Genomic DNA, 132804 nt, shown 5'->3' on the forward strand with positions numbered 1-132804 from the left:
TTTTCCCAAAGTCACCCAATCAAAATTTTGAGATAGCCGTTTTGTTCAACATGGTCGAAAATATGATAAAAATGTCTTTTAGAATGACTTGATCCCCCAAAGTCCCCAGGGGGAGGGCTGAAAGTTATGAACTTTACTGAATGTTAACATATAGTATTGGTTATTGGGAAGTATACAGACTTTTTCAGAGGCGATTTTTTCGGGTAGGTGGGGGACGGAGAGGGTCGGGCGCGATATGGAAGGATCTTTCCATGAAGGAAGTTTTCATGGGGGAAGGGACATTGCTATGAAGGGGGCGCCGGATTTCCCAGCATTATTAAAGAAAAAGATCAGGAATTAAATAAAAAAAAACAAGTTTTTCAACTGATCAACTGATTGTGATTAAGAGGTCATTTTTAAAGAACTGGAAAAAAATTCGAACTATAGTTTAAAGAGCAGGGTATTGACTAGGGGGGTATACGTGTTAAAAATTTATGAATATAGAAGTTCGTTACGTAAGTTAATTCTAAGTTACGTATATTTATTACTAATAATAACGTTCGTAAATAAAATTAAACAAGTTTCGAGAAAGCCATTCAACCAAATATAATATGCAAATTTTGTTTTAATTATTCATGTACGGTGAGCCAAAATCAAAACCTGCATTAATTCAAAAACGTTCAAAAATTAAATAAAAAAAACAAGTTTTTTTAACTGAAAGTAAGGAACGACGTTAAAACTTAAAACGAACAGAAATTATTCCGTATATGAAGGGGGCTGTCCCCTCCTCAACGCCTCGCTCCTTACGCTAAAGTTTGACTTTCTCACAACTCTATTTTTTTAAACAATAAAAAAACTTTAGCGTAAAGAGCGAGGCGTTGAGGAGGGGACAGCCCCCTTCATATACGGAATAATTTCTGGAGGAACTGTTGGAGGCAGGGGGGGGGGGAGTGAATCTCAAATTTTTACTTGAAAAGAAGGAAACGAAGATAAATTAAAGAACACTACGTGTATCCAGGCTATCAAACAGGTATATCTGTAATATCTCAAAAACGTCTTAGGAGATGGAGCTGAACTTTCAGGTATTGTGGTGAGTGGATAGGGAGGGGGGTTCAAATTTTGCGCTGGGAGGGGGATTAGAAACGCTGTGCTTTCGATCCATATAAACGTTATTGCACTATCGGCTTAGAATATATTCACGGTTAATTAGCAAGGTAAGTCATAAAACATAATATGTACCCAAATTCCAAAAATATCGTACCTGCAATATCACAGGATCATTTTGGGGCTCAAGTTGGATCTTTCTCGAAGAGTACGGAGGGCCTAGAAAACCTCAAATACCGACGGACAATAAGGGGAGGGGATAAAAACTCTTTTGTCTCCGATCAACCTAACGTTTTTCCACCGTAATCTCCTATGAGACCTTGAACCTATTCACGGGCAAGTTGCAAGATAAATAAAAAACTCTGTGCTGCCAGGTTTTCAAAATAGCGAATATAGAAATATCGGTACTGTTCTACTAGCTGCAAAACACGTGAGAAATGAAGTTTGGTTAATGATGATGAAATAAAACAAAATAGGAGAAAAAATAATAGTTTAGAAACAAATTTCGGCTATATATTTGCGCATTAGGGGGGTGCGGGTAAAGCATAGCATATATTAAATACGTAACCTAACCTAGCCTAGGTACCTCCCCCCCCTAAACTCCAAAAAACTAAAGTTTAAATCTAGTTCCCGGTATGAGAAACCCCTTGTTTATACAGCGTCAGATAGGAATACTTGTTTATACAGCATCAGAAAGCGTCAGATCTTTGCTTTTCTAGATTGGATGTCTCGCATGTTTTACAGCTAATAGAACAGTACCGAAATGTCTCACATGCAATACCCCAGGAACAACTTGAGGGATTAAGATAAAACTTTTAAGGAGTTTTAGGGATGCCAAGTGAACCTTGAATTTTGATTTGGGGGAGGTAATATTTTTTTCATTCAATCCGTTCAAAAGTCTTGGCACTATATACCCCTCTGAGACTAGAATCTATTTAAAATAAAGTAGCGATATAAATCGAAGTTAAACAGGGTTATGTCCTATCCCCATTTATATTGAATATTTCAATGAACTCTTTTCCAAGCAACACGACAAAAGCTATGTGTGAGTATGGAATCCAATGGGAAGTTCAAACTCTCCTAAACTTAGACTATGCAGATGATTTGAGTGTCCTTCATAAAACTTTTAGTATAATGAATTAATATTTTGAGGTTTTTAAAGTTAAGTGTGCAAGAATATCTTTGAAAATTCATGTTTTGAAGACTAAGTCGCTTAGACTAGGTTTAAATGAAGATGAAGAGGTGACGTTGGGTAAAAAGAAGGTTGATCAAGTGGATAGCTTCACTTACCCGGGTAACATTATTCGTAAAGAAGGTGGTTCCATTGAAGGTGTAAAAAGTAGAGTAACTAAGACCAATGGTGTTTTATTCATGGTCCAAGAAAGCGTTGGTACGGTCGTTTGCTTCGCCTACCCCCTGAAACACCTGTCCCACGTAAATTCGAAGTAGATCCAACTAAAAACGGCTGGAAACGCCCCAGAGGTAGACCACGTTATGAGAAGGGCGGATATCATCCGCGATCGACTTACAGCATGGGGCATTGACCCCAGCAAAGCTCCTACCCTAGCCAAAAACAGGTCACACTAGAGACGACTAACGGCACTGACCTCTGGTTCCCTCTACGCTGGTGACGCTGCCAAGCAAGAACTTTAAGTCAAGTCAAAGCAGTTTCAGCATTAACTTCAATATTAGTTACTTTTATCACAGTGAGTTTGATTTATCCAATTTATTTCTGTACTTAGTTTTAATGTAAACCATAGCTGAAAATCCGGTCTCAAATAGATATGAATTAGTAAAGAAGAGGAGTTTCGAAACCTTATAAAACAGGCTGTTGGGTAAATTATCAGCAACTAAGAGCCAGAATTTTAATAGCTGTTTACGATTAAAACGGTTTTTAGTCACGTATTTTCTGTTACATCAATGGGTTCTTCACTTGCTTTTGTTCACATACTAGTTGATAAGTCGTCTTGATATAGGTCACAAATTCAACTCACGATTCAATTTTTCATCTCTTCCACAAGATAGTCGTCAAAATTACTTTTTAACAGTGATAAATGACTGGAGATTTCAAACAGTACGTTCATCATAGGCTTCACTTGGTTTTCAATAGTAAAATTTTCAAGTGTTTCAAAACAATCATACTTGCCATTATCAATGCAACTTTTCCACAACATAAGCTTTTTCATAAACGCTCGAATTTTATTGTGAACTGCAAAATAAGGTAAGGGTTTTATTTTAGTATAATTTACAATTTTCACTGATGCATCTAGTACAGTCTTGAAATCATCGGGCAATGCTTTGGAGACCAGACTTTCTCTATGAGAAGGCTACAGTATGTCCACAGAGCACACGAACTTTGTACACGAACTCTCGTAACCACACTGCTATTTTTCCTACGCATAGCCCGCGCACTGTCAGTGCATACACCGACACAGTTCTCCCACTGTAAGGCTTTTGCTTTTATATGTGAATCAATTGTATTGAAAATTATCTCAGCAGTTCCACGACTTATTGGCTTGCAGAACAAGATATCTTCACGCACGTCGTTCTGCCATATATAACGCACAAAAATAAGCAGCTTAGATAGGGCTTGCACGTCAGTAGACTCATCTAGTTGTAGAGTATAATATTTACTACCAACTACTCTCCCGATGAATTCATCTTCCGCCCATTCAGCCATTCCGTCAATTCTTCGTGCATGAGTACAATTGGATAGTGGTATGCACTCGATTTCCTCAATTTCTTTTTCTACAAATATTGCTGCGACAGCATCTTTAATCGATGGTGATACTAAATCTTCACCAATTTTATGAGGCTTTCTTGATCCGGCGATCCTTCAGCTAAACAAATACGAGGCATATACAGCTTTGCCATTAATATTAACAAAACGGGAAATAATATTTTGTGGTTATGTCATATTCAACAATTTACGTTGAAAAAAGTCTACTGGCTTGTTATTACAGTAAGGGATGTTTTGTTTCTATATAACGCGTTTTTGCTAACCGCGGTGACGGTGTTTTTGCTAACCGTTTCAATGTGTTAATAATTATTTTTGTATATATTACAATAACGTATGCGGTCCAAGTCCAACACAACCCAATACAAACTGAACTTCGCAAAAAAAAGAGATCCGACTCGCTCGGGGCATTTTGGGCTTACTACATGTGTTTCGTTCGCCGTTCCACCTGCAAATGATATTATTAAGTTTTGTGTTAATTTTTCTTCGTTTTATTATTATATTATTTTATAACAATATTTTCCGCAGCTTAAGTATATTTAAATATTAAGGAACTATAAATAACTAAATGAAAAATCAAATTACTTCCTAGTTTTTCATTCATGTCTTATACAGGGGTGAATCGCGCCCGCGCCCACTCAATAATGGCTCGCGACCCACTGGTGGTACGCAAAATATGGTTCTATCTTATTTTCTATGGATATAATGAAATAAACGTTGAGACTAGGACACGTTTTACGGATTATAAGGATGGAAGATTAACAAATATTATTCTATTTGGCCATCCATCGGATCCCCCTAAAAAGGAAGCTGTACCCAACTGGGACGGGATGAGGTCGCAACGAAGGATTTAAAGGATGGTAAAGAGTGAAGCTTTGAATTGATAGGGGTGGAAAAGGACCTTGTGCAGCGTGTTGGCCTCAGATGGCTTGGTTCTGCAGTGAGGTTCTATTAGCAGGAGTAGCAGTATCAGTAACACATTAGGAACGGCCTGGGAGATTGAGTTGAAACTTTGGGGGTTTTGGGGGGCCAAGCAGAATTCCAATTTTGACTTAGATGGAAGGAGCAAAGCTAAATTGGAAGACAGAATATGTACCAAGGTTGCCAAAATATCATAGTTGCAAAGCCCCAGAAGGGTTTGGAGGGACCAAGATAAAACTTTCGGAATATAGGAGGGATGGGGGAGATGAGGCTTCAAACTTTGTGTTTATGGGGATAGAATAAGAGGGGTGGCAAACAATTTGTTTTCAATACACCAAAATATGTCTGCACTATCAGCCCCAGCAGAACATGGAATCTATTCAAAGTGAAGTAGGGTGGTAAATTGATAGAGAGTACATGAGCCCAGATTATCAGAATAGTAATTTTTAATTGGACTTCCAAAAAATTACAATTTTTCTGAAGAGCTTGAAAGTTATCATTGGCAGTCATTTGATCAAGTGGGCCGCTGTGAGTTGTAAAAAAAAAATCGACCGAAAACAGGCCATTTTTTTTTCTTTTGCGGTCGACCACGACTCAAATTATTTCAGGCCATCCTAGACCAAAAGACACGACGGTTACAAACAGAGCCATCAATTCCGCGTCTCCAAACGGCTTGAAAATTACTTTCTTAAATTTTTGGACCAGGTGGACCCCTATAGAGAAAAAAAAATGAAAGTTGTATGTGGTTGTATCGATTTGAGATTCCAGAAAATGAGACCTAAATTTCGTTTCATCTCTTAGAGTCTTGAAACTACCAGGCATGTGAAAAAGGCCAAGAAAACCTCAATGGAGACAAAACTTTTTAAAAGTTTGGATGCGTCGTCATGTAACAGCTTAAACTGGGCCAAAAAATTTTCAATTAGCTTAAATTGCAATTGAGTTGATCAAGGATGTCCGTTTACTTAAGTGAATGAAGACAAAAAGGTTTTAAAAATTGGTGCATCGATTCCTCAAGCATAAATATCCAACAAAAAATGTTTTTTCTCGGATTGGTTTGAACTTAAAGGGGTATAGAGATGTCAAGAGAACCTCAATGAAGAAAAAAAATATTGAGTGAAGATAGCTGTATCGATTCATAACGTCCAAAATAAGCCCAAATTTGTTTTGTCTGCAATCAGCTTGTAACTTACTAGGCATTTATACTGGGCCAAACCTAAGGGTAGATAACCTAAGAGGAGAAAATATTTTGAAAAAAATCTTGTTGTATCGATTCGTAACATCATAAATTGGGCCAGACACTGTTTTTCACCGGTTGGCTTGAAAATATAGGGCAAGTAGACTGAATCATTGGATCTCAATGAGAACAACCATTTTGAGAAGAAAATCGATTATTAGGAAATAGATTCGACTTATTTTTCGCTAATCCTGTTGAAAATTACGAAGCAGGTACGACGATTACGACTAAACAGGAAAAATGACGACAAAAACTGGAAATCTCAATCGAAAACAACAAATTTAGTAAACCAATATGTTTGTGTTGATTCGGGAAAGTAAAAAATTTATTTACAGTCAACGACAACAGAATCGAAATGTTTTTGCATAAATTACCTTGATCTGCATTTATTTTAATAAAATAACTATTACAACAAACAGAACATTAATATATTCTGTTAATAAAGTAGTGGATTAATATACGGGTTTATTTCGAAGTCAAGATGGGGGTCAAGATGGCTTCAGATGCATAGAAGATCAAGAAATATGCAGATTATCACTCCGTATGGTAGATAAAACGCTCTTTATCTACCTCGGATTTTACAGTTAAAATATTAGAAAAAAACAATAGTACAAAAATACAACTGATCGAACATTCGGCTGAACATTCGGCTTTTGCCTAAAATTTAAATTTCAATCCAACATCATAGTTCTTAAGCAGAAAAACTGAATTTCACAAAACACTTTACTGAAAAACTATTTACTGCACTTTATTGAAAAAAATTAACTATTTCAGTTTTTTGTCATTACAAAAAATTTATTTACAGTCTACGACAACAGAATCGATATGTTTTTGCATAAATTACCTTGATCTGCATTTATTTTAATAAAATAACTATTACAACAAACAGAACATTAATATATTCTGTTAATAAAATAGTGGATTAATATACGGGTTTATTTGAAGTCAAGATGGGGGTCAAGATAGCTTCAGATGCATAGAAGATCAAGAAATATGCAGATTATCACTCCGTATGGTAGATAAAACGCTCTTTATCTACCTCGGATTTTACAGTTAAAATATTAAAAAAATAATAGTACAAAAATACAACTGATCGAACATTTGGCTGAATGTTCGGATTTTGCCTAAAATTTAAATTCCAATCCAACATCATAGTTCTTAAGCAGAAAAACTGAATTTCACAAAGCACTTTACTGAAAAACTATTTACTGCACTTTATTGAAAAAAATTAACCATTTCAGTTTTTTGTCATTACAACACTGAAAATTAAAAGATTGCTGAGACCTTCAGGAATTATTATCATTATGGCATAAATTTTCTGGTTTCATTAACATGAATTGCAGTGAATTTGTATCCACTTACATCTAGTTTTGCACATTCCTTTCAAATATGTAAGAAATCAATTGGTAAATCATTTATTGATCCGTCAATTTAAATTATTGCTTCAATAAACTAAAACAAATTGCTTGAAAAATTACCAATGTACGTTTTAAATTTTTATTCAGGCACCAATTTTCTATACAACGAAATATAAACAAAGGGAAGGTTTTGACAAAAAGCGTTCTTTTAGAATATTTTGAGATGAACTTAAAAAGTAAAAAAATATAATTATTCTAACATTTTTTCTTTCCTATATGTTGATTAGCTTCTTTTTTATTGTTGGCGTGTTACCAAATCAAACTATATTCTTCTAAATACATATCGTTTTCAGTAAAGGGCAAAAGACACTCAATCCATTTAGAGAGTTTGGGAAAGAGGATATTCCCAATCTTATCTACGGTGGGTTTTACTTGCAACCTTTTGAAATAAAAACACACTAATTGAAAAACTATTCGCTTTTGGTAAAGCACAAATTATGCTCATGTCTTTAGATGATTTCCACTCTTATTTGTGTTAATTTCTGTTTGTTTCAAGTTTGGTGTGATTATCAATTTTAATTTCTGCTCGTTTTGGGCTTAATCTATTCATCCATAGTATTTAGTCTTTTTTTAGATTGATTTGATTATTTATTTAAATTTTAGTTGTTTTTAGATCTTATTTATTGATTCATAATAATTTATGATTTTTTTTAAAGTTTGGCTTATTATAACTTTATTTCTGCTTGAATTTAGGCTTTAATATAGCTACTCACTTTTCTTTGATAAACTTTTGCTTAAGAAAATGTATTTTGAATAAATACTAATAAAAACCAAGGTGTTTATAGAGAAAGATTTTTGTTCTCTATTTAACAAAATGAAAATTTGGCATGTTCTTAGAGAAGGATAGCTATAAAAGCGTATTCGTAAAACGAATGTTTGGAAATACAATTACTTTAGTGAATGATGGCTTATGTATAGGTCCATAACGACAACTAGAAGAGAAATACATGATTTTTAGGATTGTACGGGATCTTAAAAAGGATAAGTATAGGCCCAAACCTTCAAATTTTATCTCTGGTGGGGGGAGTCTTTTAGACTAATTTCAGAGAGAAGGATTACACCCCTCCCTCTTCATAACACAAGATCATTATGATTCCATTGCAGTAGCACAAAACATTAAATAGACTAATTCATCAGAAAATATAGAACAAGGACATTATTTTTACTAATTCGTTTTTATTTGTATTTTTAGTAAGTATTTCTTTTGTTAGATATAAACAGACATGACAAAATTGAAATGATCACATTTGGAAAGAGAATCAATTAGCAAATGTTCTAACATTTCATGGATTATTTCTTTATAAATAACGACAGTAGTTTCAACTTGAGATCCTTTAAAATCACACCTAGCTTTCGAATGTTCAAGTAAATAAGTTCTTAGTAAAACAAACAAATATGGATCACTATATTGTATGTATATTCTTGGTTTGCTATACAGATATCATGGCACAACTTTTAAAAAGAGTGAACACTATTGGAAACTAGAAACTATATTGCTATTTTGCAAATATCAATTTTATCTTCAAAGCAAGGAAAGCGACTACCTGGAAAAATATATAAAACCCCACCAAGACAGTAACATCAATCCAAAATGCCCCCTCTTTAACTCCCAGCTGATCAAGAACTTTTACTGGCATTCTATGATGACAGTAAACTTCCTCACACTTCAACATCGGCCTATCATTGTCGTAAATAGCTATCAAACAGCCCTCAAAACCATAACGCACATAGGTCACATACGATAGCCATCTTAGATAATACGGCATATCTTCTAAAGTTATAAAAAAGCCAGAAAATAGCAGTAAGGGCAAAGTTGCGACGGGACCTAGAAATATAGCTGCCTCAACTTTAAGACCAGCGCCGATAGCGAATCCACAACTTTGAGATACTAATGTCATTAATAAACAAATACATGAAAACATAAAGAAACGTTTTGGCTCCAATGGCTGATCAGTAAGAAAGTAGACAATGACAATGTAGCACAATGGGAAAATAACCTGGAAAGGCAAATCTGCAAATGTCTTTGCGAGGTAGTAGGATTTCAGTGAATACCAGTAGTTCAAATACTCCCTCTTGAAGACACTTAACTCCATTGGAACTGAAAGAGCAACATATAAGACAACGATAGTCTAATTAAATTCAAACCGTCTATAAGCTAAGTGTTAAATAACAATTTAAAAAGCTCTTTTTTTAAAAAGTCTCAAAAGAACACACTTAAAATTATTTACAGATAGTAGGCTACTAGTATATGTCTTCTATTGAGAATTATAACAACTAAAAACTGAAAATTTGACTCAAAAGTCTCCCCTTTTTTCTTTGTGTGTTTTTTTTTAATTAGTATTATCAAAGTTGTATTTGGGTATCTCAATGAAAAAAGAGAGTAATTTAATAATTTAATATTAATAGCACTGAATAATATGACAAGCATTGGTTCTGCTAGAAAGAGGAACATATCCACTATAAAAATACTGTTTTTACCTATTAAAATAAAGCACATGCAGTAAGCAGCCTTCAATACCCAAATCTTCACGATAATCGTAGGAATGATGCTCAACAAATATATTTTCCTATAAACTAAATTAAAATCGGAAATATAAAAAATGGCGGAGGATTTTCTTGCGTCTTACAAAACAGGTCTTGGCTTAGTCAACCTCGTAGTGTTCAAATTATGATTTTTATTTCCAACTTTTGTTCTCCACCAAATATTGGTGCATAAGAGAATAAATAAAATGAGCTGTGCGTAATCCTTTCCTACATCGGGTAGTGGAACTGGCAAAGCTGCAAGGCTTAAGTGAATATGTTAATACCTGTATGAATTATACATGTTTATTTAATGAAATTGTTTTATGATTTTAAATGTCTTAAACAGTGTTTCCGCTTTTCTTTCCAAAATAAAATATGTAAAACTTCGGCAGGTTTCGGTGTCTTCTTCTTTGTTTTTGTCAGGAGATGGATTGAGCATTCGGCAGATCTGCCGAAAAATCGGCAGAAGTGAAAATAATGACCTTACATTAACTTTTCAGTTTGATTGTTTCCTTCTTTTATTTCCAAGTATCAAAATGAGCTAGTGTATGAAATAAAACGAACAAAAAAGGTTGAAAGAGCTTCCTTTTACAAGTCTTAATACCTAATTAAATAAAAATTTTTTTTAACTGAAAGTAAGGAGCAACACTAAACTTTAAAACGAAAAAAATTGTTACGTATATGAGGGGGGTCGCCCCCTCGTCAATACTTCACTCTTTTCACTAAAGTTTGAATTTTTACCTAATTCTTTAAGAATGACTCCTGAATCACAGAAGCCCCTTAATTAGAACAAATGGCTCTTTTAAAAGTGCTAAAAAAAAAACTTTGGCGTAAAGAGCGAGGTATTGATGAGGGGGTGCCACCCTCTCAAATACGTAACAATTTCTGTTCTTTTTAAGTTTTATTGTTGCTCCGTTTTTTCAGTTAAAAAAAACTGCTCCTAAATTTCAGTTGAAAATTCCCTTCCTCCATAAGAAATTCCTTCATGGAAAGATCCTCCCATGTACCCCCCACCCTCACCCCCCTTTAACAGAAAAATCCCACTGAAAACGTCTGTATACTTCCCAATAACCAGCACTTCCCAATAACCAATACTATATGTAAGCAATGGGCAAAGTTCATAGCTTGAAGCCCTTCTACCGGGGCCTTTGGGGGGTTAAGTCATCCTCAAAGACATAGTTATTAGATTTGTCGACTATCTGCAACAAAATGGCTATCTCAAAACTAAGATCGGAAAACTTTGGGGAAAAAATGAGTGTGGGAGGGGGGCTATATGCCATCCAATATTTTTGGTCAATTACAAAGGGCACTAGACCTTTTGATTTCCCATTAAATGAGCCCTCTTCCGATCTTCTACGATCGCTGGTTCGATATGATCACCTCTGGAAAAAAAAAAAATAAACAAACACACATTTGTGATCTTTCTTCTGGTGAAAAATGCAAAATTCCACACTTTTGTACATAGGAGCTTGAAACCTCTACAGTAGGGTTCTCTGGTATGCTGAATGCGATGGAGTGATTTTAATTAAGATCAAATTGATTTTTCGGGGTGTTTCCCCCTTTTTCAAAAATTGGGCAAATTTTCTTAGGCTTGTAACTTTGGATGGGTGCCATTAAATGTGATGAATTTTACAGATTTTGAATAAGTATCAAAATCTGATTGTTTGGATACTTCCATTACACTAATGCGGGAATAAAGTATTTAAGTGTGAAAAAAAAGAGTAGAATTAAAGTAGAACACAATCCGGAAGTAAGTATGTTATTGTGCTTACTATTTGAACAGGAACGTTAACAAAATTGATTCTTACGATAAATTACAAATGTTTCTACTTAAATTTTTTCAATCCCTTAAAAGCTGGTGGAAAATCCCTAAAAATCCCAATTTTCAATACAAAAAACCCTCAGAGTTTCCCCATTTTCTGACTTCTTCCCAAGTTACAAGTAAAGACCAATTAGGCTGACTTTTATTAACGTTTGTTCAAGACGACTTATTTTGCAACTCAAGACCTTTTACGTGTACCAAAATATCTTCTTTGACGTTTAATACAATGCTTTGTATTTATCGACTAGTTAAGTTCGGTTTTGATTTATAGATTCCGGGTCCAGATCTCAGATTCTGGACCATATGAATATATTTTATTTATATTTTTTTTTGCCATTTATTTTTCCTTCTCTATTACTACTTTTGCAAAACCCCGTTTTTATTTGAATTGGTACGAAGGATTAGCATAATGGTAGCCAACGGGTTACTTTTTAACAAATTATTTTTATTTTGACTTTTTTTTTATATTGAGTTGTTAATTTTAAGCAGAGTATATAAGCAAAAATGAATCACATAAAGCTTGATTTAAGGACAGCGCCTGCATTTTGATCTTTTGAGTTATTCGGTTTTAACTAGTGTAGACTGCTACACTGCTACCTGCCTCCCAGTTTTCCAGAAAATTCCGAATGTAGACGCACTTTATTTAATTAGAATTACCAAATAATAAGATTTAAGAGAATACGCCAAATACTAAGATTAATATCCCAATTCATCGTTGTCGTCGCCATCCCCATCGTCTTTCCCAATGCCTCAAAAAGTGACGCATTCGGACGCAGTCGCATCGGGTTTCACAGACTTCATTTTTTCTTTAAACTCTCGGTCAACGTAGGGGGGCCTTTACGATTCGTCCCATACTTGGCAGAAATCGTCGCAGCCAAAGTTACGTTTTTGAGCCCATTTCTCTTTTCATTTTGTACTGTTTTCAGAATGCTGAAAAGGCTTTCCACGACGACTTTTGAATAAGTAAGTTCAAAAATAAAACGAACGGAGTGAAGAAGGCTACTGAATTTTATCACTCAATTTAGCGTCCTGATGGATGCCATCGAATTACAAAAATCAAACTTCCAGTCCTTCCCCGTTAGCTATTTGCTTAAAATTTCGTGAATATTTCCGAGAGTTCAAAAGAAGCTAGAACGTTTGTCAGTCGCTTTTGCCAAAATCCCGCCGTTGCACCCAAAATTCCTATTTCCGTAACAAAAATCCATAGGCTCGGCAAGAAAAAAAGTGGTAAATCCAAATTTAAAGTAGAAACAAAGTATTAAAGTGGGTCTAAAAATTTTAGAGGAGAAACATTCAAAATAAAGTATTTTACTCTAAAATATAGTAGAAATGGAAGCACTGGGTCGAGGTTCTTACAATAATGTAGAAACCTAGATGGCAACAAAGATGACTCGAAACAGAATTATGCTGTATAGCCATTCTGAAATTAGGAAGAAATACAAAGAACACACTCAAGAAAACAAGAAATAAAAGAGAGGGCAAATAAAGGCTATAAGCTAGACAGGAACTGAATTATGAGGGAAATCCCCATTACTTTTTTTTATATTTTTCAACTCTTAACAAAAAAAACCTAAAATGTTTAAATACTTTTTGGGAACCCAAAGTGGACAGCTTTGAAGAAGACATCATGGAAGAGGAGCGTCTGAAAGTGTTTTAATACAAGATATTTTTTATTTGGAAGATAAATTTCACAAGCACTAAATGCCTTATCCTGATACCACTGCGCTGCAAGAAGTCCACTTGAGGTTGCGAGAAGTTTGGTTGTAGGATAAATTACCATGCACCTTTAAATTACAAAAGGTTTAAATTAGTAGGTTTAAATTAGAAAATGCTTACATGTCAACAAAGTCGGCATTAATGCATTGTACATCACGAAAATCTGAGAGAAGAATAGAAGTCCAATATTGGACATTACTTTTGAACCTTCGTTGCCAACTCGATAGTACAGCATTGAAATTAACATTCCAACGAAGATGTAGGATGATAGCCTAAGATGACACAAAATCTGAAAGAAATAGGAGAAATCCATGACATGATCTTTCAATATGACATTTTTTTCCGAATCTGAGATTGGTGCTTGATCCTCCTAGGCTTGAATGTATTATGTCTCCTTTTCTTAATTAAAGTTGAAAAAACGAGATAGATTTTTTTTTAAGAATCCTATCATAAGCTTGCTTTAACTTATTGTTCATTTCTTAAAACAGTATGGATTCCGTAACAAACAAGATTTCCAAAAATATTAACTTAACCGTGAAATAGCGCATCAAAAATGAGGCTTCCAAAAGCGTTTACGATTTAACTCTTCTGAAATTGAAAGAGTGTAAAAAAAAAATAAATAAATAATAATAATAAAGAGAAATCACAACAGAAAACACTTTGACTAAAGAAACAGCCTTTTAATAGTAAATATTACAGTAGGCCTAATTACCTTGTAAAGTTTGTAAGATCAGAACGCCATTTTTGTTACCTTGCTTCATCATCATCGCTTGATACTGCTGAAACGTTATTTCAGAAGCTTTCTCGCATTCAACAGCTAGAAGTTTTAGGATTCAGCCCTCCTGACAGTCTATATCATTTGTTGTACCCTGTTCAAATTAATTTAAATGATAATAAATTATTTTTAAAGCAAGAAGCAAAATTCAAGCCACCAACACCCAAAAGTAAGGAAATTACAAATACAAATAATCTTTCACGAGAGTTTTGTGTGCTTATAACATAATTTTTTTTTAATAAGTAATGTTTTCAAGAGGGCGAACAGGACACTAGAATTAAACTAATTATTTATTCAGTTATTGAGTCATTAGCAACTGACGTGGAGACAGGGTCTAGACAGAAAACTTTTATTATAGATAACAATATCTAATATTTTGCGCGATAATAGCTATTAACTATAGTTAAATACCAAATATTATTTTGAACCGACAGAGGTTCAATATTCTGTTCTTCGTAATATGAGAAAAATCAGGAACAATTTAGCACCTATAATCCCATTAAAACAGACTTTACTTTTAATTCATCAATATAGAGAGCTTGTTAACAACCATTATGATATCCTCAACCTCTTGCCGGCACGGTTGCAGGTAAAGTAATATACTGGATTTCATTGTTTCATCCACTTGCTTTCGAAGTTGATATGTTGAAAAAAAAAGTTTAAGATAGAAAAGAAACAAAATTGAAATATATTTACTCTTTATAGAGATTTTCCTGGGCCAACTGATCGTTAAGGTTACATCTATTAAAACAGAAAGGAAAAGAGATAAGCTCAAAAATTATTTAGGTATTTTACATCATGATCTACAGTTATCCAAATTATTATTAACAATGACTTTTTTTTCAAATAAAACATGCGTCAAAAGTTGGTTGCTTCTAACCAGCAAAACAACAGGTGAAATTCTCTATTGGGGAGGGGGGATTGCGGACTATTGCTCTTTGTTTAAAAGATTAAATCTATAAAATAAGCAAAGGAAGAAAACAATTTCAAGGATTAAAGTCAATTAACCACCTATAGGAAATGATGAACAGATTATTAAGAAAAAACGATGCGTCCCCATTGAGATGACTAGAGGCACTAAGTTTCAAATTCATGTTTTCGGAAATCCACCAACACAAAGGAGCTGAAAACCAATTATTCGTTAATTATAAAAAAAAAAATTCAAACCTGTAGCATTTATAATGGATCATTTTGATGGACATTGTTTTAAGGAGTACAGGAAAGGCAATGGGAGACCACGGAATCAAATGGAGAGGAAAAACTCTCCTGGACTTAGATTACGCTGATGACTTAAGCATCCTAGATGAAAGTGTAAGCAAAATGAATGAACTTTTAGAGATTTTGCGAGTTCAGGGTGCTAGAATAGGTTTGAAAATTAATGTTAAGAAGACTAAGTCACTAAGGCTAGGAATAATTGAAAATGAAAAGGTGACGTTGGGTAACGTAAAGATTGATCAGGTGGGCAGCTTCACTTACCTTGGCAGCATTATTAGTAAAGACGGTGGGAGCAGTGAAGATGTTAGAAGTAGAATAGCCAAGGCCCAAGGTTTTTTTTCACAGTTGAAAAAAGTTTAGAAGAATAGGAAGATAAGTCTGCAAACCAAGATTAGAATATTGGAAGCTACAGTGATGACAGTGGTCAAATATGGTTCTGAAGCATGGGCGCTCCGAAAAATGGATGAAGATTTGCTAGAGTTTGATAAGAATAGGAAGATAAGTCTGCAAACCAAGATTAGAACATTAGAAGCTACAGTGATGACAGTGGTCAAATATGGCTCTGAAGCATGGGCACTCCAAAAAGTGGATAAAGATTTGCTATATGTTTTCCAGAGACATTGCCTACGGATTGTTCTGGGTATCCGGCTGACTGACCGTATTTCAAATAGTTGGCTGTAAAAAAAGTGTGGTTTAATCCAGCCTTTCTGCGGCCATAATGAAAGAAAGGTTGAGGTGGCTTGAGCATGTTTTGCGGATGAAGGATGACAAATTGCCGAAGATTGTACTTTTCAGTCAATCGTCTAGGGCTAAGCGGAAAGCAGGTCGTCCTCGTCTGGGGTGGGAGGATGCCATAAAGAAAGATTTAAAGGAAATGGGAACTTCCTGGGAGGGTGTAAAAAACGAGGCTTTGAATAGATTGGGATGGAGGAGGAGCTTGCGCAGCTGTGATGGCCTCAGGCGGCTTGGTGCTGCAGTGAGTTGTTAGTAGTAGTATTAGTAGTAGTAGTAGTATTCCATTCCAGCTACTCTTTCATTTATATTAAGAGAAGAACACAATTCGAAAGTTTATTGAAAATCTTTATAAAATGTTCAAAGGAACTGTTTTGATACCAAAATTTATCACTAAAAACGAATATAAAAAAAAACTACGAACGATAATCACATAGTAGAATTGAATATGAAAAGATGTTAAAACAAACCGTAACATTCACACTTCAGATCCAATCGTAGTTAGAACTTAGGTAAAGTTCTACATTTAGTTACACCATTTTAGATATTAATAGTCACATTTTGATAGTTTATCCTTTTGAAAAGAAAAGCTTTACCGCTGAGCTTTCAACTTCCATTTAAGGGCAACAAAAGCTATTAGTTGAAATAAGAGAAAGAATCCAAGAAGGGCAATTATATCAACCGACCAAATTCCATGTTTGACACCTAGTTGATCAAGTATTTTTACCGGTGCTCTATAATGGCAATAAGATTCATTACAATTCAACATGGGTCTATCGTTTCCGTATATTGCTAATAGTGAACCTTCAAAACCGTATCTAACATATGTTATGTAAGAAACCCATTGCAAATAATACGGTATATCTTCTAGTGTTACAAAAAAGCCAGAAAATAATAACAGTGGGATAGTGGTTATTGGTCCAAGAAATATGGCTGCTTCTAATTTCACTGCTGCTCCAATTGCAAATCCACTACTCTGTGCAACTAAAGACAACATAACACATATACCAAGGAACATGAGAAATCTTGATGTGTCTTGCGGCTGATCAGATAAAAAGTAGACAATTATTATGTAGAACATAGGAAAGATAATCTGGAATGGCAATTCTGCAAGTGTCTTTGCGAGGTAGTAAGACTTCAAAGAATACCAGTAGTTCATATGCTCTCGTTTCAGAACGCTTAGCTCCATCGGAACTGAAAAAAAAAGAAATAACAATAACATAGCTTTGGTGTATGGTTATCACAAAACCAAAAGGCTTGGTTTTAGGCCTTTTATGCTTTTCAGGGAGATAGTTTTTCTTTCTCTATTTTTTAAGGAAATTTCAGCAAGAAAAAATCCGTGATAATGCAGGAAACTCCGAGGCCCTTCAAGACTTTTCCAAGTACAAAATCTTTTTTGTCGAATCATTATTAGTCTCGCATAAATTTTACAAAAAAAGCCAACATTGTCTGCACATACGTTCACATACGTTCAGTGGTTAAAAATTTAATAGAAACTCTTCAGAGTAGCTATTGTAGATAATTTCAGAAAATGCCAGATATGCCTTTTGGTTCTGAATACAATGACTTACGGAAAAGAACTAATAGTAAAAGTGGGGTCCTACACATAGGTATATAGAAATCTACCGCCTAAAGGGGCGGGCGTCGAATCAGAAGATCTTTCTTTAGAGTGGAAGGCAAAAAACCAAAAAGTCCACATTTCTATTTGAGGGTTGAGGTTTATAAACAATCGTAAGAAAGAATTCCCCATGTCACCCGCACATTTAATGACATGGTAATGGTTGTCAAAAAACCCTTCTGGATTACCCATTTAATTCCGGAGACGATGAAAAACCCGGAAGAACCATAATCCCAATACCGTAGACACAACAGGAATGTGACAGATTCGGACCAAAAAAAGGACTTTCTTAGGGTTGAGATGACTTTTCCTTGGAAACTTCTTCTAACTTCCTCTCCGCCAGAAAAAAGTTAGGCCAGTGTGCAGGTGCTGTACCCGACTTCTTCATTGAAAAGAAGGTATAGATGGGGCAGCAATATTACAGGTTTAGAGTAGATCCATACAAAAAGGTTGGAATTTTAAAATTATCACAAGAAATAATATCAATAAAAATTAAATTTGGGACAGTTTATAAGCTAAAATCTGCATCTCGCCTCTTTCCGATTCCTTTCCGCTTTTAGTAAAGGTCAAATAATATCCTGGTATGCTTAGTAAAAGGGCTGAAGGAGCAGGGGAGTCAATTCACGGAAATGTAGCTTGAGGTAAGATGTAGTTTCAAGATCTAGGGCACGTGATTTCTTTGTTTTTTCTTAGGAAATACCAAAAATAAGTTCTGTCTTTGTATTATTTTTATTCCCACACTACTATTTCACCTGGTAAACGATTAGCGTTCAAAAAAGCTCTAAACAAAATGACTTCCCAGGTTGAACAGCCGTTCGATGTTTGATGCTTTTGTTTAGTTACCCTTTCGCCAATGCTTAGAAAGGGCCAATTTTAATTTAGTGTTTTGTTCTTTTAGATTTGTTTTGTTTTTATTTATCCTTGGAACTTTTGTCTGTGTAATTTTTATTATTTCACTTTTGTGCACTAAGGCGGTTGAGGCAGGATCTCGACCGAAATATTTGTATATTTCTCCTTCCTTTTTATCACTGGCTTAAAATATCCTCGTTTTCTCTTCTTCACAATTTGCTTCATTTTGTCATGCATAGCCAGTGTGGTCTTAGAAATTATTTAATATATAAAGCACTTGATTTTATTTAGTCAGAAGGTCATTCTCATAAATGTGTGATTTGTTCTGACTCTGCATCAGCTTTAAGTACCATAATCCTGGTTTTGACCACTGTATAAAGATAATTAACAGTAAGTTCACCGCAGACGATTTCTGGCTCTGCATTCTCGGTGCGCACAAACAGCTCCTCCCACACACTCTTTCATTAACGGGTTACTAATGTTAGTATTTGTCAGCGGTCCAATTACCCTGGAACTCGTGTTTTGACAGAAACTTTATCAAAATGCCTTTGAAACCAACTCGAGACTTCGAAACCTACTTGTAATTCCTAAAAATATCAAATAATAACATTGCACTACTAATTACCGATTTTCATAGATGTATTGAAATATATTAATTTAAAATTAGATTCTTTAAAATTTAGTGTTACAGCGTTGAAGCCAAGTTTCGCGTTCAAGAGAAATCTGACTTGTCTACCCGTGAAAAGATCTAATGTCGCTTATGTTTTTACGTTCTCCGGAGCACTCACACCTCGGTCCGGGCTTTTATAATGGGTGAGATAGGGAACGATCATAGTGTCCATTATTTATATACTGTAGTTTTGAGATAGTATATAGTCTTTCTGAAGTTATTAGGTTATTGAAATTTCCAGGCAATGATACATATTTGGTTAGGGCAGCAGCACTTGTTGGCGTTGCTGAGAATGAATTGCCTGATAGTATATCCTAGTGGGATATTTCGAATAGCCAGATTTTAATTTAAAAACTACACAAAGTGAACACTCGATGTGTAATTAAAATATATTGTGCGATAGGGGTGCTAATGACTTTACTAGAAATTGTGTAAGCACAGTCTCAAAAGTGATTATATGTATTTATGATTATATGATTGTATAATCATATATGTATGATTATAAAGTACCACCTGATGAACTAAATATCAGTCGCTTTAACTATACAGATTGAAAACAGGTTATGCTAAAATCCTAAGAGGAGGAAGGTTGTCTCCCCTTACTGTGACATCTGGAATGATTATGATGATGTAGGATATATTCTCATGAAGTGTAGAAGCTATTATACATAAAGAAAAGCATTTAGAAACATACTGATTAAGCATTTTGATGTCTATACAATGATATCAATTTTAAAACACAAAAAGTCCCCTAGGTGGGCCAGAAAAAAAAGGCTGTGAATTTATTGACTAATTATGTGAAAGTTCGTTTTATCTGGTTTAAATTTTGTATCTTTTTTTAACTATCTCATATTCAGGAATAAAGAAATATAAAGAAAATTTCATATTAAGAAAATAACCTTTTGATTAAAAGGAATATTTAACCTAATTTGATGATACGGATATGTTGGGGGGTGTATTTGCGATGCGACTTGGCACTCAAACGCATTGCTGGCTGAGTAGATTTACGAATAGTTTCCGACAACCTGTTCCATACGGTGAACTCGTAGGGGAAAAAAGAGAAAAAATGACAGATCTGTGCTACCCCAAGCAAAAACGCGACGTTCCTTAATTTTCTAGACGGGGTGCTCTAAACCTCCAGATTCTAAATTCTAAAACTCCATTTTTAGAGAATTTCAGTATGTGATGTTTCTGACTTGTGAGTCCTTGTCAACTTGGAATGAACGATTGGTTTCAGCATATGAAATAAATGAGCTCCTATTCGCGGCTGAGCAGCGTTGTGGTCGCTTTCTTTTTAGTCTTGACAAGTTAAATACCTTATTTACAGTTATGGTTAAGCAGTTTAGGTATGTATTTTAATTTTTAGGCAAAATATGTTTTTTTTTTTTTTTTTTTTTTCCTCCATTTTGGACCTCTGTGTGTCCATTTTGGCAATAGAAATATTCAAGTAAATTGAATAAATAAACATTACCACTAAATAATTACTACGTTTACTACTAAATCTATGTGTGTAAAAAAAAACCAAAAACAAAATTTGTTTACTTACAGGTAAGTAGAGTCGGCATCATGGCATTGAACATAAGGAAAAGTTGTGAGAAAAATAACAAGCCGGTATTTGAAATGACCTTCGAGCCTTCATTGCCAACTTGAAAATACAGTAAGCCTATAAGTAGGCCTACTAGGAGGTATGAGGACAAGCGAAGCCGAGTCAACACCTGAAGTATGAATAAAATGTGTAGGCCGATTGGATATGCCCCTTCTAATTCTTGCAAATTATTTTTTAAGTATAATCCTCTATTTATTCAATTAATTTTTTTTTAAGACACGAAAAATTTGCTTACTTTTATATGTTGCGCCAAATGTAATTGTACATACTAGTTTGAACTAACTAGGCTAAAGAGTTAATTTGTTAATAGTATTACTGGGAGAAGATTTTTTTGGTTCACTGAAGCGTTAGACAGGACTCGTGTAAATTTAACCAAAAAAAATATTGTGCTTGATTAAATTACATCCTTCACTTCGTTGTAGGTTTTTATTTTATTTTTATTTTTTATTCTAGCATTTCCCTTTGGGCATGCTTGCCTTCTCCAAATTGGCTTCTAGATAACAGAAGAACTTCCTTTTAGTTACTAACAAGTAGTTTTACTAAATTCAAAACTCAAAGCGAACATGTCGCGTATTGCACATCATTAACCAGCATACCACTCTCTAAGTCTAGTTTTGTCAAATGGTAAATAAAAGATTTTCAAGCAATATATGCTCCAGGCTTTATTCAAAGCAAAGATAAATCTAGATAGAAAAATGATTGCACTTTATTTGTCATTTTATCTCTTTCTTTTAACTTCATTTTTTTGAGGAGAGGGGTAAACATACATCCCCTTTATAGCTTACGAACATTCTTCAAAATGACTAAAACGTACATATAAGAAATTTTCAGAAACCTTAATATGACTAAAATAATCAAATTTTCAGTAGATGTTACGTTACATTCCTTCATATTAGTAAAATAATCAAAACCTCATTGTTACACGTTACATTGTTATATGTTACATTTTGTTGTAGCAGGCAATACGAGGAATAAGCTAAGAAAAGAAATAACAATAAACTACTTCAAACAATTTAAGCGAAACTTCAGCGATTAAAATTGTGAATACTTCAAAGTAGTAACGGTATGGGCAGTATAAGCCAAGAGTTAAAAAGCATCCATCCAAGTATTATTTCTTTTGTTACATTTTATTATACGGACTAAATAATTGCAAGGTTGTAAAAATAGAAACTGAGGAGAGAGAAAATCAATACTTTGCTTTGGCTTCTGTTTTTTGGCAAAGAAAATTCCATTTTTTATGTATAAAAACTAAAAGCTTTGAAACTGAGTATAGAGTGTTTAAATGACACTCCACTCTAAACCAACAAAGTATCAAGAACAAGCAACCTAAACATAACAGGTTAACGACAATACCTGCATGAACAAATTCTATATTCAGTTTTGCCGAAGCAAAAAAAACGGTTAAAGCAACGTCAAAATTTAAGTTAGACAGAAATTATTCTGGGAAGAAAGGGGATTGCGAGTCTTCAGCCACGGTAATGCTAAACTGTCCCTACCTAAAAGCTTACAAGTGGTAAATTACCGACCAATTGTCAGTTTCGAATGATCTTCCAAAACAATAGAAATTGTTTCTAGGTTTTTAGAGAAGCTATATGATGTGTGTTGTTTTCTGTAAAACAAAAGAACACTTTAGCACTATTTAGTGGGGGTCTGAGGAAGGCGGTACCCACTTCCTGTCTATGTTCCTTTTTACTATTTTTGATTAACGTTCCTCTTAACTTTTATTTGAAAGGCTTGATTTTTTCATCTGATGGTTGTTTTTACAATTTGGAAATTTAAAGTAACAAGTGTACCTGGTCTCGTAGAATACATATAAAACTTCTATGAAAAAGTAAGACAAATTGGTTCCAGCCAGATGTGGGAAAGGTATCTCCTCCATAGTCAATGTACTCTTCCGAATCTAACAAATTTAACTTCACTGTGGTGGATGGAGACTGTTCAGCTAGAAAAAAAAGACTTGGAGTGAAAAAAAGAAAAAAATCACTTCTATTGTGGTCAAGTTGTGAGAAGCAACGAAGCACATAATTAAATATCTGGGTAATCATATTGAGCGCGATAGCATTGATTAAGCAAAGAGCAAGGTTTTCCCCTTTTCGTTTTTTTTTCTTGGCCACTTCATAAGAAACAGATAAACCTACGAACATTTGAGGGGACTAATAAGATTGAAAAAAGGGGACTCCAATACTCTTTTTTATGATTCAAAGTGATCGGGGGGAGGGGGGGCAGCCAACCTCTCTCCTATGCCTTGAGCATTCCAGCTATATCTCATGTTGTTAGAAAAAACATTTCAAGACATGCATTTGGTTCAAAGAGATCGAAGGTCCAAGAAATGCACCTTGATGGGCAACATGACCCACAAAGTCAAAAGGGCAAACAACGCAAATTATGTAAAAGATTCGTTCGTCACATATACGTTCTATAATAAAAGTTGTATATTGCATTTTTTAAACCAGAATCACACAAAAACAAAATAAATCTGGATGATTTTAGATACAAAGGAGGCACTTGGCCCATCAATTCGTGTTCACCTGCTGCCAAATATTTTGAAGAAAGTGAGGCATATTGCACCTAAACAAGAATCGTACAAGGAATCTCAATCTCAGTGTCACAACGAGAAGTACAAGCTGTTGACCGATTCGGAAAAAAAAACAAGTTTCAACTCATTTTAAAAACAAGCAAATTCCTGACTCAATTTAAAAACGGGCGCGAAAACAGATAAGACCTGATTCACTGCAAAAGCCAAAAGGTCTGGCTTAGCCAAGGACAATATTAGGTCCCAGATGCAGAATACCAGTGTAACACTGAGAGAATGAGCAGAGTCTTTATTCGGCACAAGGACGAGTTAAGTCCTAGCTCCACACTGACTCAGTGTAAAACAAGCTAAGTCCAGACTGCATTTGGTCCTACCTCATTGGCAGACTTTTCTAGCAGTAAGGCAGGCAGTCAACACCTTGGTAGAATCAGAAGAATACAATGATTTTCCATTACCGTGATTTGAACCACATAGTGATCGTGCTGCCCCTTTAATGCCCCCTCTCTTTCTCTATCACCTTCAACTTTCTAGCAGAAATTATGTGTGCTGCACTTTTTTTGAACTGGAATCATGCAAGGATTTACAATATGTATCGTTGGAAAACTCAAACGGGTTCTTAGCCCACTTCAAATCTTTTTTGCCATATCTTTAGCAGAAACGTAGGCTAGGTTGCAACTGAATCGATGTGATAGTGAAACTATGCGATACTACAAAATATCAGAAGAAACGGAATAAAAGTTCTATCCTCAATTAAAAAAATAATTAAAACATGAAAACACAAAGTAACATGAAAAGATTTTTCCAAATTAATAGAGTTTATACAGAACATAGTCTCAAGAGCGAGTGATGAACAGTGAATATAGAAAACTTTTTTCTTGTCTGGCTCTATTGACATTATTTTGTTTACAAGTTTTTTTTTTTTTTTTTTACATTTGAGGCGACTTAACTGTATGCATGATTTTAAATTACTACATGACGTCAGTGCCATTAGTCATCTTGCATATGAAGATGCAATTTTTTGTAAAAAGTTCCATTTTATTACAACATTAAAAGTAGAACATGTAATGATAATTTGTTTCCACAAGTTAATGAAAATCTAAACAGAAGTTAAGCTTGGATAGTTGAAGAAGCAAATGCGGCTGATCTGTGACCCTAATGAAATTATCTTACATAAAGAGGAGTCGGATCTAGTTTACCACGCAAATTCACAGTTGCAGTGATAGTTACAATATAGATAATCTGGATAAAAAATCTAATCTACAATCTAGATAAAAAAAAAGAATAATGTTAGGTTTGGTTAACAAAAGGAATAGGCAATTATCATACTTACACCATTCTCCGCAATTTAGTACAGAACAAGAAAAATCACAAACGTGTTTTGAAAAAAAGAAGATCATGTGAGGGAAAGTCGCCAGTTAAGCTGATTCAGGAATTGTAACTGTGTTTTGAATAATGTGAAGCTTAAATGTTTTTGCTATAAAAAAAAAAATGTATAACCCGCTGAGTCATGTCCAAACATATTATAACTTTAAACATGATAATACATGTTTAATCAACAGTTACTACAGCACAACGGCCATGGAAATCTCCTCTGAAGAACGAGGAACGAAGTTCAAGTAGCTCTGTAGTGACGAATGTAAACAAAACAATGGAAACATTCAACGGAACGGTGACGAAAAAAAACAACAATAAAAGAAGACACGTCAGTACTATCGATACAAAAATGTTTACTTGTTGTTTACTTGGTGAGGGGCTATGACTTACCTCTGTGGGTTTTCGACAATGGCGATTTCAATGGTGAAGTTTTCATTTCAAATCGACACTAGTTTTTGAAATTCCAATAAATTTGTTTTCGCAACAGACTTTTACCATGAAGGTTAATCGAAATAATAGTTGTCATTCCTGAATCAGCTTCATAATGCAATTTTTTCACGTTTGACAGTTATTTTTCAAAAAATGTTTTTTGTAACTTTCGGTTACTATGAGCCACTTTACTAAGCTGAAGCTATCACTGCAACCATGATAATCTCGAGAGAGGAATAAATGGAATGAACAGCTTAAATTTATTCTTAATAATTCAAAGCTTTTAACACATCCTACTTGTCCTTGCAAAATGAAAGGGAGAATAAATTTTGGGACAACAGCCTCAAAGCCTGCTCTCTCCTCTGATTTCAGGATAAATTACCGCTTATAGATTTTTATTCTTAGTTTTATAGTTGACTTGAAGTATCTAGGTCGCAATGTATCAATATCATAGGCAGTGCACTAGCGCTGCCTAAGTAAAGAACGATGTGGCCACAATGTGTTCTTTCTCAACCCGGGCACTTCGTATCGAAGGTCTTGTCGTAGAAACTTTGAAAAGGGCTCATTCGGTTTGAAATTGGAGTGGCTAGTGCCCTTTTTGATAGTCGAAAAGTGTCTGGAGGACCACTTGCCCCCCCCCCACGCCCATCATTCCCCCAAACACATCCAATAAAAATTTTGAGACAGCCATTTTGTTCAGCGTAGTTTATTTGCGTATAGAAAAAATGTTTTTTAAGAGGACACTCCCCCACAGCCCTCATGGTAAGGGTTGTAACTTATGCCCTGGTGGCATATAAGGTTTTTATAAAAGGCGTTGTTGTAGAAGCTTCAAAAAAGGCTCATTCGATTGGAAATTCAAAGAGCTAGTACCCTTTTTAATAGTCGAAAGTGATTGGAGGGCAACTAGCCCCCCCGCGCCCATCATTCCCCCAAACACATCCAATCAAAATTTTGAGATAGCCGGGCACTTCGTATCGAAGAAGTTGTCGTGAAAACTTCGAAAAGGGCTCATTCGATTGGAAATTGGAGTGGCTAGTGCCCTTTTTAATAGTCGAAATTAATTAGAGGGCAATTAGCCCCCCTCCACGCCCATCTGTCCCCCAAACGCATCCAATCAAAATTTTGAGATAGCCATTTTGTTCAGCATAGATGATTTCCCCATAGAAAATATCTTTTCGAGGGGAACACTCCCCCACAACCCTAAAGGCAAACGTTTTAGGTTATGCCCTTAAGTCATATAGGGTTTTAATAGACAGAGTTGTTGTAGAAACTTAAAAAAAATCACATTAGATTTGAAATGTAAAGGGCTAGTGCCCTTTTAAATAGTCGAAAGTGATTGGATGACAACTAGCCCCCCCACGCCAATCAGACCCCCACAAACGTCTAATAACAATTATGTGATGACAATTTTGTTCAGAGTAGTTGATTTCCAGATAGAAAATATGTTTTTGAGGAGGACACTCCCCCACAACCCTCTGGTCAAGGGTTTTAAGTTATGCACCGGGGTCATATAAGTTTTTTGTTGAAGGAGTTGTCGTAGAAACTTCAAAATAGGCTCATTCGATTTGAAATTCAAAGGGCTAGTGCCCTTTTTAATATTCGAAAGTTATTGGAGGGAAACTAGCCCCCCCCCCTTCCACGCCCATCATTCCCCCAAACACATCCAATCAAAATTTTGAGATAGCCATTTTGTTCAGCATAGTTGATTTCCCGATAGAAAATATCTTTTTGAGGAGGAAACTTGGAAATTCAAAGGGCTAGTTCCATTCTTAATAGTCAAAAGTGATTGGAGGGGAACTAGCCCCACCCCCCACGCCCACCATTCACCCAAACACATCCAATCAAAATTTTGAGATAGCCATTTTGTTCAGCGTAGTTGATTTTCAGATAGAAAATATCTTTTTGAGGAGGACGCTCCCCCACGACCCTTGCGGCAAGGGTTTTAAGTTATGCCCTGGGGGCATATAAGGTCTTTATAGAAGGCGTTGTCGTAGAAACTTCAAAAAAGGCTCATTCGAGCGGAAATTCAAACAGATAGGGCCAGTTATAATCGTCGAAAGTGATTAGAGGGCAACTAGCCCCCCCCGCGCCCATCAGTCCCTAACACACATCCAATGAATATTTTGAAATAGTTATTTTGTTAAGCGTGGTTGATTTCTAGTGTGAAACTATGTTTTAGAGGGGGACACTCCCCTAAAAGCCTCGGGGCAAGGGTTTTAAAGTATGCCCTGGGGGCATATACGGTTTTTATAGAAGGCTTTGTCGTAAAAACTTCAAAAAATGCTAATATGATTGAAAGTTAAAAGTGCTTGGGCCCTTTTAAATAGTTCACTGTGTTCGGAGGGCACATAGCCTCCCCCCACGCCCATCGTTCCACAAAACATAACCAATAGAAATTTTGGCATAGCCATTTTGCTCACCGTAGCTGTCTTCCTGATAGAAAATATGTCTTTGAGGAGGATACTCCCTCACAATCCTCAGGGCAAGGTTTTTAAATTATGGCCTCGGGGCATATAAGGTTTTTATAGAAGGCGTTGTCATAGAAACCTCAAAAAAGGTTCATTTGATTGGAAATTCAAAGGGCTAGTGCCGTTTTTAATAGTTGAAAGTGATTGGACGGTAACTAACCCCCCTCTCACGCCAAGCTTTTCATAGGCAGCGCGCTAGCGCTGCCTAAGTAAAGAACGATGTGGGCACAATGTGTTGTTTTTTGGTTTTTTTTTCTTCATACCCGGGCACTTCGTATCGAAGGAGTCGTCGTAGAAACTTCGCAAAAGGCTCACTCGATTGGAAATTGGAGTGGCTAGTGTCCTTTTTAATAGTCGAAAATGATTGGAGAGCAGCTAGCCCCCCCCCCACGCCCACCATTCACCCAAACACATCCATTCAAAATTTTGAGATAGCCATTTTGTTCAGCGTAGTGGATTTCCAAAGAGAAAATAGGTTTTTGAGGAGAACACTTCCCCACAACCATCAGGGCAAGGGTTTTAAGTTATGCCCTGGGGGCATATACGGTTTTTTATAGAAGGTGTTGTCGTAGAAACTTCAAAACAGGCTCATTCGATTGGAAATTCAAAGGGCTAGTACCCTTTTTAATAGTCGAAAGTGATTGGAGGGCAACTAGCCCCCCTCCCACGCCCATCATTTCCCCAAATACATCCAATGAAAATTTTGAGATAGCCATTTTGTTCAGCGTAGTTGATTTCCAGATAGAAAATATGTTTTTGAGGAGGACACTTCCCCACAACCCTCAGGGCAAGCGTTTTAAGTTATACCCTGGGGGCATATAAGGTTTTTATAGAAGGCGTTAAGGTTTTAAACGAGCAGAAATTAACATAAGCTGGGCTCAAAACCCCTATGCCTTCCCAAGGCCAGAACAAAATTTGCACTTTACTGAAAAAAATATAAATGTTTTTACTTTTATAACTTTAATAAATCGAATAATATTAACATTTTGATTACTAAATATCAGTATATGTGCATTAAGCTAACAATGCACATTCATTAGTATTTTTTTTCAGTAAAGTGCAAATTTTGTTCTGGCCTTGGGAAGGCATAAGGGTTTTGCGCCCAACTTATGTTAATTTCTGCTCGTTTTGAGTTTGACTCGGTTATTTATTTTAATATCTGTTCGTTTTGGGTTTTATTTATTCATCAATGCTGATTTGTGGTAGTTTCGAGCTTGGTAGATTATTTTATTTTATTTTTGCTCATTTTTTGTTTAATGGAGTTCTTTACTTTTCACTGAAAAACTTATTTTGTGGAAGAAGTTTTTTTAATTAATAGATCTCTAAGAGGCTACAACATTTCTAGTGTTTTCTGATTACACATAGCCTGCGCCATTCATATTTCATAGACAACTAATTTTGTGCTTCGAACAATTTTTTTCCTATAATCTGAAATGAAAATTCAAAAGAAAAAATACTTTTGAACGAAGTAACCTCATAGATTGCACAATAAACAAAAATTTAATTTAAGTGAAAGTTAATTTTTTTTTTATCACTTCATGCATTTTTTAGCTGTATTCTAGCGTGTATTCTTACAAAAAAAAATCTTTACAAAACACAAAAAATAGTTTAAATGCATTTTTGCTACTTTTCTACAGATCGGACAAAAATTTCGGAGGGGTTCAAATCCGGTAGTCCGCCCCCCCCCCCTTGATAAGACCTTGACTACCTGGTATTTTAAGCTCCTTTTCATCAGATTCTATAATTCCATGTTTGTCCAAAACTTTGGTATATTTGTTACACATTCCAGAATCCACTGCCAGGATGAGCTTATGAGCTACCTCTCCATACTCCCCAATTGCCACTTCCATAGCTAAGAAATAAATATAAAATTAATAAACATCTTTCACTCTTTGCCAATCAAACCAAGTTATTTGAAGATGAAAAAGCATTACGGTAATAAAAAGTAAAAAAAAAAGTAGACGAAGTGTGAACACAGGATCAATAGGGAAATTTAAACCAGATATAAATTACAAAACTTCAAAAAAGAATTATGCAGACGATAATCAGAATAATCAAATGCTTAATATATTATTTACTAAAATATACTAATATGCTTAAGTAGCACATTATTTCTATACTATACTAGCAAATATCCGTATTAAAAAAAAAAAAAATCGTAAAAAATTTTAATACCTTTTTTCGCTTTCATTTTGATCTTTAGTCAACTGCAATGCATTTTTTCTCTTTTTTCTTTTTCTTCAAACTTATAAGCAATCGGAAGGACTAAGGAATTAAGCAAATATAAAAATGCACTCAGTTCAAGCTAGGCCTTTTCAAATATTAAACAAAAAAACAAGCTTTTTCAACTGAAAGTAAGGAGCAACAATAAAATTTAAAACAAACAGAAATTATCCCGCATATGAGGGGGCCTGCCCCTTCCTCGATCGTCACTCTTTACTCAAAGTCTTAAGAGCTCTTAAAAAATACTTTCAACGGGCCATGTGTTTAAGCAGTATTTTATAAGGAATTAAGACAAAAAGTCAAATTTTGACATAAGGAGCGAGGATTAAGGTAGAGGCAGCCCCCTTATGTGCGGAATAATTTCTATTCATTTTAAGTTTTAATGTTGTTCCTTACTTTCAGTTGAAACCAGAAACTTTTTTTATTTAATTTCTGACAGAAGATTTCTACAGAAGAAAATAAAGCAGAACTGGCTAAAAACAGAAAGAAAACTATACCTCGTTTTAATTTTTGTTAAAAGACAGTAAAAAATAAGCGTTAAGCTCTACCAGGGAGGACATTTGAAATCGTTTTATTTTTTGAGGAGTTTTCAGACAGTTCATGGCAATTAAAGGCAAATAAGGAGCAACCTTTGTCTATAGAGACTGAAGCCCCGAGAAACAACAATTTTACAACAATGATACACCAAATACATCTGCTCGAGTCTAAAATCTACTTCATCATTGGCGCTTTACTGAAAACGAATTGTATTACAAATATTTTCTTTTGTACTTAATTTGAAATAAATTATTGAAAATAAATATTAAAATTACAGTAAAATTTGGAATTGATGAGCTTTCAGCAATTAATATCATTATAGATCGAATGTTCAGTTTAATCTATTAATTCTTTCTAAGATTATTTAAGAAGAATATGTTTTCACCACAAAACAAGAGTTTGGATACTGACCCCTTCCTTAATTGTAAAAATCAAAAGCCTACTGCGTCATTGGCGCTTCACTGAAAACAAATTATATTACAAATATTTTCTTTTCTAGTTCTTACAGCTTTGAAAATGAAAATAAAATTACAGTGAAATAAAATCTTGAACTGATGGATCTTTCAAAAATTAATATCATTATATATCAATATTCAATTGGTTTTGTTTATACTTTCCAAGTCTGTTCAAGACACATATACAGTGAAGCGCCAATGACGCAGTAGGTTTTAGACTTTTACAGTGAGAGAAGGAGGCGATACCCAAACTCTTGTTTGTAGTGATTTTTGTTCGTTTCAAGCTTAATTTACATATTCAATCTAAGTTTCACTCGCTTTAAGACATATTTATTCATTTAAATTAGTATCTATTGTATGTTTGTTTGCATTGATTGTTTATTTAATTTCTCTTCATTTTGGGTTTCATTTATACTTCAATATCAAAATGTTTTTTTTTTCGTTTTAAGCTTGATTTGCATATTAAATTTAAGCAATACTCGCTTTAATATTTATTTATTCATTTATATTATTACTTATTGTATGTTTTTCTTGCTATGATTGTTTATTTAATTTCTGTTCGTTTTGGGTTTCATTTATTCTTTAATAGTAATTTCTGGTCGTTTTAAGTTTGAATTTTAAAATGTATTTGTATCTAATGATCTTAAGTTTAAAATGGCCTTTACTTTTCTTTGAAAAACTTCTTGTTTGGAAAGTTTTTTTTTATTAATTTTTGTTTGTTTTTGATTGCAAAAAGTTTCCAGTTGTTAAAAATTCCTTATTTCAGAATCAAAAATTTTTTTTTAAATCAAATGTTCATCAAATTATAAAGACTAGTATCAAAGTAACAATATCAAAGTAAAAAAATGGGTTTTCGTCAACCTCGGAGTTTTTATTATCTGATGTTTGAACTATTTTTAACAAAATGGCTTTCTAATTTTTTTTAATCCGATGGGTTCGAGGAAAAAAAAGGCGTGGGGGGCTAATTGCCCTTTGATCTCTTTTGACTCTTTAAAAGTGAACTAGAACTTTCCGTTTTCAATCAATCATTTATACGAGAATCCCTTCTATAAGAACTATATATACGCCAGGGCATAACTTACAACGCCTGTCTACGGGCCCTGGGGGGTTGTGTCAACCCCGAAGTTTTAATAGCTGATGTTTTAACTATTTTTAACCAAATGGTCACCTCAAAATTTTTATCAGATGGATTTGGGAAAGAAAAAGGAGTAAAGGGGGAGGGGCTTATTGCCATCCAATCTCTTTTGACTCTGAGAAAGTGAACTAAAACTTTTAATTTCCAATCAAATGAGCCCTCTATGAAGTTTATAGGAGCATCCCTTTCATAAGAACCATATACGTCCCCAGGACATAACTTGCAACGGCTGCCCGCCGGGCCCCTTAGGGGTTGTGTCGAAACCGGAGTTTTTGTTATCTGACCTTTGAACTATTTTAAAAAAAATAGCTATAGAATAAAAAAAACACAATAATTGTGTAGAATAAAAAAAAAACTAGAATCTAAAACTAAAATAATATAAGTAATAGACTATATATAAAACAAAAACAGAAATTAATATTTATATATATATATATATATATATATATATATATATATATATATATATATATATATATATATATATATATATATATATATATATATATATATATATATATATATACAATTATGTATATATATACATATACAATTTCTATTTCTGTTTTCATGAGGGTAGCTGGCAATTGTATGCATATATATTTTAGTTAGACTGTTTTAGTTTTATACATTTTTTTTTTATGTTAATTTAGATTCTAGTTTTTTTCTTTTCTTTTTTTTTTATTCTACACTGAAGAAGCCTTGTTTTATACGGGCGAAATATTCGTTTGATTTTTGTTCTCTTTGTTTTCTTTTACTAGCCATAGACCCGTTTGTCTCTTTCAGATTCTTTCCTTTGTTTTGTCATGGCTGGCTAGTTCGACTTTAGATCTTTTATTTTATGGAGTTGATACCACATTAATATCACTTCACAATTTAATTTCGTATCTAAATAAAAAATAAAAAAAAACGAACCAAAATCAGCGGGATTATGGTAACTTGGACAGTGAAGACCAGCTGAAGCAAGAAAAGAAACCAGTCCCGAAGTAACTCCTTTGTAAATGCACTGTCCGTCAGCTAGCATGTACAGTTGATCAAACTGTTCAAAAATCCGTGCACTCGGCTGGTGAATAGTGCAGACAATTGTTCTTCCTCCATAAGCTAACGCCTTCAATAGTGCAATACATTGCATACATGATGCGCTATCAAGACCACTAGAAGAATAAATGTGTTAGTATTAATGAAAACTCCAACTTTTCTCTATAAGTACTTTCGCTATAAGTACTAAAATTCCTTTATATCAAGATTTAGTCTTAGGTAGTGTTTTCTTTAGCACACATTTAAAAACAAATTCTATTTTAAGTATATATTTGACAGTATGTTTATTAATAACACATCTTATTTAGAAAAAAAAATCAGAAATTCGAGACAGACAAGATCATTCAGCTGTGCAATGAAAAGCACAGCTGAACCAACAAGCAGGACAGGGAAAGCAGAGACCTGTATAAGCAACTCAAACGGGCTGTAGAGAAAGCAATACGCAGTGCTCACCGCACCTTTATTTAAAAAAAAATACGACCAGTCCGGAAGGGCTTTCAAGAAAAACCTTAAGGCAGCTCCCTCCTTGACGAAACAGACCACCAGATACAATCCACAGATGGGATCCACTTTAGATGGAAAAAAACACTTTGAAAATAAACTTAACTCGACCATCTTCTCTGACCCAACGCTATTATCTAGTTTCCCCATGATTTTTCTCGAGGAAAGCCTATTCTTTCTTGCTCGAAAATAGAAGCAGCGACCAGAGATTCAAATATGAACAAAGCTACTGGGTTTGATGGACAGCCAGAGCTTCTGAAAGACAATTCTGAGCCCCTCGTCGACCTGTGTCAGAAAATTACCACGGCTGCCTGAGAATAAGGTCACTTCCCCTCATCATGGTGTGAAGCCATGATACTCCCTGTCCATGAAAAAGGTTCAAGAGGGGTTGGCGATAACTATCAGCTAATCAGTCTTGCTGATAAGTGTCATGCGTGGGTGCACCCGAGCAGTATGCTCAAATGTGATCTCAAAATACAAAGCGAATTTCCAACCAAATAGATCGACGGTTGCTACAATTTTTACAGTCTATCAGATCTCTATAATCTGTTCATAGACTTCGAACAGATGTTCAAAGTTATCTAGAGAGAAGACCTAAGCCGCATTCTTCTTTAAATTTGCATTCCACTGCCCTTGGTTTCCTTGGTCAGATACATGTACATGAAATTTAGAAGCCGTGTTATGACTGGAAAAGTCTTAACCGATAGCTTTGAAGCATTGACCGGTGCTCTAAAAAGTAGCTTACTATCACCAGAGGTATTCAATCTCTTTTTAATTGTCGTCCTTGCCCTTAGAATAGCCCGTCTGATACCCTTCTAGGGCGGCTGGTAATAATCAAACTAGCTTACGTCGATGATATTGATTTAATCACTGAGTCCCTCCGGGACCTCCGTGTCTCAGACCAACATCGTTCACACGACCACCAACCCTCTAATGATAACCACAAATAACTAAAAAACAAAAGCCATGTGCTGCTCTCGTAAACCTGACTCCCAGGTAAATCCCAGCCTCCAGCATGATGGTGATAATATATAGTATGGTTCGAGGAATTTACCTATTTTGGTAGCTTATTTACCTCTGGCAACAACCACTCCATAAACATCAATAGACTGCCTGGCACTTGCATACTCCGATTTTAAAATTCTGATGCCCTTCTGGAGGAACAAAAATTTATCAACGACACTTAAATTTAGGCTATTCAACTCGTGCACTATCCTTATCGCCATTTATGGCTGTCAAACTTGGATTCTTATAACAGATTATCAGCGCTACCTCACCACCTTTCAAACAAAATTACTTACGATATAGTATTTGTATCAAAGCTTTGTATTATGATACAGATTATAAAACAATGAATGTTCAAGCGACAATTGACATAAAACAACGATGTTCAACAGACCAGGGCTATCAAGAAGTAGAAATGGACAGGGAGGAATACTTGTTGTTACAATCACTGCAACCTAGTGAATCGCTGCAGCAGCCCCTGCAACCTAGGAAAGAACGATCCCCGACTCATAGTACCACAAACGTGAAAAAGTGTAGTGAAAAAGAACTGCCATCTGCCATCTGCAGATTCAAAAATCGACATTAAAATTTTGATTGGTCTTAATAGTAAAAGTGTGTTGGGGAAACAAATTTATAGAAATTTCAAATAAAAGCCTCAAGCCACTCCAAAATGGAGTCGGACTGAAACAAAGAGTCACCATTGGAAGACTTAGCGATTGGAACATATTGCATTGGAACAATAGTAACCAAGGAATCAACTGGTTATGTAATGATTTTTAATCCAAGTAGTTGTGTCTGGTACCACTTCTTCTTAAAAAAAATCCTCTTAAAAGAGGATCTCTCACTCTAAACTTCTCCGAAGTCTCAAGGTCAAACATACCATCCTCGACAGAATAAAACTACAGTAAATTCGATGGCTGGAACACATCAAACGTATAGAAAGTACACGTCTCCTGAAAATAGAACTTGCAAGTCGTGTAGGCTACATATCTCTTGCCCTAGAGGGTGCCCCCCAAGAGAAGGAAATATAATTTCTTGCCACTCAAGATGCTGTACCTTCTCTGCCTGGCAGAAGGTAAGCTTATTAAGAGTCATATCAAAAGATAAATTAAAGGATATGTGAAAAAACAACCCTCGAGGAGGGATGGGATTCAAGTTAAGTAAGTCAATAGAAATTACTTAGGTGCAAAAACATAAAGAAGAACTTAGATACACCTTCATATTTAGGAAGGCCAAAAATCTAAATAACATGAGAAAAAGTCAATTATGTTGTCTTAACCCGTGACTTGTTTCATTCTAGCTTTGGGCCTCAAAATCCAAAAATAGCTTCAGTTTTTTTCTATTGCTTCAACTTCTTAAACAACAGGATTTGTCCCAAAGACCTATAAAATAAAAACATTAACAAAAAATTAATTAATGCAAAAACTGTTTTTAATTAAACATAGGCTGTATTTAATTCAAATTGGTTAAATTTTGTGCATAGAAATAGTAAAGTGTTTCTTTAACCAAACGATATAGATATCAAGGTAAATTTTTTCCATATACACTATTCTGGAGTGTTAAAACTGTGAGCATTCTCGTTTGATACTCTAAGCATACTCTCCCATACAATGTGCACCCTATCTATCCTTAATACTTTGTCTCAACAATCTTCAAATCTTAATGGAATCATTCATCCTACGTATCGCTAGCTGCACTGAGATTTTTCAGGAAGATGACAAGAGGGTAGTATAGAAAATGGAACTTGATGTCACAACCAAACAACTTTCAGTCCTTCAAGGCACCGGACAAGTTCGGTAAAATTCCCTAATATTCTTCTATTCAACTTCCGCTAAGGCTTATATCTTTCCTATTGATGACAGGCTAGGAAATTTCCGAACGAAATGCTCTATACCAAATCCCTCAATTGACAAGGTTTTGAAGAAACTGCCTTATGAGGTTCAGTTTTATGTGCAGACATGGGTCCCAAGAGCTGTGCTCTCTCAAATTGTTTTTTTTTCTCTATATTGTTTTTATATATATTTAGTTTGGCTAATTGGGAATCATTCAAATTTTTCATGTTCATTGATTTCTTTCTATTCAAATCTTAAAAATTGCATTAGAATATTTAAAGCTTAAACTTCAACTAAACTAAATTTAACCCTCCTGTACGCAGCTGGTACCCATTGGAAACCAAGACCGATAAAGAAGCGTCCTAGCTACTTTCACCTTGACCCACCTTGACCCTTGACAAACCCAAGAGTTTCACCTTGTGCACCTTTGTTCCAAGGTAACTGAGATCAGGGATAAAGTTTCCTTATTCTGTTATTGTTAGGAAAATGGGTGCTGGTGGAGTATATGTCAACGGAATATTCATATCTAATGAGCTGCAATATTTTTTTCAAAAGAAATCTGGGTTTAAACGAGCACTTTAAATCTTTTCCTTTTCTAATATTTTCTAACATAGTTTCAGCTTTTTTTGCCATGATTAGTTCTTTTTAGTTTTTTATCTAAAAAAAATATACCTTGTAGGCTCATCAAAAAACATAACTGGTGGGTTGTTCACAAGCTCTAAAGCTATAGCAAGACGCTTGCGTTGACCTCCAGAAAGGTTAGAAGTTCTAGTGTTTTGACATTCATGGAGACCGAGAGATTCAAGAACTTCTCTTACCTGGAAAAATCTGTTTTACCTACATTGTAAGAAATCAACAAGCAACTTAGTCATCAGAAATCAATGATTAGAAAGAGTTATAATTGTTCAATAATATAATCACTTAAATCGATTGCTGTAAGTGATAACAGAGAGAGCAAGGATTTCAAAATGATGTCAAATTTGCTGGAGATCAATTTAGATTTGATAAAAACTACACTTTTTGTGTGAAAATAAATCATACTAAGATTGTATGTTGTTATTTGGACACTTAGTCGTATCGTTTATTTCCATAATATGTTAATCTTTTGACACCAACATGGCTTTCCAAATCTTCGGTCCCCAAATTTTGTGTTCCTTTAATTACGCTTTCAAGAAATATTCTTTAGTCTCTATTTCTCTATATTGCTTAGTTTATTTAGCTGTATTTTCTTCTCTACGTTTGAGCTTCTCTGCAGGCTAAATATTATTTATTTTCGTAAATTTGCTCATGAAGCTTATTATTAACACTTAAAAAGAAAAGAAAAGAAAATAAAAAAAAATCTAAAAGATTTGGTTAACTTTGAAATAAATTATCGTAAAAAAAAGAAACTATAAGTCAAATACTAGATGTATTTTAAGAGGAAAACTTAATCCAACGTTTTTTGTTTGTTTTTGTTTTTAGACGTATTTCAACTACTCTATTGTATTAAGATATAGATTTTGATTTCTATTTTTTACTATTTGAAAAAAAAATCTTTTATTCTTTCGAAATTTGGGAATAAATGAGACAGAAAAACCTTGATGAAATTTAAACTCTTCGTTTCCTTTAACTTTCACTAACGTTCAATCTGAAGTCAGAATTATCTTTCATCCCAATAATAAAGTAAACCGTCTCAAACACAAAACTTAATCAAACATAAAAATGATTACATATATATATTTCCGAATTTTGTCGCACAAAAAATGCTAGAGACTGAGACGCCCAACAATACAGTTAAAGTTTAGCATAGTAGAACTAAAGTTAAGGTTACAGTTATACAAAAGTTTAGTTAAAGTTATAAAGTTAAAGTTAGGTATAAACTGTAATTAAAGTTTAAGTTATACTAAAAGTTAAAGTATAGTAAAGTATCTCACTATACCCTTTAATTTTCATTTGTTACTTTGTATTGAGTTTTCCTAAGAACTCATAATAATAATGTTCAGACCGATCTTTTATCTCCGGTAAGTGTCTCTTTGCTCGGTTCCTAATACTCTAAGGATTCCCAGAACAAACAAATAACATTTCTATCTTAGTAGAGTTAGTTCGCAACTATTATATAACATTCTTCAGACTAAGAGAACATTTCGAGACAAGGAATTAAATTACACTTTTTTTTTTGTCAGAGAAAATGTCGATTCCCTGTTAAGAGCTGAGCAATGTATCCTTTTTCTAGGTAAAATGGTGTTTGCTATCAGCGAGATTGAATTTTACACCTGCTTTCCCCTTAAAAATGTTCTGCAGGTTAGCACTCATCTTCAGTGGTTCTTAATTTGACTTTCTGAATTTAGAAGGTTCTAACCCCCTGAAAATAACCTTTACAACGAATCAAGAAAACTGATTATGAAAGTTTCATATGAATTGTCAGTCTATGCTTAAATAACTGTAACGCTGTTTTCTTTTCTATTACAATATACCTTGTCGTTCACACACTTACACTGGAAACTAATGGAATTCTTTTAAGAATCTCTAGTCAAATTTACTATGCTGCCTAAAATAGAAAAAGGTATGATGGATTAATTGGTTAAAATCGGGTTTTTTCACACAGTAGGTTAAAACTTGACTCAGTGTTCAATTAACTTAGTGATCACTTAAAGAGTCGTGCACCTATAAAACTTCGTTTAACGACCTAACCTCTATATTTTAGTTCTAAAAAATTCCATTTTGAAAAAAATTTCATCTTCCACTACGTATTTTGTTATTTATACATATATGTTACCATGAAAGACCAAAATTGGAGAATGACAATTTCACCGGTAAATGTCCGAAATTAAATTTTTTTTTCTCCTTGGATTTAGTCAGTGTTGTCAGTTTTAGGCAAGTTTAATGTGACAGGTTAGATTTTTAACAGAATTTCTGAGATTTATAGCCTAATTTAACATAATATATTTATATATATATATATATATATATATATATATATATATATATATATATATATATATATATATATATATATATATATATATATATATATATATATATATATATATATATATATATATATATATATATATATATATATATATATGTTATGTTAAATTAGGCTATAAATCTCAGAAATGGGTTAAAAATCTAACCTGCCACCATTAAACTTGCCTAAAACCGACAACGCTGACTAAATCCAAGGAGAAAAAAAAATTTAATTTCGGACATTTACCGGTGAATATTGGCATTCTCCAATTTTGGTCTTTCATGGTAACATATATGTATAAATAACAAAATACGTAGTGGAAAATGACATTTTTTTTCAAAATGGAATGGAATTTTTAGAACTAAAATATAGATGTTAGGTCGTTAAACGAAGTTTTATAGGTGCACGACTCTTTAAGTGATCACTCACGTTAATTGAACACTGAGTCAAGTTTTAACCTACTGTGTGAAAAAACCCAATTTTAACCAATTAATCCATCATACCTTTTTCTATTTTAGGCAGCATAGTAAATTTGACTAGATATTCTTAAAAGAATTCCATTAGTTTCCAGTGTAAGTGTGTGAACGACAAGGTATATTGTAATACAAAAGAAAACAGCGTTACAGTTATTTATGCATAGACTGACAATTCATATGAAACTTTCATAATCAGTTTTCTTGATTCGTTGTAAAGGTTATTTTCAGGGGGTTAGAACCTTCTAAATTCAGAAAGTCAAATTAAGAACCACTGAAGATGAGTGCTAACCTGCAGAACATTTTTAAGGGGAAAGCAGGTGTAAAATTCAATCTCGCTGATAGCAAACACCATTTTACCTAGAAAAAGGATACACTGCTCAGCTCTTGACAGTGAATCGACATTTACTCTGACAAAAAAAAATGAGTAATTTAATTCCTTGTCTCGAAATGTTCTCTTAGTCTGAAGAATGTTATATAATAGTTGCGAACTAACTCTACTAAGATAGAAATGTTATTTGTTTGTTCTGGGAATCCTTAGAGTATTAGGAACCGAGCAAAGAGACACTTACCGGAGATCAAAGATCGGTCTGAACATTATTATTATGAGCTCGTAGGAAAACTCAATACAAAGTAACAAATGAAAATTAAAGGGTATAGTGAGATACTTTACTATACTTTAACTTTTAGTATAACTTAAACTTTAATTACAGTTTATACCTAACTTTAACTTTATAACTTTAACTAAACTTTTGTATAACTGTAACCTTAACTTTAGTTCTACTATGCTAAACTTTAACTGTATTGTTGGGCGTCTCAGTCTAGCCTTTTTTGTGCGACAAAATTTGGAAATATCCATTTCGTTTGGAGTACCAGTCCTGGTTGAACTTCCTTGAAGTAATGATATTAGGGCTGTTTTAAAACATTTTTTTAAACAGTTTTGAAGATTGAAATTTAATGTAAGTTTCTTTTATAGCGTTTTTATTCTCTTCGTCTGTTTTGCTGAGGACGGCCCTTGGACATAGGGTCGAAATATTCATTTAAAGTTGCGTTACACCGTCTTGTATAAAAATTTCCCTGTTGTTCTACTTATTTGTTTACTTAAGAAGTGGTACTAAAAGCTCCGTTTTTAGTGCTATATGCCGCCTTTGGACGGTAAAATTGATAAAAAGTACGTAGATATGAGTGATAGGTTTAAAATCAGCCTTCCTAGGATATGCCTTAAAGATGAGTGCATCACGTTTGCAAAAATAGTGGATTATCTGAAATACTGACTGAGCCACCAACCCTTGTATATATGAAAGAATATACACTTTGAGACAGTATCGAAAAAGAGTTACATAAAGGACCGATACAGTTCATTATAAATGGGACCTACGCTAGTTTCATTGGATATAGCTGAAAACCTAGTGAAGAGCAAAACAGAGCACATATTAACTAAAAGTTAAGATAATTACATAAAAGATCGATGTAAAATCATTTTGATGAATTCGTTTGTAGATTTGTTTGCAATTTTTCCATTATCTATTTAAGAAGTGACACCAAAAGAACTGTTTTTTGTCAGGGCGTAATTTGTTGTGAAGTAGGGGGCAACTGTCCCTTCCGCATTTATGGTACCATAAGGCTTTTTTTTCTCACTGAGATTTTCACTTGATCTGGAAAAGTTTGGTCCACCTTACCCCCCCCCCCCCTCCCCCCCAAGGGTTCTAACGAAATTACGCCCCTATTTGTAGTGCTATATCACACTTACGGGTAGTAGAACTGATAAAAATCACGTAGATATAAGCAATAGCTTTCAAATGAGCCATTAGACAGCACTTTAAAAAAATCTGGTAGCCCAGTAGCCCCAGATTTTCCACTTGAGATAAAACATCCAAAATGCTGTTTTTTTGTACCATTTGGAATTTGCTGATGGTGGAATCATAGGCAGCGGCATCGCGCAGCCTAAGTAAAGAACCATGTTGGCACAATGTTTTATTTTTTTCTTTTAGACCACGGCACTTCGTATCGAAGGAGTTATCATAGAAACTTCAAAAAGGGTTCATTCGATTGGAAATTGGAGTGGCTTGTGCCCTTTTTAATAGTCAAAAGTCTTTGGAAGGCAACTTGTACCCTTTCCACACCCACCATTTCCCCAAAACACATCCAATCAAAATTTTGAGATAGCCATTTTGTTCAGCGCAGTTGATTTCCGAAATATTTTTGAGGAGGACACTCGCCCACAGCCCTCAGGGCAAGGGTTGTAATTCATGCCCTGGGGGCATATAAGGTTTTTATAGAAAGGATTGTCGTAGAAGCTTCAAAAAGGGCTCATTCGATTGGAAATTGAAGTGACTAGTGCTTTTTTTAATAGTCGAAAGTGATTGTAAGGCAACTAACACCCCTTCCACGCCCACCATTTCCCGGAACACATCCAATCAAAATTTTGAGATATCCATTTTGTTCAACGCAGTTGAAAGTTCTGGATTTTTTACCTTTGTAAAGGCCACTCCCCCCAAAGTCTTCAGGACAAGGGTTATAAGCTATGCCCTGGGGGCATATGAGGTTTTTTTGAAATATTTGTGGTAGAAACTTGAAAAAAGGCTGATTCGATTAGAAATTCAAAGGGCTAGTGCCCTTTTTAATAATCGAAAGTGATTTGAGGGAAACTAAACCCCCTCTCACGCCCACCTTTTTCCCAAACACATCCAATCAAGATTTTTAGACAGCCATTTTATTCAAAGCAGTTGAAAGTTTTGGAAATTAGGTCTTTAAGGATTACACCCCCCCCCCCCACACACACACACACACACACACAACCCTCAGGGCAAGGGTTGCAAGTTATGATCTGGGGGCATATAAGGTTTTTGCATGTACTGTTTGTTTAAAATTTCAAAAAGGGGCTTAATCAATTGGAAATTGAGAAGACTGGTGCTCTTTTTAATAGTTGAAAGTGATTGAAGGGCAACTAACCCCCCTCTCACGCCCACCATTCCTCCAAACACGTCCAATCAAAATTTTGAGATATCCATATTGTTCAACGTAGATGAAAGTTCTGGAAATTAGGTCTTTGAGGATGATACCCCCCTCAGAGCCATCAGGGCAAGGGTTGTAAGATATGCCCTGTCCCCATTTAAATGGTCGAAGTGAATGGAGAGTAATTAACCCCCCTCTCACGCCCACCATTTCCCCAAACACATTCTATCAAAGTGTAGAGATAGCCATTTTGTTCAACGTAGTTGAAAGTTCTGGAAATTATGTATTTGAGGATGATAAAAGTTCTTTAGGTCTTTGAGGATGATACCCACCTCAGAGCCCTCAGGGCAAGGGTTGTAAGATATGCACTGTCCCCTTTTAAATAGTCGAAGTGAATGGAGAGTAATTAATCCCCATCTCACGCCCACCATTTCCCAAAACACATTCTATCAAAGTGTAGAGATAGCCGTTTCGTTCAACTTAATTCCCCAAAGCCATAGAAAATTAATGTTCTATTCTAAATTTTTCCGTAGAAGATAGAAAAAGTTATACCATAGTTGTGAATATTTACCATGAAGATAAAAAGTTCCACTTTTACTCTAAATTTTCTCAACGAAGTGGGGGAAAGTTCAAGTTCTCTTCTGAAATTTCTCAATGAAAAAGAAATAAGTTACAGATCAATTCTATTTTTTCCAGAGAAAACAAAAATTTATCACTTCAGTTCAGATTTTTCTCATAGAGATTAAAAAATTTGAAGTACTGTTCCAAATTTTTCATAAAAGTTAGAAAAAGTTATGCTCTGATCGCAAAAAGTTAGCTCAATCCTGTATTTTACCAAAGAACTTACACTTCAATTCTAATTTCCCCATAGAAAATAAAAAGCTTCCACTTCAGTTCTTAATTCCCCAGACATAAAAAATTAAAGTTCTATTCTAAATTTCCCCGTAGAAGATAGAAAAAGTTCTACCAGAGTTTTGAATATTTACCATGAAGATAAAAAGTTCCACTTTCATTCTAAATTTTCTCAACAAACTGGGGGAAAGTTCAAGTTCTCTTCTGAAGTTTCTCAGTGAAAAAGGAATTAGTTACAGATCAATTCTATTTTTTCCAAGGAATATAAAAAAGTTCAGCTTCAGTTCTGATTTTTCTCAAAGACATAAAAAATTTAAAGTACTGTTCCAAATTTTTCATAGAAGATAGATAAAGTTATACATTGATTGTGAAAAGTTAGCTCAATTTGGAATTACCAAAGAACTTACAGAACTTACAGATCAATTCTATTTTTCAAGAAATAAAAGGTTCCACTTCAGTTCTTAATTTCTCAAAAGACATAAAAATTTAAAGCTCTGTTCTAAATTTTTTCCGTGGAAGATAGAAAAAGTTATACTATGATTGTGAATATTTTCCATAAAGATAAAAAGTTTCACTCTAGTTCTAAATTTTTATAATTTCACTTCAGATTTTTCTCAAGGAGATGAAGAAATTTAAAGTTCGGTTCTAAATTTTACCCTAGATACATCGATTCTGAATTTTTCCTACAAGAAGAGAAAAAGTTCAGCTTTAATTACATATTTTCTCAAAGAAGTGAAGAAAACTTCAAGTTCTATTCCAAATTTTTCGTAGAAGATAATTCTTTAATTCTGAGTTTTCTCGAAGAAGTGCAAAATGTTCAAGTTCTCTTCTGAATTTTCTTAAAGAAGAGAAAAAGTTAGCTCAATTCTAAAATTTCCCATAGAAAATGAAAAAAGCTTCCACTTCAGTTCTTAATTTCTCAGACATAAAAAATTTTAAGTTCTGTTCTAAATTTTTCCATAGAAGATAGGCAAAGTTATACTATGATTATGAATATTTTCCATCAAGATAAAAAGTTTCATTTTAATTCTAAATTTTCATAATTTCAATTACGATTTTTCTCAGAGATAAAAATTTTAAGTTCTATTCTAAATTTTTTTTAGAAGATAGAAAAAAGGTATACTATGATTGTGAATATTCGCCATGACGATAAGGAGCTAAAATTTAATTCTGAGTTTTCTCGAAGAAGTGCAAAAAGTTCAAGTTCTCTTCTAAATTTTCTTAAAGAAGAGAAATAGTTAACTCAATTCTGAAATTTACCGAAGAAAATGAAAAAGCTCCCACCAGTTCATAATTTCTCAAAAGGCATAAAAAATTTAAAGTTCTGTTCTAAATTTTTCCATAGCAGATAGGAAAAGTTATACTATGATTGTGCATATTTTCAATGAAAATAAAAAGTTTCACTTTAATTCTAAATTTTCTCAATGAAGTGAAGAGAAGTTCAAGTTCTCTTCAGAATTTTCTCAATGAAAAAGAAACAAGTTACAGATCAATTCTAATTTTTTCCATGAAAATAAAAAGGTTCCACGTCGATTCTGAATTTTCTCATATATGAAAAAATTGAAAGTTCTGTTCTAAATAGTTCCAGATAAGTTCTAATTTTCCCCATGAAAATAAAAAGGTTCCGCTTCAGTTCTGTTTTTCTCAAACAGATGAAAAATTGAAAGACCTGTTCTAAATGTTTGCGTAGAAGATAGGAAAAATTATACCTTAGATGTGAATACTTACCATGAAGATAAAAACTTCCACTTTAATTCTAAATTTTCTCAATGAAGTGAAGAAAAGTTCAAGTTCTCTTCTAATTTTTCCAAGAAAATAAAAAGGTTCCACTTCAGTTCTGGTTTTTCTCAAAGAGATGAAAAATTTTAAAGTTCTGTTCTAAATTTTACCGTAGATACTTCGATTCTGAATTTTTCCTCCAAGAAGAGAAAAGGTTCTGCTTTAATTCTGTATTTTCTCAAAGAAGTGACGAAAAGTTCAAGTTCCGTTCCAAATGTTTTCCCAGAGAAGAGAAAAGGTTCCACTTTAATTATGAATTTTCACAATGAAGTGAAGGAAAGTTGAAGTTCTCTTTTGAATTTTCTCAAAGAAGAAAAAAAAGTTATAGTCCAATTTTAATTTTCTCGAAAGAAAATAAAAAATCTCCGAGTGGAAGGATTTTGCACGGGGATTAATTTTACATGAGGAGGGGGGTTTTTCAGGGGTGAAATTTTCAGGGTAAATTTTACCGATTTTTTCTGGAGACGTAAGCTAACTTTTAAATTAAATTTTAGCTCCTTTATCTTAGAGATTTATACCTCAAATTTTTAAATTAGAAAATGAGTGCGTCGTTCTATTATTAAAGACAATCTTTCAAACTCGTTCATCTAACCTCCAAAACCATAGGTTAGGTCAGGTTAGGTATAAAAAATATTAATAAATAAGTAGAAACATTTCTCCATGTTTAAGTTAGGTTAGGTTAGCTTATCATGAACGCTCATGATAAGCTAACCTAACCTAACTTAAACACGGATAAATGATTTTATTTATTTATTAATATTTATTTATACCTAACCTAACCAATGGTTTTGGAGGTTAGATGAACGAGTTTGAAACATTTTGCACTTCTTTGAGAAAACTCAGAATTAAAGTGTAGCTCCTTATCGCCATGGCGAATATTCACGATCAAAGTATAACTTTTTTCTATCTTCTACGAAAAATTTGGAATAGAACTTGAAGTTTCTTCACTTCTTTGAGAAACTATGTAATTAAAGCTGAACTTTTTCTCTTCTTGTAGGAAAAATTCAGAATCGATTTATCTAGGGTAAAATTTAGAACCAAACTTTTAATTTCTTCATCTCTTTGAGAAAAATCTGAAGTGAAATTATAAAAATTTAGAATTAGAGTGAAACTTTTTATCTTTCTGGAAAATATATACAATCATAGTATAACTTTTTCTATCTTCAACGGAAAAATTTAGATTAGAACTTTAAATTTCTGTGTCATTTGAGAAATTAAGAACTGAAGTGGAACCTTTTTATTTCTTGAAAAATAGAATTGATCAGTAAGTTCTTTGGTAATTCCGAACTGAGCTAACTTTTCACAATCAATGTATAACTTTTTCTATCTTCTATGAAAAATTTGGAAAAGTACTTTAAATTTTTTATGTCTGTGAGAAAAATCAGAACTGAAGCTGAACTTTTTTATATTCTTTAAAAAAATAGAATTGATCTGTAACTAATTTCTTTTTCATTGAAAAAGTTCAGAAGAGAACTTGAACTTTCCCCCACCTTGTTGAGAAAATTTAGAATAAAATTGGAACTTTTTATCTTCATGGAAAATATTCGCAACTATGGTATAACTTTTTCTATCTTCTACGGGAAAATTTAGAGTAGAACTTTAGTTTTTCATGTCTGTGGGGAATTAAGAACTGAAGTGGAAGCTTTTTATTTTCTCTGGGGAAATTAGAATTGAAGTGTAAGTTCTTTGGTAAAATACAGAATTGAGCTACAGCAATACAGCATTGAGAAAGTTCAGAAGAGAACTTGAACTTTCCCCCACTTCGTTGAGAAAATTTTGAATAAAAGTGGAACTTTTATCTTCATGGAAAATATTCATAACTATGGTATAACTTTTTCTACCTTCTACGGGAAAATTTAGAATAGATCTTTAATTTTTTATGTCTTTGGGGAATTAAGAACTGAAGTGGAAGCTTTACATTTTCTCTGGAGAAATTAGAATTGAAGTGGAATTTTTTTGGTTTTCTCTGGAGAAATTAGAATTGAAGTGTAATTTCTTTGGTAAAATTCAGAATTGAGCTAACTTTTCACGATGAGAGTATAACTTTTTCTATCTTCTATGAAAAATTTGGAACAGTATTTTAATTTTTTTCCTCTCTTTGAGAAAAATCTGAACTGAAGTGGTAAATTCTTATTTTCTCTGGAAAAAATAGAATTGATCTGTAACTTATTTCTTCTCATAGATAAAATTAGAATTAAAATGGGGCTTTCTATCTTCATGGAAAATATTCACAATCATAGTATAACTTTTCCTATCTTCAACGCTAAAATTTAGAACAGAGCTTTAAATTTTTTACGACTTTGGAGAAAATCTAAGACTTGTGAAGCTCCTTATTGTCAAGATGAAATATCCACGATCAATGTATAACCTCTTCTGTCTTCTACAAAAAATTTTGGGGAGAACTTTAAATTTATGTCTTTGGGGGAAAATCTGAACTGAAGTGGAACCTTGCTTGATGTTGTGGTGTGCAAAATCTTTGTAAAGTAAAGTTGTGTGTGAAAAAGATGAGTACTTCAAGTTGTAAAATTGGTTTAGGAGGGACATTACGAAAAGAACTTGTTCTGAAAAGATATAATAAAGCCTTTGAAAAGTATTGCTTGGTGTTGGGGTGTTCAAAAAGCTGTAAAGTAGTGTGTGAAAAAGATGAGTACTTCAAGTTGTAAAATGGGCTTAGGAGGGACATTACGTAAAGAACTTGTTCTGAAAAGATATAATAAAGCCTTTGAAAAGAATTGCTTAGTGTTGAGGTATACAAAAAGTCATAAAGTAGATTTGTGGGTGAAAAGCATAAGGACTTCAAGTTGTAAAATTGGCTTAGGAAGGACATTACGTAAAGAACTTGTTCTGAAAAGATATAATAAAGCCTTCGAAAAGTATTGCTTGGTGTTGGGGTGTTCAAAAAGCTGTAAAGTACAGTTGTGTGTGAAAAGGATGAGTACTTCAAATTGTAAAATGGGTTTAAGAGGGATATTGAGAAAGGAACTTGTTCTGAAAAGATATAATAAAGCCTTTTGAAATGTGGGGGCCCTTCTGTGTCTCAAGTGCACAAAAAAAGTATTAAAAAAACGGAAGGGGGGCTCTTTGTGGGCCCCGGAGGAGGGAAGGGAGCCCTTTGGGGCCCTGGGGGGAGGGGGCCCTTTGGGAGCCCCGGAGGATGGGGCCCCTTTGGGGGGTAGGGGGACCTTTGGGGTTGAGGTAGGGGACCTCATAACACTGTTCAAATGGAACTTGTGTATTATAACAACCACAGAGTTTCACCCCAAATCATCTTCTAAAATGTCTCAAACTGTTTCGCCCAAGTCATCTTCTAAAAAGTCTCAAACTGTTTCGCCCAAATCATCTTCTAATATGTCTCAAACTGTTTTGCTCAAACAATCCCTAAATGTAATTCCTGCGTGTTCCTTTTGTTTTGGCATCCCTGCGCTGTCACATTTGAAATTCCCAGGAAAATATTCCCGCGTTAATCTCTTCATCTTCAAGGTGATCTTGGTTACTCTATTAAGGCTTCGATAGAATATTAATTTATTGCTAAGCCTAAAGACCTGAGAAGCCATAATTAAAAATAGAATATTAATTTATCTCTGTCACTAAAGACCATTTATCTCTCAGACCTAAAGATCAGAGAAGCCACATTGTTTCTTAATTCCCCTTTCGTGGATCAATAATTCCCCTCGATTATGCAAATCAATTTCTCAGAAATCTAGTTCCCCTAGGTGTCATTGACCCGTTAGAGTCGATCAATAATCCATGAATAAATTATAACCTGTCAGCGTTAGACTCAATTATAGATGGCAGTACGATGTTCGTACAGTATCTACAGGGGCCTCCCTACTGCTTTTCTTCTAAACGCAGGTAATTTGAGCCTTTTCGTGATGGCATGACGTCCAAACCCAATCATCATCGCTATCATTTTCAATTTGTTTGGTTCGTTACACCTCGGCTTATATTTCGTCATTATTAAATATTTATCGGCGAACCTCCGTTTTTTTAACAACGGTATGGGGCACACGGCAGGCTTCTATTTATACATATATAGATTTTCGATGTCACTTGTCTTCTCAATGCAGACAATTTGAGGCTTTTTCTTGATGTCCCGACGTCCAAATGGATCTTTGGGGTCTTTTTTACGCGAAGTACCCTTTGAGAGTGTGTTCCTCCTATGCCGTTAGGAATAAAGCGCTGTTTTCTCCTGTATTCTCTGGAAACACTAGTGGTGCTGAAGCATACAATCAGTCGAGTAGCTGGCAGCAAAGGCAAAGGAGGTAAGAGTGGTCTGGGGTCATTTTGACCCCAAACTACCATTAACGTTACAAAAAAAGGAAAATGATGATTTAGTTTTTTTAAGAAATATGATATTTGTTGCTAGTATTGCACGTTTCTGTCATTGCCAAGAATGACTTGATTGCTTTTTCGTAAATCCTAGCTGCATTTCACTTTTTAATTTCTCGGTTTTGGCCTTTTTGACATAACCTCCCACTTATTTTGTGGAAAAAGTTTTTTTAATTAATTTCGGATCATTTTATGTTGACATAGTCTTTTCAGGGAAAAAGAAAATAATAGTTTAAATCTTTTCGTTTTTTTAAGACTTTATGGTTTGGCCTGCTATTTGTAAGCTGGGGAAATTTTTTCAGCAATTTTTAACAACATACACCCTTTTAAAAATCTGGACACAAATAGCAGTGTTTAATTTAGTTTCATACCTCCTCAAGTTGACCTGAAATAGAAAACTTGATACCATTTGCAAAAAAAACTGTTTGCTTTCTTTGATAGCTTGGATACACTTACGCTATTTTGATTTGGTTGAATTTTAAGAGCAGAAGCAGTCCCGAAAGTTTGAATACCCTCAGTCGTTCTTGGGATACTGCTGAGTTGTCTTATTGGGAATTAGCATTAACAAAGTGCATTTTGAGTTAATCTTAAGGCAAGATTTGGTTTTTAAACATAATGGGCAAATGGGAGGGTGGGCTTCGGAGGGGGATTAGTTACCCTCCAATCACTTTTGACAGTAGAGAGGGAGGTGCTACTCCGATCACGCACCCCTGCTGCCACCTACAACTTTTTTTAACACCATATATTGGCACGAGAACCACGTGGTTTATGGTTTTTTTGTCAATGAGAATTTGAAAAACAGGAATTTTGTCACATTTATGTATGTTTTCATGGATGGTTATGTGTGTTGGTCGATTTATTTGATGTTTTTCATGGATGTTTAATGGTTTTTGTCAGTGAGAATTTGAAAAACAGGAACTTTGTCACATTTATGGATGTCAACAGCAATTCATGTCTGTTTTATGGTTTTCTCACTGAGAACGAAAAAACAGGAATTTTCTCACTTGGATTTACATGAATTTTCTCACATTTATGTATGTTTTCTTGGATGGATATGTGTGTTGTTCGATTTATTTGATATTTTTCTCGGATGTCACCATCAAATTACGGATGTTTTATTTTATTTGTCAGTGATATTTTTAAAAACAGGGTGACAGTACCACGAGTTGTTTGGTTTTCACAATTGTACATAAAAAACAGGAATTTTCTCACTTGGAAAACAATGAAATGAAAAATATTGACAAAACAAAAACCCATGCTCCTGACACAAGTCGCACATAAGACCATTAGTGACGTAAAAGCGCGGGGACCGGATCTAGTCACGACGAGGATACTAAAGAAACATTAAGGCTTGTTTAATCTTAGGTCTGAGGGATAAACGTTCTTTAGGTCAGAGAGAAAAATTAATATTCTATTTTAAATAGGGCTTCATTGATCTTTAGTGTCAGGAATTATAATTGACATCACTTGTTATCTTGGAATTATGCGGGAGTCTAAAGAGATAAAAATTCTATTTTTAAATACGGCTTCACGGAGCTTTAAGTCGGAGAGATAAATTGATATTCTAACGAAACCCTAATAGTTTAACTAGGAAAATTTATGAGATGAAGAGATTAACGTAGGAAAGGGTTTCCTAGAAATTTGAAATGCGTTAGCGCAGAGATGCCAAACAAATGGAACACGCTGAAATTACGTTTAGGGATTATTTGGGCGAAACCGTTTTATCCATTTTATGGGATTATTTCGGCGAAACAGTTAGAGACATTTTGAAAGAAGATTTTAGGAACGGTTTTAGAAGGGAATTTGAGGGTGAAACTCTGTGGTCGTTATAATACACAAGTTCCATTTGAACAGTGTTGTGGGGTCCTCTACCCCAACCCCAAAGGGTTCCGATCCCCCACCCCAACCCCGAAGGAAGCCCCCGGTACTCAAAGGTCCCCCAAGCTCCCATAGAGCCCCAACCCCCCAAACGCCCTCCTCAGACCCTCAAAGGCCCTCCTCTGGTCCTCAAAGGGCCCCCGGACCACCAAAGGGCACCCCGGACCCCAAAGGCCCTCCCCCGGTCCTCAAAGGTCCCCCAGGCTCCCAAAGAGCCACCGGCGCCCCCAAAGGCCCACCCAGACCCCCAAAGGCCATCCCCGGGCCCCCCAAAGGCCCATCGAGCTCCCAAAGGACCAATGGGGTCCCAAAGGCCCTACACCGGTCCCCAAATGTCCCCCAGGCCCCCAACTGTCCCCCGGACCCCCCAAAGGCCCTCCCCCGGCCCCCAAAGGGCCAACCGGCTCCCAAAGGACCAATCGGTCCGCAAGTGTCCCCCAGACTCCCAAAGGCCCCCCCCGTGCCCCAAAGGCCCACCCCCCGTCCCCAAAGGTCCCCCCGCCCAGTCGCGCAAGAACATAGCGACGCCGCCCCGCCCACCCTCCCACAAACACGACCAGGACCATCTGGCACCCTAGTACATTTTGTATATACAAATGTATGCTTTTTCTCCTACCTTTCTCTTTATTAAAATCTTTAGTCAATTTCAATCACAATATAAATTAATATCAGCGAAATATTAAACTCTAGGACATATATAAATGTAATTTTTTGCTAAGAAACCGCTATTTTCTCATCTTTAATATCTCTTCGATATTTCATAAGTGAATATTTTTAGGTCATTTCTAGTAATAATCATTGCCATTGAAACTCAAAATGCTGTTATTTCTAATCTTTGCTAATTTTTATGCATTCCCCCCTATCTCTTCGCCGATATCACATAAGCGAATATTTTTCATGTGTAATTTCAATTAATTCTCACCATTTGAAACTCAAAATCCCCATATTTTTCACAATTGAATATCACAAAGTTTGAAGAGAAAAGAAACTGAGAGATTATTCACATTTATCTATTTGTCACATATGGATCCCGTAATTTGCGCAAGGATATTTTAAAATAGCCTTCAATCTTACAAACCCTTGCCAATATTTTAGTGATGGGGAAACATTGTTGACGATATACTGAGTTAACGGTTTACAGCATTTAATTGTACTGTTTCCATGTCTGAAGTTCAGGCTTGGAAATCGGAACACTAGCACGGTGGCCTACAATAATTGTGAGCTAATGAAGAGTTCACCGAACCTGTAGAACGGACTTAGAGAGAAGCTTGGTCTGATGCAGTCTAACAATATGGTTGAGGGCAGACATTATGTAAACGGCTGGGAGCCGCGGAGTCCGGACTGCGCCGATGGGTCCGCGGAGTGCTGTGGGGCATGGTTAGGGAAGTGCTGGGGGACGTGACACGGGTCAGGGAAGCGCCACGGACTCGAGAAGCATCGCGGGAAGCGATGCGGGCCCCGAGAAGCGCCACGGGGATGCGCTGTGGCTCCGAAAAGCGCCGAAAAAATTTTTTTTAGGGGGGGGGGAGTTAGCACTTTTAATAGTGACAAAATAGAAATGAAAAGATAAGTGTTTCTTACTTCAGTGTCTAAACATTTCTCTTCTAAATCTAGCAATTTTAGCTATAACAATTTTCCAAAATTTAGGGGTGGGTGCGTTAATCAATTATTTTTGTTGGTGAGGGGGTTAGCACTTTTAATAGTGACAAAATAGAAATGAAAATTAATTTAAACACTTTTTTTTTCAGATATAATAATGTTTGGTGTGATTGACACAGAATATATTGGTCTGAAATATTCCGCAACTGGCATTATATTCGAAGCAGCTTTCTGACTTATAGACAATCAACGACGTGAAATTAATTGCTATAAATTGAACGTAAAATACAGTATGTGAAATCACACGAAAAAACGATGGAGTCCAAAACTGAATTGTAAAAATCGAAATTTCTTTTATGCTAAAGTCAGACGACCAAATAAGGAATCTAGCTATGATCTCAGACAAGTAATAGAGAACATGAAGGAAATATTCAGTTTTTTCGGTGTGCAAGCTGTTTATGTTAAGGGACACGTGCCAACTGATACACTCTTGCTAGAAAAATGTGATAAAAACATAGCATTATTCAATTTAGAAGACTTCAAATGTGAGAAATACCTGCATTCAGTCCATGACCCAGAAGATGAAGTTAGATATTTCGCTAAATGGATACCGGAAAAGATACCTGACATGGAAAAATGCATCAGATATCCAAAGTCCTAAACTTGCTCCTCCTCATATGAAATGGATTAAGCTTCTTTTTTTTTTTTAAATATGTCATTATTTTTTTTAAAATGTTTTAAATATGTTTAATCAATAAATATCTTAAGCCTAAAACGTTTTTATTCTTTATAATATTAAATAACAATGAAAATTAGACTTTCATATTAAAAATACAAGGAACCGCACTTTCAAGTTCAGAATGTTGGATAACCATAAATACTAAAACCTAAAAAGTGAAGCTACCACTCAGAGTTTAAAGAATTTTTATTAAATTATCTTAAGCCTGATACATGTTTATTATTTAGACTAGTTCTTAACCACGAAAAATAGACTTTCAAATTAAACATGTCAGGGACCACACTTTCAAGCTCAGCATGTTGGAGAACCCTAAATAGTTATCCATAAAAAGGTAAGTTAACTCTAAAAGGTTAAAGAATTTTTCTGAAATTATCTTAAGCCTGAGACGTTTTTATTCTTTAGAATAGTCCATAGCCACCAAAATTAGACTTTCAGATTCAACATGCCATGGAACACACTTTCAAGTTCAGCATTTTGGAGAACCCTAAATAGTCACCCCTAAAAAGGTAAGTTAACACTAAGATTTTAAATAATTTTTCTTAAATTATGTTAAGCCTGAGACGTGTTTATTCTTTTTAATATTAATTCGCCAGGAAAATTATACTTTATGATTAAAACTTCCAGGGACCACCCATTAAAGATCAACATGTTGGAGAACGCTAAATAGTAATCCATAAATAGGTAAGTTAACTCTAAAAGTTTAAAGAATTTTTCTGAAATTATCTTAATCCTGAGATGTTTTTAGTATTTAGAATAGTAAATCACCATGAAAAATAGACTTTCAGATTAAACATGCCAGGGAATACACATTAAAGTTCAGCATTTTGGAGAACCCTAAATAGTCAACACAAAAAAAGTAAGTTAACCCTAAAAGGTTAAAGAATTTTTCTGAAATTATCTTAAGCCTGAGACGTTTTTATTCTTTAGAATAGTCCATCGCCACGAAAATTAGACTTTCAAATTCAACATGACAGGGAACACACTTTCAAGTTCAACATGTTGGAGAACCCTAAATAGACATCCATAAACAAGCAAGTGAACCCTAAAAGGTTAAATAATTTTCCTGAAATTACACTTTCAGATCCACTATGTCAGGTAACACACTTTCAGGTTCAGCATGTAGGAGAACCCTAAATGCTCATCCCTAAAAAGTTAAGTTAACCATACATGGTTAAAGAATTTCTATATTTATGTAGAGTTTCAACTATTTACGACTAAGTTTGTTAAAGACAAGCTATTTTCTTGCGAAAACACACAAAATCAGAAAAAAATGTTCAATGTTCCTTTAGTACCTACGCAATTAGACTAAAAATGAAGATATTTAAGCAGAGTTTCCACTAGCTATGGCTAAGTTTGCTAAAGACAAGCTATTTTCTTGCGAAAACACACAACCTCAGAAAAAATGTTCAATTTTCCTTTAGTACCTACGAAATTAGTATAAAATGAAGATATTTATGCAGAATTTCGAGTAGCTATTGATAAGTTATCTAAGTACAAGCTATTTTAGTGAAAAAACACACAAAAACATAAAAAAATGTTCAATTTTCACTTAGTACCTATTCATTTAGGATGAAATGTATATATTTATGCATAGTTTCAACTATCTATGGCTAAGTTTGATAAAGACAAGCTATTTTCTTGTGAAAACACACAAAATCAGAAAAAATGTTCAATGTTCCTTTAGTACCTACGCAATTAGACTAAAAATTATGATATCTATGCAGAGTTTCAACTATCTATGACTAAGTTTGATAAAGACAACCTATTTTCTTGTGAAAACACACAAAATCAGAAAACATTTAAATTGTTCCTGTATTACCTACACAAATAGACAAAAAATTAAGATATATATTTAGAGTTTCAAATATCTCTGGATAAGTTTGCTAAAGACAAGCTATTTTCTTATTAAAACACAAAAACTAAGAAAAAATTATAAATTTTACTTTATTACCTAACAAATTATACTAAAAATTAATTTATTTATGCAGAGTTTCAACTATCTATGGCTAAGTATGATAAAGACAAGCTATTTTATTGTGAAAACACACAAACTAAGAAAAAAATGTTCAATTCTCCCATTAGTACATATGCAATTAGACTAAAAATTAAGATATATATGCAGAGTTTCAACTAGCTATGGCTAAGATTGATAAAGACAAGCTATTTTCTTGCGAAAACACAAAAAATCAGAAAAAATGTTCAATGTTACTTTATTACCTACGCAATTAGACTAAAAATGAAGATATTTATGCAGAGTTTCAACTAGCTATGGCTATGTTTGCTAAAGACAAGCTATTTTCTTGTGAAAACACACAAAATCAGAAAAAATGATCAATGTTCCTTTAGTACCTACGCAATTAGACTAAAAATGAAGATATTTATGCAGAGTTTCAACTAGCTATGGCTAAGATTGCTAAAGACAATCTATTTTCGTGCGAAAACCCACAAAATCATACAAAATGTACAATATCCATATATTACCAAAGCAATTAGACTAAAAATGACTATATCTATGAAGAGTTTGAACTAGCCATGGATAAGTCTGCTAAAGAAAATCTGTTTTCGTGCTAAAACAAAAAACATACTAAAAATGCCCAATTGTAATTTAGTACCTACGCACTTATAAGAAAATGGAATATCTTTATGTAGAGTTTCAACTCGCTATGTCTAAGTTTGATACAGACAATCTATTATCTGGTGAAAACACAAAATCAAAAAAATGTTAAATGTTGCATTAGTAACTAAGCAATTAGAATGAAATGAAGATATTTATACAGAGTTTCAACTAGCTATGGCTAAGTTTGCTAAAGACAAGCTATTTTCTTGCGAAAACACACAAAATCAGAAAAAATGTTCAATGTTCCTTTAGTACCTACGCAATTAGACTAAAAATTAAGATATTTATGCAGAGTTTCAAGTATCTGTGGCTAAGTTTGCTAAAACTTAGCTGCTCTTGAAAGTGTGGTCCCTTGAAGTTTTTATAGGGCTTTCTATTTTCATTTTTTATTTAATATTATGAGTAATACAAACTTTCTAGTATTGAGATTATCATTGCTTATAAATATATAAAAAATTTGAAAAAAAATAAGGGCATATTTAAAAAAAAAAGAAGCTTAAAAAATTATATATGATTATTACAAAGCTTAGGACTTTGGATATCTGATGCATTTTTCCATGTCAGGTATCTTTTCCAGTATCCATTTAGCGAAATATCTAACTTCATCTTCTGGGTCATGGACTGAATGCAGGTATTTCTCACATTTGAAGTCTTCTAAATTGAATAATGCTATGCTTTTATCACATTTTTCTAGTAAGAGTTTATCAGTTGGCACGTGTCCCTTAACATAAACAGCTTGCACACCGAAAAAACTGCATATTTCCTGATTTTCCTCTTGTACATGTTTTATTTCATAGCCATTTTCATTATGTGGTCGTATGGTTTTAGCGTAAAAGCCATTTCGATTTATAAAATTTAGTTTTGGACTCCATCTGTTTTTCTTGTACTTATACATATTGTATCTGATGTTCCATTTATATCAATGAATTTCACGTCGTTGATTGTCTAGGAGTAAGAAAGCTGCTTCAAATATAATGCCAGTTGCGGAATAAGTCAGACCAATATATTCTGTGTCAATCACACCAAAAATTATTATATCTGAAAAAAAAAGTGTTTAAATTAAATTTCATTTATATTTTGTCACTATTAAAAGTTCTAACCCCGTCCCCAACAACAATCTTCGCTTCATGCCCCCGCAACTTAATTGATGAAAATTGTTATAGCTAAAATAGCTAAATTTCGAAGAGAACTGGTTAGACACTGAAGTACGAACCCCTTATATTTTCATTTCTATTTTGTCACTATTAAAAGTGCTAACTCCCCCTCCCCTAAATTTTTTTTTTCGGCGCTTTTCGGAGCCACAGCGCATCCCCGTGGCGCTTCTCGGGGCCCGCATCGCTTCCCGCGATGCTTCTCGAGTCCGTGGCGCTTCCCTGACCCGTGGCACTTCCCCCAGCACTTCCCTAACCGTGCCCCACAGCACTCCGCGGACCCATCGGCGCAGTCCGAACTCCGCGGCTCCCAGCCGTTTACATAATGTCTGCCCAACACCGAATTGTTAGACTACATAAGTCCAAGCTTCTCTCTAAGTCCGTTCTACAGGTTCGGTGAACTCTTCATTAGCTCACAATTATTGTAGACCATCGCGCCAGTATTCCGATTTCCAAGCCTGAACTTCAGACATGGAAACAATACAATTAAATGCTGTAAACCGTTAACTCAGTATATTGTCAACAATGTTTCCCCATCACTAAAATATTGGCAAGGGTTTGTAAGATTGAAGGCTATTTTAAAATATCCTTGCGCAAATTACGGGATCCATATGTGACAAATAGATAAATGTGAATAATCTCTCAGTTCCTTTTCTCTTGAAACTTTGTGATATTCAATTGTGAAAAATATGGGGATTTTGAGTTTCAAATGGTGAGCATTAATTGAAATTACCCATGAAAAATATTCGCTTATGTGATATCGGGCGAAGAGATAGGGGTGAATGCATAGAAAATAGCAAAGATAAGAAAAAATAGCATTTTGAGTTTCAATGGCGGTGATTATTACTAGAAATTACCTAAAAATATTCGCTTATGAGATATCGAAGTGATAGCAAAGATTAGAAAAGAGTGGTTTCTTTGCAAAAAATTATATTTAGACATGTAATATGGGGTTAATATCTCACAGAGATAAGTTTATATTGGGATTGAAAAGGACTAAAAATTGGAAGAAATAGAAAGGTAGGAAAAAAAGCATACATTTTTATATCCCGGCTGCACTTGGGTGCCAGATGGCCCGGGTAGTGCGTGTTGGAGGGTGGGCGGGGCGGCGTCGCTATGTTCTGGCGCGACGGGGCGGGGGGCCATGGGGGGCCCGGGGGCGGGCCGTGGGGCCCCCGGGGGGGGCTTTGGGGCGGTGGGGGGACACTTGAGGACCGGTTGGTCCTTTGGGAGCTGGTTGGCCCTTTGGGGGCCGGGGGTGGGCCTTTGGGGGGTCCGGGGGACAGTTGGGGGCCTGGGGGACCGGTGTAGGGCCTTTGGGACCCCGTTGGTCCTTTGGGAGCTCGATGGGCCTTTGGGGGGCCCGGGGATGGCCTTTGGGGGTCTGGGTGGGCCTTTGGGGGCGCCGGTGGCTCTTTGGGAGTCCGGGGGACCTTTGAGGACCGGGGGGAGGGCCTTTGGGGTCCGGGGTGCCCTTTGGTGGTCCGGGGGCCCTTTGAGGACCAGAGGAGGGCCTTTGAGGGTCTGAGGAGGGCGTTTGGGGGGTTGGGGCTCTATGGGAGCTTGGGGGACCTTTGAGTACCGGGGGCTTCCTTCGGGGTTGGGGTGGGGGATCGGAACCCTTTGGGGTTGGGGTAGAGGACCCCACAACACTGTTCAAATGGAACTTGTGTATTATAACGACCACAGAGTTTCACCCTCAAATTCCCTTCTAAAACCTTTCCTAAAATCTTCTTTCAAAATGTCTCTAACTGTTTCGCCGAAATAATCCCATAAAATGGATAAAACGGTTTCGCCCAAATAATCCCTAAACGTAATTTCAGCGTGTTCCATTTGTTTGGCATCTCTGCGCTAATGCATTTCAAATTTCTAGGAAACCCTTTCCTACGTTAATCTCTTCATCTCATAAATTTTCCTAGCTAAACTATTAGGGTTTCGTTAGAATATCAATTTATCTCTCCGACTTAAAGCTCCGTGAAGCCGTATTTGAAAATAGAATTTCCATCTCTTTAGACTCCCGCATAATTCCAAGATAACAAGTGATGTCAATTATAATTCCTGACACTAAAGATCAATGAAGCCCTATTTAAAATAGAATATTAATTTTTCTCTCTGACCTAAAGAACGTTTATCCCTCAGACCTAAGATTAAAGAAGCCTTAATGTTTCTTAATTCTCCCCTTCGTGAATCAATAATTTCCCCTAGCGATTATATAAATCAAGTTCACAGGTGCTACTCGTGACAGGACCACTGGGTGTTTGGTTTTCCATGTGTGAAAGTTCCTGTTTTTCAAAGTGTTAAAATTCCTTTTTTTTAATTATCACTTACAAAACAAAACACCACGTGGTCCTGTCACCCTGTTTTTCAAATTCTCACTGACAAAAACCATAAAACATCCGTAATTTGATGTTGACATCCGAGAAAAACATCAAATAAATCGAACAACACACATAACCATCCATGAAAACATACATAAAAGTGAGAAAATTCATGTAAATCCAAGTGAGAAAATTCCTGTTTTTTCGTTCTCAGTGAGAAAACCATAAAACAGACATGAATTGCTGTTGACATCCATAAATGTGAGAAAATTCCTGTTTTTCAAATTCTCACTGACAAAAACCATTAAACATCCTTGAAAAACATCAAATAAATCCACCAACACACATAACCATCCATTAAAAAATACATAAATTTGAAAAAATTCCTGTTTTTCAAATTCTCATTGACAAAAAAAACAAACACCACGTGGTTCTCGTGCCAATATATGGTGTTAAAAAAAGTTTTAGGTGGCAGCAGGGGTGCGTGATCGGAGTAGCACCTCCCTCTCTACTTTTGACTATTAAAAAGGGCACTAGTCCTTTCTATTTTCAATCGAATGAGCCCTTTTCGAGATTACTACGACAACTCCTAAGATACGAAATGCCCTGGTCTAAACAAAAGAAAAATAATACACTGTACCCGCATCTCTCTTTACTATAAAATGTCAAGCCAACGACTTTTGACTATTAAAAAGGGCACTAACTCTTTGAATTTCCAATTGAATGAGCCCTTTCTGAGTTTCTACGACAATGCTTTCAATAAACACCTTATACACCCCAGGGCATAAATTACAACCCTTGCCCCGAGGGCTGTGAGGGTGTTGTCATCCTCAAAGACCTAATTTCACGAACTTTCAACTACGTTGAAGAAAATTGCTATCTCAAAATTTTGATTGGATGTGTTTGGGGAAATGGTGGGAGTGAGAGGGGCGTTACTTGCTCTCAAATCACTTTCAACTGTTAAAAAAGGCACTAGCCTTTTCAATGTCCAATCCAATCAGCCCTTTTGAAGTTTCTATGACAACACTTTCTATAAAAACCTTATATCTTCCCAGGGCATAACTTACAACCCTTGTCCTGAGGGTTCGGGGGGGGGGGGTTAATCCTCAGGTACCTAATTTAAGAAACTTTCAACTACGTTGGACAAGATGTCTATCTAAAAATTTAGAGTGAATGTATTCGGGCGACTGGTGGGCATGGGAGGGGGGTTCGTTGCTCTCCATTTACTTTCGACTATTAAAAAGGGCACTAGCCCTTTCAATTTCCAATGAATGATCCCTTTTTGAAGTTTCTACGACAACGCTTTCTATAAAAGCCTTATATACCTCCAGGGTATAACTTAAAACCCTTGCCCTGAGGGCTGTGAGTGGGTTGTCATCTACAAAGACCTAATTTCCATAACTTTCAACTACGTTGAACAAAATTGCTATCTAAAAATTTTGATTGGATGTGTTTGGGAAAATAGTGGGCGTGAAAGGGGGGTTCGTCACCTTCCAATCACTTTTGAGGATTAAAAAGGGAACTAGCCCTTTCAATTTCCAACTGAATGAGCCCTTTTTGAATTTTCTACGACAGAGCTTTCAATAAAAACCTTATATGCCCCCATGGCAAAACTTACAACCCTTGTCCTGAGGGCTGTGGAGGGAGTGTAATCCTCAAAGACATAATTTCCGGGGCTTTCAAGTACGTTGAACAAAATGGCTATCTCAAACGTTTTATTGGATGTGTTTGGGGAAATGGTGGGTGTGATGGGGGGTTACTTGCCCTCCAATCACTTTCGACTATAAAAAAGGGCACTAGCCCTATCAACTTCCAATCGAATGAGCCCTTCCTAAAGTATTTACGAAAACGCTTTCTCTAAAGAAAAAAACTTATGTGCCCCCAGGTCAAAACGTCCAACCCTTGATCTGAGGCTGATGGGGGAGCGTCATCCTCAAAAACATAATTTCCGGACTTTTTAACTACTTCGAAAGAATGACTATCTCAAAACTTTTACTGGAGGATTATTGTGCGGGGTCACCACTTTTAAAGGCAAAAATGGCGCAAAGAGTTGCTATACCACTTACTGGAGGGGGAAGATCCCTCTTTGGCCCCAAATTAGTGGGATTTCCGCGGTTACTTCAACGGTTCCGTATACTAACGTGATCGGATTGTCTATGGCCATATTTAAAGCCAAAGTTTACCGATAAGATTTCTAACTAACTCTTTTAGATTCGACCTAAGCTGAAAAGTTAAAAAGAGTACATAGAAAAATTTTACTGTATTAACAATCACGCGGTATAAAATGAACTGAATAAAAAATGAACACTTCCTCCCGGCCCGCTAGCCGCATGCAGCGGCGGGGGGCCGGCGGGGGGTACGAGGGTGGTAATGAATCTTTCCAGTTAATCCTTGAACTTACTAATCTACTGGCCGATCTCCCTAACCGCGAAATGTTTCCCTCGTGGTTTATTAAACACGTACGCAGGTAGAAGGACCCAAAATTGCGTCAAAAAAATAATAGGAAAATAAATATTTATTACTTAAGGAAGGAAAATAATTAAGGGGCCGAAAGAAATGAATCTGGGAGGGACATTTATCTGACAAAACTGGGACCAAGGGTTCCAACACCTCCCTCCTAAGATAAATGGCCCACATCCCTGTGGGATTGGCTGGAAATTCAAACACAATATCAAATTAAAATAAACACTAAATTTACTTTTAATCTTCCTTGGGTCTTCCAGGTCTTCCAGGTTAATTTCTTCCAGAGAGTTCCTACCGTGCGAGGATTTCTGCCCTGCCGAGTAGTATAGGGTACTATGAAGTTTTCCTGATCTTTCAGTAGTTCCTCTTCCTCCTTCGTTGGACATAATTGCAGGGTGTCGTCCTCGGGACTCTAGAAATTCATTGTGCACAGCACAATCAAAAACAAAAATTTTCTTGCTCTCACGAATTTACATTTGAGAGGAGCAGAGAATCAATTTCTGGCACATGTGATGATGCCAGCCATCGTGAAAAATTGGCTGCACTAGCCACTTAATTTCCATATGTGGAAACAACCCCAAATTTCGATAAAAAAGAAAATTGCCCCTTGGCATAATTTCAAATAGTCTAAGGCCGAAAATACACAGGCCTGTGAAAACGATACGGGTTCAGGAAAATGAAGTAAAGTTTTGAGCGAACCATGGATAACTTTTTTCTGGGGCCCATTGCCCGGGATAGTTAACTGAAGAATAAACGTTGATGCTAATTAAAAATGAAACTTAGATACATCTCCCATTGAATACAATTTGCCGGAAATAGTTGTCGATTCCCATGAATAATAACAACTATGAATAGGGTTACTGGACAAAGGTTTGGGTGAAGTATGAAGTGACTGGGAGAGAGTATACCCCAAGGACTCCAGATCAAAAAGGCAAAATCTCGGTAAAGGGATCACAACTTGTCCGCCAGTTGTGCATTTAGGAAAAAGGGCTATCTTTCGTGACTTCCCGTAGGGGATCTTCCCCAAGGGATTCCTCCCCCTCATAAAGGATCGACATATCTTTTGAGTTGATAATACTAATTTCAGATTTGTTTCCAAATTTTTCCAGTCCGAATCGACATTCAATATCTCCCAACTTTCCCCCAACCCGTTGTAGTTCATTCATCTCTCTTTTGAAACCATCTTCTTTTATTCCCCATGGGTCTTTGACCTCTTTTTCCCTCTTATTATCCATGTTTTCAAGGCACAGCCCATCCAACATTTTATTTCCCCCCCTATTATTTATATATTTCTTTATTCCAATCGAGACATGCCGTCAGCGTTCCCGTTATCTGTTCCTGGTCTTGACTTTATTTCGAAGTCGTATTCTTGTATGCATTTTCCCCATCTTCAAAATTTTGGGATAGAACTGCCCCTAATCTGTAATCTGAACTGTCAGTTTGTAGCACAAATAGTAAGGAAAAATCTGGATTTCTCAGTATCCTTTCGCCACAAAGAGCATCTTTCAGTGTATCAAATGCATTTTGTTCAATTTGTGACCATTTAATGGGGTCTACGACCCCTTTTTTTGTTAACTCCGTCAAAGGTGTAGCAATTGTTGCAAAATTTGGTATGAATTTTTGATAATATCCTGCCAAACCCCAAAAATGACCGAACTTTTTTCTTTGTGGTCGGAACTGCTGCGTTTCTAATTTTTTCTGTTTTTTCCCTTAATAGGGCTTTGATACCGGTTCCTATCTTGTGTCCCAAGTGTTCTTTTTGTTATTCCACTAATTCACATTTTCTACATTCAAAGCTACTCTTGCCCTCCTCGGTTTGACTAATACTTGTTCTCGTTGAATTTTATCTTTATTGAACAAGTTTAAAAATGGTCTAATGTCATCCAAGCAAGCTCTTATATATGGTCAGGAGTCTAAAATATAATCTTATTGCCTTTGGAATTTTGCTGGTGCATGTACCTAAATTGGTACAACCCAAATGGAGTAATAAAGGCAGTTTTAGCTGAATCATCTGGGTCCATTTTTACTTGCCAATGTCCCCTTCTCAAGTCTAAAATTGATATAAATTTTGCTGAGCCAACTGACTCTAGAATTTCATCCATTCTTGGTATAGGGTACGCGTCTGATTCGGAAATATTATTCAGTTTTCTGTAGTCTATGCAAAATCTAATGAAGCCATCTTTCTTCGGGACTAATACGACTGGTGCTGCAAATTCTGAATTTGATGGTTCTATCAGCCCTCACTCGAGCCTTCACTCAATTTCTTTTTGCATTTCTTTTATTTTCGGTTCCGGCAGTCGGTATGGGTATTGTTTTATTGGTTTCTTGTCCTTTAATAGTATCTTATGTACTACATTTTCTGTTTTTCCGATTTGGTCTGTTAATACATCTGCAAATTCCGTGAATAACTTACTTAATTGGGATTTCTGAGCCTGACTCAGATATGTTACTGCCGAAACCCTTTCAATGGCGTTTATATGTGTTTCTGCCGGGTCTATTGTATCTAACAGGGCACTTTCCTCGTCATGTTCTTAGGTTGAAATCATTAGACAGTGTTTTTGCAGATTCTTGTGGTTTTATTTCTCAATTTCCTTGTTAAATTTTCTCAGTAAATTAACATGGTAAACTTCTTTTTATATTCTTTCTTCATGTAATTATATCATATAATTCATATCATTTATTTTGTTTTTCACCTTAAACTGTCCGTTCTATCTCACTTCAAATTTATTATTTCCGTCTGGTAATAACATAAGGACTTCCTCCCCTTCCTTGAATTTGCGCATTCGGGCGGATTTATCGTACCATGTTTTCGTTTTGTCTGCATATTTCCCCTGTGCTTGTTTTGCAATTTCATGGTATTTATGCAGTTTTTCTCGTAGTGATAGGAAGTGGATTATCACTGTTTCCTCATTTTTCTCCTCATTCTCCCCTGATTCCTTCAAAATGTTTAGCACCCCCCTTGTGTTTGTTCCATATAGTAATTAAAATGGCGAAAACCCTGTAGCTTTGTGTGGAGTTTCTCTGCACACAAAAAGGACATAAGGAAATATTTAGTCCCATAGGTTTACATTGTCTCTTACAAAAAGTCTCAACATGCTGATTAGGGTTCTGTTAAATCTTTATGTCACTCCATTTGTTTGAGAATGAAATGGAGTAGTTAATACTTGTTTAATACAGAGAATTTCTTTTTGTTTTCGAATGTACGTCGATATAAAATTGGTTCATTATCGGCTTAAATTTCCTTCAGGATTACGTGACGCGAGACATTTTTTGCTAATTCCTCTGCGACTTTTGGTGATTTTACTGTTCGCATTGGGATAGCTTCTGGGTATCTCGTAGCCAGATCATTAATAACTAAAATGAATCTGTTTCCCGCGCTAGACTTCGGAAGTGGGCCTACAATGTCCATTGAAATTCTCTCAAATGGTTTGCCGAAAATGGGCATTTTTGTCATTGGAACTTTTTCATTTGGTTTTTTGTATGCGACTAATTGACAGTCTTTGCATCTTTTGCAAAAGTTGATAATATCCTTTCTTAAACCTTTCCACCAAAAACGCTGAAAGACTCTATCTCTTGTTCTTTGGGATCCCATGTGTCCCCCCGTTGGGCTTGAGTGAGCCAACTTTATTACCGCTTTCCTTAATTCATGTGAGTAGAAAGGGGGGTTCTACTCCGGTACGAACCACGTGGTTTATGGTCCTAATATGGGCATAGAGTCCCTAGGGGAGATGGATTTCTGAGAAATTGATTGCGTAATCAAAGTGTGTCAATGACCTAAATTTCCAAGGTCGATGTTGTTGTTGTTGTTGTAAGTGTACGCTTTCAGCGAATGTTATGAGTTTCCAGAAATAGAAAACAGCATTTGTTGTTGTTTTGGACATGTACATGCTCGAGGCGAATGTTATGATCCAGAAATAGTATTTGTTGTTGTTGCTCTCATCAAATGTTATGAGTTTCCCGGAAACAGTTAGATCACGTGTTTCCTTCTCAGCCAATCAGAGGGCTTGTTTACATAACAATTCACCCTTGAGATTTCGTATATAACGGACATGCAATGTGATTAAATTATCAGAAACTATTGTGACACAGTGTAAACAACTAGAATGGATAATATTGATGAGCTTGAGGCCTTGGCAGCCACAATTTACCATGTAAGTGCATTTTTATTTTCAAACGAATTTTCCTTGGACATCCTTCAGTATATTCAGCTAAAACGTAAATATATTCCTTTACCCCCAACCCCCCCCCCCAAACCATACAAACATCATTATAATCAATGGAAAACATAAAATATATTCTTTTTACCCTAACCCCCTCCCACACTGTTTTACAACCCCAAATTCTCGCAAAAAGAAGAAATTATCCTTTCGTTAAATTCCTTCCTTCTATATTTCCAGCTAAAGCGATCACTGACTTCTGTCAATTTTTAATGAAAATGCCGCTCTGTTTTGACACAAGACTCCAATGTGAGGCCTATAATTAGCTATCACCCTTTCCGGTTTACAAACGCGGTCAACGGAACTATTCTTCCGTCAAACTAAAACACAATGATGCAATAATTAAGCTAGGCCTACACAACCTGTATGGAAGTAGAGAAACAAGTTATTTTCGAATTAGGGTCTAACAATATCCCCCCCTCCCACATTGTCTTACAATCCCAAATTCTCGCAAAAAGAAATACCATTTCGATAAATTCCTTCCCTCTATATTTCCAGCTAAATCCCTAGCCAGCTAAATCGGTCTAGCCAAAGGGTTTGTTTTGGTTGTCAAATTAAAACGATTTTAGGCAATAATTAAGCTAGGCCTATGCAACCTGTATAGAAGTAGAGAAATGCATTATAAACAAAATAATTGCCAACAATATATTTAGGACATTATGTGAAAGGGGGAGGGGGCAATACAGGGCTTCTAACAGCTTCGTTGTAAGTAAAGTACGTGAAAGGGGGAGGGCAATGTCTCAATTCTACCGACATCAGTGTAAAATGAAAACAAACTGCACAAGGCTAGAAAGATAGGCAATCGAGGTTTTCAGTACTTTTACGTACTTCAGTGTTTGTCTGAAAATAGCGGTCAGCTAATTTTGTCTGCAAATAGCGGTCAGCTAATTTTGTCTGCAAATTAGCGATAGACCTAGGATGGGTTAATTTTCCTAAATTTAGGGGAGGGGCGTGAATCCATGATTTTTGTTGGGGGGGGGGGGGTTAGCACTTTTAAGAGTGACAAAATAGAAAAGATAAGTGCTTCTTACCTTAATTGCTTCTTAGTCATTTAGGGATTTTAGCTATAACATTTGAATAAAATGTAGTATTATTTGCCTTTCGACGGAATAAAACGAATTATTAAATCAAAGATATGGTATACATAGTGTAAATTAATTTTCATAACTTTATAGTGAGATAATGTTAGTTTTTGCTATACTAAAATGAGATACTTTTCTAATAATGATTATGGTTAATAATTTTCTTTCTGTAAAATAAAGGGGGGAATTATTTTGATTTGATTTTTTTCTCTTCTTTAAGGCAAATTATGAAGAATTTGCGGACCCTACATTGATGAGACCTATGGCTGGCGCAAATGGCGAAGAATGCTCCTCGCCGCCACCCGCTAAGAAAGCAAGGGCTAATAATGCGCCCCCTGCGAAGGCTACTGTCCTGCAATATGATCGCTGGACAAAACCCTCTAGCTCCACGCTACTTGACCCAATGCAACCTCTCAGAAAACCAAAGAGAGAGTGGGCGAATAGCTATAATGCCGAAACCCCACCTACGCAAGCTTTTTCAAGGGTCTCAGAAGCTGTCCCGGCTGCACAAGTCACAGCTCCTGTACAAGAAATTAACGTCACCGCCCCCTCCACCATCCAACACACGTTACCTGGTCCTTCGGGCACCCAAGCCCAGACGGATTATGCAAATGTAAGCATTTTTTCCTACCTTTCTATTTCTTCCAATGTTTTTTAGTCTTTTCAATCCCAATATAAACTTATCTCAGCGGGATATTAACCACTATTACATATCTAAATGTATTTTTTAGCAAAAAAACCACTCTTTTCTCTGTTGCTATCGCTTCACATATAGTTTAGATACTATTGAAACTCAAAATGCTATTCCGTTCACAATTAAATATTATCTTGCTTTAATCTTTGACATAAGCTCTCCACACAAGCATATAAATAGATCTGTTTCAACCCCTTTTCCTGTTCTATCATTAGCGAGGGTTAGACCGCCATGTCTAGGCTTTTCAATGCTTTTAACATAATTCTATTGTATTAGCTGTGAATTGTCTGCAAAGTTAGGAAATTGGAATTCTATGTAGGAGCGAAACAAGTTATACCCCCAAAAATAATAATTGCTATTTATGACATAGTTGAAAAGGGAGAGCCTAGTTGCCCTCGAATCTTTTTGGTCACTTAAAAAGCGCACTAGAACTTTTAATTTCCATTCACATAGTTTTAAGAGAGATTATTCCATTTGTCACATATTGGCGTTCTAATTTACACTGAATATTTCTATTGTAGTGAGGGGGGAAAACGAGTTAACGGTTCAATCCTGGAACACTCGCGCGAGAATTAGAGAAAAATTTTGATGGACCTTATGTAAAGGGGACTGGGAAGAGCTGTGGGAGGCGCTGCATGAAGCGCCGCGGGCCAGAGAAGCACCACAGGATATGCTACGGGCCCGAAAAGCCCCGCAAAAAAAAAAAAAATTTGAACACTATAAAAAAAAAAGTAAAACGTGTCACCTTATGTGTCATATCTTTGATTATCTTCAGTTGAAATAACCCATTACTATTATGCAATAATCCAAATTTTAAATGTAGGGATGATTTGAACACTTTGAAATAAGATATTTTTTTCATTTATAGGTTGATGCATTGGTCCCATACTCGCCGTCCAGTGAAGAAGGGGAGGAAGAGGCAATGGAGTTTCAAGACAATGAAACATGAGGCGATATCATTGAAATGCCTGATAATATTGATGAGTTTTTAGATGATTTTCTTTTTAAATTAGATAATAGCACAGTGGAGCTGGTAGACTTGAGCCCAAATACACTACAGCCTTTAAATGATTTCACAAACGAATTAACTGGGAACCCTTCTCCTCCTCTGGCCTCCGATACCCTAACGAATCCACTTCGAACAACTGAAGTGGAGCATGCCCCAGATTTTGTTTAAAACGTGGGGGGTGGGGGTAATATCCAAGCGGGAGAGGGGGGAACAACTTTCCCCGATTTTTAATTGACCAACAGAATTTTAAATACAATAGTTGTTTACACTGCGACGTTTGGCGACCCCTTTAATTCACTTATGGGGGAAAATTTGTTTTTGACCCTGTAGAGATTGTGCATGCCTATTTAGATAAAATTCGTGCACTTCTGGAGAACCAAATTCAATTGTGGGGGAGGGAATCAATCAAGGTCTCAATTGTTTTAAAAGTGTTCTATTTAAATGAGGGGAAAAGTGAAGTTTATTATCATTATGTACATTCCGAGATGCGTTTGGTTTATTCGAATTTGGAAAATTTTGAGGGTGCTTTCATAGATTGGGTAGATCAAATTATATAGCATCTTGAGAACTTTAACGAAAACGGTAGTGGGTCTCTAGTTCTTTTTGTTGAAAATTTAAGCGTTAATATATGTAAAATTAATAAAGATTTTATTTTAAGAGGGGGGCAGGTGGGGGGTCTGAAAGGTCAGTAGTTTTAAATTATAATCCAGATCTGGAAGGTTGTCAAGGTGTCCAGCGGATCTGTTTTGAAACAGGTCATAAGTGTTTCCAATATGCTTTCCTCATATCAGCATACGAGCCCCTAGCTCGGGACGCTACTAAGAAGAATTTAGACAATTGGGCTATACTTGGTAAGGAAGGGTCCAATTTCCCCATTGTAGATTTTTCTTGTTGAGAGGTGAAATACCCAGTGACGCTTCATTCAATTAATATTTTTGAAAGGGCTAATGCCCACTTAAATATCGACATTACTTTGGTTCAGTTCGAAACTAAATTTGAAGATTGGAATCGTTTAGAAAAGAAAGAGGTCGTCTTCTCCGTAAGGGGCCCGTCAGTTAATTGTGTCACGCACTGGATTTAGTTACTAGACATTCCCCCGAGGGACCGTGTATAGTCACGTGGCCAATGTCCGCCTCGTCCCACCCTTCGGAGCGTTCTTGAGGCGGGGAGGACGCGTGGGGAATGTTTCTAGTGTCAAACATGCCTGTCCGGATTTCTTAGCGATATGAAACTCTGGAACCACATGAAGCATTGTAGACAATGTGACTATCAGACAGTGGAAACGGTTTCTGGGGATAAGTCCATTCTACGATTTAAAAATTTTCAAAATACACTTCTCCAGTGCGACAAAATATCTTTGGACTGCGAGGATAAGCTAGTGGAGGTGAATGATCCCCGATTTCCAAACTGAGTCAAAGAACATCAGACTATCGCAGTGCCCTATTCACATGCACAAAGAGACAGTTCTAACACCATGCAGTGTTTAGAAATAGTTGAAACATTAGATGAGGGGCCCAAGTTCATGGTCAAGGCTTTGATTTAACTAATTGACCTGGCTCATGGTGCTCTTTATAACCTGAAGAATACCCTTTATCCAATGGTGCTGCCCGCCGAGGATCATCTCGCGATTAAAAGTAAAAAAATATGGTGTGTTTGTAAGGGGGAGTTTGTAGAGGGGGATAAGGGGACTAAAGGGAAAAGAGGTGGTTGTGAGAGGGGGAAAGTCAGAGACCATAATCACTTGTGGCAGGAAATATCCTCGGGGGGTAGTAATTTCAGAGGGGTTGCGCATCAATCGTGTAATTTAAATGTTAGCCAGCAGTTTTTATCCCTGTTTTTATCCACAACTCTAATTATGATTTAAAATTTAATTTACTGTCCGGGGCACGTCGGCAGAGGACAGTAGGGCGCGGTGCGAGTCTAGTGGTAAATAGGTCATTGATCTACAACAGCATTTTCTAATCAGCCTAGAATCTGTTTCCTCATGAGCTGGAAAAATAGATAGTGGATAGCGAGCATGTGTGTACGAATAAAATCAGGTTTTTAGATTACTTGAGTGTTTTTCCCAAGGCATTGAGTCAATTGATTCAAGTGCAAAAAAGCGACAATTTTGATAGCTTTCCCTTGCTTAAACAGCACTTTCCAGACAGTGAAATGTATGACCTGTTGACCTGCAAAGGTATATACGCATACGACTATTACTGTTTCGGCGCACGCTTGAGCGAGGAGAAACTATCTCCAATTGAAACTTTTGACAATTCACTTACCAACAGTGAATGCACAGCTGGGGAGTATGAGTTTGCCAAGAAGGTGTGGTCCAAGGGGGATTGTAAAAATAGGTGGAATTATTGTAGACTGTACTTGGCCAGTGACGTTCTATCTCAGTTGGATATAATCTGTAATACCACAGACCAAATCTATTCAGAGTTTGGTTTAGATATAGTATATAATTTTTCCACAAACAATTTAGTGATGTATTTAATTTTAAAAATTAGCAGGGAGTACATTGGCCTAATCACCGACTTAGATCAGGACCTCTTTGTAGAGCGTTCAATGTGGGGAGGGTATGTTTTTCATGGGAACCGTGTCTTATCAACCAATCTGAGCGGACAAAACAGCATCGGTCCAAAGTCAAATGCAGTGTTCTTGGACATGAACTTGTTGTACCCCTCGGCAATGTCCCACTACTCTTTGCCTTGTGGGGACTATCAATGGCTTGAGAATCCTTGTGAATTCCCCGACATTACCACCGTCGAGGACAATGGGCCACAAGGATGGTTCTTTGAAGTTGACGGTCACATTCCACTAGCCCTTCACGACCCAGTCAAAGATGTTGTTTTTACCTGTATTGATCGGCCCGGGACCTTGGACTCGCTGAGCTCCTACACACATTCAGTGATTGAGGGAATGGAGATGCATTAGACTCCTTCCTAACGGAAATTGATTATGGAATTGAAACCTATATGGAATCCCGGTTTTCCCACTGTACTATCCCACTGGATGGTGAACAATGGTTTCAAGATCACTAAAATACACAGGGTCCTGCAGTTCAATCAACGACCATATTTGAAAACGTTTATCGACCCCTTTGCCGATAAACGCTGTAGGGCAAATTCAAAGGTGGAGAAGGAAATAAATAAGCTCATTCTAAATTCACCGTTTGGCAAAATGTGTGAAAGCGTTCGTAATAGATCTCACTACGACGTCGTGACTGACCCGCTAGAGTGTGCAAGAATTATTGCCGACCCTACTTTTACATCATTCACGAGAACAGAGACTGGTATTGTTCTTCTACACAGGCGAAAGCGAAATGTGGTACTGAACAAGAATATAGCAGGCGGTAGTTCAGTACTGGAAATTTCAAAAAAGCTCATGTTGTCGTTTTTTTACAATGTGTGCAAGGTGCACTGGCCACGGGAGGGGGAGGTTAAAGTTTACTATGGTGATACAGATTCTATGCTGTTAAATGTAAATGGGACTGAAGATTTATTGGGTGATTTGCAAAATGGGGTGCACAACAGCTCGCGGATGGATTTCACCAACTGGAATCCATCACTCTACCCCGAGTTGGTGACACGTCAATCCCCCAACCAACTATTAATGTTAAAATCAGAGACGGGGAGTTATTTGATATCCAGGGGGGTGTTCCAGGGTCCCAAAGTTTATAGCGTGAAAACTCATAGTGGGGATGAAAAGAAGGCGTGTAAAGGGATGCCTACACAATTTGTAAAGAGCAATTTCAACATGAGCGTGTACAGAGACTGTGTAGAAAGTAGCCTAGTGCCGAGAGCACAAGTGCTTGCCATTCGCTCTCTACAGTACAGAAATTATACTGTGAGAGTGGAAAAGAATGCAATGTCGTGTATATCCGACAAGGTCTATGTGCTCGAGAATGGTGTGACTGTCCTACCTCATGGCCACTACCGTATTTCAGACCGAGTTGAATGCATAGACTATCGCAATCAACTTGGTCTGGATAAATTAACCTAACCTGAACTAACCCAAGCACTTACCAACTAACCACCACCAACCTGTACATAAATTAACTAACCTGACAATCTAACCACCTTAACTCAACCTCATCTAACCTAACAATCTAACCACCACTAACCCAACCATTACCCTGGAGCAGCCGCAGTGACCGGACAACTATTGTAGTGTTTTTTCCACCCCTGCGATTCCCGGGATGAGGAGGGGGGGGTCCCTTCCCGCGGCCGCCCAGGGGGGTCCAGCCCGCGGCCGGCCGGCCTTCGGCCCCGCGGTCCCCGGGGGGTGGGGGGATCCCACCTTTAAATTCAGCGTAATCAAGTTCAACTGTGCTATTGTTCCAAGTGTTTTTTACTGTACAAAAAGTGTGGTATAGAAAAGTGTTGTACAAAAAGTGTTGTACAGAAAAGTGTTGTACAAAAAGTGTTAATGTACAAAAGTCTTTAAAGACAATAAGTGTTTATTATAAAGTGTTATCATTGTTCATGTTGAAAAAAAAGAGTTTTCATGTTGACCAAGTGTCATGTTGAACAAGTGTTATCATATTGCTGTAATAAATGTTGCCATGAAATATTGTTTTTGTTGTTCTTGAATAGATAGGTCTATGGGAAAAGTATTACTTATTCATTGAAAACGTATGATTTACAGTTAGTTAGTGTCCGAGTACTATCAACATCATGTGTCAATTTAAAACACCCTTCAGATCATTTCTGTGTGGGCCCTCAATGTCAATGAAAACAACACTTTTATCTAGAATAATTCAAAATTGCGATAAAATGTTTTTGGAAAAGCAGAAAAAAATCGACGAGTGCTATAGTATTTGACAAGAGTCCTATGATAAAATAAAATCTATTGTCACAACCATACCAATACGAGTAACCCGATGACTTGTTGTTTTAAAACGTAGTGATCAAACCTCGTGGCTGATCGTGGCTGATTGACTGTTTGGCTGAATTCATTGAACAATTCTCACAGTAAATGTTACACCTGTTTAATCTCTGATCTCACCATGAACACATGACCATAACACTATTCCTACACAATCTGTTTCATCAGAGAAAGTGCATGTAAACTCTTGCTTTGAATTGCACTGTCTATATTATATATCGAGTCGTGCGGGTTTCTAGCTCACTCAAAAAACTAAAAAAACAGAAAAAACCCCGCACCCCCAAAATTATGTTTTACGCGTACACACAGGCGACTAGCAAGCCCAACGGTTACATTTTGCTGGATCTTAATCAGAGCACGCCCGAGGATCTACGTGTAGTCACCGACACTTCCGACGAAGACATTACAGTACATCTTCCGGTGAACAGTAGAAAAGGCTATTAGTCGCCATTATGACACTGAAGAAACTACATGAGTAACGACATTTATTTTCCGTTTTAAGCACTTCAAAACCATTGATTAGGAAGACCATACTTAAACATGAGGTTGAAAATGATTTCATTAATCTAATATCTGAACTTTGTTTAAATTGAACTGAGGGTAATGTTCAACTGCCAGAAGGCGTTAGACAACAGACAAAGCAACATCGTTCGATTGTAGGCGCCTTGGATTTTAAAAAAGAGGGAAACAAATTTAAAATAACGCGGCTCCTTCAAGCAGGCGGTAGCTTTTTCACACTTTTATTACCGATAATTGCAGGACTTGTAAACAGTTTTCTTTAGAGAGAGAATGGCAAAACCCTATAAATTGACACCATTTGAACTTGTCCTCTCGCCCATCGAACATTTTGAGGACAATCTAAGCAAATTCATTAACGATGAGAATATTGCCGAAGATAAAAAACTGCTTTTACTTCAAGATACATTGCGGCGTGAGGTCAAACATAAACCATTCGTGAGAGACCTGCTACAAATTCCCCTAAACAGGAAACACCTCAAGATTTAGCACAATCAAAAGGAGAAGGAATTGAATTCAATTGTATTGAAAATTGGAAACCTATTGCCACTCACCTATCGAGAACAGAGTAAAAGAGTATTATCTTATCTCATGTTGGAAACTGGTGAGCATCAAGTTCAAGTCGAGAGCACGGGGAAACGAATTATAATTCAGAGAAAAAGTTATAATCTAGTTGATTTAATTTGTGATATGGTGACGAATCGTAAAGGACTCTTATCCTTTGACAATAATCTATACACCTTTCTGTGTGTATCAAACTTTCCCAAAAGTTTTATTAGCAATAATCAAATTCTAAAGAAACTAAGAGAATATAGTCCTCCAACAACATCATTTAAAAAAGAAGAAGATTCAATATTTGAAGATACTAGCAGCACCACTGATTTTACAACACCTGTGGTTGCTAGTCAAAAGCGAAGACGAATTGATTCATCCTCCAGTGTGCAAAAGGGGAGTGGACATTACACTACGTGTTTACGCTCAAAATGTATGAAGTTCTGAAAGGTGTTTATGAAAATATTGGCGAAGCAGGGAGTTTAAGTTCCCTCAAAACGCTTTCCAAAGTCTCCGACACCGCATTGAAAAAAGCAAAAGAGTATCTAGAGAATGACCCAATTTTAACACTACATCGTAATCAAATGCTTCGCAGTAAACAATATCGACAAACTAAAGCCTATTTCCCTCTGCCTATAATGCAAACGGATCTCTTAACTCTAGACACAATTAAATAGTGTCACAATGCACCATACTAAGATAGTCTGGTGGCAATCATTATCTCTAGTTGCTACGCCTATGCCATTTCACTATAGTCAAAGAAAGGTATTGAACTTGCTAATGGCATTGAAAGCATTCTAGAGCAGAATTTATATAGAAAAATTCAATCGGATTATGGCAGTGAATTTGTTAATCCCCATATGCAAAGGGTTCTATTGAAATATAATACAACACTTGATCATAGTCACAGCCCGATAAAGGCTGCATTGGCTGATCGATTAATAAGAACGATTCGTCTATTATTTTAAAGATATAGAACATTTAAAAATACATTGGCTTTTATTAACTATTTAGATAAAATATTGTTGATTTATAATAAGCGACCCCATTGATCTCTGTCCGATTCTATACCCACAGATGCTCACTACAATGAGAATACATTTGAGGCTTTTCTAAAGCAATACTCCAAGGGCGAAAAAGAGAAGAAAAATAAATTCAATGTTGGTGATACTGTTCGAATTAATAGAAATACCAATATTTTTGAAAAGGGGAATTATTTATGGAGCACCGAACTTTTTAAAGTTTCCAAAATCCTGGACACCAAACCCATAACTTATCGACTGCGAGACACCAAAGATGATGAGATTCTCGGCGGTTTTTATGAATATGAACTGCAAAAAGTTAGAAACATAAGTGAAATTTATCATACTGAAAAGATATTAAAGAGTCGTACACGCCATGGCAAGAGACCGTGGCTTGTTCGCTGGCTAAGATACAACTCAAATTTCGATTCGTGAGTCAGTGCTGAAGATATCAACAATACCTAATGATTTCTATGTGACTTTCATGTCCAATCTTTCTGATCCTCTCTAAACTGATCGGAATAGAACAAGTGATTTTTGGACAAAACTCTCCCCCACCGACAAATTCGATGCCGGACAGTATGAAGTGTCTCTTGTCAACATGAGTATTAACAATAACTACGACTTACCTTGACAAGAACGTAAATAAGAAATAAAAATAGACCCTATGATTGGCCGCCACCACCAACAGGTGATCAAGAACAAATTCAAAAAATCAATTGGATGGATTATCCATATATTGAATTACCCTACGAGAAACTCGCCTGTATGAATGATTTATGTCGTTATATTAATAAAAGAATTTCAACTCGTAAAAAGGGAGCTTTTCATTTCAACTGTTCAAAGGAGGAGGGTAAGATCTACATTAGTTCACCTATTGCCAACGAAAAGGTTATTCTCAATGATAACCTAAAGGATGTTCTTGGCTTTAAGCTCAATATAATCAATGGCAAAAGTGCCGGAAACACTAATATCATTTTCGCTGACTATCCGCCTGCCTTCTCCACAGACACCTGTATATTTCTCTAGGCTTCATTTGTGGAAACATCTCGGGTTGGTAATTCAAATGTTCCCATCCTACGAGTTCTCGAACAAAAAACTAATCAAGAACATATTCACCACTACAATATAAAACATCTTGAGTAGATTCCCGTAAACACTTGCTATTTGGAACTCTTTCAGTTAACACTAAGAACCGAATTGGACGATCCAATAGCAATTTCAAAAGGTTTGGCTGTAATTACATGCCATTTTCGACCAATCCTTCAAAAGCAAAAAGTGGTATTCACTTGTCCTGATATTGACTGCTATGTTAATTCTCTTGGCCCAAGACAACGGGGCAATGGAATGGACTATTACAAGGGTCGCTCGTCAATGTCTGACTACGGTCTTCGCAGCTGGTTTGCAAAGCTCTTTTGCTCTTCGCGACCGCGGGCCATAAAATATCATGGATAAGTTGTGAAAGAATTCGAATCCTCTGCATGCTCTAATTTATGCTCTGGGAAGAATTTTAAAAAAAAAGTGCTACAGAAAATTTCAGGTCTAGTGTGCCAAAACTTGTAAAGAAATTAAAACAGAAAGGTAAAGGCTTAAAAAGGTCAAGAAAAAATACATCCCTCATTAGTCTCTACTCAGGACGGAAACGAAAGACATCATCCCTTTTGTCAAAGAAAAGAAGGAAAAATCCGACACGTTGTATAAACAAAAGCCCCGGGAAGAAAATTGTCAGATCGTAACTAGATTTCTTCTCTTAAAAAGTCCTACATACCACATAAGGATTCTCAACTTTCAATAACCGCCTCATTGAATCTATTCAATACCGAAAATGTTGATGTGAGCGTCAAGCATGGATACTATGAACAATTTTATCCACAACATCCCCTCTCCGACAATATCCACTTTCAAATTTATTCCAATGAAGACTACTTCATAGATTTATCGGCCACATTTATAGATTTGCAAATGAAAGTCTGGAAATCCGATAATACAATGCCAATTCGGGCCGATGGGATATCCTATGAAAATTGTATACTACATAATTTATTTCGTCAAATTAGTGTCTACATCAATGGCACGCTGGTGAGCACAAGCAACAATCTCTCCAACTATGCAAGCTATATGCAATTCAAGCTGATGACACCAAAGTCATACAAGTAAATTAGAGGCACCTGCAATGGTTATGAATATATTACTTATATTGATAGTAGAGATGTACCGTAAAATGCTGCAACTAGTGAAGTACATCTAGTTGGAAAAATATGCCATAAAATATTTAATATATCCCAATGGCTGCCACCCAAAGTTAAAGTGGATATAAAACTAACGCTTGCACCCTCTAATTTCATATTAAGAAAAGAACTTGATGGTAATCCTGATGTAAGTCTCTCCCTCAGCTCAGCAATACTTCATGTACGTAAACAGCAGGTCATGAGTTCTGTTGCTTTAGCTGTGGAAAAACTGAGAGCCAATGATAACAATATTAAACTACTTAGTCCTCATACAATCACCAATCAACGTCATTTCGCCATGGGCTCACGCACGTTCACCGATTCATCCTTTATCAATGGCAAAATCCCGTCAAAATTGGCTTTGGCATTTGTAAAAAGCTCCAGTGCAATAGGATCATGGACTGAATGTCCACATAAATTCGAGATGTTGGGACTTTCATCTCTTGTGTGCAAAGTAAATGGTATCCCACTCTAAAATCTATCTTTTGATAAATTCTATAGAACATTTAATGAGTTGACCATGCAAACCCTAGATCATGAGTCTCAACTATTTGAAAATGGTATAACCAAAGATATGTTTACTAAAACACATGGTATCATTGTACTGGAGTTGTCTGGCACACAGAATATGAGTCTAGTACGTACGAGGAGTCTGTCTTTAGAGTGTACATTTGCCGATCCATTGGCTGAGAGTATTGCCCTAATCTCACTAAATCAATATGAAACCTATTGGGAAATCACTCCCGAAGGCAGTGTTCTACTAGACTTGGCGCCATGAACACCAGTCAAATAATCAATGTATTTAATATGGACTCCTACTTGTCCCATTACAAATCCCATTGTCTACCCTCAGACTATGTTGGAAAAATTCAATGCGTCAACAATACCTTGATTATTTTTAATATCAGTCCGTCGACTGTGCTGACGGGTCATTGGCTGTGCATCTATCAAACAGTGAAGAATATTGAATTTTTTTATCCTCTTGGTCTACCCTATACATTCTACACACCTCACATCAGCAACTATATTGAGAGCAGTGGGAAAACTATTATTCAAAATCGAAAGAGGGTGCAGGATATAACGACTGAAAGCTGTGGCTTCCATGCACTACTATATTTTGTGTTCCGATGTCGTGGCTATACTTTCAAGCAGTTTCTCCAGATTTATAGTGACAATCCACGTCTGAACGACTTTCTAGTGGAAAATATCCTCTCAGACCTATACAGTATTGATTTCAGTGCCCTAAGAGTAAAGTGCTTAGAAAATGTTTGTGAATTTGTTTATTAATAAAATGTATATATACAACAATGTCTTTAAATCTACACTTTAGATTTCTTCCTCTTCGATGTATAGTCAACTGTTGTGAACCACTAATGCTGGTAAATCATTTGGATTCACTGTATATTGATCTTAATTGACTGCAAAGTCAGGGTCACATTTTCTACAGTACAATGTAACTTCACTCTTGTCATATCTCTTTGTATAGTCAATGATACTATTTGCATTCATATTATGAAATTCACGAGTTTCAATCTGTCTATTTGAAGCAATATCACATAGAATGTTTTCAAGTGGTGAATCACATTCGGTAACCGCCAAATAAAAATCACTTGGTTTATAGTCATAGTAGGCAGTGTCATCACAACGATGACGTAGAAACCAAATTGTCTTGTTACCCCAACAGTTGAATCGTAGACCAGATTCCTCTTCCCAGAATAATTTAAATCCACGACGATACCAATTTCGTAGAAATAAACTAAAATCACGTGTAGGATTCTTTACAATCATTGCGGGGTAAGTATTCTCCCACTGATCACATTTGTCATTGTGGCAATTGGAGCACAGGTGTCCTTTATGGTGAGAGTCACAAAGCTCCTCAAGACATCAAATAAATCATTTAATTTTTACTGCATAGCCTCTATGTAATTTACATGGATTATGTAATTTCACTTACATACTTTTCGCTAGTCATCAATAATTGCACAATCCTCATATTGATTCCAACTGCCAAGAGCTTACATGCACAATGGGCCTATATAGAACATTTTTTGGTTTCCGATGTCAACTCACTCACAGCTAAAACGAAACTGATCATCCTCGCGCCATAAATTCAAAGTGGAGGAAAGGGAGAGGAGTAACTCTGTAACGTTACCTCTTTCGAATGAGGGAGGAGCCATCTACATGTAATCTGTTGGCAATGTTTTCAAAAGTATATCCACAATATGATTCTGCCGTGTTCCAATTAATACATCAATTAATTGACTATAAGAATTTGAATCGCAAATTAAAAGTTCTCTACTATATTTCAATTGGGGAAAATCACTTTTTAATATAATTTCATGGGTTTCATGGGAGAATATCCTGCGTTGAAGAGATAAATCGAGAAAATCGTCGTCCAAAGTCGAATGTTTTTCCATAAATACTAGATTTGATCTAATTCTCTCTTTCTCAAATTTACTTATTTTTCAGTCCTTTCACTCTGACTTCTGACTCTAGACAGAGCATTATTCGTTAACCCTAACTAGAAAAGAGAGGGAAGATTTTTGATTTTAAAACAATTTTATTGAATAATTACAACAACATCAATAATACTATGCATATACAATTAGCGATAGAGTTAATTGTCTTCAATATGTTTCACTAATGTACTTAAAGCACATTGAAGTCTATTCACATGTGCTACATCGACTTTTGCGTCAAAACATAATTGATCCTCAATTTTAAATTTGCTCAAGGATATCACATATCTTGCATATACTGCATCCCATTCCAGACGAAACCGCGATCCTTTCGTAATTTCCACCGCAATGTTTGGTGCTCTTGTACTATTATCATCAACTCCACTATCAACTTCTAATAGTGTAAACATTCCACTCATTTTTACAATTATGTATCTAAATGATTAAAGTCAAAACTGTTCTTCTTCTCACTCCTTGATTTCTCTTCACAGACTAATAGAACTCAATCAAAAACCCCTTCCCTATAGTCAAACTACTACGCATATGTAAACAAGCAATCTAATTGTCTGAGACGGACCCATGTGATCTAACTGTTTCAGGGACCCTCATAACATTGGGTGAGAGCAACAACAACAAATACTATTTCTGGATCATAACATTCGCCTCGAGCATGTACATGTCCAAAACAACAACAAATGCTGTTTTCTATTTCTGGAAACTCATAACATTCGCCGAGAGCTTACACTTACAACAACAGCAACAACATTAACCTTGACATTCGCAGAGAGCGTGCACTTACAACAACAACAACATCGACCTTGGAAATTTAGGTCATTGACACACTTTGATTACGCAATCAATTTCTCAGAAATCCATCTCCCCTAGGGACTCTATGCCCATATTAGGACCATAAACCACGTGGTTCGTACCGGAGTAGAACCCCCCTTTCTACTCATGTGGTACCAAAAGTTGTAGTTTTCTAGCGTTTTCCTCAGTCTCCATTATTTTGTAAAGTAGATTTCCATTATTGGAAAATTGTTTAGATTGCGGATTTTTTTGATTCGTTAGTGCTAGCTTTATTTTTCTGTAGTCTTTATCGTTTGTTTGTAGTTCTGCGAATTTTTCGGAAGTTATTCCGAGTGTTTCGGTTAGTTCCTCTTTGGTCTTTGCTCGTTCTTTTTCTACGGTCCATAATTTCTCTTGTTTTTGGTTATATTCCTTTTTATCCGCCCTTCTTTTGCTTTTAGGTTTTCTTGGTTTTGTATTTTTTATTAATATCTCGTCGTTAAACTGAAATGGGTTTTTTATATTCTGATCATCGTTTTAATTAGTGGGGGGCACAGCCTCCCTTTTATTTTTTTATTGACTCCGTGTCTCCGCATTTACTCTTTTTATCATGGAGGTTGCTTTTAGTGCAAGAAAGTTTTCGATATTTCCGAAATATCCCCCTAATAAAACGTCTACTGCAAGAGGTACAACCCCTACTTTTAATTCTTTTTTAACCGTATTTCCCTCTTTATTGGATAACTCTATTATGACCTGAACTGTTGGCCATTTACGTTCTGCACCGTAGCAGAATAGCGATGCCACATAATTCTTGTAATTTATGTCGGTTTTCTTTATCAAGTCTTCCTGTAAATAGCTTTGGTCACTGCATGACTCAATAGCTATTTCTATTGATTTACCCTTTAGGTCGCCACATACTTTGTGTGATTCTGCAAATGCACAAGTTTTCATATTCTCAGGGCTTTTAACCCATGCGGTTCTCTTATACGTTTGAGACTTTTTCCAATTCTCTCGGGATCGATCATTTCTCGGATTGTCCTGTCTTCTGTTTGCCCCTTCTTCCCTTGTTCTGTAATTATTGTCGTAATTTTTTTTCGCGCTTCGGCAATCCGAGGCGTAATGTCCTCGTTTATTACAGTTGTAACAGGTAACGTCATACTGTTTCTGTTTTTGGCCATATTTTCTACCGTCTTTATTTGGGCAAATGGTGCTATAGTGGCCACTCAAGTGACAGCGGTAGCATGTTACTTCTCCTTGTGTTTGCCATATTTGGCTAGCATTCTTTTTATTCCCTGTGTACGGGTATTCTTTTCTACCATTTTCTCCTAACCTTGGTTTTTGTGGGAATGCCTCCCTTCTAATTTCAGTGTGCCTGTCTGCTAATTCGGACATTTCTTCAATTGTTTGTGGGTTTTTCTCTTTTAAGTACATCCTCATATTTGGATGGGTATTTTCTAAGAATTGTTCCATCGTTGTTTTATTCACTATTCCCGTTATCTAGTCTTTTATTTCTTCCGGGTCTTCTAATATTGTATAATTCTCTATATCTAGCCATTTTAAACACATATCTTTCAATTTGTACCCGTGTTCTTTATAAGTTTCGTTGTCTTGTTTTCTTTCGCTTCTAAACCTTCTTTGAAAGTGCTCGGGGAAGAGTTGAAATGGTAAAATTCTACTTTAGTTACTTTTGGCTATCTTGGAAAGGGGTTGGATTAGGAAAATGAAACTTTCAGGGATGGATGTACATGCTAAGGTATGTCCCGGGAAGGTACTTTGAAGTACTTACCTCCACTCCTCCCCCTCTATATAATGGTAAATTACTGCACATTACTAGTTGTTTTAACTCATATTTCATCCTATATTACTATCATAATTATAAATCACTGCTTACCTTACACAACTTCAGCTTTTAACCATGTTCATTAAAATATATTCGAAAATCCTGTTTAAATCCTAAACCATTTAATTTCCTATCCTTGCTGACTATTGTTATGGTATGATAAAACCAGGTTTGTTGTGATGTCACAACTTTGCTTATCAGAAACCCTTACCCTTGAGGGTAGCAGGCACATGCCAAACACCTCTGTGTTGATAAGACCATTTAAACTGTATTAATTAGGGAAATGATTTGACAAGAGAGACCAGTAAAAATAACCTAATTGTGTTTAGAGGACAAATTATGTCATGGGAAGATGTTTTTGAAATCCCTCTTCCACCCAAACACAAAATTTTCTAAAATTCTACTGTAGAAGCTTATAAAGTATTTTTTAAGCAATAAAAGAGAGAGAGCTAAAACATCAAACTTAGACTCAATTGACATGTTACGTAATATTAAGAGGTTTTTAAAATCCTTTGAGTCCCCTCACTTGACATGGACAAAAATACTACTTCAGAATATGTTTAATTGCATATAAGGCGCACGTAGTCAGAGGGCTAAGAACATCATTCTCACCTACCGTTGACACGTTATGTAACAGGACGAGGTTATTAAAGTCATCCTTCGTCCCAAACTCAAAATTGCTAAAAATTCTACTTCAGAATCCTTTAAAATATATCTAAAGCACTAATAGATAAAAGTTGAAATTTTTCAAAAATGGCTTGTTTTAGCCTTTCAAAATCTTTTGAGTATTCCATTGGTAATGCTTTATATGCAAGTTGTGCTTTGTAGTTAAGGAAGGGCTGTATTCTTGTTACCCAATTTTCTCTCGGCAACCCGCTTAATTCCGCCGTTTTTTCAAAAATTGTATATGTATAAATGTACATCTTCATTTTCCTTCATTGGTTGAAGGTTTGCTGCTTGCATTATCTCTATTGTAGAAGATTTCTGAAGGTCTTGGTAATTTCTCCCTGCAATCATTTCCATTATGTATTTTCTTTTCTCTCTGTCTGCCTCTTCCTTTTTTTCTCTGGCTATCCTATCAGCCTCTTCCTTTTTTTTCTCTGGCTATCCTATCTCTTTCTCTTTGTTCTCTATCTTCTTCCTCTTTTCGTACTTTGTCTAATCTTTCATTCTTTATGAAATTTTAAAGTCGTTGTGTAATATCTATTTTAGTGCTTTTTCGTGAGCTCCTGCTGGAAATTGAACTTCTACTACTTCTGCTACTTGGCCTACTCTGAATCTCACTGTCTTTATATTCTCTTAATTCATTTTCTGAGTCTGCTCGTTGTATAATATTTTCTTCTCCCCGCAACTCCCCCACTTTTTGTACCTTCTTCGAAGGGTGAGTTTGTTTTGTTATACCCGTTCTTTCTTGTAATAATTTTTCCTCATGTATTATCGCCACTGTTTCTTTTGTTCGGAATTCTCTATATGTGAGTAATTCTTTCTGTACTTGCTTTAGACTTTTCTCTTCTTCTCTGGTTCGTACCGGGGATCGCTCTATTACTGATTTTGGTTTGAAGATATCCTCTTCACATGTCTCAGAAATGTTTTTTCATCTGTTGAGTGATATATGGTTCTATCTGATGGTATTTTTCTTATGGTATTTCCAGCGGGAGTCGCATATAATTGTGTGTCTGAATCTGATTTTTGTTTTACCGCGGTAGATCTTGTCTGAATTCTTCGTTTGTCCGCCATTATTTCAAGGTTTATTTAACGTCTTTTATTCAAATGAAAATTCTTTTATCAATGTCTCTTTTTATCCTTTCGTGAAAAATTATTTTCTTTTAATTTTTCGATTATCTGTGGGTGTCTCAGCCTCCCTTGTCTCACATGTTAATTGTTCGCGTGATTTATTGATTATTAAATTTTATTCCTATTATTATCCGACTAGGCACAGCTCAGATAAAAATTTTCTCCTTACGATTTTCATAGGTAGCCTCTGTAACTACAATAGGCTACTTTTGTAGGCTAAATTACCTTGTCTCTTCGAAAGCGCGGAATTCTTTTATTATCAGATTTACTGATAGGACCTTAACTCGCTGCCACCACTAAATGAAGGTTTATTATGCGAGGTAACACCTTTTAAAGGCAAAAATGGTGCAAAGAGTTGCCATGCCACTTACTGGAGGGGGACGATCCCTCTTGGACCCCAAATTAGTGGGATTTCTACGGTTTCTCCAACGGTTCTGTATACTAACGTGATCGGATGGTCTATGGCCACATTTAAAGCCAAAGTTTACCGATAAGATTTCTAGCTAACTCTTTTAGATTCGACCTAAGCTGAAAAGTTAAAAGGAGTACATAGAAAAATCTTACTGTATTAACAATCACGCGGTATAAAATGAACTGACTAAAAAATGAACACTTCCTCCCGGCCCGCTAGCCGCATGCAGCGGCGGGGGTACGATGGTGGTAATGAATCTTTCCAGCCAATCCTTGGACTTACTAATCTACTGGCCAATCTCCCTAACTGCGCAATTTTTCCCTCGTGGTCTATTAAACACGTACGCAGTTAAGAGGACCCAAAATGGCGTCAAAAAAATAATAGGAAAATTAATATTTATTACTTAAGGAAGGAAAATAATTAAGGGGCCGAAAGAAATGAATCTGGGAGGGACATTTATCAGACATTACTGGGACCAAGGGTTCCAACAGATGTGTTTGGGGAAATGGTGGGTATGAGAGGTGTGTTAGTTATCCTCCAATCACTTTCGACTATTAAAAAAAGCACAAGCCCCTCTAATTGCCAATCGAAACAGCCCTTTTTGAAGTTTCTACGACATCGCTATCTATAAAAAACCTTATATGCCCCCAAACATAAATAACAACCCTTGCCCTAAGGGCTCTGAGGAGGTTATCATCCTCAAAGACCCAATTTCTAAAAGATCTAACTACGTTGAACAAAATGGCTATCTAAAAATTTTTATTGGATTTGTTTGGGGAAGTGGTGGGCGCGGAAGGGGTGTTAGTTGCATTCCAATCACTTTCTACTGTTAAAAAGGGCACTACCCATTCCAATTTCCAATCGAATGAGCCCTTTTCGAAGTTTCTATGACAACTCCTTCGATACGAAGTGCCCTGATATGGAAAAAAAATAATTCGATACGAAGTCCCCCAAAAATGTTTGGGGAAATGGTGGGCGTGAGAGGGGGATTAGTTGCCTTCCAATTACTTTCAACTATTAAAAAGGGCACAAGCCCTTTGAATTTCCAATCGTATGAGCCCTTTTTCAAGTTTAAAAGACAACGCTTTCAATAAAACCTTATATGCCCCCAGGGCATAACTTACAACCCTTGCCCTGAAGACTGTGGGGGAGGGGGTCCAGATCAAAGATATAATTTCCGGACCTTTCAGCTATGTTGAACAAAATGACTCCATCACTCCCTCCAATCAGTTTCATCTATTAAAAAGGGCACTAGCCATTTCAATTTCCAATCGAATGAGCCCTTTTTGAAGTTTCTACGACAACCCTTTCTATAAGAACCATATATGCCCCCAGGCATAACTTACAACCCTTGCCCTGAGGGCTGTGGGGGGTGTCATCCTCCAAGACCTAATTTCCAGAACTTTCAACTACATTGAACAAAATGGCTATCTCAAAATTTTGATTGGATGTGTTTGGGGAAAAGGTGGACACGAGAGGGGGGTTAGTTGCCCTCCAATCGTTTTCGACTATTAAAAACGGCAATAGCCCTTTGAACTTCCAATTGAATGAGCATTTTTTTAAGTTTTTACGACAACAATTTCTATTAGAACCTTATATGCCCCCAGGGCATAACTTACAACCCTTGCCCTGAGGGCTATGGGGGAGTGTCCTCCTCAAAAACATAATTTCTATCTGGAAATCACTATGCTGAACAAAATGGCTATCGCAAAATTTTGATTGGATGTGTTTGGAAAAATGGTGGGCGTGGAAGGGGTGTTAGTTGCCTTCCAATCATGTTCGAACATTAAAAAGGGCACTAGCCCTTTGAATTTCCAATCAAATGAACCCTTTTTCAAGTTTCTACGACAAACATTTCAATAAAAACCTTATATGCCCCCAGATCATAACCTATAACCCTTGCCCTGAAGTCTGTGGGGGGAGTGTCCTGCTCAAAAGGTATAAATTCCTGAACTTTCAACTGCGTGGAACAAAATGGCTATCTCAAAATTTTGATTGGATGTGTTTGGGGAAATGGTGGTTGTGGAAGGGGTTTTAGTTACCTTCCAATCCCTTTCGACTATTAAAAACGGCACTAGCCATTTCAGTTTCCAATCGAATGAGCCCTTTTTGAAGTTTCTACGGCAAGGCTTTCTATAAAAAACCATATATGCGCCCAGGGAATAACTTACAACCCTTGCCCTAAGGCTTGTGGGGGAGTATCCTCCTCAAAAACACAATTTATATCTGAAAATCAACTAGGCTGAACAAAATTTCTTTCTCAAAATTTTGATTTGATGTGTTTGGGGAAATGATGGGTGTGGAAGGGGTGTTAGTTGCGTTCCAATCACTTTCCACTATTAAAAAGGGCACAAGCCACTCCAATTTCTATTCGAATGAGCCTTTTTCGAAGTTTCTACGACAACTCCTTCGATACGAAGTGCCCCTTTCTAAAGGGAAGAAATTATAAATAATACATTGTGCCAACATCATTCTTTACTTAGGCAGCCCGATTGCGCTGCCTATGATTGGGAACGGTCTGGAGCAATCCTTGAAAATGCAGGCTTCGTAAATATAACTAGGAAAATCTTAGTCACCTTCCATATATTTCTGCAATCTTTTCTTTTTGCCTATTAAGATTATTCACTCTTAAAATTTCCCAGGTAATGTTTGTTGACGAAAGATCGGTAAATGGTAAATAAATATAATGCGTATATTACTCCTTTTTTCAGGTAGTATTATAATTTGGTTTTCTCAGTAGATTTTCTGCATCTTTTGATTAATTGTTAGGTTATTCGTAGCTTTATTTAAACTGTTGTTGGCACGAACTGCCATAGGTGGCAGCCCATTGTTATCAACTATTTGTAACTATCATACTATTCGTAGCTAATTCGTTTACTCATGATTTTGTTGCGGGAACAACGCTTTAATTTTTTCTTCTTTTTTTTTCTTCACCATATGCCACCGATTTCATTTTATTACAAAAAGTGTTAAAGGTCTAATTACCACGATTTTCAGAAAATGTCAACCTCAACCCAGATTGATGAATATGATATCTTATTTTGGAGAATTGCATATAATTCTTGCCTTTGACCAAAAGCGACTTTTTTTGCCGTTCCTCAACTCAGAGCCAAGAGTACACAGGCCAAGTGAAGTTTTATTGTCAGAAAGGAATATCTGAAGTTGCTCCACCAAGCTTTGGTTTCTTCGAGCCCTGTTTCTACTTTCGAGTAGAAGGCTCGATCTAAGAAGGCAAGCTAGCAGACAAAAAGTTCTAAATTGAGTGGGACTAAATTTAAATGCTTAAGATGCGTTTTGCTTTTGTGTTCCCATTATTATACTATATTTTTTTTTAGAATAGTAGACGGAAAAGCCTATAGATTTAAAAAAGGAGCATTTCCTAGGGTTTGAGAGTAATGCCATCTATGTTTATAAGCCAATTTTCTTTGTTATGTTGGTTGAATTTCCTAATTTGTTTTACTCTGTTGGAACTAAGGGAGAGAAATGGTATTGCATATGCATCCTAAGGTTTAGTATTCCATTCGGTGCTAAGAAAATAAGAGGTTTTCCTTTGCTCCTTTCGTAGCAGCGTTGTTAGAAAGTCCGTGTAACACCGGAAAAATTGGATAATGACACTGCTATAACACCAGTTACGGCCAAATTTGTTGCAAAACAACCTGAAGACAGAAAGTGGACATTTCGCCCGCCATTGTCCTGGCTACTCCATTTTTTCTAAAGAGAATTAGGAAAATTCCACCTTGTAAGAACTGGATTTATGAAATGAGTTTCAACTGGTTAAACTGAAGAACCGAAATTGGAGAGTGGTCCTCCATTGCTGTCTTGTACCTCTTACCACCAATTGTTATTACAAAGGTAAGCATGTTGTGTCATATCTTAATCTGAATCATGCAACCATTTTCAATCTTTATTATCGAAAGACCAAAGTGCCATTCAACAATACTACATCCACCCCAACATCAGCATTTTAGTAAAAAAGTAGATATATTGCACCTTTTTTTTACCCAGAACTATACAGGGATTTTAAAATCTTAGTGATTGGAGGACAAATCTGGGACCTTGGACTCTACAAAACCTCCTGTCCCATTTTCTGCCAACTTTTTGGCAGAAATACAGACATTTTGGACTTTATTTGGAGCATAGATTTAAAGATCTTAAAACTATATTATTCGAGACATAAAGTGGGTCCATGACCCACCCAATATGCCCCCCACCCTTCACATCCTTCACAGTCGATGTTTAATGAACTTCTAGATTTCTAGAGGGAAATTATATTTCTAGAGGGAAATTATACCGCCAAGTTCCAAGTATGTCCTCTGAGACTCAGAGACTGTATCAATATCTTTTTTATAGTTCTAAATAATTGAAAATATCACAAATTTGGCCAGATACTATTTCGGCCCAACTTGGACCAAGATTATTGTTTTGTAGGACAAAATGACAGACATGAGCAGCATGCTACGACCTGTATCTAGTTTTACTTAAAAGAGCTTTAAAATTCCGTTTATAAAAGCGCTCTCTAGATTACCTAAGCATGATCAATCATTCAATACCATCACTCCTGGTAAGAAAATTAAGAAAAGAATAAACATGCATGCATGACCAGTATCCTCGGAGAAAATAAGAAAATTAGTATTTTTGCGGATAGTAGCTTTAGGGTTTTGAAACCACGTTAAATTTAGCTATATAATTTTCAGAAAGAACGCGGTCCCTTTTTGGGTATTTAACCCTTTTCTCCAAAATTATGAAAACATTCTTAAACTAATAGTTTTTGATAGAAAGCTTAAAAATAATTAATCTTGTACATTAGATTCAACACTCAAACCAGATTCTGTTGATACACATAATATTATCAAACTTCCGTTTTTTATATTTTCAGGTTCTATTTATAAAGGCCGCTCTTTACATACAGTTAGCTACTATGACCGGTTAGATATCTGTGCCTGTGTTTAGGTTGATTTTTGAATAACAATGCCTCGTTAATAATAGTCATCCCTGAAAAGGGCACCCTTTAACGTATTTTTAGGAAGGGAGAGGGGAATAGATTTCGGAATATCAAAAACAAATTTTTGGGTACTGTAACCGTTTTCACGCTTTCCAATGGGGCTTCTTCAAAAAAAAAAATCTTTGCTGGGTCCATCTCCAACCCTCCCCGTTCTGCAAAGTTGACCACATAAAAATATTCCTGTGTGTTACACTAAAAATATTTTTACATTAAGAGGGGGGCGGTCAACCTGCAGCACCCGTATTTCAGGCTTAGTCTAAAGATGTTCCTCGAATTAAGGGAAATTAAGGGACGAATTTTCTTCTCTCCCTTTCTCCATGTTTATCTGAAGGACCTATTACTAAAAGCAAAAAAAAATAGCATACACTTTTTGAGGCTTCATTTTCCAGCCCCTCGTTCTCCAGATCAATAGGTCCCCCTTCGTAGCTGATGCAAAATTTTCCACCATTGCCGATATATCACTGGAGATTAAAACGAATCCTCCAAGTAAAATCATGCATAAAAATAATTCTCTATATTAAGCGTTTATTATTTTGTATGGACTACAAATCTTCTTAGGGAAGGATTCACCCCCCCCTCCCCCCCCTCCTGCGGTAATATTAGCTTTGGAACTCGGATGGTTTTTCGATAGTTCTAAGCCAATTAGCTATCCCAGAATTTTTACTCGATAGGAACTGAGTCCTCTTAGAGAAAATATTATTGTTGTTTTGCGTCCCAAAATGGCAGAAGACTCGACTTTGCTGTGGCGCCATTGTCTCTTATACAACTTAAAAAGGAAACTAGAACCTCCAAGTATTACAAAAATGAAACATTCTTCTGATATTCTGACCCCTGATGTGTAACTCACGGTCTTTTTCAATGCGGGCTTTCTCGCGCACTTACCGGATTCTTAACAAGTACCGATTATACTCTTCATTCAAAGCTGGCTTATGTCTCTTTTTTTTTTATCTTCGTAATGGTACAAGATAGAACAACACCATTCTGACTGCACCATTTGATTCCTCGTGTTGAACTTACTCACGGATCATACATAACTAATTTTCGACCAAAACGGCATATGTCGCACTTTCGACTATTATCACAGCCGCAGTGGCATCGATTCACGAAAATGTAGGAGATGGCATGAATGTTTTTTTTCAAAATCTATGGGAGGGCAATTTTGTCGTTTTTTCTATTTCTTTTTTCACTGAAAATACCAAAACAGACATTCTTCAATGAATATTCAAAAATATTTGTTTTTTTTAAACAGAGGGAGGGATAATACCACTACTCCCTCCAAAGAACAGCTTTGAAGTCGTTCAGTAGGGTAATTTGATTGCCTTGATGTTATCAAATTATACAAGTTTAATAGGTTGTGGTTTAGATTATGAAAATTGATATTTTTTCTAAATAGCATGTTCCTTAAAGGTGCATTAAAGGATAGGTCAGTAGTATAGGTGTATGCCGAATGAGCGGGCCCGCATCCCACCATAAGGGAGGCGCACCATACGGGAGGCCCACCATACGGGAGACTCACCATACAAGCGCATTCCTATTGGAGTTATCAATCCCTCATATCCTTTCTCAGCTTTTAACAAGAGCCAGAACATTTCCTTGGAACAATTTTTCTCAACGATAGAATGCTATTACTCCGACCGCCCACAAAGGAAATCATTTCAAGCGCACATTCTTATCTCAGATTCTGCGATAAGGAGTTTTTCACTGGCGCTGCGAAGATTACAATGGGTGCCCTATCCTTACCTCAAGCGAATATTTTCATATAAAATAATGGACACCATCGGTGTTATTCAGAAGACGAATTGAACTTAATCTATTAAATTGGATTCTAACAAAAGGAATTGTGATGATGATGAATGCTATAAACAAGAAGTAAGTTTTATATTTTTCAATGTATGCTTAGTGGTTAGTGGGACTATTTCTAATACATTTTCAGTTTATCAAATGCTATTTACAGTCCCCTTTCGTTAGCAAATTGTATTGTTTTAAAATCACCTTATCCTACTATTGAGCTGTTGCTTTCAGTCCGTGGTATATTGTTAACCTGGTCCATTCAGGGGGAGGGGCGGTTATAAAAGAACATTTACTGAATTTTTCTGGGTCTGGGCATTATATATAATCATCATTTTAAAAAAAAGCATCTCATCCTACTAGTTAATCTTAAACTTTTGTATTCGGTCTATGGGTTAGTATTGAACCCAAACCTTAACATGAATAATAGTAGAATATGTATTATGAGTGTCACTGAGTCCTCTTAGAGTATTTATTATTGTTGTTTTGCGTCCCAAAATGGCAGAAGATTCGAATTTGCTTTGGCGCCATGTCTCTTATGCTACTTAAAAAGGGAACCAGAACCTCCAAGTATTACAAAACAAAACGTTCTTCTGATATTCTACGACCACTGATGTGATATAACAATCAATGGTAAAAAACAAGCAAAACAACAAAATAACAAACGCGGAAACAATGAAAAATACGAAAAATTATATGCAAACATTTTAAATTTTATAATTTTGAAAGATCAGGGCTTGAAGTTTAGGGACTTTTTCCTAATTTTTCTAGAACATAAAGTGTCTCACTCTCATAGCTTTGATAGTATAACTTTAAATTTAATGAGCTTTACACATTGAAAATGATCATGAGATGCCAATTCTTTAATGTATGATTGTTATCAAAATTTTATCGTCGCTCTTTACTTAGAGTTTATTGCCAGGAACCGCTAGATAAACATATTTAGCTTCATAGAAATTTAATAGCAATTTTTTGCATCCCTTATTTTATTATGTAATATCATTAGCACCAAATCATATCCTATTCCTATGTTAGATGTCACTAAAAATAAGAACTTGCATGGCATACTGTACAACTAAAGACTGAACATACGTCAGCCTTTTCTCATCGTAAATCGGATTCGGATTATAGATCTTTCACAACTTCTAAGCTTATATTTTGTAATTGCAAGCTTAATTGTAAGCTCAATACCAGGTTAGTTTATTTACAACTTATCTACAGTAACGAAAACATGAAATCAGACATTTCCTCCCCCCCCCCGCCTATGGGCTCCATAGCCCTAAAACAGAGAAAGAGGAAATACAACAAATCCATGGACATTTTGATTCAGAAGAAAATGGGTCAAACTTTCAGTAATGACATACCGTCATGTCCAATTTAAACCGTCAAACAAAAAAATAGGAGCTTGGCTCCAAAGGGTTTTATAGAAGTTGTAGGTGTTCAATGGGTTCTATATGGTTTTGATGCATAGGAGGTAAAATAGTAGGGAGCATCTGCTTTAGAAACAAAAAAAAATCAGTAAGTACAGTATAGCCACTGTAGACTGCAGCGTCTTCTTTTTCCAAACACGATATACATTTGATACCGCGCGTATCGTCCCTGGCAATATACGTCATAACCTTAGTTCAGTTTCCAAAAGTTCATCGTGATGTATAGATCGGAAACAATTGTCATTGCGCGTGCGTGAAGGCGGAGTATGAATCTTGCGTGGTTTTAAATCTGTGTCACATATTAATAATGGAGAGTATAGCCTTTGTCAATACTGTATATTATGTCTTCTGTGAGTATAGCTCACAGACTACCTCACATAACTGCATGTAGTCGGCCTACATATCAAAATGAAGTCATATTATTGTGCTATAAACTTCTCTGTAATTTCTAAAGATTTTTTTATCCATAAAAAAATACCATTTTTATCAAAAATCCGATACTTTGGCTCTTACATGAGTTATGAGAGCGTAAAAAGACTTTAATTTTTGGCGCAGCTGAATGAATTAGACTAAACCAAACTACTATTCAAACTAAACGTTTCTCTTGTTTCATATCCCTCAAGGAAAGGATCCATATAACATCAGTCAAACCGTTTCAGTAAAGCTTTCAGTTTAAACAGCAATTAAGTCAGAAGGGTTAAATTAGAAACTAAATTTCAATAAAAACTTACAATAACATTTTTCTCTGATCCTGAAGCTCTGCTACCAAGCTTTAAGTAAGCAGCGTACTTCATGGCTTCCAAAACCGTCAGATGGGGCACGAGACAATCTTCCTTTAAGAGAGAAGAAACACAAAATGAAGTTTTTATATAAAATTCTTGGAAATGAAAGCTATATTACGCACTTCAGACACATATCCGATGAGGACCTCTGAGATCTATCCCCCTCCCCGAAATACCGTCATTTCTCATAGTTTCCTATAATTTTGAAACATTTAAACTGTTTCAGCACACCTAGTTCCCATCAAGATATATTCCTATTTCTAACAAATTTCCTCACTTATGCGCCTTTAAGAGTTTCACATTCCCCATCTCGGATTTAATCTTAACATTTTTTTATTAGAATACCAAAAATTAAAACAGCTCTTATTTCCAGGAATGTTTTTTCGTATATAAACAATTCAAAATATAGCTTCACTAAACTAAATAGAGTGCTTCAAAAAATACCAGTTTTTTCTTCGTAATTAGTTTTTTCTGTACTTAATGAAACATGTGAAATACAAAACGGAAATTATTGACAAATAATGCCCTTTTAAAATAGTAAAATTAAATTAAAAGTCACAAATGTGATTATTCTAAAAATTGTTTTTTATTTTCTGTAAACTTGATTATTTTTGCTATCTTTTATTTTCTAGGCGATCTTACGACAATTAATAGACATTACGTCTGAAACCTGTTTTCAGTAAAGTGCAAATGACATCCAAGCCTTTAAAGGGTAGTCACTTTTCGAAGCTGGTGCCACACTTTTATGCATGTAAATTCCTCTTTTAAGTTTGACCTAATTATCCAATTAAATTTCTCTTTATAGGTTTCATTTTTTCATACATAGTATAATATCTGTTGATTTTGAAATTACTTGATTATTCGTCTTGATTATTATTACTTGATTATTGGTTCTGTTTGTGTTAGGTTTGATTGGTTATTGTTTTATGTTACTGAATTATTCATCTAATTTCTGTTTGTTTTAGGTTTGATTTAGTCATTTATAGTATTTTCTGTCCGGTTTAAATTCGACTTATTATATGACCTTATTTCTATTTGTTTTAGGTGTTACTATCAGTCTTTACTTTTTTTTAAACAAGTTGTTTGGAAAATGCTTTATTTAATATTTTATCTCTGATTTTTAACTGACATAGTTTCATTATGTGTTTCTTGCAGGAGCTAATTGTAGGAGTAAATTATTTTTCTCTCTCTGCTTAAGAACTAAAATTGTTGATTGAAATTCAAACTTCAGGCCATAATTCGAACCTTCAGTAAAAATGACAGATTAAAAAGTTATGTAATTTTTCTTTGTTTTGTTTTTTAACATTTTACAAGAAAATTTGGGGTTGATGGGGAGCGGAATTATCAATCACACGGATTAAACATTTAGTAGCAAGCAATCTATGGTAGCAAATAATGAAATATTCTATGCTTGTATAATCTGTTCTGATTTCTCAAGTCCTTTTTCTTTCTTCTTTTTGCAGCGACTAATTTTTCTAATCACATTCATTATTTCGTATGAATCTCAATGTTTGAAATTAGCTTATGCTCGCTAGCAGTTACTGGACAATCTTTTGAAAAAGTCAAAATCATCAATTACTTAGCTACAGTTCGGCTAACTACCTACCCTCCCTATCCTCCATAAACTTCACGGCACCTTAATGTTATTGATACCAGGGTAAATTCTTCGTTTTATTTATTTATTTTGTTTTGTTTGCTTTGTTCTTTTTGATTTTTATCTTATTGCCCTTTGTATCTTTATTTACATTTCGAATAAACGCGTCTTTTTATAAACATTATAGTAAAATATTACTGCTTCCTAATGCGACCTCAGACGAATCAGACTTGGTGACACATACAGACACACAACTGGAATTTATTTAGGGATTCGATTTTTAAAAAGGCAAAAAACCGGCCAATCTTTTCTAAAATTAACCGACTATTCCATCTTATTTCAAAAACAATTGGATTAAGGGAGATAATGATAGATATAAGAATCGAAATATTGGTGGATGTGGGGAGAGCCGAAGACCTACTAGGTATATAGCCGGACATACTCAAATCCTTAAAAGGGTAAAAGAAAAGGATTAAAGGACCAAAAAAAATCATCTTCAGAAAAGTGATATACATATCAAAATTCTACGTTTCAACATTTTTAGCCATTTTTCTCTTTTTTTATTAGTGGAGAAAGGGGGGTCAAAGTTACCTGCATTATGTAGCAAGCAGACTTTCTAAAACGTCGTAAGCACCGTTCACTTCCATTGACTAGAATATCGCCGGAGACGTTTGAAACCCTAATAAAGAAAAAAGGGGTTGTTAGGCAAAACAGAAACTATATGATTATAAACATGATTTATCGCTTAAGCAAAGATAATTATAAATTATAAATTGAGTGAGAGATGGGTACTGAAATGTTGTAATTAAAAGAAACATGTGAGCATCGACGTTTAAATTTGCTACCAAAACCATGACACTCATTAGGAATACTAGGTACAGTTGGTTGTACAATCCCAGAACAACGTAAATGCGTTTCGAAAAAGCTTAGTTCGAGACTAATCGAAACTTGGTGCTAAACCCATGATTATGATTATTCCAAATTGAATTTTACATAAAATACGAAGAGAAAGCACCCAGGGTTTGGTACACTACAGAGTGTATTGAATAGGTGTAGATTGCATTTTTATCGTCTTTTTGTCGATTGGAGAATTCTTTATGTCAAATAGTTACATTTATATTGTCACTGGTGATAAGTATGGTGACAACACTGCCCTCGGTAGTATAAAGGTGCTGGGAGAGGAGAGTCCTTGGGATCAAGTCCCTTCAAACCTTCTTTCTTACAAGGTTTGCCATAATCCATGTAATTAATCTATGTTTTTTCAGTTTCTTTTCAATCTTGTACCTTTTCCTCGTGTCAAGCAAAGTTAATTTTTGCTTTTTCCTATTTTTATCATGACCAAGAAGGTCAGAGTTGACAAGATAGTTCACATTAGCAAAAAAAATTCCTTGTACCACTGTTCATGCATGAGCAGCATAAATTTAAGAAGGATGGAATGCAAAATTGTCAAGTTAATTATCGAGAAATTCAAATGAATTACCAAAATATCTGATTGGACCAAATGTCATTTATTTATTTTTATTAGATATTATTAAGTTATTTAACTGTTCAACAGTTCTACGTCGAGAGAAGTAGAAACCCGATTTTACAGGCAACTGCGGAAACAGGAAGTAATGACAAGTTTCACTGCAGCCAATCGACTGATAATTAGAAGTGTGACATATGCCATTTTTGAAACTTTTCAGGAGAGCCAAGAAATCAGAAAAAAGTTCGTCGGCTGTGATAGCTCTTAAGGATGAGACTAATGGAAATAAAGGGAACATATTCTAAATCAACTTTTTAAGCCGCACCCGCAGTGGCATCAATTATCACAGTTGCAGTGACATCAGTTCATGAAAATGTAGGAGATGGGATGAATGTATTTTTCAAAATCTAGAGGAGGGCAATTTTGTCGTCTTTTCCTCTTTTTTTTACCGGAATTACTAAAACGAACATTTTTCAATGAATACTCAAAAAAGTTTTTTTTTCAAAAAAAACACAGGGAGGGATACTGCCTCCACTCCCTCCTAAGAACAGCTTCGAAGTCATTCAGTAAGGTAATTTGATTGCCGTGAAGTTATCAAATCATACAAGTTTAATACGTTGTGGCTTAGATTATGAAAATTGATATTTTTTCTAAATAAGAAGTTCCTTATAGGTGAATTAAAGAATAGGTCTTATTCTTTTGGGGATGCTGAGTTGCAGCGCAATAGAGGGGATTCTCCAGAGAATGCAACGTTTGAAATCAAAGTTTGAAAATTTAATCTAAAATCTGGTGAGAATTAAAGTTCGAATAAATCTGTTGAAGTTAAAACTATGTAAAAATATTGATACAAGAATGGTAAGTTATAAAAACCACCAGACCATAAAAAAATAGCGTTCACCATCTACAAAAAAATTGATATTTAGTATTTTCTGCATAATTTTTAGTCTTTGTACTTCTGACCACAATAGCGAGTTATTTAAATTTTGTATTGTCAAAAAAATTGGTCTTGAACCATCTCATGGAGTCATGCATTCTTTGTGACTCTTTGTATAGGTTAAACCATTTAGTATGTGGCCTATATGGCATCGCTTAGTAATTATGATAGCAATGAAGAGTAGGAAATTGAGGATTAAAATACAATTGTATATGTATAAAAGATTAAACATTAAATACTCGTTTGTTTAGGGGTGTAAAAAGAAACATTGAACAAAGATATAGAAATACATTAGAAGACATTTAAAACGAGGGTTTTAAGCATAGGCAATAAAACATTAACTAGTCATTATTTCTCTTTAAAAAATAGCGTTTTAATAAACAATGTCAACTTTGACGAAATCTCAAGAATTTACTAATCAAAATTTCACTTTTCATAACAACATAGCGTGTCTTTTCATTTTTTAAAGTTCGATATATTTTTCTTAAATTACAGAATTCACAATTTTATAAAAAAAAAGCCGATTTTTCTCTTTCTACTCCCGCCATATCTATTTATTACACGGTTGGAGTCTACTTCAATATTTTGGTGAACTTTTATGATGGCTAGTCCAGTCAGTCTATAGTCTTGTCAGTTTAGAGCTCTTCGTTAGTATTTCCTCTTCTATTCATCCTAAAATATATCCAGATCTATTTATCTATTCATCCAGAAAAATATGAACTCTAATAAAAATGCGTGTAGGTATGTCCTTCAACCTAAGTATATGGCTCGAAATACTCCTTAAAAAAATAATTATGTGTTTGTGATTTTTGTATTTGATAGATATAGATTGGTGATTTAAATTCTCAGGGCTTCAAGCTGAGGTAGATTTTTAATAAATTTTTTTTTCTAATTTTGAGATTTTTAGATATTCAATTCAAACGTTTAAATCTTGATATGTCTGTTGAACATAAAAATAAAAATTTGACATTCGGTTCAAATTTAGCATAAAGTAAGAGAATTGTCCTGAAAAAACCGTGATTACTTGACAACTAATCGTTGAAACATGATAGGATGGCATCTATTAAAATCATAGACAGCGCAATAGCGCTGCCTAAGTAAAGAGCATTGTGGGCGCAAAGTATTATTTATTTTTTGTTTGTTTTTTTGTTTAGACCACGGCACTTCGTATCGAAGGAGTTGTCGTAGAAACTTCGAAAAAAGCTCATTCGATTGGGAATTGAAAGGGCTAGTGCCCTTTTTAACAGCCGAAAGTGATTGAAGGACAATTAACCCCCATCCCACACCCACCATTTTCCCAAACACATTCAATCAAAATCCTGAGATAACTATTTTGTTCAATGAAAGCAGGGGTTTTTAGTTATGCCCTGAGGGCATTTAAGGTTTAAATAGAAAGAGTGATCGTATAAACTTCGGAGGGGGCTCATTGGATTGCTAATCAGAAGTTTTGATGCCCTTTTTGAGATCCAGGGTGATCGAAAGGTGAATACCCCCCCCCCCCACACACACACACACACCTCGTATTTTCCCGAAATGCATTTGATAGAAATTTTAAGATGGCCATTTGTCGTCGCAGAAACTTCAAAAAGAGCTCATTCGATGGAAAATTGAGAGGGTTTGTGCCCTTTATAATAGTAAAAAGTGATTGGAGGGCAACTAACCCCCCTCCCACGCCCATAATTTCCCCAATCACGTCCAATCAAAAAATTAGATAGCCAGTTTGTTCAACGTAATTGAAAAGTCCGGAAATTACGTCTTTAAGGATGACAACCCCCCCCCCCCCACCCCCACAGAACTCAGGACAAGGGCTATAAGTTATGCCCTGGTGGCATATAAGGTATAGGGTAATCGCAAAAACTCCGGAATGTGCTCATTTGATTGGAAATCAGATGTTCTAGTGCCCTTTTTAGATCTAGAGTGATCAGAGGGTGGATGCCCCCCCAACACCTCGTATTTTCCCGAAGTGTATCTGATAGAGATTTTGAGACGGTCATTTGTTGTCGTAGAAACTTCAAAAAAAAGCTCATTCGACTGAAAATTGAAAGGGCTAGTGCCCTTTTTAATAGTCGAAAGTGATTGGAGGGCAACTAACCCACACCCACTATTTCCTCAAACACATCCAATCAAAATTTTGATATAACCATTTTGTTCAACGTAGTTGAAAGGCCCGGAAATTATGTCTTTGAGGATGACAAACCCCCTACAGCCCCCATGGTAAGGGTTGTAAGTTTTGCCCTGGGGGCATATAAGGGATATATAAAATGAGTGATCGTATAAACTTCGTAGGGGGAGGAGGGGGGTCATCGAATTGGTAATCAAAAGTTCCTGTGCCATTTTTAAGATTCAGAGTGATCAGAGGGTGGATACCCCCCCCTCGCCTCATATTTTCCCGAAACATGTCTGACAGAAAGTTTGAGATGACCATTTGTTTTCTTAGAAACTTCAAAAAGAGCTCATTCAATTGGAAATTGAAAGGGATAGTGCTCCTTATAATATTCAAAAATGATTGGAGAGCAACTACCCTCACCCCACCCTCACCATTTCACCAAACCCAGCCAATCACACTTTTGAGATATCCATTTTGTTCAACGTAGTTGAAAGGTCCGGAAATTATGTCTTTGAGGTTGACAACCCCATATAGCCCTTAGGGCAAGGGTTGTTAGTTATGCCCTTGGGGCATATAAGGTGTATACAGAATGGGGGATCGTATAAACTTTGGAGGGGGATCATTAGTAGAAAGGCCTCAGAAGGTCGTGACAGGACCACGTGGTCCTGTCAGCATTTTTAATGCTGACGGGGCTCCTAATATGGGCATAGCCCCCCTAGGGAGAACACGTGGTTAATGGGGTCAATGACTTAAATTTCCAAGGTCGATGTTGTTGTTGTTGTAAGTGCACGCTCTCAGCGAATGTCAAGGTCAATTTATTTGTTGTTGTAAGTGCACGCTCTCAGCGAATGTTATGATCCAGAAATAGTATTTGTTATTGTTGCTCTAGGCAAATGTTATGAGTTTCCCGGAAACAGTTAGATCACGTGTTTCCTTCTCAGCCAATCAGCGAGTCGGTTACATCCCCCTTCTCAACCAATCAGAGGGCTTGTTACATATGGTTTTCCCCGTTACATAACAATTCGCCCTTGAGATTTTTAGTTTATTATTTTATTACCTATTTAGTTTAGATTTTTAGTTTATTCTAAGTTTATTTATTACCTTTATTTTAGTTTAGTTTTAGTTTGGTTTAGTTTAGATTTTAGTTTAGTTTTAGTTTAATGTTTAGTTAAGTGTTATAATTTATATTTTGTTTAGTTTTAGTTTACTTTTAGTTTAGTTTAGATTAGAGTTTTAGTTTAGCTACGGTTTGCTAAAGAGTTTTAGTTAGAGTTTTAATTTAGTAGCTTAGTTTGGGTTTAGTTTAGTTTTAGATTAGTGTTTAGTTTTAGTTTAGAGTTTTTGTTAGTTTAGTTTAGTTTTAGATTAATGTTTAGTTTTAGTTAGAGTTATAGTTTAGTAGTTTAGGGATTATAATTTATTTATAGTTTATTTTTAGTTATTTTAGTTTTAGTTTAGTGTATATTTTTAGTTTTAGTTACTTTTAGTTTAGTTTAGATTAGAGTTTTAGTTTAGATACAGTTTGCTAAGTAGCTTTAGTTAGAGTCTTAATTTATTAGCTTATTTTTGTTCTAGTTTAGTTTTAGATTAGTGTTTAGTTTAGAGCTTTAGTTAGTTTAGTTTTAGATTAGTGTTTAGTTTTAGTTAGAGTTATAGTTTATTAGTTTAGAGATTAGAATTTATTTTTAGTTTAGTTTTAGTTAGTTTAGTTTTAGTTTAGTCTAGATTTTTAGTTTTAGTTTACTTTTAGTTTATTTTAGATTAGAGTTTTAGTTTATCTACAGTTTGCTAAAGAGTTTTAGTTAGAGTTTTAATTTATTAGCTTAGTTTGGTTTTAGTTTAGTTTTAGATTAGTGTTTAGTTTTAGTTTAGAGTTTTAGTTAGTTTAGTTTAGTTTTAGATTAGTGTTTAAATTTAGTTAGAGTTATAGTTTAGTTTAGTTTTAGATTAGTGTTTAGTTTTAGTTTAGAGTTTTAGTTAGTTTAGTTTAGTTTTAGTTTAGTCTAGATTTTTAGTTTTAGTTTACTTTTATTTTAGTTTAGATTAGAGTTTTAGTTTAGCTACAGTTTGCTAAAGAGTTTTAGTTATAGTTTTAATTTAGTAGATTAGTTTGGTTTTAGTTTAGTTTTAGATTAGTGTTTAGTTTTAGTTTAGAGTTTTAGTTAGTTTAGTTTAGTTGTAGATTAGTGTTTAGTTTTAGTTAGAGTTATAGTTTAGTTTAGTTTTAGATTAGTTTTTAGTTTTAGTTTAGAGTTTTAGTTAGTTTATTTTAGTTTTAGTTTAGTTTATAGTTTTAGTTTAATTTATTTTCTTAGTTAAGAGTTTTCGTTTTAAATATGAGTTTTAGTTATAGTTTTAATTTAGTAGATTAGTTTGGTTTTAGTTTAGTTTTAGATTAGTGTTTAGTTTTAGTTAGAGTTATACTTTAGTAGTTTATGGATTATAATTTATTTATAGTTTAGTTTTATTTAGTTTGGTTTTAGTTTAGTCTAGATTTTTAGTTTAGTTTTAGATTAGTGTTTAGTTTTAGTTTAGAGTTTTAGTTAGATTAGTTTAGTTTTAGTTTAGTCTAGATTTTTAGTTTTAGTTTTAGTTTACTTTTAGTTTTTTTTAGTTAAGAGTTTTCGTTTTACATATGAGTTTTAGTTGGAGTTTTAATTTAGTAGCTTAGTTTGGTTTTAGTTTAGTTTTAGATTAGTGTTTAGTTTTAGTTTAGAGTTTTAGTTAGTTTAGTTTAGTTTTAAATTAGTGTTTAGTTTTAGTTAGAGTTATAGTTTCGTAGTTTAGAGATTAGAATTTATTTTTATTTTAGTTTTAGTTAGTTTAGTTTTAGTTTAGTTTAGATTTTTAGTTTGAGTTTTAGTTTACTTTTAGTTTAGTTTAGATTAGAGTTTTAGTTTAGCTACAGTTTTAGTTAGAGTTTTAATTTAGTAGCTTAGTTTGGTTTTAGTTTAGTTTTAGATTAGTGTTTAGTTTTAGTTTAGAGTTTTAGCTAGTTTAGTTTAGTTTTAGATTAGTGTTTAGTTTTAGTTAGAGTTTAGTAGTTTAGAGATTAGAATTTATTTTTAGTTTAGAGTTTTAGTTAGTTTAGTTTAGTTTTAGTTTAGTCTAGATTTTTAGTTTTAGTTTTAGTTTACTTTTAGTTTAGTTTAGATTATAGTTTTAGTTTAGCTACAGTTTGCTAAAGAGTTTTAGTTAGAGTTTTAATTTAGTAGCTTAGTTTGTTTTTAGTTTAGTTTTAGATTAGTGTTTAGTTTTAGTTTAGAGTTTTAGTTAGTTTAGTTTTAGATTAGTGTTTAGTTTTAGTTAGAGTTATAGTTTAGTTTAGTCTTAGATTAGTGTTTAGTTTTAGTTTAGAGTTTTAGTTAGTTTAGTTTTAGTTTAGTCTAGATTTTTAGTTTAGTTTTAGTTTAATTTTAGTTTAGTTTAGATTAGAGTTTTAGTTTAGCTAAAGTTTGCTAAAGAGTTTTAGTTAGAGTTTTAATTTAGTAGCTTAGTTTGGTTTTAGTTTAGTTTTAGATTAGTGTTTAGTTTTAGTTTAGAGTTTTAGTTAGTTTAGTTTAGTTTTAGTTTAGTCTAGATTTTTAGTTTTAGTTTTAGTTTACTTTTAGTTTAGTTTAGATTATAGTTTTAGTTTAGATACAGTTTGCTAAATAGTTTTAGTTAGAGTTTTAATTTAGTAGATTAGTTTGGTTTTAGTTTAGTTTTAGATTAGTGTTTAGTTTTAGTTAAGAGTTTTAGTTAGTTTAGTTTAGTTTTAGATTAGTGTTTAATTTTAGTTAGATTTCTAGTTTAGCAGTTTAGAGATTAGAATTTATTTCTAGTTTAGTTTTAGTTAGTTTAGTTTTAGTTTAGTCTAGATTTTTAGTTTTAGTTTTAGTTTACTTTTAGTTTAGTTTTAGTTTAATGTTTAGTTTTCTTTTAGTTAGTTTAGTTTTAGTTTAGTTTTATTTTATTTTAAGTTTATTTATTAACTTTATTTTTAGTTTAGTTTTAGTTTAGTTTTAGATTAGAGTTTTAGTTTATCTACAGTTGTCTAAAGAGTTTTATTTAGAGTTTTAATTTAGTAGGTTATTTTTGTTTTAGTTTAGTTTTATATTAGTGTTTAGTTTTAGTTTAGAGTTTTAGTTAGTTTAGTTTAGTTTTAGATTAGTGTTTAGTTTTAGTTAGAGTTATAGTTTAGTAGTTTAGAGATTAGAATGTATTTTTAGTTTACTTTTAGTTAGTTTAGTTTTAGTTTAGTCTACATTTTTAGTTTTAGTTTTAGCTTACTTTTAGTTTAGTTTAGATTAGAGTTTTAGTTTAGCTACAGTTTGCTAAAGAGTTTTAGTTAGAGTTTTAATTTAGTAGCTTAGTTTGGTTTTAGTTTAGTTTTAGATTAGTGTTTAGTTTTAGTTTAGAGTTTTAGCTAGTTTAGTTTTAGTTTTAGTGTTTAGTTTTAGTTTTAGTTAGAGTTATAGTTTAGTTTAGTTTTAGATTAGTGTTTAGTTTTAGTTTAGAGTTTTAGTTAGTTTAGTTTAGTTTTAGTTTAGTCTAGATTTTTAGTTTTAGTTTTATTTTAATTTTAGTTTAGTTTAGATTAGAGTTTTAGTTTAGCTACAGTTTGCTAAAGAGTTTTAGTTAGAGTTTTAATTTAGTAGCTTAGTTTGGTTTTAGTTTAGTTTTAGATTAGTGTTTAGTTTTAGTTTAGAGTTTTAGTTAGTTTAGTTTAGTTTTAGATTAGTGTTTAGTTTTAGTTAGAGTTATAGTTTAGTTTAGTTTTAGATTAGTGTTTAGTTTTAGTTTAGAGTTTTAGTTAGTTTAGTTTTAGTTTAGTCTAGAGTTTTAGTTTTAGTTTTAGTTTACTTTTAGTTTAGTTTAGATTAGAGTTTTAGTTTAGCTACAGTTTGCTAAAGAGTTTTAGTTAGAGTTTTAATTTAGTAGCTTAGTTTGGTTTTAGTTTAGTTTTAGATTAGTGTTTAGTTTTAGTTTAGAGTTTTAGTTAGTTTAATTTAGTTTCATTTTAGTGTATATTTTTAGTTTTAGTTTTAGTTTAATTTTAGTTTAGTTTAGATTAGAGTTTTATTTTAGATACAGTTTTCTAAAGAGTTTTAGTTAGAGTTTTAATTTAGTAGCTTAGTTTGGTTTTAGTTTAGTTTTAGATTAGTGTTTAGTTTTAGTTTAGAGTTTTAGTTAGTTTAGTTTAGTTTTAGATTCGTGTTTAGTTTTAGTTAGAGTTATAGTTTAGTAGTTTAGAGATTAGAATTTATTTCTAGTTTAGTTTTAGTTAGTTTAGTTTTAGTTTAGTCTAGAGTTTTAGTTTTAGTTTACTTTTTGTTTAGTTTTATTTTAATGTTTATTTTTCTTTTAGATTTTTAGTTTATTTTTATTTTATTTAAATTTTATTTTAATTTGATTAATTAACATTTTTTTTAGTTTAGTTTTAGTTTAGTTTTATATTATATTTTTATTTGATATACAGTTGGATAAGTATTTTTTTTTATAGTTTTAATTTATTAGATTAGTTTGGTTTTAGTTTAGTTTTAGATTAGTGTTTAGTTTTAGTTTAGGGTTTTAGTTAGTTTAGTTTAGTTTTAGATTAGTGTTTAGTTTTAGTTAGAGTTATACTTTAGTAGTTTAGAGATTAGAATTTATTTCTAGTTTAGTTTTAGTTAGTTTAGTTTTAGTTTAGTCTAGATTTTTAGTTTGAGTTTTAGTTTACTTTTTGTTTTTTTAGTTAAGAGTTTTCGTTTTACATATGAGTTTTAGTTAGAGTTTTAATTTAGCAGTTTACTTTAGTTTAGTTTAGTTTTATTTTAATGCTCTAGTTTAGATTTTAGTATTGTTTATTTTAGTTTATTTTTAGTTCTGGTTTTGAAGTGCCTAAAGGGAAAATAAATGCTGTTGTTCTTGTAGTTTCTTCAATGTCATAACGTCAACTAATAGCCTTTTCTACTGTTCACCAGAAGATATACTGTAATTTCATTGTCGAAAATCTCGGTGACTACACGTAGATCCTCGGGCGTGCTCTGAATAAGATCCAGCAAATTGTAACCGTAGGGCTTGCTAGTCGCCTGAGTGTACGCTGACAACAGAATTTTAGGAGTACCAGGGTTTTTTTTTTTTCTGAGTGTGTTTAGCTCGCTATAATCAACAACAACTCGATAGATAATATAATTGGCACAATTCAAAGCAAGAGTTCGCATACATTTCCTCTGATGAAACATATAGTGTAGAACTAAGCTTATGGAAATGCTTTCATGGTGGGAGCGAACAGTGAACAATTGCAGCATTTCCTGTGAGAACTGTTCAATGGATTCAGTTAAATCATCAATAATCAGCCACGAGTTCGATTCAATACTATTGAAAACATCAAGTCCTCGTATGAATTGTATTGGTGTGTTGTGGCAATTTCTTTTATTTTATAAAAGGTCTCCTGTCATATACTATAGAAATATTAGATTTTTTTCGGTTATTCCAAAAACATTTAATCACAATTTTGAATTATTCCAGCTAAAAGCGTTGTTTTCACCTACATTGACGGCCCTCACAGACACGATCTGAAAGGTGTTTTAAATTGATACATGCTGTTGACAACAGCCGGACTATGACTAACTGTAAACCTTATGTGTCCCATGAGTAGGTAGTAATTTTCCCATAGATCTATCTATTCAAGAACAAAAACAATATTTCATGGCAACATTTATTACAGCAATATGAACACTTATTCAACGTGATAAAATTTCATGGTCAACATGAAAACTCTATTTGTTCAACATGAACAATGATAACACTTTTTGTCTTTAAACACTTTTGTCCATCTACAGCACTTTTTGTACATCAACACTTTTCTGTACAACACTTTTCTATACAACAACATGAACACTTGTTCAACGTGACAAAATTTCATGGTCAACATGAACAATGATAACTCTTTTTGTCTTTAAACACTTTTGTCCATCTACAGCACTTTTTGTACATCACTTTTCTGTACAATAACACTTTTCTATACAACACTTTTTGTACAACAAAAAATACACTTGGAACTAGCACAGTTGAACGTTATGAATTTAAAAATAGGGTCCCCCCCCAGGGCCGCGGGGCCGCAGGCCGGCCGGCCGCAGGCGGGACCCCCCCCCCCCGGGCGGCCGCGGGACGGGGCCCCCACCCCCCGGGAATCGCGGGGCGAAACAAAAGCGGTGTGTTCCCTGAGATGGGGTCGTTGAGGGTGGGTTAGTGATGGTGGTGGTGGTTAAAGTAGTGAGATTGTGGTAGTTAATTTATGTAAGGTTGAGTGGTTAGTTGGTTAGTTGGTTAGGTTAATTTATCTAGACCAAGTTGATTACGATAGTCTACGCATTCAACTCGGTCTGAAATACGGTAGTGACCATGAGGTAGGACACTCACACCATTCTCGAGCACATAGACCTTTTCGGATATAAACGACATTGTATTCTTTTCTACTCTCATGGTATAATTTCTCTACTGTAGAGCACGACGTGCAATCACCTTTGCTCTTGGTACCCAGTCACATTCTGTACAGTCTCTGTACACTCTCTGTCTGAAATTGATCTATAAAAAGTGTGTAGGCACCCCTTTACACGCCTTCTTTTCATCACCTCTATGTGTTTCCACGCAATAGACTTTGGGACCCGGGAACACCCCCCTGGATATCAAATCACTCCCCGTCTCTGATTTTAACATTAATAGTTGGTTGGGGGCTTGACGTTTCACCAGCTCAGGGTAAAGTGATGGATTCCAGTTGGTGAAATCCATCCGCGAGCTGATGTGCACCCCATTTTTCAAATCACCCAATAAATCTTCACTCCCATTTACCTTTAACAGCAGAAAATCTGTATCAACATAGTAAACTTGAAACTCACCCTCCAGTGGCCATTTTACCTTGAACACATTGTAAAAAAATGACAACATGATCTGCTTTGAAATTTCTAGTACTGAACTACCTCCTGTTATATTCTTGTTCAGTACCAAATTTCGCTTTCGCCTGTGTAGAAGAACCATGCCAGCCTCTATGCTCGTGAACGATGTCAAATTGAGTTCGGTAATAAGTTGTGCAAAGTCTAGGAGGTCAGTCATGGCATCGAAGCGAGATCTATTACGTACGCTCTCACATATTTTGCCAAACGCTGAATTTAAAATGAACTTGTAAAATTCCTTCTCTACCTTGGAATTTGCCCTAGAGTGTTTATCGACAAAAGTATCGATAAACGTTTTCAAGTACGGTCGCTGATTGAACTGTATGACCCTATGTATTTTAGTGATTTTTAAGCCGTGGCTCACCATCCAATGCAAAAGCACATGGTGACCAACGATATTCTCCTTAGGGTCCAAATCAGCAATCAGTTTCTGTTTGGAGGGAGTCCAGTGCATACTCCCGTCCTCTACTAAAGATAAATTGTAGGGGCTCAGCGAGCCCCTGCTCACCGGCCGATTGATACAGGGAAAAACAAAATCTTTGACGGAGTCGAGAAGCGCCAGCGGAATGTGACCGTCAACTTTAAAGAACCATCCTTGTGGCCCATTGTCCTCGACGGTGGTAATTTCGGGGAACTCACAAGGATTCTCAAGCCATTGATAGTTCCCACACGGCAAAGAGTAGTGAGACATTGCCGAGGGGTACAATGAGTTCATGTCCAAGAACACTGCATTTGACATTGCACTGGTTCTTTGTCCGCTCGGATCGGTTGATAAGACGCGGTACCCATGAAAAACCTACCCTCCCCCCATTGAACGCTCTACAAAAAGGTGTTGATCTACGTCAGTGATTAGGACTATTTCCTCCCTGCTAATTTTTAAAATTAAATCCATCACTAAATGGGGTGTGGAAAAATAATAGCCAATATCTAACTCAAACTCTGAATAGATTTGGTCTGTATTCTTACAGACAACATCCAACAGAGTAAGAACGTCACTGACCAAGTACAGGCTACAATAATCCCACCCATTTATACAACCTCCCTAGAACCACACCTTCTCGGCAAACTCATTAACCTCGACTGTGCATTCGCTGCTGGTCAGTAAATTTTGAAAAGCTTCAATTGGAGGTAGTTTCTCCTCACTTAAGCGAGCGCCAGAGCAGTAATAATCGTATGCGTATACACCTTTGCAGGTCGACAGATCATACATTTCACTGTCTGGAAAGTGCTGTTTAAGCAAGGGAAAGCTATCAAAATTGTCGCTTTTTTGCACTTGAATCAATTGACTCAATGCATTGGGGAAAAAACTAAAGGAATCTAAAAACCTGATTTTATTCCAGCACGTATGCCCATTATCCATTGCCTGCCATTTCAGTTCGAAAAGCAACAACTTCTCGGCCGATTTGGGAATAATGTTGTAGATAAATGAACTATTTACCCATGGACTATCTACTCCCCCTCCCTCCCTATGCATACGTGCCAGTGCCGGTAAAATAAATTTTAAGTCATAATTAGAGTTGTGAATAAAAACAGGGATAAAAACTGCTGGCTAACATTTAAATTACACGATTGATGCGCTACCCCCCTAAAATTACTACCCCCCGAGGATATTTCCTGCCACAAATGATTATGATCTCTGACTTTCCTGCTCCCCCTCTTGTTCCTTTAGCCCCCTTTTCTGCCTCTTCAAACTCCCCCTTACATATCCCACACATTTTTTGTTTTTTAATCGCGAGACGATCCTCTTCAGGCAATACCATTGGATAATGGGTATTTCTCAGATGAGAAAGAGCACCATTAGCCGTGCCAATCAGTTTAGTCAGTGCCTTGACCATGCACTTAGGCCCCTCATCCAATGTTTCTACTATTTGTAACAACCGCGTGGTGTTAGAACTATCTCTCTGTGCCTGAGCATAGGAAACTGCAATAGCCTGATGTTCATTGACTCGGTTTGGAAATTGAGGGTCGTTCATCTCCACCAGCTTAGCTTCACAGTCCAAAGATATTTTGTTGCACTGGAGAAGGGTGTTCTGAAAATTTTTGAATCGTAGAATGGCCCTATCCCCTGAAACTGTTTCCACTGTCTGGTAGCCATGTCGTCTACAATGCCTCATATGATTTTGCAACTTTAATTCAGTCCAAAATCTAGAGAGACATATTGGACCATAGAAACATACCCCCCTTTGCTGACCCCCCCCCAGACCTCTACTGATGTCGGTGATAGGATTAAAATGGCCAATTGAATTGGCAGGGTCACTAGGTGGTGTGTATAACAACCAAACCCAGTGTCTGATCAAATCAATTGACGGACTCCTTACAGGGAATACCACCCTCTTCTTTTTAGAGCGAACCCCATCTTCAAATTCAGTTTCATACTGAACCACAGCAACGTCGATATTTAAATGGGCATTAGCCCTTTCAAAAATGTCAATGGATAGAAGTGTTACTGGGTGTTTCCCCTCTAAACAAGAGAAATCTACTATGGGGAAATCAGAACCGTCCTTCCAATGCATAGCTCAATTGTCCAAATACGTCTTGGTAGCGTCCCGTGCTAGAGGCTCGAATGCTGATATGAGGAAAGCATATCTAAAACACATATGATCTGTTTCAAAACAGATCTGCTGGACACCTTGATAACCCTCTAGATCTGAATTATAATTTAAAACTATATCCCTTTCCCCACCCCCTCTTAAAATAAAATCTTTCTTTCTTTTACAAATATTAACACTTAAATTTTCAACGAAAAGAACTAGAGACCCACTACCATTTTCGTTATATTTCTCGAGATGCCTTATAATTTGATCGACCCAATCCATGAAAGCTCCCTCAAAATTTTCTAAATTCGAATAAACCAAACGCATCTCGGAATGTACAAAATGATAATAAACTTCACTTTTTCCCTCATTTAAATAGAACACTTTTAAAACAATTGAGACCTTAATTGATTCCCTCCCCCACAATTGAATTTGATTCTCCAGAAGTGCACAAGTTTTATCTACATAGTCATGCACAATTTCTACAGGGTCAAAAACAAATTTTCCCCCCATTAGTGTATTAAAGGGGTCTCCAAAGATCGCGGTGTAAACAACTATTGAATTTAAAATTCTGTTGGTTAACTGAAAATCTGGAAATGTCGTACCCCCTCCCCCTCTTGTATAATACCCCCTCCCCCAAGTTGTTCAACAATAACTGGTGAATGCTCCACTTCAGTTGTTCGAAGTGGATTCGTTAGGGTATCGAAGGCTGGTGGAGGAGGGTTCCCTGTGAAATCCTCCAAAAGCTGTAGTGTATTTTGGCTCAAGTCTACCAGCTCAACTGTGCTATTATCTACTTTAAAAAAATCAGCTAAAAACTCATCAATCTCGAAATGTACTTCAATAGAGTTAATGATTTCGTTGTCCTGAATCTCCACTGGTGGTGTTAAAATTGGTTCTTCCTCTTCTTCACTGGACGGAGAGTAGGGGACCAAAGCTCGTCCAATCTATAAATGAAAAAATAGCTTATTTTAAAAGTGTTCAAATCACCCCTACTGTTAGAATTATTATTTAAAGTCAGCGTTTAGTAGTAGTAGTAGTAGTAGCAGTATGAGCATAGTAGCATTTGGTTAATTCAACTGAAAGAAAATCCAACTTAATATAATATAGATACAATCTAAAATGCCGCTGTAAAATGAAGGCTTTAATTCGACTTTGTGAAAAAAATAGCTTATTTTCAAAGTGTTCAAATCACCACTACTAATTTTTTTTTTTTTTTCGGCGGTTTTCGGAGCCATATCACATCCCTGTAGTGCTTCTTTGGCCAACAGCGAATCCTGCGGAGCTTCCCTGACCCGTGGCACATCTTCGACCCACGGCGCTCTCCCCACTGCGTACCTCAAAGTGACTCAGATTTCGTCTTCGTCCCATCGGGGCGAGTCGAGTGCCCGTGACACTTATCCCGGTACTTCCCTACCCTTTTTCCACAGCGCTTCCCGAACCCACCGGCACAGTCAGGGCTCCGCGGCTCCCAGCCCTTTACATAATGCCCCGAAAAAGTTGAAATATTAGGCGGCATAAGTCGTTTCGCCTACTTCCCGTACAGGTTGTCTAGGACTCCAAATGAGCCTAGATTATTTTTAATCTCATGTCTGTTCTGTTTCCAAGCGTATTCTCTGGGAAACAGTACAATTAAATTCGAGAACCGTTAATTCTTATTCAGGAATGTCTCTCCATGCAAAATCTTGGCAAGTTGATCTAGACAATCGTTACGCAAATTAGAATTACGCATATGTGTAAGATATTGCAATGATATAATCTCTGTCCAACAAAAATTGAGTGGGGTAAAAACATCTTTTAAAATATATTAAATTTTAATTTTAAAGTGTTTAAAAAAAAAGCGAAAAGCGAAAAGATGGAATAAATGGGTAGAAACTAATCAGCTTTTGAAAAAACAGTGGTCTTTAATGTAGAATCTCCTCAGGGAAATGAGTGCTTAACTCGACCAACATTTTATACCGCACAGGCATTGTTCCAGGAAAAAATTTGACCCTAGGTATAGAACCCAGTTTTGCCCGCCCTAAGATCCTTTTCGGCAGCCAGCTGAATGTATGTAACAACAGCGACCTGACTTAAAAGGGGGAACAATGTCCTTTAATATCTCTGACATAATTTTACTGTGATGAAATAAAAGGTTTACTTCTAGGCCACTTAAAACTATAATATTCTAGCAAAAATAGCATTTTGAGATGAAAAGGTTCTCTAACAGTAAACTAGAAAATTAGCTAAAAATATTATTATGAGAAAGCGAAGATGTCTACAATGGAAAATTGGAAAGATTAGAAAAAGCGCGGTTTCTTTGACATGCAAAAAATTACATTATATTTAGATATCTCTGACTGAGGGGGGAGCAGAGAAATTTAAAACAATGGGTGTGGGATTATAGAGAAAATAACAATTTTTTAATATCTCTGAGACAAACTTTTACAGTGTTGAAAAATAGTGAAAAAGAAAAAACATTAGAAGAAATAGATATTTATTTCTATAACTAGAGGTAAAAATGCTTACATTTTTATATCTCGGCTGCACTTGGGCACCCGAAGGACCAGGTAACGTGTGTTGGAGGGCGGGCGGGGCGGTAGCGCTATGTTCTTGCGCAGCTGGGCCGGCTATTTCACGATCTTGCGTAGGTGGGGCTTCGGCATTGTAGTTATCCGCCCACTCTCTCTTTAACTTTCTGCCAGGCCGCATTGGGGCTGCCTCATCATCTCTCGCTTTCTTGGAAGGAGGGGGCGCGCGTCCTTCAGAATTGGCCTTAAAAGAAGAGAAACAATTTAGTATCGAAATAATTTACACCTTTTTACAGAAAAGAAAGTCAGTATCATCATCGTCGTAATTGGGTATTGATAGGTATTAATAACTTAGAAAGCAAGAAGTAAAAAAATTTCATGAAATATACTAGTCGCATCCTTTTTTTAATCTGAGAATTACGGCTCACTAAGCCATTCAAGAGCCAGTCTATAAAAGTCATCCTAATTTCCTATTTTTAGGCGTTTCTGTTCTTTTCTGGTTTTAATCTGCATTGAGCATGCCTTGTTTGATGAATTTAAAGTATTAGCGGTATTTTTATCTTTCCTTATCCTTTTACGATAGCTGGTATTTATCACACCCCCAGAAAAAACACCCCGAGGAAAATAATCCCCACGGAAAATATCCCTGAGAAAAGACATTGAAAAATATCCCCGCCCCCCCCCCACAGATATAGCATAAGTTTGTATCGGAGGATTAAGGCTCACAGAGACGTTAAAAAGTCAGCCGATATAAGTCAGCCTAATTTCTTATTTTTAGGCGTTTCTTTTCTTTTCTGGTTTTAATCTGTAGTGAGTATGATCTGTTTGGTGCATTTATAGTATTTATGATATTTTTATCTTTCCACAGCCTAGTACGAGATCTGGTATTTTCCCCACCTATCGAAAAAACACCCCGAGGCCAATAATCCCCCCGGCCAATATCCTTGAGACCAGCCCTGGACCAACATCCCCTGCCCCCCCCGAAAGATATCGCATCCTTTTGAATCTGAGAATTACGGCTCACTGAGCTGTTCAAAAGCCGGCCTAGTTTGTTTGAAGAAAATCCCCCCCTAATACTAAACGTTGAAAATGTGAATATTTAGTCAAACATCGAAGCATTGATCTAAGCTATGGTTGTTTTTCAGTTATCCAATAAATGAAAACATCTTTTTAGTCGCGTCCTTTTGAATATATGAAATCTTGGGAAACTAATCTGCTAATGAGCGGGAAATGCTTTATAAAGCGTCAGATCTCATTATAGGCATCGCGGCGGAGCCTTGTGTCAAAACCAGAGCGGGCTAATAACAACAGAGCGATGGATGTCTCAGTTAGAGAAAAGATTACAATTGAGAAAAGCCAAAATTTAACGAAAGGATAATTATTTCTTTTTGCAAGAATTTGGGATTGTAAAAGAATGGTGAGGGGGGGGTTAGGGTAAAAAGAATATATTTTATGTTTTCCATTGATTATAAGGATGTTTGTATGGTTTGGTGGGGGTGAGGGGTGAGGGGTAAAGGAATATATTTACGTTTTAGCTGAATATACTGGAGGATGTCCAAGGAAAATTCGTTTGAAAATAAAAATGCGCTTACATTGCTAATTGCGGCTGCCAAGGCCTCAAGCTCATCAATTATGTTAATTGTTTTATCCATTGTGTCACAATACTGTCTTATAATTGAATCACCTTACATGCCCTCTATATACGAAATTTCATGGGTTAATTGTTATGTAACGGGTAAAATAATACTTAAAAAGCCCTCTTTTGAGTTGAGATGAAGTATGTAACCGACTCTCTGATTGGCTGAAAAGGAAACGCGTGATTTAACTGTTTCTAGGACAGTCATAGCATTTGCCGCGAGCAACAACAACAAATAAAATGTCCGGATCATAACATTTACCTTGAGCAACAACAAGAAATAATATTTCTGGATCTTGACATTCTCGCAGAGAGTGCCACTTATAACAACAACAAACTTTATCTTGACAGTTACTGACAGCGTTCACTTGCCCAAAACAAAATATACCTTGACATTGACATTCACTGAGAGCGTGCACTTACAACAACAACAACAACATCGACCATGTAAGTTTAAGTTATTGACACCATTAACACTGTGGTCTCCCCAGGGAGGCCATGTCCATATTAGGAGCCCTGTCAGCATTAAAAATGCTGACATGACCACGTGGTCATGTCACGACCTTCTGAGGCCTTTCTACTATCATTGGACGTCTAATCAAAATTTCCAGTGTCCTTTTTAAGATTCAAAATTATCGGAGGGTGTATACCCCCCCCCCCCCAAGCCTCATATTTTCCCGAAATGCACCTGATGGAAATTTTGAGATGACCATCTGTTATCTTAGAAACTTCGAAAAGAGCTCATTCGATTGGAAATTGAAAGGTCTAGTACCCTTTTTAATCGTCGAAAGCGATTGGAGGGCAACTAACCCCCCTCCCATGCCCACCATTTCCCCAAACAAATCCAATCCAAAATTTTAGATAGCCATTTGTTTCAACGTAATTGAAAGGTCCGGAAATTATATCTTTGAGGATGACAACCTCCCCCCCCCCTCAGAGCCCTCAGGGCCAGGGTTGTAATTTATGCCCCGGGGGCATATAAGGTATATATAGAAAGGACGATCGTATAAACTTCAGGAAGGGAGGGGGGCTAATTGGACTGGTAATCAGAAGTTCTTGTGCCCTTTTTAAGATTCAAAGTGGTCAGAGGGTGGATACCCCTCCCCAAACCTCGTATTTTCCCAAAATGAGTCTGGTAGAAATTTTGTAGAAGTTGTAGAAATTTTGAAGAAATTTTGTCAGTTGTAGAAGAAGCTTCGAAAACAGCTCATTTGATTGGAAATTGAAAGAGCCAGTGCCCTTTTTAATAGTGGAAGGTGATTGGACTAACCCTTTTCTAACCCCCACCCCATGCCCAGCATTTCCCCAAACGCATCCAATCAAAATTTTGAGATAGCCATTTTGTTTAACGTAATTGAAAGGTCCGGAAATTATGTCGTTGAGGATGCTCCTCCCCCCCCCCATAGTCCTCAGGGCAAGAGTTGTAAGTTATGCCTTGGGGGCATATAAGGTACATATAAAAAGGGTGATCGTATAAACTTCGGAGGGTGGCTCCTTAGATTCGTAATCAGAAGTTCTAGTGCCCTTTTTAAGACTCAGAGTGATCGGAGGGTGGATACCTCCCCCCCCCACACACACACACTTCGTATTTTCCAGAAATGCAGCTGATAGAAGTTTGTAGATGACCATTTGTAGTCGTAGAAACTTCGAAAACAGCTCATTCAATTGGACATTGAAAGGGGTCGTTTTTATCAGTAGAAAGTGACTGGAGGGCAACTACCCCCCCTACATCACCCACCATTTCCCCAAACACATCCAATCAAAGTTATAGCCATTTAGTTCAACGTAATTGAAAAGATCGGAAATTATGTCTTCGAGGATGACAAACCCCCCTCCCCACTCACAGCCCTCAGGGAAAGGTAAATTATGCCCTGGGGGCCTATAAGGTAAATATAGAAAGATTGATCGTATAAAATTCGGAGGGGGCTCGTTGGATTGGTAATCAGAGTTGCTAGTGCCCTTTTTAAGATTCAGAGTGATCTGAGGGTGGATAGCCCCTACCCCTCAAAACCTTGTATTTTCCCGTAATCTATTTGATAAGAATTTGAGATGGTCATTTGTTGTCGTAGAAACTTCGAAAAAGGCTCATTCGATTGGAAATTGAAAGGGCTAGTGCCCTTTTTACTGGTCAAAAGTGATTGTAGAGCAGAAAGCCCCCAACCACCCCCATTAATTCTCAAAACACATCTAATCAAATTTTTTAGATATTCATTTTGTTCAGTGTAGTTGAAAGGTCTGGAATTTATGTCTTTGACAACCCCCATACCTTCTCAAGACCAGAACATAATTTGCATTTTACTGAAAAAAAATGGCTGTGGATTATCAGTTTAGAATTCATATAATGATAATTATTCCTTAAAGTTTTAATAATTTCTAAGTTATTAAATTTAAAAAAGTTAAAACATTTTAAATGTATTTTGTTTATTTAAATCATACAATAAATAACCGAGTCAATCTCTTAACATGAGTAGGGCTGACAACCCCCATGCCTTCTCAAGACCAAAACACAATTTGGTCTTTACTGAAAACAAAATATATTTAAAACGTTTTCACACGTTGTTACTTGTTTCAAATGTTTTTACTAGATATATCAAGGGGGAAGTCCTCCTCCTTGCACTCTATTTACAGCGCGAGTATCTGGTGTCCTTTTTAAGAGCAACAAAAAATTGGAGGGCAAGCAGCCCTTCTCTCATGCCCATTCATTTTCCAAACACATCTAGTCAAAATTTTGAGTTAGCTATTTTGTTTAGCATAGTAGAACGGTCCAGCAAAAATGTCTTTAGGGATATTATGCATGTCAATCCCAAACAATTATACAATTGGCCAATTATACTTTAAATCTATGTTTTTCTAATAATAAATCAGAAGGCATTGTGTTCAATGGTTGCAAATAAGACACCTCAGCAATATATCGAGAAAGACTGGGGGTATTAAATTGAAACTTTTGGGGATACTACTAGTTCTACTTCTGCTTTTACAATTTAAATAACTCAAAAGAGTGTAAGTATTTATCAGGTTGTCAAAGAACATAGATAAAATCTTTTGGGAATGATATTAAGTTTTATTTGTCAGGTCAACTTCAGAAGCTATAAAATTAAATTAAAAATACCGTTTGTGTCAGGAATAAAAATTGTTGAAAAAGTTTCTCCAACATACAAATAGGAACCCACACTATGGATTCTTATAGAAGACAACTGAAAAGACATACGATTCTTTTCCCCATGAAAAAACTATGTCGACAAAAAAACGAACAGAAATTAATTAAAACGCAAATTGTATTCTGGTCTTGAGAAGGCACGGGAGTTATCGGACTCATTAATGTTAATTTTTGCTCTATTTGAGTTGGACTTAGCTGATTATTTTGATTGCGCCCTATTTTGAACTTTGCTTATTTATCGGTGAGGGGTTGCGGTTGCTTTATTGTTGAATTTTTGTTTGACTTGATTTCTTTTATTTTTTGGCTTAATGAAGCTCTTTACTTTTCTTTGAAAAACTTGTCATGTGGAAAAAGCTTTTAAATTAGTAAGTAAAAAATTCCTAAGTTGTAGGTATATATAACAGTATAACACTTTTATGGACAAATATATGCAGTCCTTTTACATAAACCTAACTATAATTTGTGACTGGTTGGTATTGAGAAGATGAGAAATTCTAAAGTGCTGTAATTGTAGTTGCATTTCGTTTCTGTGGTGAACTCAAGTGGTGAATTTCCACTTTTTTTCAACATTTCATTAGTAGGCCTAAATGTTTGAAAAAAAAATCGATACCATTCCACTGATTTAAACTGAGAATTCAGAGACCCATCTATTCCGGCTATATAAAAAAAAATACAGTTATTTGCCTTCTTTTATAAACAATTTTTTGAAAATCTATGTTTCTTAAATGATTACTCCGACCTTTAAAAGAGTATTTCGAATCATATACTTAGTTTTAAGTGCATACTTATATGAAACTTTATACAATTTCATATATTTCTAAAGAGTTTGAAGTTTATTTTAATGTTTTAGTATGAACAGAGGCGGTGATAGGTCATATAACGCAGAGCTTTAATTAGATTAAAATAGGCAGTAAAGTGGCCAATATTTGCTAATCCAAATCCAAAATGTAAATTAATAATATATTTGCACTTCATATGCATTTACTTTCTACTATACAAATCCCCCAAAAAAAAAACAATGTTGTAAAAACCACCCCACATCGCAAAAAAAGCAAACTCAAATTATATGACAGCCATAAAAAGTAATGATGTCAATTTCTTCGCCTCTGTGCCATAGCAAGACCCGAAAACAAATCTTTGACAGTGAAAAGAAGTTTAAATATTATGTTTTTCAGGCTTGTTGTAACAGCAAAATCCTAAAATATTATTTCAATAGCCTAAAGAACTTCTGATTTTAAGTCTTCCCTTCTTTTTAATATGAAGTGAAGATTTTCACCTCCCAGTTGGCTTTTGCGGTAATACGGACAGATTCTTGTGATAAATATAAATTTAATTAAATGCTTTTAGGCGGTATGCGTCATCAGTAAAATATAACAGAGGCCACACAAAGTAACTGAACTTTGTTTCGAACTTGTTTGGAAAAAGAAACAGTCTTAACAATTAAAAACTTATTTATAACTCAAATATTAAAAACCAATCATAAAAAATAACTTTAAAGTGTTACAGTATCCCAACCCCAACCGGAGCAAGCGGTCCCAACCCCAACCCCAAATCCGCCACTATGTTAGGGGGCGTGGCCCCCGCGCTCCCCACCTGGATCCACCACTGGGTTAGAATTATTTTTGAAATGTAAAAACTCAAATTTGGTTGTGATTCCCTTAAGCTCAAAGGGGCATTTAGGTTGGAACCTGATTTCTAGGCTTGCTAAGAGATCAACAGAAATAGGATTGATACCTTTTCATGATGTTTTTAGGAGGAAAAAAGAGAAAATGTTACGATTTAAATTTTGCAAGGTGCAATTGGAGACAAGCACCCCAGGAACGGGTTGGGAATCTCTAGACAAGAGCAAAGGAAAGGACATTGACAGCATTTTTCATAGTCGATTTACAGTAATATTAACATTACAGAAACACTAACAGGTATGAAGGACTGAATAGTTACGTATCTAGCATTAAAGAGGGGTAAGTGGATTTTTTTCTGATGAGAAGGGGGGTAAAAACCAAAAGTTTTCATTTAGGTCAAATTTCCAAACCTTCCAGGAAAAGTCCTTCAGATTAATGTGTTTGGTAGGGGATTAAATTCCAGAGCCTCGCTTTATTTGGGTGATCTGTATGGACAATGCATGTGTACTGAGAGAGTGATAGATTCCCTATTATTCCAGAAACACTACATTTTCGCGGAAAGCTGTATTTTTTAAATAGGACAAAAAGATTGACCTTCGAGTAAATAGAACTTGCAGGATGTATTAGCCTCCATGACATTTATAATAGGCCTATTTTATTGTTTTAAGCAAATATATCTAATTTAATCTTTATTTTCGAAACACCCTCTAAAAAAGGAGCGGTATTTTTTCACCGATGAAAAAGTTTGTGATACATTGGATGTGAAGGAAGATTTGTTTTGTGAGGAGGAATTAGCGACAGTACTAAAATGAGTAAAAAATAATAAGGCTCCAGGTGCTGTAAATGAGTTTCTTAAACATGGTGGCTCTGAGGTTAGAAATAAGTTACTGAAGATTATGAATATGATCTTTGAAAAAGGGGAAGTATCTATCGATTTTAGGAAAACCTTAATTAAGCCACTTTACAAGAAAGGTGATAAAAGTGAGTGTGGTAATTATTGAAGCATTAGTCTGGTCTCTGTACGTAGTAAATTACTTAGTAATATGATACTTTTTAGACTGAGAGATGCCGTAGACAAAGCTTTAAGAGAAGAACAGTGTGGTTTTAGAAAAGGTAAAGGACGTGTCGACCTAATTTTCACTCTTATGTTAATAATTGAGAAGTGCCTGAGTTTTCAAACACCTTTGGTCCTCAGTTTTATAGATAAGTAGCAAGCGTTTTATTCTGTTGATAGAAGAGCTTTAGTAAAGGTTTTATCCTTGTATGGTATACCAGACAAATACATTAAAGGGATTAGTGCTATGAACAAGAATAACACTGCTGCGGTTAAGGTAGAAAATCAGGTTAGCTGCTGGTTTTGTATTAAATCAGGAGTTAAGCAGGGTTTTGTTCCACCTCCTTTATATGGATTATTTTGATGGACCTTGTCTTAAGGAGCACAGGAAAGGCAATGGGAGACCACGGAATCAAATGGAGAGGAAAAAGTCTCCTGGACTTAGATTATGCTGATGATTTAAGCATCCTAGATGAAAGTGTGAGCAAAATGAATGAAGTTTTAGAGGTTTTGTGAGTTCAGGGTGCAAGAATAGGTTTGAAAATTAATGTGAAGAAGACTAAGTCACTAAGGCTAGGAATAAGTGAATATGAAAAGGTTAAGTTGAGTAACGAAAAGATTGATCAGCTGGACAGCTTCACTTACCTTGATAGTATTATTAGTAAAGATGGTGGGAGCAGTGAAGATGTCAAAAGTAGAATAGCCAAGGCTCGGGGTGTTTTTTTCACAGTTAAAAAAAAGTTTAGAAGAATATGGCTCTGAAGCATGGGCGCTCCGAAAAGCGGATGAACATTTGCTAGATGCTTCCTGAGAAATTGCTTAAGGATTGTTCTGGGTACCCGGCTGACTGACCGTATTTCAAACAATAGGCTATACGAAAAATGTGGTTCAATACCGCTCTCTAGGGCTATAATGAAAGAAAGGTTGAGGTGGCTAGGGCACATTGTGTGGATGAAGGATGACAGATTGCCGAAGTTTGTTCTTTTCGGCCAACCGTCTAGGGCTAAACGGAAAGCAGGTCGTCCTCGTCTGGGGTGGTAGGATGTCAGTAGTAACCTAGGTTATATTTTGCGGCCTTTACGTTCCATCCTATTTTATTTGGGGCCTTTACGTTCCTCGGTACCTTTCCAGAGCGTGTACCTATGGATTTTGGGCCTTAACGTTCCTTTCTGTGCTATTTGGGGCATTTTATGTTCCTTCCGGTGTTATTTGCTCGAAGGTATAGCAATTTCCACGTTATTCTATAAAAGCTCTACACGTTTTCAGAGAGATTCAGAGCTCCCTCTCATGGCATTATACTATGTTCCATCTTGTGTTACTTGGGATTTGCATAATATGTTATGAAGGACAAGTTTTTTTTTACATAATTTACGCAGACTAGATTTCTACTTCATGATATAGGTGTCTTTTTAGGGTAAATCCGTGTCAGAAAACCGGTGCGTCTTGTTTAAAATAACTTAATTTACGTAGACAATGAACGATATTAATTAATGTTTTGAATAATAGGAGTGTGAATGATTCTAATTAGTGACTGGATTGTATGAAGGTGGAGAAAAAAAAGGATTATGAAATTATGTCACTATTCTAGTTTTTCTAAACCAGTATTGCCTATAACTTAATTTACGTAGACAATGAACGATATTAATTCATGTTTTGAATAATAGGAGTGTGAATGATTCTAATTAGTGATTGGATTGTATGAAGATGGAGAAAAAAAAGGATTATTAAATTATTTCACTATTCTAGTTTTTCTAAACCAGTATTGTCTATAACTTAATTTAAGTAGACAATGAACGATATTAATTAATTTTTTGAATAATAGGAGTGTGAATGATTCTAATTAGTGATTGGATTGTATCAGTGGAGAAAAAAAGATTAAACTGATTAGTAGTTAAGATAACCCCGAAGAAGTTTTTAACTCAGGTAATTTGTTATAAATTTTAAACAACATCAGTCTATGAAAAATGCCTAACGACGAATCGGAAATGTTTGATTAACATTTGCAAAAAAAGGGGTAATGGCTTTTGCGAATTGGAGGAGATGGTGTGATTATGTACCGTATAATACACAAGTGATGTTTTGGAGAGTATTGTCAATTTAAAATACTTTAGAAAATAAAAAAAAATTTAACAAGAAATGGCTGAAAAGTGTTTTGAGGGAGATGGGTTGCATGGAGGGTTGAGTTGCACGAGGGTTCAGTTAAAGGGGGTACAGTTACACGGGGGTTTAGTTAAATTGGGTTGAGCCTGAAATCATGAATTAGAATATTTAATTGGCTGTTTGGGGATTTTCAGACCTAGGTTTTATAGGTTTTCGTGTGTGTTTGACTCCTGGGAGTTTATTATTTGAGAAGTTAACTTTAGTATTTTGTGGTTTTACGTGCCTGAAATCATAAATTAGAATAGTTAATTAGATATTTAGGGTTTTCAGACCTATTGTTCTTAGATTTTTGTGGGTGTTTGTTTCCTTGAGTTTATTATTTGAGAAGTTAACTTTAGTATTTCGTGTTTTGAAGTGCCTGAAATCCTGAATTAGAATATTTAATTAGCTGTTTGCGTTTTCAGATCTAGTTTTTTAGATTTTTGTGGGTTTTAGGTTCCTAGGGTTTATTATTTGAGAAGTTAACTTTAGTATTTCATTTTTTGACTTGCCTGAAATCATGAATTAGAATATTTAATTGTCTGTTTGGGGATTTTCAGACCTAGGTTTTTTAGCTTTTCGTGTGTGTTTGACTCCTGGGGTTTATTATTTGAGAATTTAACTATAGTATTAAGTGGTTTTACGTGCCTGAAATCATGAATTAGAATATTTAATTGGCTGTTTGAGGATTTTCAGACCTAGGTTTTTTAGATTTTCCTAGGTGTTTGTTTCCTGGGGTTTATTATTTGAGAAGTTAACTTTAGTATTTCGTGGCTTGACTTGCCTGAAATCATGAATTAGAATAGTTAATTAACTGTTTGGGTTTTCAGACCTAGGTTTTTTAGGTTTTCGTGTGTCTTTGACTCCTGGAGTTTATTATTTGAGAAGCTAACTTTAGTATTTTGTGGTTTTACGTGCCTGAAATCATGAATTAGAATATTTAATTGGCTGTTTGAGGATTTTCAGACCTAGGTTTTTTAGATTTTCGTAGGTTTTTGTTTCCTGGGGTTTATTATTTGAGAAGTTAACTTTAGTATTTCGTGGCTTGATGTGCCTGAAATCACGAATTAGAATAGTTTATTAACTGTTTGGGTTTTCAGACCTAGGTTTTTTAGATTTTCGTGAGTGTTTGGTTCCCGGGGTTTATTATTTGAGAAGTTAAATTTAGTATTTCGTGATTTGACGTGCCTTAAATCATGAATTAGAATATTTATTTAGCTGTTTGGTTTTTAAGAACTAGTTTTTTAGATTTTCGTGGGTGTTAGGTTGCCGGGGTTTATTATTTGAGAAGTTAACTTTAGTATTTCCTGGTTTGACTTACCTGAAATCATGAATTAGAATATTTAATTGGCTGTTTGGGGATTTTCGGACCTAGGTTTTTTAGGTTTTCGTGTGTGTTTGACTCCTGGGAGTTTATTATTTGAGAAGTTAACTTTAGTATTTTGTGGTTTTACGTGCCTGAAATCATAAAGTAGAATAGTTAATTAGCTATTTAGGGTTTTCAGACCTAGTTTTTTTTTATATTTTCGTGGGTGTTTGTTTCCTGGAGTTTATTATTTGAGAAGTTAACTTTAGTATTTCGTGATTTGACGTGCCTGAAATCATGAATTAGAATAGTTAATTAGCTGTTTGGGTTTTCCGACCTAGGTTTTATCAGATTTTTTTAGGTATTAGATTCCCAGGGTTTATTGTTTGAGAAGTTAACTTTAGTATTTTGTGGTTTGACTTGCCTAAAATCATGAACTAGAATAGTTAATTGACTGTTCGGGGATTTTCAGACTTAGTTTTTTAGATTTTCGTGAGTGTTTGAGTCCTGGGGTTTATTATTTGAGAAGTTAACTTTAGTATTTTGTGGTTTTACGTGCCTGAAACCATGAATTAGAATAGTTAATTAGCTGTTTAGGGTTTTCAGACCTACGTTTTTTAGATTTTCGTGGGTATTTGGTTCCAGGGGTTTATTATTTGAGAAGTTAACTTTAGTATTTCATGATTTGACGTGCCTGAAATCATGAACTAGAATAGTTAATTAGCTGTTTGGGTTTTCAGACTTAGTTTTTTAGATTTTCGTGGGTGTTAGGTTCCTTGGGTTTATTATTTGAGAAGTTAACTTTATTATTTCGTGGTTTGACTTGCCTGAAATCATGAATTAGAATATTTAATTGGCTGTTTGGGGATTTTCAGAACTGGGTTTTTTAGGTTTTCGTGTATGTTTGACTTCTGGTATTTATTTTTTGAGAATTAAAATTTTGTATTTTGTGGTTTTACGTGACTGAAATCATAAATTAGAGTAGTTATTTAGCAGTAAATAAATATGTTTTTTATATTTTCGTTTGTATTTGTTTACCGGGGTTTATTATTTTAGAAGTTAACTTTAGTATTTCGTGATTTGACGTGCCTGAAATCATTAATTAGAATAGTTAATTAGCTGTTTTGGTTTTCAGACCTAGGTTTTTTAGATTTTTGTGATTGTTAGTTTGCTCGGGTTTATTATTTGAGAAGTTAACTTTAGTATTTCATGGTTTGACTTGCCTGAAATCAAGAATTAGAATATTTAATTGGCTGTCTGGGGATTTTCAGACCTAGGTTTTTTTAGGTTTTCGTGGATGTTTGACTCCTGGGGTTTATTATTTGAGAAGTTAACTTTAGTATTTTGTGGTTTTACGTGCCTGAAATGATGAATTAGAATAGTTAATTAGCTGTTTAGGGTTTTCAGACCTACGTTTTTTAGATTTTCGTGGGTATATGGTTCCAGGGGTTTATTATTTGAGAAGTTAACTTTAGTATTTCGTTATTTGACGTGCCTGAAATCATGAACTAGAATAGTTAATTAGCTTTTTGTGTTTTCAGACCTAGTTTTTTAGATTGTCGTGGGTGTTAAGTTCCTTGGGTTTATTATTTGACAAGTTAACTTTATTATTTCCTGGTTTGACTTGACTGAAATGATAAATTAGAATATTTAATTGGCTGTTTAGGGATTTTCGGACCTATGTCTTTGAGGTTTTCTTGTGTGTTTGACTCCTGGGGTTTATTATTTGAGAAGTTAACTTTAGTATTTTGTGGTTTTACGTGCCTGAAATCATAAATTAGAATAGTTAATTAGCTGTTTAGGGTTTTCAGACCTAGGTTTTTTAGATTTTCGTGGGTGTTTGTTTCCTGGAGTTTATTATTTGAGAAGTTAACTTTAGTATTTCGTGATTTGAAGGGCCTGAAAACATGAATTAGAATAGCTAATTAGCTGTTTTCGTTTTAAGACCTAGGTTTTTTAGATTTTTATGATTTTTAGGTTGCTCGGGTGTATTATTTGAGAATTTAACTCTAGTATTTCATGGTTTGAATTGACTGAAATCATGAATTAGATTATTTTATTTGCTGTTGGGGGATTTTCAGACCTAGGTTTTTTAGGTTTTCGTGTGTGTTTGACTCCTGGGGTTTATTATTTGAGAAGTTAGCTTTAGTATTTTGTGGTTTTACGTGCCTGAAATCATGAATTAGAATAGTTAATTAGCAGTTTAGGGTTTTCAAACATAGGTTTTTTAGATTTTCGTTGGTGTTTGTTTCCTGGAGTTTATTATTTGAGAAGTTATTTTTATTATTTCGTGGTTTGACATTCGCTTTCTGGACACAATACAGATATTTAATTTAAGAAATCATAATAAAATTTCAATTAAGTTATAAACTCTTTATTGTTTTCACGACTTAGATACCAGATGTAGAAATTTAATTCAAGAAACTATGAAAAAATTCTCAGTAAGTAACAATTTCTTTCTTGAAGTCATCTCTTGTATACACAATACGGAAATTTCATTCAAGAAATTATGAAAATATTTGTAAGTAAGTAAAAAACTCTTTATTGATTTCACATCTTGGATATACAGTACAGATACTTCATTCAAGAAATTGTGAAAAAATTGCAAGTAAGTAAAAAACTCTTTATTGTTTTCGCCTCTTGGATATACAATACGGAAATTTCATTCAATAAATTATGAAGAAATTGTAAGCAAGGATAGTATTTTGTGGTTTTACGTGCCTGAAATCATGAATTAGAATAGTTAACTAGCTGTTTAGGGTTTTCAGACATAGGTTTTTTAGATTTTCGTGGGTATTTGTTTCCTGGAGTTTATTATTTGAGAAGTTAACTTTAGTATTTCGTGGTTTGACATTCGCTTCCTGGACACAATACAGAAATTTAATTCAAGAAATCATAATAAAATTGCAAGTAAGTAATAAACTCTTTATTGTTTTCACGACTTAGATACACGATGTAGAAATTTAATTCAAGAAATTATGAAAAAATTCTCAGTAAGTATCAATTTCTTTCTTGAAGTCAACTCTTGGATAAACAATACGGAAATTTCATTCAAGAAATTATGAAAATATTTGTAAGTAAGTAACAAACTCTTTATTGATTTTACCTCTTGGATATACAGTACAGATACTTCATTCAAGAAATTGTGAAAAAATTGCAAGTAAGTAAAAAACTCTTTTTATTGTTTTTGCCTCTTGGATATACAATACGGAAATTTCATTTAAGAAATTATGAAGAAATTGTAAGCCTGTAACAAACTCTTTCCTGAAGTCACCTCGTGGATACACAATGCAGAAATTTCATTAAAGGAATTATGAAAAAATTGTAAGTAAGTAGCAAATTCTTTCTTGAATTCACCTGCTGGATAAACAAAAAGACATTTCATTCAAGAAATTATGACAAAATTCCAAGTAAGTAACAAACTCTTTATTGTTTTCACGACTTAGATACACGATATAGAAATTCAATTCAAGAAATTATGAAAAAATTCTCAGTAAGTAACAATTTCTTTCTTGAAGTCAACTCTTGGATACACAATACGGAAATTTCATTCAAGAAATTATGAAAAAATTTGTAAGTAAGTAACAAACTCTTTATTGATTTCACCTCTGGGATATACAGTACAGATACTTCATTCAAGAAATTGTGAAAAAATTGCAAGTAAGTAACAAACTCTTTATTGTTTTCGCCTCTTGGATATACAATACGGAAATTTCATCTGTTAATACGTTTAAGCAATAAATATCTTTAAGCTTAACCCGTCTTTATTCTTTAGAATAGTTTTATTCATTTCATTCAAGAAATTATGACAAAATTCCAAATAAGTAACATACCCTTTCTTGAATTCGCCAATGGGTTGCACAATACAGAAATTAATTCAAGAAATCATAATAAAATCGCAAGTAAGTAATAAACTCTTTATTTTTTTCACCTATTGGATATACAATACTGAAATTTCATTCAAGAAATTAGGAAGGAATTGTAAATAGGTAACACACTCATTCTTGAAGTCACCTCTTGTATACACAATGCAGAAATTTCATTTAAGAAATTATCAAAAATTGTAAGTAAGTAGCAAATTCTTTCTTGAATTCACCTCCTGGATAAATAAAAAAGATATTTCATTGAAGAAATTATGACAAAATTCTAAGTAAGTAACAAACTCTTTCTTGAAGTTACCTCATGGATACACAATGCAGAAATTTCATTTAAGAAACTATGAAAAAATTGTAAGCAAGTAACAAACTCTTTCCTGAAGTCACCTCGTGGATACATAATGCAGAAATTTCATTAAAGAAATTATGAAAAAATTGTAATTAGTAGCAAATTCTTTCTTGAATTCACCTGTTGGATAAACAAAAAGACATTTCGTTCAAGAAATTATGACAAAATTCCAAGTAAGTAACAAACTCTTTAATGTTTTCACGACTTAGATACACGATGTAAAAATTTAATTCAAGAAATTATGAAAATATTCTCAGTAAGTAACAATTTCTTTCTCGAAGTCAACTCTTGGATACACAATACGGAAATTTCATTCAAGAAATTATGAAAATATTTGTAAGTAAGTAACAAACTCTTTATTGATTTCACCTCTTGGATATACAGTACAGATACTTCATTCAAGAAATTGTGAAAAAATTGCAAGTAAGTAACAAACTCTTTATTGTTTTCACCTCTTGGATATACAATACAGAAATTTCATTCGATAAATTATGAAGAAATTGTAAGCAAGTAAGAAACTCTTTCCTGAAGTCACCTCTTGGATACACAATGCAGAAACTTCATTTAAGAAACTATGAAAAAAATGTAATTAAGTAACAAATTCTTTCTTGAATTCGCCTCTTGGATAAACGAAAAAGTCATTTCATTCAAGAAATTATGACCAAATTCTAAATAAGTAACAAACCCTTTCTTGAATTCGCCATTGGGTTGCACAATACAGAAATTTAATTCAGGAAACTATGAATAACATTGCAAACAAACTCTTTCTGGAACTCGCTTCCTGGGCAGAAAATACAGCAATTTCAATCGAAAAATTATGAAAAAATTGTAAGTAAGTAGCAAACTGTTTCTTGAATTCTCCTCCTGGATGCACAATACAGATATTTCATTCAAGAAATTATAAAAAAAAGTTTTAAGTAAGTAAAAACTCTTTCTTGAATACACCTCTTGGATACCCAATACGGAATTTCATTTAAGAAATTATGAGAGAATTCTAAGTAAGTAACAATCTCTTTCTTGAAGTCCCCTCTTGGATACGCAATACGATATGGAAATTTCATTCAATAAATTATGAGAAAATTCCAGGTAAGCAACAACCTCTTTCTTGAATTCCCGTCTTGGATACACAATACGTATATTCTATTCAAGAAATTATAAAAAAAAAGGAAAGTAAGTAACAAACTCTTTATTGATTTCATCTCTTGGATACAAAAAAAGACATTTCATTCAAGAAATTATGACAAAATTCTAAGTAAGTAACAAACTCTTTATTGTTTTCACGACTTAGATACACAATGTAGAAATTTAATTCAAGAAATTATGAAAAAATTCTCAGTAAGTAACAATTTCTTTATTGAAGTCAACTCTTGGATACACAATACGGAAATTTCATTCAAGAAATTATGAAAATATTTGTAAGTAAGTAACAAACTCTTTATTGATTTCACCTCTTGGATATACAGTACAGATACTTCATTCAAGAAATTGTGAAAAAACTGCAAGTAAGTAACAAACTCTTTATTGTTTTCGCCTCTTGGATATACAATACAGAAATTTCATTCAATAAATTATGAAGAAATTGTAAGCAAGTAAGAAACTCTTTCCTGAAGTCACCTCCTGGATACACAATGCAGACACTTCATTTAAGAAACTATGAAAAAAATGTAAGTAAGTAACAAATTCTTTCTTGAATTCGCCTCTTGGATAAACAAAAAAGTCATTTCATTCAAGAAATTATGACAAAATTCTAAATAAGTAACAAACCCTTTCTTGAATTTGCCATTGGGTTGCACAATACAGAAATTTAATTCAGGAAACTATGAATAACATTGCAAACAAACTCTTTCTGGAACTCGCTTCCTGGACAGAAAATACAGCAATTTCAATCGAGAAATTATGAAAAATTGTAAGTAAGTAGCAAACTGTTTCTTGAATTCTCCTCCTGGATACGCAATACAGATATTTCATTCAAGAAATTATAAAAAAAAAGTTGTAAGTAAGTAACAAACTCTTTCTTGAATACACCTCTTGGATACCCAATCCGGAATTTCGTTTAAAAAATTATGAGAGAATTCTAAGTAAGTAACCATCTCTTTCTTGAAGTCCCCTCTTGGATACGCAATACGATACTAAAATTTCATTCAAAAAATTATGAGAAAATTCCAGGTAAGTAACAATCTCTTTCTTGAAGTCCTCTCTTCGATACACAATACGGATATTTTATTCAAGAAATTATAAAAAAAAGGAAAGTAAGTAACAAACTCTTTATTGATTTAATCTCTTGGATACACAAAAAGACATTTCATTCAAGAAATTATGACAAAATTCTAACTAAGTAAAAACTCATTCTTGAATTCCCCACACATGTTTGTTTTCACTCCATGTTTTCAACCAGACCGTTTTTTTTAGACAAAACCCATTTTTTAGGGGCCAATCAGAGACTGAGGAGGTTGATCAATATACAATAACTTGATTGGTGACTGGTGATTGGTTGCACACCGGGACGGCGCATACATACTGAGAGAGACATGCAAAGTCGACATAGCTTCATTTAATTTTTAAGGTTAATCTAGATGAGGTTACGTTCCTGCACGTAACCTCGTCTAAATTAACCTTAAAAATGAAATAAAGCTATGTCGACTTTGCATGTCTCTCTCACTATGTATGCGCCGTCGCGGTGTGTAACCGATCACCAATCAAGTTATCGTATATTGAGCAACCTCCTCTGTCTCTGATTGGCCCCTAAAAAATGGGTGTTGTCTAAAAAAACAGTCTAGTTGAAAACATGGAGTTGAAACAAACTTGTGTGGGGAATCCAAGAATGAGTTTTTTACTTACTTAGAATTCTTTCATAATTTCTTGAATGAAATGTCTTTTTGTGTATCCAAAAGGTGAAATCAATAAAGAGTTTGTTACTTACTTTCCTTTTTTTATAATTTCTTGAATAATATATCCGTATTGTGTATCCAAGAGGGGACTTCAAGAAAGAGATTGTTACTTACCTGGAATTTTCTCTTAATTTCTTGAATGAAATTTTCGTATCGTATTGCGTATCCTAGAGGGGACTTCAAGAAAGAGATTGTTACTTACTTAGAAGTCTCTCATAATTTTTTAAATGAAATTTCCGGATTGGTTATCCAAGAGGTGTATTCAAGAAAGAGTTTGTTACTTACTTACAACTTTTTTTTATAATTTCTTGAATGAAATATCTGTATTGTGCATCCAGGAGGAGAATTCAAGAAACAGTTTGCTACTTACTTACAATTGTTTCATAATTTCTCGATTGAAATTGCTGTATTTTCTGTCCAGGAAGCGAGTTCCAGAAAGAGTTTGTTTGCAATGTTATTCATAGTTTCCTGAATTAAAATTCTGTATTGTGCAACCCAATGGCAAATTCAAGAAAGGGTTTGTTACTTATTTAGAATTTTGTCATAATTTCTTGAATGAAATGACTTTTTTGTTTATCCAAGAGGCGAATTCAAGAAAGAATTTGTTACTTACTTACATTTTTTTTCATAGTTTCTTAAATGAAGTTTCTGCATTGTGTATCCAAGAGGTGACTTCAG

At 35.2% G+C, this 132804-nt stretch overlaps 2 protein-coding genes across 3 annotated transcripts; both read right to left on the bottom strand.

The window, feature by feature from the left end:
• Positions 1 to 3349: 3349 nt before the first annotated feature.
• Positions 3350 to 3763, bottom strand: LOC148950292 (zinc finger BED domain-containing protein 5-like). Its single transcript, XM_089091827.1, has one exon. It carries the CDS (start codon positions 3761 to 3763, stop codon positions 3350 to 3352), a length of 414 nt encoding a protein of 137 aa, XP_088947953.1.
• A 4536-nt stretch (positions 3764 to 8299) lies between these two features.
• Positions 8300 to 97339, bottom strand: LOC148950293 (ATP-binding cassette sub-family G member 1-like). 2 transcript variants are annotated; one of them, XM_089092287.1, is made up of 8 exons: positions 97226 to 97339; positions 94990 to 95091; positions 37122 to 37267; positions 32989 to 33227; positions 29432 to 29575; positions 22713 to 22861; positions 13575 to 13743; positions 8300 to 9491 (listed from the first exon to the last, which is right to left on the bottom strand). In XM_089092287.1, the coding sequence occupies exons 1-8, from the start codon at positions 97229 to 97231 to the stop codon at positions 8890 to 8892; spliced, it is 1557 nt and encodes a 518-aa protein (XP_088948413.1). In that variant the 5' UTR covers positions 97232 to 97339; the 3' UTR covers positions 8300 to 8889. The 2 variants fall into 2 exon arrangements, with proteins under 2 accessions (XP_088948413.1, XP_088948414.1); XM_089092288.1 differs by lacking the exons at positions 8300 to 9491; positions 13575 to 13743 and adding exons at positions 16499 to 17370; positions 20860 to 21028 and having other exon boundaries at positions 97226 to 97314.
• Positions 97340 to 132804: the final 35465 nt, after the last annotated feature.

This window comes from Artemia sp. Qi Xiang Cuo, chromosome 7 (genome assembly GCF_049724085.1).
Source record: "Artemia sp. Qi Xiang Cuo chromosome 7, ASM4972408v1, whole genome shotgun sequence".
In the NCBI taxonomy this organism is placed as follows: domain Eukaryota; kingdom Metazoa; phylum Arthropoda; class Branchiopoda; order Anostraca; family Artemiidae; genus Artemia; species Artemia sp. Qi Xiang Cuo.

What these genes read in the sequence shown, in the direction of transcription:
- LOC148950292 (XM_089091827.1), bottom strand. Translation starts at nt 3,763, where the DNA reads ATGGCTGAATGGGCGGAAGATGAATTCATCGGGAGAGTAGTTGGTAGT.
- LOC148950293 (XM_089092287.1), bottom strand. An exon ending in CCATAATCCCGCTGATTTTG is followed by an intron (nt 29,576 to 32,988) that starts GTTCGTTTTTTT and finishes TTTATTTCTTAG; the next exon opens with CTATGGAAGTGGCAATTGGG. An exon ending in AAAGGAGCTTAAAATACCAG is followed by an intron (nt 22,862 to 29,431) that starts GTAGTCAAGGTC and finishes TTTTTTTTCTAG; the next exon opens with CTGAACAGTCTCCATCCACC.